This window comes from Archocentrus centrarchus, chromosome 3 (genome assembly GCF_007364275.1).
Source record: "Archocentrus centrarchus isolate MPI-CPG fArcCen1 chromosome 3, fArcCen1, whole genome shotgun sequence".
Taxonomy (NCBI): Eukaryota; Metazoa; Chordata; class Actinopteri; order Cichliformes; family Cichlidae; genus Archocentrus; species Archocentrus centrarchus.
This window is the reverse complement of record NC_044348.1, coordinates 24291550-24435728: the sequence shown is the minus strand read 5'-3', so window position 1 is coordinate 24435728 and position 144179 is coordinate 24291550. Positions and strand designations below refer to the sequence as shown.

At 39.2% G+C, this 144179-nt stretch overlaps 5 protein-coding genes across 13 annotated transcripts in view; all 5 read right to left on the bottom strand.

The window, feature by feature from the left end:
* Positions 1-13786: 13786 nt before the first annotated feature.
* isl2b (ISL LIM homeobox 2b) lies at positions 13787-18419 on the bottom strand. Its single transcript, XM_030723597.1, is given in 7 exon segments — positions 13787-14502; positions 14796-14963; positions 15665-15721; positions 15723-15949; positions 17030-17292; positions 17723-17912; positions 18277-18419. Coding segments are annotated over 7 exon segments (1080 nt in total). The 5' UTR covers positions 18335-18419; the 3' UTR covers positions 13787-14385.
* Positions 18420-31435: 13016 nt separating this feature from the next.
* On the bottom strand, positions 31436-81952 carry LOC115777569 (transmembrane protein 266-like). The gene is made up of 10 exons (XM_030725501.1): positions 81879-81952; positions 65882-66073; positions 46700-46854; positions 45531-45604; positions 44302-44358; positions 42753-42891; positions 38561-38676; positions 37036-37231; positions 33215-33277; positions 31436-33125 (listed from the first exon to the last, which is right to left on the bottom strand). The coding sequence occupies exons 1-10, from the start codon at positions 81890-81892 to the stop codon at positions 32485-32487; spliced, it is 1647 nt and encodes a 548-aa protein (XP_030581361.1). The 5' UTR covers positions 81893-81952; the 3' UTR covers positions 31436-32484.
* A 2068-nt stretch (positions 81953-84020) lies between these two features.
* Positions 84021-91839, bottom strand: fbxo22 (F-box protein 22). Its single transcript, XM_030726338.1, has 7 exons — positions 91646-91839; positions 91236-91368; positions 89732-89819; positions 88738-88830; positions 87137-87289; positions 86860-87025; positions 84021-86450 (listed from the first exon to the last, which is right to left on the bottom strand). The coding sequence occupies exons 1-7, from the start codon at positions 91774-91776 to the stop codon at positions 86057-86059; spliced, it is 1158 nt and encodes a 385-aa protein (XP_030582198.1). The 5' UTR covers positions 91777-91839; the 3' UTR covers positions 84021-86056.
* A 1624-nt stretch (positions 91840-93463) lies between these two features.
* On the bottom strand, positions 93464-104007 carry LOC115800963 (tropomyosin alpha-1 chain-like). 6 transcript variants are annotated; one of them, XM_030758614.1, is made up of 10 exons: positions 103735-104002; positions 103088-103213; positions 100934-101067; positions 99991-100108; positions 99721-99791; positions 99509-99584; positions 99333-99395; positions 99023-99092; positions 98357-98435; positions 97706-97930 (listed from the first exon to the last, which is right to left on the bottom strand). In XM_030758614.1, exons 1-10 carry the CDS (start codon positions 103846-103848, stop codon positions 97927-97929), a joined length of 855 nt encoding a protein of 284 aa, XP_030614474.1. In that variant the 5' UTR covers positions 103849-104002; the 3' UTR covers positions 97706-97926. The 6 variants fall into 6 exon arrangements, with proteins under 6 accessions (XP_030614483.1, XP_030614510.1, XP_030614518.1 ...); XM_030758623.1 differs by lacking the exons at positions 97706-97930; positions 98357-98435 and adding an exon at positions 93464-94106 and having other exon boundaries at positions 103735-104007; XM_030758632.1 differs by lacking the exons at positions 97706-97930; positions 98357-98435 and adding an exon at positions 94155-96216 and having other exon boundaries at positions 103735-104006.
* A 5293-nt stretch (positions 104008-109300) lies between these two features.
* Positions 109301-144179, bottom strand: part of tln2a (talin 2a) — a 112941-nt gene continuing 78062 nt past the window's right edge. The window contains exons 21-57 of one of the 4 annotated variants that reach the window (XM_030719236.1): positions 142326-142454; positions 141569-141682; positions 141239-141352; positions 140729-140863; positions 140325-140453; positions 140023-140125; positions 139037-139245; positions 137529-137648; positions 137152-137349; positions 136867-137006; positions 136040-136133; positions 135766-135855; positions 135554-135676; positions 135305-135448; positions 134131-134292; positions 133750-133890; positions 133354-133535; positions 132011-132143; positions 131339-131440; positions 129738-129908; positions 127959-128105; positions 126022-126123; positions 125501-125620; positions 122492-122638; positions 121470-121636; positions 120563-120746; positions 120263-120388; positions 118984-119100; positions 118621-118806; positions 118200-118307; positions 117956-118061; positions 117680-117685; positions 117157-117281; positions 113128-113316; positions 112851-113033; positions 112558-112683; positions 109301-112004 (exon numbers count right to left, since the gene is read on the bottom strand). In XM_030719236.1, coding sequence (XP_030575096.1) covers positions 111876-112004; positions 112558-112683; positions 112851-113033; positions 113128-113316; positions 117157-117281; positions 117680-117685; positions 117956-118061; positions 118200-118307; positions 118621-118806; positions 118984-119100; positions 120263-120388; positions 120563-120746; positions 121470-121636; positions 122492-122638; positions 125501-125620; positions 126022-126123; positions 127959-128105; positions 129738-129908; positions 131339-131440; positions 132011-132143; positions 133354-133535; positions 133750-133890; positions 134131-134292; positions 135305-135448; positions 135554-135676; positions 135766-135855; positions 136040-136133; positions 136867-137006; positions 137152-137349; positions 137529-137648; positions 139037-139245; positions 140023-140125; positions 140325-140453; positions 140729-140863; positions 141239-141352; positions 141569-141682; positions 142326-142454 — 5001 coding nt within the window. In that variant the 3' untranslated portion in view covers positions 109301-111875. The remainder of the gene's footprint in view (positions 112005-112557; positions 112684-112850; positions 113034-113127; positions 113317-117156; positions 117282-117679; positions 117686-117955; positions 118062-118199; positions 118308-118620; positions 118807-118983; positions 119101-120262; positions 120389-120562; positions 120747-121469; positions 121637-122491; positions 122639-125500; positions 125621-126021; positions 126124-127958; positions 128106-129737; positions 129909-131338; positions 131441-132010; positions 132144-133353; positions 133536-133749; positions 133891-134130; positions 134293-135304; positions 135449-135553; positions 135677-135765; positions 135856-136039; positions 136134-136866; positions 137007-137151; positions 137350-137528; positions 137649-139036; positions 139246-140022; positions 140126-140324; positions 140454-140728; positions 140864-141238; positions 141353-141568; positions 141683-142325; positions 142455-144179) is intronic. The other 3 variants (XM_030719253.1, XM_030719246.1, XM_030719260.1) reach the window with 3 other exon arrangements.

Sequence of the window (144179 nt, the reverse complement as noted above, 5' to 3'; positions counted from 1 at the left end):
AACACAGACTCAGAGTCATTCAAAGAGATGACGCAAAGGTTGAATGTGATTCAGGTTTAACACAACCCACTAGTCAGATTGCAGTTGTCTGTAACATATACAGTTTTTTTTTAACTTGCTGACTACAGAACCAGTCATGATGAGAAGGGTAAATACTTCTAAGTTAGTACAGCTGGCTGGACAATAAGCTCAGTGACAGATAAGAGAGGCATGGCTCATGAAAGATTACTAAAAGCAATGCCTTTTATTCAGATGGTCGTGATTTGGCATGTTGACCAGTAAGAGGTTTTGGAGTAGTTCTACAAAAATATGCAGTGAAATTAACTCAATTTAAAGTCCTAAAGGTACTACAGTTTATTCCAAAGTGCAGTGACATGAAAGTACACAGAGGCACACCTGAAAATGTTAAAAGGAGGAGCATAACACTGACTTACTCAGTGACAATGGTGAAAAAGTGATGTCAGTTCACTTCAAAAATTAGATGCTAAAGATGTGTTTGTGTGCAGTCTGCTTTAAATATCTTCCAAACTTAGAAAAGAGCGAGTTGAATTTAAGATTTATGCCTCGAAATCCCCTTTCCCACAAAGATTTATTTTCTTATTGATGTGTCACATCCTCTTATACTGGATTGTTCGCTGGACTTGCTGGTTATTTTAGAATATATGCAGCATAGTCAATAAACACTGAAACAAAGTTAGAGGCCAGAATTTATGATCCACCATGAAAAAATATATGTTGCTAAAGTTGAGAGAGAGTCTGTCTTTTAGCTATTTGCACACATAACTGCATGAACAATGTCATTGTTTTGTACAAGTCAAACCAAAGTTTAAAGTAACTTGCAATATAGAAAATTTTCAAAATAACAGTGGATATATTAGAAAAGGAAGAGATAGTGGACAAGATATCACGGCTGTGTATTTTGTCATGTGTCAGTTTACATGTCTCTACATCCTCACTCAAACTCACTCCCACTTTAATCTACTGTGCTCCTGACCTGCTGCTGTTCTGTCACCCTGACATGTTTAACAAATACTGTCTGTTCCAAGCAGGATACACCACGGTGTTACGGAGGTGTTGTTGTCTGTCTGCACAGAGGGTGATGGATTATGTAGGATTCTAACTTCTTCAAACTTCAAACACCCCCTGCACTTTTCTTTGAGACAGACAAGCAGATAAATCTTTGCAATACAAATATTTTTAATTTGAAAAGACAAAAAGTGATTTATGTATTGCCTTTTGCAGTATTTTTTCCAGTGACTTCCTTTTCAACAACAGCAGCAGCTATAGACTGTCTGAACAGCCCCCTTCAATCACTCAGCACAAAAGCAACAAAACACTCCTCTGTAAATATTTCAGTGGCTTCAGCACCTCGTTCAGAGTCCTGCTGCTTGCTGTCTGTTGGTCCTCGGAGTGAACCATTGTATGTGCCATGGCAGACTGGCTTGTGTTGTGCTGCTGAACATGGCTGGGCTGTTGTAGGAAGGCAGCAGTGCCTGCATGCATGCAGTAGCAGAGGAGAGGATTAGGGGTGGTGGTTCTCTGTGTCAAACTGATTGCCAGGCATGCTCTGCTGCCTTGGCACAGAATACACAGTTTACATCATTTAGTTCTGCTTATTGCTGAGTGAAAATCTAGTTTAGAGTTCTGATCATTCATTAAGGTGGGGCAACAACCAAGACGAAAACAGATCGTTTTGTTCACTAAGTTTCACTGACATTTTATTTGCTTTATTTTGTCATAGTGCCAACAATAGTCATAGCTCCTCTCTATAATTTTTTTTTTTTAGTATAAAAACAGTTTGATGGTTTGCAGTCTCTTGAGGAAAGCTGTTTATGCTCGTATTCCAAGATCACTGCTATAATAAATAGGATTCATGTTTTAGCATGGATTTGCCCTTGATATGAGCCACATCATGCTGTGCTTCCCTGAACCAGTCTTCAGGGAGCGCTTTCCAATAAGAGTAATGTCACCCCTGTGCATGGCCACCATTCAACAATTTACGGGCAGATTACAGATTCTAATAAAATTTTTGCAGCCTTAATTAAAGAATCCGCTCCCCATTTTATGATAGTCCAGTTCCCCTCCACCACTTCTATCCAATTTAATTATTCTGATGTACATAATTAGCATGAGCGGGCCATTGTTCACCTCATTTGCATATTATATTGGATAATTGAATGAGAGTGGCTGATGATTAAATTAGGGTGAATGACAGATGATTCAGCTTGCGGTGTGGAAAAGTTAACAGAATGAGCAGACTGGGAATACGACATGTACCTTTTGAATATTTATATGTTCCACCAAGGTCCTCCCCCAGCAGACGCACTCTGCTAATTTAAAAAATGTGCAGCAGTGCAGCAGCAAAAATTGGGTGTTTCCAAGTAACAGGATGTTGTTTTTTTTTTCACTTCTAGCTGCTCCTCTGTACTTATTGCTTTGCATAAAAAGGATTGGAGCCAGTGTCGAGCATATGAGAAACACCTTTTTGAATGTTTTAAATGTGTTCCTCCATCACTGAGGCAGCACATTTACAGATTGATAAGACAAATGAGACTAGTGTGGGGAAATTCATTTCCAGGCACTTCCAGTGTAAACACAGACTGCTGGTGCCTGCCTGCCTGCCATACTATGGACAGGCTGGACTTTTCTGATGAAGGAGGAGATGTGTGGAACATGTTTTAAACCCATTTGAAAACTGGAATAAAATGCAAATATATAAACTCCTAAATCCCAAATATGCAAACTTATTTCCTTAGTCAAAACCAAAAGTAAGTTATTTTTTTCAATTTGTGTCTGTGAGAATTCCTTTTTTCTGTTTACTTGCTGAACATACATTTTGCCACCTTGTTAACTGGTTTGTCATGACAAAAGCTAATTAGTAGTTGCATCCTATATCCATCCCTCTCCCTGGAATTTTTCCATGTGGGGTTCAGGCAGGATAAATGTTTAGAGGGAGTATTTGGAACAGCTTTAGCCTTTCACATGCTAATGTAAGCACTGGCGGCACAAGAAAGCTGGCTTGACCCAGAGGCCACTCGCTGATTCAGTGCCGGCAGCCCTGGCTTTGTTTATGTGTGTGCACGAGAAATAATGCACGTCATAAAAAGGAAAACTTTGAAGGGGAGCCACTATCCCCGGATGATAAATGCCCCGAGCTCTTCGGATGTAAATAACTCTTTCCAATAGTACAAAAGCCATCTCAGGAGTGACTTATACAGCGTCATTTCTACAATAACATTGGGCCATGTTTCCACCCCTGGAGTTCTTCACACATTGAATCATCCACTTGTCAACTGTGAATCTGGATAAAAACTGTATGACTATTTAGACTGAATTTTTTTTAGAGAAATATCTGCTCTTTGCTACTGAATTATCAAAGCAAAGATTCAAACAAATGCAACAAATAAATATACAGATGTATCCTGCAGGAATTTTGTGCTAAATCACAGAGTGAGTACATGGAGAGAGGGTATAAAGCACACTCCATTAGTTTACTTCAAGGATTGTCCATTTTCAAACACAATTTGCAACACATGTAACTTGTATTTGTCTTTGTCTCCCACATACCTTGTAAAATCTCTTCTGTTCTCTGTGTTATAATAAACATCAGTACACAAAGTGTCGTCTCATTGTCTGGTCAGAGTCATTTCAAGGGGCAGAGGAATTTACACAGTCTTGGGATCTGTCAGCAGGTGGTATAGGAAACTGTAAAGATAAGTCTCTTCAGCAGCTTAAGTCTAGCTTCCTTTTCACAAGAGCCTTCGGCATCTCTAAGATCTCCCAGATACAGCCGTGCCCTCACTCTTATCAGAAACCTGGCCCTGCCCACTTCCAGCTCCTTAGACCAATGCGTATCTCAGATCTCCAAGCAAAGGATGTTCAGGATGTCTACACATGGAACGCTTGTTTTGTCCAGTTATGTGTCTCTTTTATTCTTTAATATGTTATTTTATTACTTGCATGTGCTACATGTCATGGTTGTGAAAAACAACACATTTTGATTTTTTTTTCCTTTATAGGTTAGGATTGGGAAAAAAAAATAAATCAGTAAAGTAAAACCAGAAGAACCTATTGCCATACAGCTGTTGATATGCCAAGTTAAAAAAAAAAAAAAAAGTAAATTTCACTTAAATATTTAAATTTTTAAACAATGAGTATTAATCACAGTTTTGGACACTACAAATTTTGTAACAACTTAGAGAAACGTGAATGTGGGTTCATGGCAATTTATTTAATAATTAATCATTTTAATCAAAAACTAACTCCCAGAAATTTCTTTCAATGCAACAACATTGTACCAGTTGAATAGTCAGAGGTTACCATCATCTTTTGGATTTATAATTTTTCCCCAGAACAAATCTCTATTCCATCTTCATCCCTATAATCTTTCAATTTTTTTCAGTCTGACAATTTTACTTTTAATTTCATGGCACAAGAGTGGCTAAAAGTCTATAATTCTACTTAAAAATAGGCAATTCACTCACTTATACATGCACGTTTTATTGTTAATCTACTCTAAAAGGAGTTATTCATGAAACTGTACTTTTCTGACTCTAAACAACTGCATGAGTTTACTTTATTTGACTGTGATAAACCAACATCAAAAGGAGCACATGTGCCCATTTGGCTTATCGAGTGGTCCTTCAGTGCCTCTGCTATCCTTGAAATCTCTTTCACAAAAAGTTGCAAAGAGCAGTTTAATGTAGGCTGACAGGCTGAGAGCCACCAAGACTTTATCGTTCTGTTTCCTAAAGCTACAAAGAGACTGCCACTGCTACAGGTCCAAGCCCGTGGCCCTGCCCAGCTATCTACTTTTGCTTTATGTCTTCCCCAGCAAGCACTTGATGAAGGACAATTTGTTTGGATCTTTAATGCTGTGGCACTGGCTGGCGTAGGATTATATGAGATGGCCCAGTGATTTGTGGTGGCTGGTAGTGGGTTGGATAATGTGTGTTAGTGCAAGGGAGAGCGTAGGTGCATACAGCATACATGCGCATCAGTCTTTGTGAGTGTGTTGGTGTGGGTGTGTGTTCAGTTCCAGTTCCTTGCTCTTGCACAGACGTTAGTCTTCCACTCTGCTTACTCTTACATTTATGACAATAGTGCCTCAGTTCCCATAGGAAGACATTTGTTCATTGTTTATCCTTTTTTCACACTTTAACATTCTTTGCCTGCTGAAAGATGACTAATCTTCGAATTTCATTGTTTCAAGATTTATGAAAGGCTTGCTGAGTCCTCTTTATATGTCTTGGCAGTCAGGAGAATCATTAACTTATCCTGTGAAGCTTTGCACACTGAAAACTCCAGCCAAACGCTACCGTGAGCTTTCCCAGATCTCACTTACTTACACACACACACACACACACACACACACACACACACACACACACACACACGCACACACACACATGCACACACACAGGCACACACACACAGGCACACAAATGACTGTATAACGCAATGGAGCCATGTTGACTTAACATAAGTAAAAAAAAAGTCATTTTTTTCAGGGTGAGCAGTATGTAAATCTATTGTTCTCTAGTTCTTTCCTGCCATTTTTTTTTTTTTTATCATTTGAACAGATGTACAATGATGGGTTCTTTTCTTACATTAAAAAATTGACTCATCTTTTAATGTTGGCTATCCAGAGTACCATCCACATGACCCAAGAGTCTTCCTGCCCCATCCCATGACACAAGCCAATAACTTCTGTTACAACATCTTTTGTTTATTCCTTTCAGTATCAGTGTCCCTTTTAAATGTTGCCCAGTTCTTGGGAAAATGAACCTCAGTGTACTTTAATCCTCAAGAAAGAAAAGTGATCACCAGTTACATCTCAACTGTTGCCCAAAACATCTTGCGACAGCCCTTCATTTCATCTGTTTGTGGACCCTTTGAACGCTGCTGTAGAAGGCAGTCCTGAAGGGCTTCACCCTCAGATGATAAAAAAGTGAATTATTGGTTTGTTTATCATGCTCTTAAAACCTAAAGTGCATTATTAAACAGAGAGCACATTAAAAGGGGAGTATTGTTAAAAGTGTTTTAAAAATCTTGTAAATCCCAGTAATTTATGTCACTGTGGTCGAAGAGGCTCACCCTGGCCTTCTGGTTTTAATTTGCTTTAGGCTCCGGGGTCTGTACCTGTGATGCTGCCTTTTCTCCCAGACGCAATCTGCAGGGCAAGCGCGACAGTACTAGCCTTGTATTAAAAAAATAATACAAGGCTGAAAACCAAATTAAGACTTTTGGGTCATGAAAGAAGACTATTCACAATAAACCTTTCCAAATCAAGCTGAAGTTGATGTGCATTATTTCCATTTCCATTATTTTGAAGAAGCGCCAGTAAAAAACACTATCAATTATATTTTATCTTCTTTAATTTGGTTCACTTTGTGTGTGTGTGTGTGTGTGTGTGTGTGTGTGTGTGTGTGTGTGTGTGTGTGTGTGTGTGTGTGTGTGTGTGTGTGTGTGTGTGTGTGTCTGTTTCTCTATTTTGGGGCAAATTAACTGCATTCAAAATACCAGTGCAGGTATATAGAGAGACTATAATTGGTGATGGATGATTTCTGATTTTATCATATGTCTCCTATTAAGATGTTGTCTTTTAAGTATTTCATTTGTTGAATGTCCTAGTTATCAGCACTGCTGGAATATTGTGAAAATCAGAAAAAAGGTGAAGTTACATATAATATGACAGCACACCCAGAAGCTTATAAGCAAAAGAAAAAATTATATCAAAAGAAAAAAAAAAGAGTCTAGCACCTGTGTGAGGATGAAGTACTCAAGAGTACAGTGGTAGTTTTAGCTGAATTGTAAACCAAAGAGAAAAGCGTCATTCACACCTCAAGGTGATGCTGCTAGAGTAAAAATCCTACCATCACCAAAGTTAGCAGGATTCATCCTTTAAACATTTCTAAAAGAGTTTGTGTCGCTCCATTAAATATACTAAATATGATGTTATGTTTCACAGAATAAATGAAATAATTAAATTAAATAATTGCAAGAGCAATTATTTAATTTGACCAGCAATCCCAGTGACTTTACTGTCACCAAAGTCACTGGGATTACATCCTCTCAGCACTAGAAAATGTTTCTCCAAAGTTCCTAGTTATCCATCCAACCACTGGTGAGATATATCATCATGCTGGTGTTGCCGATGGAAGAGCCAGGGAATCCCGAAAGTGTGTTGGATTCATCCACTGGGAACCATGAATGTCTCTTTATCAAATGGACATGAAGATATATCAGCCTGGACCAAAGTTGCAGGCAGTCCATAAGGCAATAATCCTAGTACAGCTGAAAGAGCCACCATGCAAATTAAAATAGAATAGAATAGAATAGAATAGAATAGAATAGAATAGAATAGAATAGAATAGAATAGAATAGGCATTTTTAAATGGTTGTCTTTTTGTATTATTTGATATCCTATGTGTGGGTGTCACTGTAATTCCTTGCAAATACAACTGTTGGGTGTTGACCTTACATAACCCTCAGTGAATTTGAAAATTTTAGTTTCCTTTTCCCAAATAAACATGGCTTCACCCAGCATGAGTCATATTCTGCATGCTATGTCTGACCATTGTTTGACATGAACCTCTGTCTATGCTGAGGCAAGTATAAAAGAAAACACAAAAAACATTTTCAGTATTTGGGACTGACTCTGCATCATTCTGAGGCTTGTAACCAGGCCCTGTCTGGGGCCAAAAACCTGTTCCAGCCTCTGGGGACTCCCTGGCAAAGGCAACAATGGGTCAGAGCCCCTCCTTTGTGCAGTTGCCCTCCTTAATCAAACTAGCCAGAGGAGTGATTGGATTTTAATACTGCTGGGCCTACCGTAATGGTGTGATGGACGGGGGACTGGTGAATTGGAGCAAGATGTCAGCCCTCGGAGGCCTCCATTAATGATATTGCTTCATTTCTTAAAGTGGCAGGACTGTCTTGGGATGAGGGGATCACAGCAGTTGACATACAAAGCCCTCCCCTCCCTTTTTGCACCCTCTTCCACCTTTTTTATTTTGCTCTCTTTATCTCTCACTGACTCAGGACCATTTGTGTTGTTCCCTGTGTGTCCTTAGTGTTGAGGGCCATTTCTTAAGCTGGTCACAGTATGTGGGTGTTTCCAGGCTTCTGCTTCTGCTGCTGCTGCAGCACTGAATTTACTGTGATATTTGAAAACTTTGCCACATCCAACAGATGAAACTAGATGTATCGTATGCATACAAATAATTACAAATACTTTTTGCGTATATAGCAGTGCCTTATATGCTTTTGACAAACCATGACCTCCCTTAGATGAAAACATATCAGTATAAACTTGAACTTAATTCCCTGATTTCATGAAAAGATGAGTCACTGTGTTTGCATTTGACAGGAACAGTATTTCAGTTACATTTACATTTCATTTTCTGCGCTTAATGCTATAATTATAGTTTATTTCTATCCAAATCCTAACTCATGAGTCAGAAGGTTAATTGAACTTTAGTCCTAAATCTTAAACACAAAGACTTCCTGAAAACATTCTTGAACTCCTGAACTGACACTGATATGACCCTCATGAACGCCAGAGTGTCTCCCTAAAACCTTTTGATGCTGCTTCTCATCTTAAGTGACTCACACTCGCTGCCTCATTGTTTGCTTGCAGTGACACTTGTTTGTCTTTTTTGTTCAGCTAATGACAGTTTTCCTTCTCCAAAGAGGGTGGCAAGTACAGGTGAACCCTCATTGTGTTTTATAGCGAGTCATTGTAAAGCGGGGCGGCTCCAACCTTTCTCTCTTCTCCTAATGGGTGTTGGTGTGTTATTTTTGCAGTAGATTTATGGGTGGGGCGGGCGCTGTGATTTACAGAGAACTGACACTGTCTCAGCAGCGGGACCAGAGAGGCTGACTGTGGCTCTCTGTGTGTGTTCCAGGTAAGCGTGAGGTCTGCGCGCCATCCCTGCACACGCACACAACATGTGAACAAATGCCCAGAAACTCTTGCATGCACAGATGAGATTCACACACACACACACACACACACACACACACACACACACACACACACACACACACACACACACACGGCTTTTGTGGTGTAATGCAAGCTGCTACTGTTACAATTTCTTCCCTACAGATTCGCCTAAACTACAGCAGTATATGAGGAAGAAACTTGCATGCAAAGTTTCCTCCTTTTGTCATTTGAACTCATTTAAATCAAGACAGAAACTTGGCATTTAAAAATAAAAAATGCGGGTCAAAATAGGTCACAGCACATAAAGGGATAATTTTTTTAATGCAGCATTCTAAAATACCTTCTCCCCTGCCTCAGTGCTTTTAAATGTTTACGGGATAATATGTGGATATTTACTCATTGTGTCAGTTTCCCATAAAAGCAGCATTTATTCCCCAGGATCAATGGTGCACAAGATGCAAGGTAATACACACACAGATGTTGACACTGTCCTTTCATTATCAGTGTAACCTAAGAGTAAAGATGATTAAATTCTTGTCACTAGATGTTAAATTGGCTATTACCCATCTAAGATAAATTGGTCTTTAAATTTCCCAATGAAACACCTCACAAGAGGAGGCGAAAACAAGACAACAAGATGCATTGATTTTGATGCTGAAGGTAAAGCTCTTTTTGGCTGTGTCATAGTAAAACAAATAAGACCAATAAAGATATTTTTATACTATATTGTTGTATCTTATTTCATACTGAGTCAGTAATTTTGTAAATAAGACATTAATTTCTCAATTCCCTTTGCAGATATTGAGACAGCATGCAAAGATAAATCCTAGACTTTGCTTCATTTTCGTGCCATATTAAATTATTTAATTTTAATTAATCTACTGAGACCTTCAGTCAACTCATTGTTCCTAAACGCTTTCTCTTACCCCGCCACACCAAGCCCCGTTTTGTTTTTTTCTCTCTTTGAAAATTGAAGAAAAAACCTCCAGATCAGTCTCTGCATTAAGTCAGCTTGTCAGAATGCTTCCCTTGAGAGGTTTGGACTTGAAGTTCGTCCCGGCTGTTCCTCTGCTGGTGGCCCCCAATGGTACACCAAGGTCACAGTGGAGCTCAGAGTCAAAACTTTCACAGAGCTGTCACAAAAATTACAGAAGTCACACATGCACACCACTTTTGCACAATTTCTACACAGTTTTTGTCACTAATGCTAATTGAGCAGCTTTTTCTAATGTTGCAAGGGACTACACAGTTTGCTATTATTCACTTGTTATACAGGCCTATTTTTCTTTGTCTATCCATAGGAAATTCAGCCTTTCAGAGAGCAGTAAATAATAATAATAATAATAATAATAATAATAATAATAATAATAATAATAATAATAATAATAATAATCTGTGACCTACTACTGGCAGCAAAAGCTGTGGGATTAAGTCGGTCGTTCACATATAATATGACAGTCCATTTATTTTTATTTTATTTTATTTACACAAATCAGGTTGAGATTAATAATAATTAATAATAATGATAATCTCTTTCCTCTTTGTCCCATTTTTTTTTCTGTGTGCTTAAATAGTTGAAAAGCTGCACTTTCACCACTGATCACACAACATTCAACAAAAGAAAAAATGAATTAGGTGTGTCTATATTTCTCTAAAGCACATTTATGTTATTGTTTTAATTTAACCAAATGTAATATCAAATTTAGTAAACAGCAAACATACATGTTGAACGCGATTGGCTTTATACATTATGAATTATTATGTTCACGTTCAGTGCGGAATTGTTGTGGATTGTGGTTTTAAAAAATCACGGGACAAAAAAGAAGGACTGTCTGAGAGGAGCCATTTCATAAGGTAATTAGTTCTCTTGAGGCCTAAAAATTATAAACAGATAAAACAGTCCCCTAACAATATCAAGAAAACGTTTAAAAATTAACTGCAATTAAGGCTTCTTAATAATTAAATAAGTTATATAAGATATAAGACCCCTGCTATGACATCATGTAAAGCATTATTTTGATAATTAGCTTCTGGGGTTTTTTTTTTGTTTGTTTGTTTGTGGGTTTTTGTTTTGTTTTTTGTTTTTTTGTTTTTGTTGCTTTTAAAAAAGAGCAAGAAGAAAAACAAAGGCAAAACCAAAGAGTCCACGGGCAAAATGCCACATTGTTATTTCCTTGTATATTTATTGTTTTTCTCTAGAAAATAAGCTAACAAAAACTTGTCCAAAAAAATCAGTATAGGATAAATAAATAAACGATCAATGTGTGAAAGATGTTGTTCGGCTGCGCCTCGCGGTGGGTGGTGCTGCTTATTCTCCTGATCTAATTACGCCCTCCCCTCTACCAATTAGAGAATTACATCACACCTTTAAATGGACTCCTCCTCTTAATCATTAATGATATCCTGTCATTTCCTCTGACAGCATCTAGTTGCATTGTGGCAACGTGACACGTGCAGACTCGTTTTCAGCGCTGCTCGAAGTTAATCGGGTGTCGGGGGTTCCGGGTCAAAGTTGGGACATACACATTTATTAGGGTATCTTTCATAGCCTTTGTACCACTAACCGGCCTAGCAAAGCCCATGTAATGTTCCCATTAAACTCAAGTCTATATGCGACGGCAATACCAGCTGCAGAGAAAGTATTCTTAGCTGCGTGTGTGCATGCGTGTGTATTAGTGCGTCTTCTGAGCAGGGATCGCCGCTGTTTATTTTGGTTTTTATTTAACACACTGAGAGGAAAAAGCCCATTGATAGAGCTGATCGTACGCCCAGCAGCTGGGTTACTCGAGCTCATTGTATAGATGTCAGAAGATCTGATCTCTGATCTGTATTAGCAGCACGGGATCACATAAGAGCTGAAGCGGAAAACCTAAGATGGAAAATAAACTTCACGGCTGAACACTTGAGTCAAATGATTTTTTTTTTTTTTTTTTTGGTGACTGTAACTGTGCATCTGAAGGTTACTGATAGTGCAATAGTTTGCTCTTTGCTAATTCAGTGAAAGTTCTCTTTTTCGAAATCAGGATCATCTGAAGTAAGTCCGGAACAAAGTTAAAGAGCGTCTAAGGACCAAAGTGAGCTGTTTGATGTTGCAAGTCCACAAACAAAAACCCAGCCAAAAGGAGCTTGTATTAATTTAAGAAATGTGGTTCCACTTTATATTTTTTATATTACTATTTCAAAATAATAAATAAAAATGCACATTTTAGTTAGGGGGCGAGTTCTATATATTTTAGATTATTTCAGAATATTAAACTTTTTTTTAAAAATGCATATTTTAGTCTTTAAGGGGTGAGTTATTAACAGTGTTCAGTCTGCTTTGGAAATGTCCCTATAATGATTTTCTGGGAGAGAAGAGTTAACAGGCCTCGCATTCTTGCCTGTAAACGCCATTGTTATTCCTCGCTTATCTATGTAGTCTTAATCAGCTCGGATTGTTTGCCCAGCTTACTTGAAATAGCTCAATTACAAATCTATTATCTGCCTTTTGTCATTCAACCCCAAAATTAAGACACTAACAGAGCACGAAAAACAAAAGCAGCAAATATTTGTTTCGGTGAAAACGCTCACAGTGTAAATATAGCCTAAAAATAAATCACTATTATTAAGTCTAACTGAAGGGAAACATTTCGATTTATTTCCGATAGCAATCGATTAAGAGAATTATCCGAACCCTTAAGTCTGTTGCCACTGAAGAAGCTTTTTTTCCTCTCCTTTTTGTTTCTTTTTGTTTTAGATCCCACAAAAGCAAAAGTGCACCGAGTGAAACGAGTAAAATTATTTCACCGGAAATTCTTTAGAGCAAATGCATTTCTAGCATAAATGCCTTTTTTATATATATATATATATATATATATATATATATATATATATATATATATATATATATATATATATATATATATATATATATATATATATATATATATAACAGTAAGTTAATTCCCACCTAGAACTTTAAAATGGTTTAGCCACAGATTTCACATAAATCATGAAATTTGTTTGTGTGTGGTTTGTTACACAGTGCGAGATATGCCAGTCCATTTAGTCTGAGCTGTCGTCTCGGCTGACCCGAGTGCAATAACGCAATTTAGTAAAGGAAAATAAACCGAGGAGGAGAAGTGACCCTTTACGAGCTGCTCTCAGTTCCCCTCAGTTACGAGGGGCTTTGCTGAGGGTTTGAGTGTGTCAAAGGTGGGGGGTGTTTAGTTTGTTGTGGCTTCAGTCAGTGTATCGTTTGCAGGTGATGCCAGGACTAGATAAGAGGTCGCCGATCCCTGCGCGCTGTCTAGACCGGCTTGTGACTCAACTAGAGTAACTGGACTGAGCACAATTTACAGCAGATTTTTGCCCCCGAGATAGTAAATGACCACTGGCCGATTCCTGCCACATAACCGAAGGGGAATACACCGCAAGATGGAGGGGGGTGATAAGACCACAGAGCCAGCTTCACTTAGGTTGAACAGGACAAACAACATATTCAGCGCAACAGAAATGAATGCTTCTTAAATACCCCAAACACGCCCCAGATTAAGATTTGTAGGTAATTTGTTGCAGTTTTTTTCTTTTCAAATCAGAAATTACACGCTGTCAGGAAGAGTGAAGATCTGTTGCCTGAATTTGGGACTGGACAATGAGTTTGACTTTGTCACAATAAAAGCACCGGAAAATCTTAATTCGGTCTGTGCAATGAAAGACGGGCAGTAGTTATTCATTTTAAATCTGTTTCTTTTATAAATTAAATTATATTGCTTTGTAAATGCACACGTGACATAATAATAGTTTTTAAAATGCGCCTGTACAATGATTGCTCACGAAGACACTTTATGTATTCAGTGTTTTTATTTTTTTTACCAGTTAATAATCCCTTAACGAATCGCTTTCCTAACAATAAATAATATACCAATAATTTACTTTTTGTTCGAGAAGCTCAAACAACCTGTATTCTGCCCTTAAGATATTTTACAACACGAATACTTTGCAGATTATCATGCTCTGACCTTAAGACAAAGGGTCAACTGGACAACGAAATTAATGTATCAAAAAATTCTCATGTTGAAGAAACAAGACACAATATGATCACATTAAATTGCAAAATGTCCATCTGGATCAACATGGAAATGTTTCCGATTTGATTCTGGCGGATGGTTTGTTGTAGTATATCCATCGGGAGGTCTTCTGTACATCTTCGTTCTCCGTATCAAGTCATGCAACAATTGTCCTGCTTAGTTTTTTTGTCAATGAAATCTCCAAAAAAAAAAAAAAAAATCGGAGTCAATCGGTGCTTTCTTGGTTCCAACTCCTGCATGTCAGGAAATAAAGAAAACGCTCTCCCCACTGAAACGATGTGATGAGCTGGTCACATGCAAGGGACCGGGATCATGCTGCAACTGTCCTTGCAGGAGGGAAGACCATTAGGTCTGTGGGGCCCCGTTTCACGTCTCCACCGGGCTGGGTACCATACTGTTCGGGGTGTCCGGTAACTGAGAGGACAAAGAAGTCACGTCGCTGCCAGAGGAGTTCCCGAGAGATCCCGATTCAGAGAAAGACACCTGGATAGCGGGAAATAACGTATCAGAATATAGGCTTCAGTAAGTTTTTATTTTTGAAAGTGTGAAAATTCAGCTTTACTGCTGCAAATGATACCATGCACAAATAGAATTACTTTGCATTTGTGTGCGTGCATGTGTTGCAAGTCTGCATTTGACTATTTTATATGTATATATATATATATATATATATATATATATATATATATATATATATATATATATATATATATATATATATATATATATATATATATATATATATATATATATATATATCCTGAACACACACACACCAGTTGCTGAAAAGCTGGCTGATCCAGGTCACTCTGCAGGGCGAATTCACTAAGGGCTTTCCATGGAGGCTGGTAGGTCTGAACCTCCACTGGGTTTCCCTGCACGCTGCCCTCATGTCGGATAGGACTTCCAGCTACAAGTGGCGTCCCTGTGAGGCCCTGCAGGTTCTGAGAATATTTTAGAAAGCACACAGAATAAGAACTACATGTCTCTATTCTATAAGAAAGAATCTGTCAACAACCACAGTGTCCCCCCCCAAAAATTCTGCTTATCCTTCTGACCCCTATAAGCCCTTCATAGGTTCATCTTCATTAAACTGTAGAAATGAAATAAAATAAAGTATATTCATTGAAGTTTTGGAGGGTAAAGAAAAGAGTAATCTGAAATCTTAGTGAAAACAATAATGCAAAGGAAACTTGTATACAGAGAAGCTTTTTATCTTTCATGGCAAGCAGCTGAAACCAAAGCAGTTGATTTATTATTGATTGACATAAAGTTTGAATACAGTGTAGCACTGCAAGGTTGCATTGGGCCTCACTGTGAGTAAAGTAAGCAGAATCATAAGTTTACAAAAGGTTCAATTCTAATCTATACTAAAGGATTAGTCACTGCTAGTGAAAAAATAACCTGCAAGCTCAAATCGCAAAGCAAACAAAAAGGAAAATTATATTGTTATCAAAACGTGGTTAAGCAATAGGGTTATCTTCATGTGGCTTGCATCTGTTTGGTACTTTACAGAACAACTTGCATGTCATAAAAATGTATGCCAGCATCAAACAAAGAACTGAGTTCACATTCAGATCATGACTGTAAATGAAAGAACTATTGAAGAGAGTAATTAAGTGGTCAAACTTACGAAGATGCTTACAGTCTTATCACTCTGCTGCTGCTGCTGGAGCTGCTTCATGAGGATGGATTTTTTTTTTGTCTTTGCAGCGCTTGTTCTGGAACCAGACCCGGATCACCCTTGGGCTCAGGCCAGTCATCTCCACCAGCTGTTCTTTCATCAGCGCGTCCGGCCTCGGGTTGGCGTTGTAGCAGGTCCGCAACGTATGGAGCTGCTTCTCGTTCAGCACGGTCCTGACCCGCGTTGTCTTCTCCGACTGCTTGTGGACGTGGTTCCGATGCGGGGCCTGCCGCACCGTTACAGGATCTGCTGAGGACCGAGGAAGGAAAACGTCTGTCAGTAACTGTCATACACTAAGAAGGCCTTGCGCAGGAAACATTAATGTTTTGATAAAATTACTCTGCAGCCCATTCATCTCAATCTGTGCAGTTGTGCCTTTTAAATCACTTTAGATGGATTTGCATTATGCGGAGGAAAAACAGCCATATTCATCAACGTGACATGAATTAAACTACGCGAAAAACCTCTGCAACATTGTCAAACCACGTACCAGTAAATTGGTGCTTAAATCAATATTGTTAGGAACGGAAGCTGCTTTCGCTTTTATTTTTAGATAAGAAAAACAATTATGATTTATACATTCTCTTGCACTGGAATAAAATAATACATAATCAGCATAAAAATAGATTTGCTACAATTAATAAATGTTTTTCAAGGCTGCACTTTCCAGCTGAACTGTCATGAGTCGCCATGAAAGAAAACATTTTGATCCCATTTGGAAAATGTTTGAGTCCTGTGTTTTACTGAGCTGTATAATCCTAGTCTCTTTCACTAACCAGGATGTTGTGAGCATAATTCACACATTTACTTTATTTTCTTTCTGTTGTCAGACGCCCTCAGGGATGACTCGTTCTCTCTCTCACACACACACACACACACACACACACACACACACACACACACACACACACACACACACACACATACACACAAACACACACACACACACACAGTGTCACAGCCGCGACTCAAATACCAGATTATTTAGATAATGGTAACAGAGCAGGTTACTCCTAATGAGATCAATTATTAAATTAGCCCTAAGAAAGGTCGCAGCACACAGCTGACAGACACACACACACACACACACACACACCAACCCCTATCACGATAAATTACCTGAATGTTGAGGGCGTACAAAGAAAAGTTTAAAATAATAAATAAACCTTGACCATCTTAGAGAGATTGTAATCATAATTTCTACATAAACTCAAGTCATCCAAACTTTCCCTAAGTGCCTTTTGTTTTAGACTATATCAGATTTACATGCTCTAGTATAAATCAATGCACTGAATACGGCAATATTAATAATATTAATAAACTGACCTGCCAGGTGCAGCGGTCTGTTGGAGTGGATGTGTCCGGGACTGACGGGGCTTCCCGCGGAGCTCCTCTCCAGCAGCAGGCTGTGGTCTGCCCGGCACAGCAGCTCCTCTTCCCGGAGGGAAAACTCGTCTCCCGGCAGGAGTTGCCTGCTGCACACGGAGCAGCGAAAACACTCGATGTGGTACACGTTATCCCGAGCTCTCATCACCAAATCGCTGCTGCTGAACCCCAGGTTACATTTTGCGCATTTTATTCCAAACAGCCTGGTAAAGATGAGTTAATTGAAGGGAATTAAAAATCTAGGGGAAATGTAAATAACAGCACAACAAAACCCTTTGCCTGGTAAATCAGAGATGCAGATTTGAGCTATTTTAAGTGTTTAAGTTATCATATTATTTACTTCAACTGATAGCGTATTAAGGTAGTGTGTGGGCCGAGATATATTTTTCGTTTTTGCAAAATGATATATTAAACTGTGCAATTGAGGTGTGTTTCAAATGTTTTATTGTGTTTTTCTTTGTTTTATTGTTTGTTTTGTTTCGTTTTGTTTTGTTTTGTTGTATGCCCAAATTCATTTGTTTTAATTTTTTTTTTTATAATAGAAATTCTTAGCATAAATAAACACATCTAACATTACATTTATACTAACTAATGTGAATCGGTCACTAAGGAGAATCTTTTTTTAATTCCTACCTTACATAATCTCTTTTGCAGTAGGTTTTGCCGTCCCGGACGAAACAAGTGCAGGTCTCATCCAGGTACTGGCTGCACTCGGCACACTTTAGACAGGCTGCGTGCCACTCCAGATCGGGAGAGACTCTCAGTATGTACTGGTCATGGATCTGACTTCCACATCCTACACACATCGCGAATCCTGGCTTCTCTGCAAAGAGCCCACAGACTGAAAATGCATCTGAAGGAACACCACCAACAGCTGCAGCATCTGTTCATTTTGTATTTCACCCTGTGTTTTTATCTTTTTTTTTTTAGCAATTTCTCTCTTTTGCAGACTTGACGGCACTTGCTGTTATGCAACAGCTGGGGAGTTTAGCCAGCATTCATATAGCAAAACACGGAATTGTTTCATTTCTAGGAATCTCATCTTAAATACACAACCCTAGATATTACTATGGTATTATTGAAAAATAAACTCAATAATTCGGTGCATTGCTGAATGTACCATGTAGCCACTGCGACGAAACAAAATCTGCCACTTAAAACTTCAGCGAACAGCTTGGCTTACTTACTTTTGGAATGATCCCCCATATCACCCAAGAAAGAAGAGCTGAAAATAATATCCACCATACAGGACGGATAAAGGGGATTGTAGATAAAGAAAAGATGTAAGAAGATGAACTGCCTTTTCGGTTGCCTCCCTGATAACTTGTGTCTCTCCAGACTGGAGAAGGGCCGAAGAGGCTGCAGGGTCCCACACGCTGTTCTTCTGACGTCATTACGTCAACAACGGACTCTCCAATCGCCCTGCCGCACCTCTCCCTCAGTCAGGGAAAAAAAATAATAAATAAATCTTGTTGATGTGTATGATTGAAAAAAGCCTAATAGTTCAGATATTCATATTTTGCTTCTTTAACAAAGATAAAAATAAATACGTATAAAGGCAACCCTAAGGAACCATTTTGACTCTTATTGGTAAAATAAATTTAAAGCCGATGATGTGAATCGTCATTTATTTTCATTATCAAGGTCCTGTTAAAAATGTACCAATCAAATAAAATTTAAATTTAAATAATCCCAAAGTTTTCTGGTATTTAAACTATCCTAAAGATTAAACTCCTTTCTTACTTAATGAGGCAACACTGATTATTAACGGTGAGATATTATATTGAGAACCTTCTGAATTACATGTACAGTGTTCAACCAGGTTCAGCTGTATTGCGCAGATTCGAGAGAACACGCTTTCAGTGCTCCCGGATGCAGCATTTTCATATTGTTTCCAATTAATTATTGATTAATCAAATAAACTATCTTAATATTAGATAGTGCCATGGTAAAATCTGTTGTTGCTTTTTTTCATTGTTGGTCCGGAAGAAAAGATCATGTATATTACTGCCTCTATATTCTTTTACGTGTCCTTGAACTAAAAACAATACATTAGTTCAGTTCTAAGTATTTTTTAATGAATTCGGTATATCTGAGGAAAGTTAAAATCCTCTACTCTGTCCGGTGTGCTCATCTATGAGAACAAGGCCATCTACTGGAGGAAAACCAGAACTGCGCATGTTAAAGGAAGTGGTTAAACTTGGGGCTGAGCATAGCTATCAGAACTGGCGTTAATTAAATTAATTAGTTGTTTAATCAATCTATATGAAAACTAAAATGAACTATATATCTATGATTTTCCACAGGTCTACATTAGATAACCCTACAAAATTGTTCTGCGTGACCACCTCGAAACAACTCCTGCAATCCTTCCCAATAGTCCAACATGTAAGGTCACTTTTCTCACAGCATAACTATACTAAAAGGATGTCTACATGGAAAAATGTAGGTTCATTTGCGACTACTGTGATGGTCATTTCCATGCATTGTCAGCGTTGTGTCCATATGAATAATTTTGAAAAGAACCAAACATTGAAATAATTGTAAAAAGCTAAAGTTTTTTTTTCCTTTCTATTTTTTTTTCCGTATTCACTCCATAAAATTAGTTAAAGCAAACAAATACAACCCTTTCTCCATTTGGTTGTCTTAGTCATTGTTGGAGGGTCTCCTCAAGCTTCAGGCTGATGTTAGTTAGCATCTCAAGAAAATAAATAATGGTCAGCAAATCCTGTCTTGTGTTGTTTTGATATTTTTGTTTCTCTTTGTCAGTTTCTTTTCATTTCTAGATATCTTTCTACATCTTTCTCCTTTACATTGCCCTCTGTTGTTAGCACAGGTTTAACCAGCATACTCTTATTATAACAACCGACAGGGGGACTCCTAAAGAAGTGTTGTTTGTATCCTTCAACTCTGGTTTTTAGGTGTGTTTAGAAACAAAAAGTGGTTAATGTGTTGTAAAGTGTTATAGCAGTTATGATTCTTTAGTATTTTAACTCATCAGATAAATAATATTTATTCTTCAGTTTAGGTTGACATTTCAACTTCCAGACAGCAGATTTTTTAGATTATGATGATGATTATTATTATTATTTCTTTTTTTTTAATTTCATTACATATTCACAATCTCTGCTCATCTTGTTTGACTAAGCCAGCTCGTGGTAGTACTTTGGAAATAGTTTTCATTGCAGGTGAACCATGGCCAGTGAGTTTGTCAGCCAGTCTGCTGAACCACTAATATATTATTATCATAATATGCTGTTATTACTTCCTCTTGGTTTAGTACTTGATGGCCTGATTGTTTACTACATGCCAGCATCCTCCATCCTCATGGCAGAGCACAACTACAAGTACCAATAGTGCTGTAAGGAAGGTGGAGGGAGGGCTGTCATGCCTAATCACTGGTATCAGCAGAGCACACCTAGGCCAGTTTAATATCATGTAAAATTACCAAAATTGCCAATAACTGAGTGATAAAGTGCAGCCTGGAGAGGCAAAATGTAACATATAGGTTTTGTTGTTCTTGTTTTGGTTATTGAAAGGGAATATTTTTTTTAAGTGAAAATCAGATTTATGAGAAAAATATGTTAATGGTTAAAAAAAGACCAGTGGTGCCAAAGCTTTCAGCTACAATGGTTACATAACATTATCACAGCACTGCATATTAAATAATAATGTAAATAATTTGACTTTTATTATTATTATTTTATTATTATATGACTCAGTATCTCTCTGCTGTTCAGCCTTAAAAATGTATAATCTTTTTGTTTTTGTTTGCAGAAAAATGACCTCCACTTATTGACTACTCAAAAGATAAGTTAAGCCACTAAAAGTTAAGCTTATCTCTTCCTATTATATGTGTACATTTATGTATAGTATTAAACATTGCATCTTCTACTTCATATCAACAAGAAAATGGTTAGTTAGTTGTTTAGTTGCAAACAGAATTACTTTTCAAAGACAAGTACTTTTACTTGTTTACTTTTACTTGTGTAACTTTAATTTTGACTTAATATTGCTGGTATTAAAAATGCATATGACAGATAATACAATTTGCTGGCTACAGTCATATCTGGTAAACCCAGGCTCACTTTACAAAGAAGCATTCTCTGCAAAACTGATACATTTATATAGTGAAGTGCTTGGATAGACATGAAAAAAAATCAGATGTTCAGATATATATTTTATTATGCATATTGGATTTTTCATCACAATGTTCTTGTGCATATAAAATGTCTTTTTTTTAGATCAGTGACCTAATTTTGTAACCTGTGATTGTTCAATAGAACTGTCAGCTTGCAGATCTAATGGTATTTCAATTGAATTAGGCTGCATTAGACTACATCATAGGTATTCCAATTCAGCTCATATTGATCTTTATTCCTAGACTAGGCTTTAGTCTGTTTAGTATTAAAACCATATGTTGTATGTGATTAATTCAATGTGAATTGGATAAGCAGGAGAAAATGGATGGATGGATGGATGGATGGATGGATGGATGGATGGATGGATGGATGATGGCTGGATGATGGATGGATGGATGGATGGATGGATGGATGGATGGATGGATGGATGGATGGATGGATGATGGCTGGATGATGGATGGATGGATGGATGGATGGATGGATGGATGGATGGATGGATGCATGGATGGATGGATGGATGGATGATGGCTGGATGATGGATGGATGGATGGATGGATGGATGGATGGATGGATGGATGATGGCTGGATGATGGATGGATGGATGGATGGATGGATCAGCATTAGTCATTTTAGGTTTCACTGTTTCAAAGTGCTTTCTATTAAGTCTATTTCTACTATTGCAGAAGGCTTAAATAATACAGAAATTTGTTGCAGATATTTTTAAAACCATACAGGACAGTCTATGCTTCCACATATACTTTTCACCCTACCCTGAAAGGACTCATTATAACCATTACTTTAACTTTCATAGGCTCAGTCAGGGTCATTAGGCTGCATTAGACTACATCATAGGTATTCCAGTTTGAGGGCTTTATAAGCCTAAAATGTTGTGGTTCTCTTTAAAGAATCTCCTCCTCTGAGCGTCTACTCACCTAGCTGTTGAACTGTTTCAGATATCCTTGTGCGCAAATCTCAAGACACTTTTGTCAGGGCCATGTATGTTGATGAGGTTTGTGTTAGGATAAATTTAGTACTTACTATAAATAAGAATGCAAATGTAAAGAGGACTGGGTAAACGTAAACCACCTACATGGAAAATTGATGCCATGTCATCATTATCCAACTCATAAAGCTCCTTTGCTGGAAATTTGCTTCTCTGTAATTGTTACTTTTCCCCCTGACAGTGGATTAAAATGCAATATCATGAAAATTTATAATAACAATAAAGAACTGACAAAGCCAGATTCATTTTGTAGAAACATGCATTACATTTAGTGAACTTAATCATTCAACACATTTTTTTTGGCAGTGTTTTAGTCATGATGTTCCACCTTATAGTAGGTTGTATTATAACTCACATTTACCAGAATGTGTAGTCTAAAGAATAAAACTCATCTTGAGAGCCCTCACTGTTTGGCTAATACTGCAGGTCAAGGGTTGCACATGTTTAATTTATAAACTCAGTCTACAGTGTCAAGAAATATCACACACAGCATCACTGTTTGTGACCTGTTACTGACTAGACCTGGCCCAGGCAACCTAGTTGTCACTCTGGAATAAAAGCCTCCCAGAAGAATCTCTAATCACAGTTTGATGGGCCCCATTAACCTCATGAAATATATATGTGTGACTGAACTCATCCACTTAAACTTTGGCAAGAGCCAAATGTTCTTGTTTGGAATTCAGTGGGGCATTCCTGCTCCGCATTACTGAACTTTTCACAGTGACTCGTTTGCTCTTGAATGTTTTGGGTTCGATGGCACTTTGCCTCCATTGTCAGACGTATAAGTAATTTACTACGCCCATCCGTTCAAACTCCCCAAGCTGGATTCAGTTGAAGCTGTGCCAGTTTGTTTCTATCTGCTAGAGCATCTTTATGTTTTTCATAATAAAACACACTGCTACAATTAAAAATATGTGTGTAATTTTTCGAAAAGTATACTTCATTTTGGACACGTATAATGTTCATGAAAAGTTAGAATAACTAAATCAATGTATTTTTTTGTTTTGTTTCTAGTGTGTGTGTGTGTGTGTGTGTGTGTGTGTGTGTGTGTGTGTGTGTGTGTGTGTGTGTGTGTGTGTGTGTGTGTGTTTTCATCATTCCTGCCATAGTCAAAAAAGCTTTTCCAGGCCAAGTTTGGCTCAAATATGTGTTCAGTGTGTACATGTTTGATTTGCTCATGTATTGCAAGTCGTTGCTGTTAAAGCGAAGCACATAGTAGGTAGCCTAGTGTGTAATTATACTCGAAGCAGCAATTCAAGAGGTAAACGCAGTTTTAGTACACATGGTCTCAGAGGGTAATAAATCTCAAGCCTCACTTCAGCTTGCATTTACATTTTTGTACTTGTTCAAGGTCTGAACAGCAGGGAGAATATCATACTGCTGTAGGACCTGGCTGATGAACTGAATTCCAGATATTATGCTTTTTCTGTGAATGCGTGTGTGAGGTTTTGTGAGGTGTGTGTGTTTTCCTTTATGTATGACTGTATGCCTTTTTCTCTGCATTTCTGTTGTGGTGTAGACGTCATACGGTGAAGACTGTAACATACACACTGTATATCTGTATATTAATAAATATTTTATGTGTTGTCATTTTTATTTAAAAATAAATACACAGAAATCCTGATCTGAAATGCATTTAATAATCCAATTAACTTTTAATTGGAGGCTAGATTTGTCTAATTTAAATATACCAATTTATTCATATGAAAATGTACATAACTGGTAAATATTAACAGAGACATCTAACTGTGTAACACACTTTATTAATGAAGAAAAATTTGGACATTACTGCATACAATCAGCAACACTTGAGCAATGGTAGTACTTTGACTCAACTTTTATGTCCAGATTCAACAAAAATAAAATTCATTCAAGCATCCAGATTATAAGATATGAGCTATATAAACATCTTCTGAAGATTTTATAATTATTTTAATACACTATAATGTTGTATTGTAATGTTTATATGTCTGGTTTCAGAGTTAACGGTCCTCAAAAATGCCTCCACAAGAAAAAAAAAACAAAAAACACTTCCTTTATGCAAGTGAGGTTGTTCTGAGAGGGTAACCATGTTGCAGATTTATAATTCATCATTCTTCAGAGTTAATGCAGTATTCACATGATAATTAGTATTAATTTTTGATTGGTGCCTCAGGGCAGCGCTGCATTGTTGGAGTGAAAAACCTGTGCCATTATTATCTTATTAGTGTAACTGTCAGTCGCCTGTTTTATTTTACAAATGCACATCTTGTATTTTATTATCAGCTTCTCTCATCAGCACTGAGAAAGCACCCTGTTATCACTTATCAGTGGCTTTACCAAGAGGATCCGTCACTTAAATGAGGGAAGAAACAGTTTTGTTTGGACCAGTCAAAACAAGACCATCAGTTAGTGTGAGGTCTCAGCACATTTAATCAAGTGGCTGATACTTTTTAAATTAATAAATGTGTATACTTCAAGGTTTGTGAACATGTTTTACCGCCAAGAAATGTATCTGATTTATTATTTATTGATTTAGTAATTTCGTTTAGCTTACCAAGCATTATACGTATCTGTATCTTTGTCTATTTTTGGCACAGACAGATTCATAAGGTTATTGAACAATGAAACTTTTTTTTAATATAGTTTTGCCTCTGTACACCACCACAGTGGATTTGAGATCACATAGTCAATATGTGATTTAAGTGCAGACTTTCAGCAATTTTGTGTGTTCAAGGGGTTGAAAAAAGTGTTACATTCACTGTTTAGATATTACAGATGTTTTTATACGTAGTCCCCCATTTTCAGAGGCTCAGAAGTAATTGGAAAAGTCAACATAATTTTAAATATAAGGATTCTTTTAATACTTAAATAACAATCTTAGGTTTCTTTCTTTTAAAAGAGAGTTTTTCTTTCCCACTGTCACCATACATGCGCCATACATACGTCTGGTTCCACTGGCAGCCATACGTGCTGATCCTATAACATTGCCTCCACCATGTTTTAAAGGTAATGTGGTATGCTTCAGATTGTGAGCTGTTTCTCTCCTTCTCCATACATTTCTCAAGCCCTTGGCAACAGTGGGAAAGAAAAACTCACTTTTAACAGGAAGAAACCTAAACAGAACCAGGTTCAGGGAGGGGCAGTCATCTGCCGCGACCGGTTGGGGGGGCAGGACAAAAGACATGCTGTGGAAGAGAGCCAGAGATTAATAATTACCAGTGATTAAATGCACAGTGTGGTATAAACAGAGCAAAAAGCGATGAATGAAAAGAAACACTCAGTGCATCATGGGAACACTGTGTCCAAACTCTGAGCTGGTTCCACAGAAGAGGAGTCTGAAAGCTGAAGGCTCTGCCTCCCATTCTACTCTTAAGTATCCTAGGAACGACAAGTAAGCCAGCAGTCTGAGAGCAAAGTGCTCTTATGGGGTGATATGGTACTATGGGGTGGCCTGATTATTCAAGACCTTGTCTGTGAGAAGAAGAATTTTAGATTCTATACTGGATTAACAGCAAGCCAATGAACAGAAGCTAATATGGGAGAAATGTTTCTCTCTTTCTAGTCCCCATCAGTACTCTAGCTGCAGCATTTTGGTTCAGCTGAAGGCTTTTCAGGGAGCCTTTAGGACAGCCTGATAATAATGAATTACAATAGTCCAGCCTCGAAGTAATAAATCACACTGTGATGGAGTTATTCAAATATAAATTTCTCGATAATATTTTTCCATGAAAAAAAAAGACAGTGAAATGGATTGTTGAGTTTGGACTTTACCTGAAGACAAATCATTGTGTTCTGAATTTTGATGTGTAAGTCTGGTCATTTCAGCAGTGTGTGCCTCTGTCCAGGCTTTAGTCAGTAGCTTTAGTCTGCTTACAAACCAGCTGATCATCTTAGCTGTGTCACGATCTGTCTGTTTTGTACAGCACTCATGTCCTTACACCTGAGGGAAGCTTTTCTGTGTGAAGGAAGAGGTTTCAGCATCACTTTGGGGTATTTTATTAACAGGACAGCAGGTGCACGACTCCCTAACCTGCTGCCTCCACCAGCTGTGTGTGTGTGTGTGTGTGTGTGTGTGTGTGTGTGTGTGTGTGTGTGTGTGTGTGTGTGTGTGTGTGTGTGTGTGTGTGTGTGTGTGTGTGTGTGTGTGAGCATGTTGAAGCCAAATGGCAGACAAGCAGAGCTCTGGGAAAATTGACCAACCCTTGAAATCTGGCGACTCTGGTGAACCAAAACCTGCCTACGGCTGCCTCGGTCAGCTTCTTTCCTGAAAAAGCGGTTTGTATGCAGTTGGATACTGAAGGCAAAGGGTCTGCTTTTCTCTTTTTTTTTCTCTCTCAAGTGAAAAAGGCCCTCCAGATTGACAGCGCCTTTCATACTGTATTATCCGGCCTGGCTTTTAACTCCAGGAGAACTGTGTTCACAAATTGATGCTCTGCTCCTCTGGGGCTGTAGCTGAAACATTAAATTGTACTAAAATATTCATATGTGAGTGCATTTAGCTGAGAGCAATTGATGTGCGACTCCCCAGAGGCCAGATGGAAATGCTGCAGGGGCCCAGTGCGCGCTGGCAGACACCCTGAGCTCTGGCTGGGACAGTGATTGTGATTTAGCTGAGGCTACCAAGTAAGGCGAAATTAAAGGCAACTGAAGTCAGGATGTCAGTGACTGTATCGGTGCCCAGAGATGCAGGAAAATATCTGGTCTAATGTGAAGTTTAGGCAAATAAAATTATTAAGAAAACAACAGAATGATTTACAGGGCCTATCACGTCTCTATTCATTCTGAAGAAATAACTCATTAGTAGAAAAATCAGCAATAAATCACAGAAAGGGTCAGTCCAGTAGAAACCGTACTTGATGTTCTGAATGGGGATGGAAGTCAACAAGGATTTGAGTTTTATTACTTTTAGAATTTTTAGTTCACCTTCTGCAAACTGACTGTAATTTGAGGTCATTTTAACCTCTACTTGTACCTATAATATTGTTGCATGCACATGCATGTTCTATAGGAAATATGGTATCAGCTTTGCACTTTTTTAAATTTTATTTCATAACGTTTGCACATGGAACAATAAACAATCCATCTGAGTTGCTGAATAAGGATAAAATTATCATTTCACATTTAATTTAAAATAGATTAAGTTATCAGTATGTTTCACTGGGTATGCATACATCTCCCAAAACCATGTGTCTAAATGTGTGATAAGATAGTTTGTGTATTTCTTGCAGGAGCGGCGCGTTGAATATGTAAATGTACGTGACTTCAATGGGATTTTGAAAAATGTGTTAACTGCAGTTTACACAAGCAAGCAAGTTAGTTAATTTACCCTTCAAGTATCCGGTCCAGCGCGGCTGCCTTCTTACATATTGGATTGCTGAATTAATTTCAATGTTTAGTAGATTACTGAATGGAGTTCTTTGGAGCACAGAGTGATGTGTCCCATATCCCAAAGGCCTGAGTGAGTTGTGTCCTCATGTTTTTCACATGCTGGTGTACAACTTCTTCTGATTACAACAGCATACGCAGAAGCAATGCGCAATATTTTATCTTGGTTTTGTTGCTTTCTTTTGGAAAATAAGTGGGGGGGGGGAACCAAAGAATTTTACATGCAAATCAGACTAAATTTTTTTTTCTGACTTTACTTTTGTTCATAGTTTACTACAAACAGGTTTAATAATTGATATTATTCCTCCAGAGAACTGAAGTGATTGAGCTTAGCCACTCAGCAGGTCTTGTTTCGAGTTCTTTTTTTTTTTTTGTCGTTGACCCACTTTTACCCAAAGAAGCTAACGACGCATCTGAGGGGAGGGTACCACAAGAAACTGTTTTATGTAAATGCAAAAAAAAAAAAGTCTTCTGTAGCCATGACAACAGTCTCCTGAGTGGATTTCTTCCACCAGGCGAATCTCTGGATCCTGTGCACTTAAGAAGTATGTTTCAAAAAGAAAACCCGAGAAGCTTTTTAAAGAATGATTTATAATTTATTTGTATTTTTCTCCTGCATCAGAGCCTCTTGAAGGAGTGTCCTGTGTGTGATGTGTTCTCAATCTGTCAGGCCACAGCAGTTGTTTTCCCCACATCTATTTGTTCTCAATGAGATTTACTCTATTTAATATATACCCAGCTGTTCTGTGTCACAGGGCTGTATTCAAAATCACTTACGTGCACTTTAAAAGAAGTCGGATTCACAAACAGAGCACTTCAGTGTTGAATCAGTAAAGCGCCTCTAAAGAACACTTTTTCTGTATACCTGCTCAGTTTAAGGGTGTAATCATTCTTCATATTCCAGCTCATTTTACATCACACCAAAATCACCAAAATTTTCTCAAACATTATTGTTCATGAACGTATCAATTTTACTTGAGAGTCATATGGTCCATTGTCCAAAAATCCAAATGCTGCAGTTTATTGAGCTGTATAACTTACAGATGTGTGCCTGACTAGCTACAGCTTTTAAACAGGTTAATTCTCATAAGCAGTCATCTTGAGGTCTAAATTAGGCCAACTACACAACCTACACTCACCAGTCACTCACACCTCAGTATCCTTTTTGCCTTCAGTCCTGTTTTAATTCTTTGTGGCAACAAAATCAAGAAGGTGCTGGAAACATTCCTCAGAGATTTTGGTGTGGTCTTCTGCTGCTGTAGCCCATCTGCTTCAAGGTTCGACGGGCTGTGCATTCAGAGACGCTCTTCTGCATACCTTGGTTGTTATGAGTGGTTATTTGAGTTACTGTTGCCTTCCTATCAGCTCAAAGCAGTCTGGCCATTCTCTTCTGACCTCTGCCATCAACAAGGCATTTTCACCCAGTAAACTGTGGCTCACTGGATATTTTTCAAGGTCACTTAAATCATATTTTTTCCCCATTCTGATGCTCGGTTTGAACTTCAGCAGGTTGCCTTCACCATGTCTGCAATGCATGCCTAAATGCATTGAGTTGCTGCCATGTGACTGGCTGATATGATCTAGTGGACGGTGAGTGTAGACAGCATTACCTGGTACTACAGCCATGCACTTCATCATCTAATCATGGTGGAACCAGGATGACAAGGATACTTTTATTTATTTATTTGTGTTTGGCTGAAATGGATTCTACTACAGAGTTCTACACTGTTTTATGTAGCTACATTGTCTACAAATACAACATTAGCCCATAAATTATAATAATAACAACGGCTCATTCATTTCAGAATAACTTGTGATGTCTTTTTGATCTGGATGGTCCTGAGGGAATTCCATTAATACACATCAAAATCTATAAGTACTCTGTTTACATTGTGTGCTTTGTCTGCTCATAGAATTTGTGAATTCAGGTTTTTCTAATAGCAGCAATACTGTTATTACAGATAAAGAATTTGCATATTGAATAAAGAAAGGAAGTTATCCTACTGTAACAAAGAGTTGATGAATGTAAATTTTATCTCAGAGGCCACTGGTTTCGCTTTATTAATTACAATGAAAACAACAATCATGTAATTTAATGCAGCTAAAGTGACACCCTCTGTGCCATTATTAAAACATTTTAATTATTAAGTGTCTAATGGCCACTGTAAATTTACTTAGCCTCCTGTGAGTGTGACAGGGACTACCCGATGGTTTGATTGGAGAGGTCCCAAAAGTAATTTACTTCTTAGTATGTCTCCTAAAGGTCTGCTCAGTGTTTCTGCCTTTCAAAATTCAACCCTAAACTTAGATTGACACACTGACAGTCTAGGTAATTAGATAAATTTACTCTCTCACGGATGCCTGTGCAAATACTTTAGCATCATCACCGAACAGTACTGTTTAAGGTGGAGCTGGAAATCGAACCATATGAGATATTGCTTCTTTTACATGGCTGGCTGAGCTGGAATGGCTTTAGATTAGAGGCAGAGCACCTCCACTTGAGACATTAATACAAAGGCAGCTGTAACAGACAGAAGCCAAGCCAGGGTTTGGCACTCACATTCAACAGGATTCCTTTGTGTGTGTCAGGAGCCAAGCAGATCATTATTTATTTATTTGTTCCATGGCATGCGATAGGCATTGTTGTTTTTGTGAACTAGACTGATGTGATGAGTCTGGTAATATCTAATAGGCTGAAGATCCAGGTTATCACATTTCATGACAGGTGTAAAAAAAAAAAAACAAAAAAAACATGGTTGGCTGCTGAAGCTTTTTTTCCTTTTGTTAACAGAGGAATGGTTTGATGCTGGGACACATTTTTCCTGGTAAGCTTAACTGATGTCAGCATTTTTTGGCGTGACTTTTGTTTCCTTTCCTTTATTTTCTCAAGTAATAATGCTTGAATTGGGCAGCTGCAGCACATCCATGGTTATTTAATTTTTCATCCTTATTTAAGAACTTGAAACAGTAGAGTCACAGCATTGACTCCCGTTGAACCCACATGGTTCACATTCCACGTATATATGTAAATATGCAAAAAAAAAAAGCTTCCAAACATTGCCCGTTTCATCTCAACAAGATGAAGTTACTTTATACATTTTTAAATTTCACATTTTGATAAACTCTCAATACATCAATGCTTATCTGGTCTAAGACGGATCCCTTTCTGCCATCTATATCCATAAACAGGAAAAGAATGATCTTTACTTTAGCATTGTAAATAAATACTGTTTGCTCTCCAAAAACAGAGACAAATTTCTTTAAACTACTAAGTATTAGTACTAGTATTAATAATACTGATACTACCCCCCCGATACTGTGTCATTGCAAATTATTTAAACAAGATGATTAATAACAATCCTCAAAGCCAGTTTTGCAAATTAAACAGTTAACTCTGTGTTGATGGCTTAGCTGCAACCACAGTCATTATTAACAATTAAAACATTCTCTGGATACTTGTAAACATTTGACAAGCAACAAAATGGTACAGCAGTTTATCTTCTGAATTAATGATACGGGAGGGTAATTAGGGGGCGCCGATTCCTCTCGCGACACACTTACAGTGACTTCACCAATTAGCGGTTGTTGTGACAGGTCTAATGTTAATAACCTTAAATAATTTAGATTTTTCAAAATCATATGCAAATAAGGAGACGACGCTAATGAAACAATGTGGTGTAGTGTACAACAGCGTGTGCAGCAAGGAGCGCGTGAGAAGAACATCTTTGGTAAGAGTGATCACGTGGTTCAACTATGTTTTATCTCGGTGAAGTATCTTTGGTACAGCTTTAAATCATTTAATGTCATAAATTAACAAGAGTCAGTGATCTAAGAGCAGTTAACGAAATACTAACTTTTATTTTTGCTATTTTCATTCAATTGACAACACCTGCATTTGGCAATGACTTCCTCCATGTCAAGTTTACAAAAGCGTCTGTAAACATTAAAGTGCAAAGAATTTGCTTGCCATTTATGGCGCATATCTTTTAAAGGTTCATGCTACAAGCACTCCAGTCTAGTTTCATGTGAAGAGCCCATTCAGTTACCATTTCATTTCAACCACACAAAAATACCCTACTAATATTTTCCAAAAACAAAACTGCAATTTAATAAATTTTGATGATGGTCCATGGTTTTTAAATCAAACAGGTGACAAAAAAGGCAAAGGTAGAAAATTGGCTTTTTCAATACTTTAGCCAGGCTTACAGTATTTACCCTGTGGCTGTTTAAACAAAGAACAGCATAATTAACGTTGAAAGTTGAAAATACAAATGAAAATAAACAAAGCAACAACAAAAACCAATAGAAAACACTCCTTTTACTGCTTGAAATTCTCAAGAACAGTGTCTAAAGTGGCAACACTGCTCAGCATTTATATTTTTGTTCAGTATAGGCTTGAATGGCCCTTTGCTGGTTTTAATTCGTGTAAAGTTCAGTGCATTTAGGACCTATTCAAAGTGAGAATTCCTGATGAAGAATGTGTTGAAAAACACATTAGATGCCCCCTTGATAGGGTGATATTGTCTTTGTTGTGCTATATCTGGGCATTTCTGATTTCAAAACCTATTAAGGAGGAACAGGGAGGTTAAACGGGATGGCAAAGGGCCTAAGAATTATCATTGTAATTTCTACTAATGACAGCTGAAAACACCAACTGAAGGAGCACTGCTATTAGCTAGAAGCTAAGGCTTGAGCTTGCTCTGAATTGGCTAAGTCTTGATTTACACAGTAACAGATAAATCCAATTTTCAGATCTTATGTGGTCCCTCTCATGAGGTTTGATCTGTCACAGCAGTTCAGATATATGCCAAATGGGATGGCAATTAAAAAAAGAGAGAGAGAGAGAGAATAAAAGCTTCTGTTTCTGTGTAAATGTCGCTTGTTTATGTATCAGGCATGTGCCCTAGAGGTGAATCAGCTGGTCCCAGTAGCCGATATTTCTCCTCCAGTGACGGCTCAGTGGTGCTGCCCTGCAGGTGGATCAGTGGCTTGGTCTGCAACAGCACACAACCCCTTCCACGGCCCCGTCTCTCCTCTTGGTTCCTGCGATTGAAAATGTTAATTCTGTTGTCCAGTTCAGGGCTGGCATTTTCTGAGCCAGTAGGACTGGGAAGCTTAAGGTTGACAGGGTCTACTGCTAGACCCTTTTGAGCAAGGCAGGAGTCTTCAGAGAGGGAGGAGAGTAGCTCCTGCACCATCATGCTGGGGTCCTTGCAGGGGTCCCGGCCTGAGAAGGAAGGGGGGCAGCAGCGATGGGAGCTGTAGCTCAGACTGAGGTCCTGAGCTGTGCTGCTGCTGCAGTCTGTCATTGATGAACCTGGAGTGTGGCTACTCAGGCTGTGGGGGCGAGCAGTGAGGCTGCCACTGGATCGTGATATGCTGGTGGAGGCATCACTTAAAGCGCTGCCCACCCGCTCCATAGCGAGCATAGGATTTGACTGGATGGGGTTTGTACTGGTGGGCAGGTGAACATCAATGGCTGCTGTCGTGATGACCCGCGCACCTAGGCCAGAAGCCCCAGCACCTTGACAGACACATACATTTAGAAAAGGTATATGTAGATAAACATATTCATACATATACACATTTTTTTTATTTGTTATTGTCACTTACCACTGCTTGCTTCACTATAATATTGGCTGATGTAGTTGTTCATATCATCACGTACACCTGGATCTGAGTTTTTTTTTTAAAAAGAAGAAGAAGAAGAAGAAAACAATTATTTGTCTCAGCTCAGTTCTAAATAAAATAGATGAATATTTTTTTGAATATTATTCTTTCTGGTTCCCTTTTACTTCCACTCCCCCACTTATCCACTCATTTCTATGCTTTTTAACCATCTCTTACTTGTATCCTTTCTGTAGATTACTATAAAAACATTATCTACTAAAGGACCTAATCGTGGTTTTTCATAGTAAGAAAAGCAATATTATTTACTTCTAAAGTAATTATATGTAATAGCAAAATTACAGAGTCCTGCCATTTTTTTTTCTCATCAGAGTACATATTAGATTGTGGATTAACATATAACAATATTAATATGCTCTTCATGCCCAGCAGCAACAAAATATTATTCACTGTACCATTTATTCAGCCACAGTTCTCATTTCTCCTTGTGTTTCTTACCACCACACCATGACACATAACTAGAAGCTGATTTAAGGCTGATTTGTGGTCCAGCGTGTGTCTGTCTGGATAGCTTTCTGTGTACACAGAGAGGAATATTATGGGTATTCGGCCCATAATATATTTTTAATAATCTTTTAACTATTATGAATAAAGAATGGAATAGAAAGTGTAATTAACTTATAGTAGGATCAAGTTAGGATTAAATATTATTTAACAGACACATACTAATATTCGCATGGTGGGAACTGGCTTTGGATTTCACACCTATTTGTCCAAACCTTGGTCCATGTCAGTGTTCACAGTGCAAACTAGTCCAAATGGAAAATATCTTGTATGTTTACAACAGAATATTGACAGAGATGACTTCTGCCCCAGGCCACAGGTGCTTTATAGGCAAGTGGTCTGGATCACGCACTGCTACGCTTGTGCATTAGCTGAACCTTAGTGTACCAAGAATAAACTGGGACAGGGATGGGGTGGGGTTGGTTTCAGGGATTAGAGAAATCGGGGGAGTAAGAGAGTCTAGGAGCTCTTTGTTCAGGCTCTGAGCCCCCCAGTCTAGCAGGCCTCAGTGTGCATGGTGAATGGCTGTGATCCGCTGTGCTCTTCTGTTCGCTTGATTGGTCTTAAGCTCACTGTCCGCTGGCTGAGTGCGAACCCAGAGTACCCTGAGTGCTAGCCCCTGTCCCGCGGGACATGCTGCAGACTCTGATGGGTAATTTCATTTATTTTTCAGTCTAAAATATTAATCCCTGAGCCACCCCTGGAGAGGAAGCATTGCACTCACTAAAACAAGGCTGAGACAATCACTCCACAATTAATAACACATGAGTCTTGAGAAAAAAGAATGGGCTGTCCAGCATACATAAAAAACTCTTCTTTCTGTGACAGTCAACTTGCCAAGATGTCATCTATCCTTGGAAAAGGAGAGGTGACATGCTGAGGTCCTCTTAGTTCAAACTACAACTACAGTATCATTTTAATAGGTGAAGCAATAAACTACAGGTGACGTGGTTATGACAGATCCTGAGAAACTGAACTATTATGGAAACCAGTGTTAATGTATAAATACAAAAATCAATTCTAACTTTAAATCAGGAATAAATGATCTTTGATTTTATAACATAATAGCTCATGTTTCTGAATAGTTAGTTTACAAAGGCTGTCCATAAAGAATTTTTAGTCATGCTAGTAAAAAGTGTCATCAGAGAGTTGAGCTGAGATGGTTTGGACATATGCAGAGGAGAGATAGTTGATATACTGGACAATTGATGTTGAAAATGGAGCTGGCATGCAGTTGAAAAAAGGAAGATCACTGAGAAGATTCGTGGATGTAGTAAAGGAGGACATGCAGAGGGTTGGTGCAGCCGAAAGAAAAAGAAGAAGAAGAAGTTAAAAGTGTCAGGTTTTTGTTTATGTTAAATTTCACACCATTAAAAAGCTAAAATTATTAACATAATAAAAAGCTGTACTTTCAACCCAAAATCGTGTTTTTTTTTCCTAAACATAATTAAGCAGCCTAAATGGTTAACATACCCAAAATGTGACTGAAAACAAAAAAAAAGATGTCAGCTATTATTCATCCCTCACAAACTCCTTTCTACTGTATGTGCTCATTTTAACACATCCCACCTTTCATCTCACTTGACTTTCTGGCAGACAGGTTTGAAAGCAAACCCAGGTAACTGCACATTTCACGATTTTGTGGCTGAAAGTACACAAGAGCTGAAAGGATTATAAAAAAAAAAAATCATAAGCACAGGAAAAAAAAAAACATAATCAGAGATTAAAAGAAAATTTAAGGGACTTAAAAAAGATTATCCTGGCACACTGTTTTCCCCACAGACAATGGAGAAAGCATGGCCTACACAAGGTCCCTTAGGCTTGCAATGGACACACTTAAAATCAGCATGTTTGTATTTGTGGGTATTTTATCACAGTGACATCAACATCACAGAGCTGCTAGCATTGCTGTAGAGTCTTAGTCTAATATCGTACTTAAGCCTTTATTTTGATAATCACAGTAGGGTTTCTTGAAATGTTCACTACAATGAAGCATGTCTATCTGCCTTTTGTTTTATTGTTTCCATACTGATGCTGCAGCAGTGAGAGTAAATGGAGGTGTTGAAACCATCACTCGCCCGAGAGACAGCTCACTCCTATGACGCCCACTGCCTTTTATGAGCTCTCGGCAGTTTAATAGCCCTTCATATGAGAGGGTGGGAAGCCAAGTGAACCATTGTGCATAATGTTGGGGAAAACAAATAAACTTGAATTGAGTTCACCTGACTTGAGCTCTGTGGCCTGTGTTCATCCCAGTGACCATGTTTCTGTAAAAAGCCCCACTTGTTTCTGTGAGCCAGATTTCCCACTATGCCCTCAGGGTAATATTGTGGCCACCATGGAGCCTCTCAGCGCCCTATTGTGGTTTGCAGGTGAAGGCGAACAGATGTTGACAGGAGCCCACTCTCTACTAACAAGGCCCAATGCACAGAGCACTCTGTACCTGAAATAGCCCAAGTGGCCTGGGCTGGCTCGGCTGGCCTTGCCATGAGGGGGGCAGTAAGAGAGATAGTTGGGGCATGACAGTAGCCCTTGTACCTTGACGCAGTGTCAGAGAACATGCTTGTTTTCTCCAGGATTCACCAGATGCTAAAAGCTTTTTTGCCCCAGCATTGATCCCAGAGTGCCTGCGGTCAGATGGGTATTGCATGTGAGCATGGAAGGGCTAAGAGCTTGGCCTCAAAGATGCTCCAGGGGTACTGCTCCAGATTAAGTGTACACTGCTCTGGCATTCCAGCTCACCTGATGCTACCATGTAACAGACTTTTTGTTCCACATAATTATATACATACTTTATGTTGCACCTCTCTCCTGAACCTGGTATGCTATGTAATCATCCAGCTGTCCATCTTTTCAACCTATCCCAGCTGTCATAGAGTGAAAGGCAGGTTACACCCTGGAGTGACCACCATTCTGCTGTAAGCCTTACACAGAGAGACAAACAGCTATTCCTACTCACATTCACACCTACAGCCAATTTAGAATCACCAATTAACCTAACGTATATCTTCCATGGGAGGAAGCTGGAGTGCCTAGAGTGAACCCACACAGGTACTGGGAAAACAAAGTCCAAAGAGAAAGGCATGTATTCAGACCCGAGACCTTCTTGCCATGAGGCAACAGTGCTATCCACTGCGCTATCTTTTTTTTTTTTAAGTTACAGGCTTTGTCTTAGATGCAGTCATTTTCAGTTTTTTTACCCCTTGACCCATCCAAAACAAGCTTTAAAAACCATACTGTACCTGAAGTGGCATGTGGCTCCCTGGGGTTTCTCTGACCGCCCTCATCGTCAGATTCTCCAGGAGTCAAACCTTCTACGACCTGAAAATTCCTGCCCTGTTTGTCCCAGACGTGGTGTATCTGCATGGCTGCTTCACGCTCTGCTGCAAGGTCCAGGTCCTGCTGGGCTAGATGTGCCCTCAGCTGCCTGATCTCAAACTGGTTGGTATCCAGATGTACACAGAAAAAGAAACAAATAAGAAGGGTAGAGAGTATGAATAAATATGGAAAGTCACAGGGGATTGTAAAAAAGGATGAGTTTGTAGCTTGAGAAATGGGGGAAACATGAAAATTGAAGACCAATAAAAAGCAACCAGAGGAATGCAAGAATAAATGAAAAGGAAGGAAGGACGAGCAGAGGAGAGGAGAGGACAGGACAGGACAGGACAGGACAGGACAGGACAGGACAGGACAGGAATAAGAAAGGGAAAGAAACCATGTGTCTGGCATAAATTTCAATTCAGTACACAAAAAGAGAAGCAAGTACAATTTTTATCAAATAGATATTGTAACACTTGAGTCTAAATTAACCCATAGGATAAGGTATAAACTAAAAATCTAATTGCATCTGGCAGTGGAAATACGGCCTCCTTTTTGTTCAAGAAAGATTTTGGAAGGATTTGGTAATTTGGTGTCTTTATCATAATTTATGGTTCTATTGAGGAAGTCTGGTCTCAGACCTAAACTTCAGTCAACGGTAAATTAAGTCAGTCTTAGTAAGTGGTTCTTTATCAATATTTAATATAGTATGCATTTTCCAGTGTGGGAGTGTCAGAGTGTGTTTTCAGAAGAGTTATGATCCATTTTCTCCCGCTTATTCAATTCGAGGTCACGAGAGGAGTTCAGGAGAGTCTAAACGTGTTTGTGAGGTTTTGCTGCCCTCCTCTGGTGAAAGATTAACTTACAGTCTTTTGCGGCCAAGAACAATATGTGGCGTTAATCACACCTTTAGTGCAGTAAACAACTTCAATTTCAAAAGGATGAATGCTTCCATGACCTCTAAAGTTAAAATGATTTTTTTTTAAAATTACAATGCAATTATATAACTACATGCACTATCAGGCGACATTAATTATTATGCCCACGTCCAAGGTGGGTTTGAAGCTGTATTCTACTCAATGTCTTTGGAGTTTTAGACAGCCACTATTACAGAAAATAAGGCTGTCAAAGTTTTGCAATGTAAAATAGCCATTAAAAAACTATCAATTAAATGGTATTTACTGTATGTCATAACATTTGCTTTCAAAATATCACTGAATGCACAGCTTCTGTCTTAACCCTTACATAAATTGACATCAGTTTCATAGGCAAGTGCATGCGTTGCAAAAAACAAACCATGTACTCACAGTTTGAACTCGTTGAATATTTTTCTTATATGTTCTCTAAATGTTCTCATACTCCCCTTTCTGCTGTGAGCTCATTTTGTGGAGGAGTATGGAGAAATCCAGCCAGGCTGTAATATTCATTCTAAGATGTGTTGGTACTCACAGCCTGCTCCTGACAGATCTGAGTGAGACGCTCCAGCTGCTCCTCTCTCACAGCCTTGGTCTTCTCACACTGCTGGATCTCCAGTTCCATTTCAACTTTCACTTGTAACACATATGCTAAAATTGAAGAGAAGGGTGAGAGCAATACAATAAATATGAAATTTGAAGTAAAACTGCACAATTAAATGGGGGGGGGGGGGGGGTATTTGTTATATATATTATATATAGGTATTAAGACTTACTAACAAAAGTGTCTGGTTCACATAATTAAGGCAATTTACATCGAGACATCAAGGTCAGAGGTCAGAGGTTTTTGTTGACACTATGTCATTTGTTCCAAAAAAGTCTGTCATCACACACACAGCCTTTATTCATGCAACTAGTAACACTACACTGAGTACTGAAGACTTAAACTAGGTGCTGAAGGTTCCAATCTTGGTCATCCTGACTTAATGAATCACAAAGTGTAAGTGTGTTCTCATCTCATATTTAGTGCAAACATCTCACAAACCTTAACCAAAACAGCACCTTAAACTGAAGATACAGACCCATTGTGGTCCTGGAAATAATTATTTTCTTCTTGATCAAAGGGTTATTGCATTAAAACCACAGAATTAAATCCAACTTTTGTTGTTATTTCTAGGCACACAAAAGGCTTATATATCAGTGGTGTGTGTTTAGAAATCAACCAATGTATTAATTAATCACATTTTGAGTTTAAGTGGAAATAATCAAACATCCAGCCAGCATGACCTTTACTTAGTGTAGACGAAACAGTAAAGCAAGCTCACAGCTACGGTGCTTTTCCTTGTCAGCTTTCTTTTAAAAAAAACGTGGATATTTTGACCTGACTTTCCAACGCTTGTGGTTGATGTCTGTCATCAATCTACCCTTAACCAGTTTATCCCCTGCCCAACCAAGCAGGACACTGAGCAGAAAGTAAAAAATTGAACGAGTGCACATATTTTGCAAAAATGTCATAGACATGAAAATCCAATCTGTTTGCATGCTGCTATCATTCACTGTGATTAAACAGAAATGTGAAGCTTTAACATGCTTTAAGATGAAGAACACTGAAGCTGAATATATATATATATATATATATATATATATATATATATATATATATATATATATATATATATATATATATATATATATATATATATATATATATATAGTATGCTTCCTTTGTGGTATGTGTGGCTAAGTTTCAATTGGGCTGAAGCCTCAGTCTGTCATGGTCAGCCACTGATTTATATCTAGAAGCAATGATTCATGTAATGTAAAAATAGCTCAGAAAATACAAAAACAGTGTTTCTGATCTCCTCACAAGCAAAATCTATCAAGAAAAACAATGGAATTAAACATTTAGAGATTGCATGCTGCATGCAGCTGATGAAGAACTATTTTTGTATTTTTCTAAATGTCAAGTTTTGGGAGTCACACAGCCAGCAGATCATCATCTTCTTCATCTTCATCTAATGAGAGTTATAATAAAGTTTGTTACTGAAGAGTTGCTCGAATGCTTTGATCAGCCTCTAAAAATCTTGCTTTTTGCATTAATACGAGATGGATCCCAAGCGCACACGCGCACACACACACACACACATATATATGCCAATTTTTTTTTTTTGATTGATTGAGTGATTGATTGATTGAACAAAAATATAAAATGTACAATCAGAAGGGGATCCATACTAGAACTACTGCATCAAACTTTTTTTATGTCGGTCAATAACACCACTTCCTACAATTTTATCTTATTTATACATGACACACTTTCTGGAGTAGGATGGAAAGGTACCTAAAAAAAGAATAGTGAGAATAAATTTGGAAAATGCTGTTAACACAGTTGGTAGGCAGTCTTTTACACCTTTCTGCTGTCACATTTGTAAGTCTGTCACATGATATCACACACGGTAATGCTGTGTATCCTGCAAAGAGCAGCATTAACTTGTAAATTATAATCGTTAATTCTACTGGTCCTATTCACAAGACTCCTGAATTTTGTGAACATGCTGAAATGAGAATGAAACTAGGCCTTCTGTTACAGAGAGGAGCTGAGTAAAGCACACAGCCATCGCCACATGCTCCTTGTACCTATTTATAGTAACGTGGTGCACACACACACACACACACACACACACACGCACGCACATATCAGAAAGGAGAAGACATTAGATGGGGTCAGTCCAGTCAGAAATCAAAGCCGCATGAAAAGCTCAATCAGCGGTTCAATTATTTAGCCACACAATGCAAAACATTTGTGTGGCAGTGTGCATTTACAGGCTTAGCAGGGTGAGTTATGTGATTATAGTGTGTGTGTGTGTGTGTGTGTGTGTGTGCGTGCATGTGTGTGTCACAGCAGTGCTGACAGTTTTTGGCAACACACGCACAACAGTGTAATTCACACCACAATTAATCCAACAACTTCTCAGCATCTAACAGTGTCGGTGGTTTGATTGCCTTGGCCTCTTCACGTGCCAGTGTCCTCGGCACTGAACATCAATGGCAGGCCAGGGCCTTGCATGGAAGTTCATGGGTGAATGTGTGAAAAAAAAACACACACACACACACACACATTTTCTAGCATATATTTCAGGTTAAATTGTGTAGAATAAGTAGATTTTAACACAATCCGTGCATGAAAAAAATCCACAAACCTCACAGATTTCCTGCTGCACTTTCTCCTCTCACCTGTTTCACGGCTCACACATGCCTGTCACACATGTATCTAACCCACAAAATCAACCTTCTCTGCTTTCTGCTACACCCAGAACAATCACAGTGACATCAACATTTTATTACACTTCATCATATGTATACACTGTGTACACACTATTTACATATGCTCTGCTTGAGGTGTTTCTTTCATTACAGCTCACTGGATTTGTTACATGCATTACACTGATGTTTATCTGTCCTGCAAATTTTGGATTCAGGAGTCAATACAGGAGATAAAAAGCATCAGTCATTAATAATAAAGTATAAAGTAGTGAGTGCTGCCTCAGTAAAAAAAAAAAAAGAAAGAAAAAGAAAAATGGCAAACAAATCTTCCTGGTTCATTGTGAAACAGTTTTCAAGTATGTTTGTACGTGCGTTTGTTTTTTGTTTGCTTCATTTTGTTTCTGGACAACCAATTTTCAAGTCTGAGAGGTTAATATTTCCCCATCTGATACTGCATTGTCAATAAAGTCTTCTTACTTTTTCTGATCATCACAAATTGTGCTGAAATTTACTCCTCAGTATTCTCACTCCACAAACTTTGCCACTTTAGACGTCAAACTCATTTTACCAGAGATTCGATGTCTCTCATGTGATAACTGAGCCAGTCCTTCAGCTGTACATTTATTGATTTGAGCGTAATTTTTTTTCCCCGATGCGTTGCATTAATGCTCGCCTAACAACAAAACTCAGTCACTCACAGATATGAAACCCAATAGTTTGCAACAGGAAAATCACAAGTTTCCGCCCTAGAAACCACGTATGCAGCTGCATGTTAAGCAGCAGAATGCTAAAAAGTGTGTGTTTGACTAGAATAAATCAATGGAGTTTCAAACTGGATTGTATTAATCCCTGAATTCATTTGTGATACTGATTTAACCTTTACCAATCAATAAATTGGATCTATAAAACCAACTAATTTAGGTATGATTGAATGATAATCATACAATTTGATTATTAAACTCTCCATTAAAGCATTCTAAAAAAAACAACAACAACAACAACAAATACTGAATGTGGACAAACTGTACACTGAATTCCTATGTGCTTTGCATGCAGCTCATCTTGTAGGCATTCAGAGACCCGTCATGGGGGTGACCTCTGAGCAGATATCGAGCCAGTCTATATTAGCATAGGAGAGAACGACCACTATATTCATTATGGCTTCTGTGAATCTACTTAGCCAGACGCTTACAATCAATACAAGTTAGAGTAGCAGAGTGGCAGCAATTTACTCTGAAGAATGATCAATAGCTGTATTGTTCTGAATAGCAAATAATTTGTATAATCATGGAAAGAATGGGGTCACTTAGCTGCTTCAAAACCAGCTGATTTTCATGCATCTGTGTGATCCTTTTGAAATGAAAAAAAAAAGAAGAAGACTGGCATTTTCTAGGGATTTTATGTGTCACTTTCAAATTCGGACTTCTGGATTCTGATGGATACAGAGTTTTTGTCTGCCTTACCATCAATGATCCTCTTGACCCTCCAAATGCGTAGGGTGATGATGAGGCTGATGGCATCCCAGGGGCTGCTAGGCCCATTGGCCACTGTGGAGGCCACCATTGGGGCCAGGGACAGCACAATAACTGCACCATCAAACACCTTACAGTGACAAAAGCAAATACAAAAGTAAAAAAAGTTCAACTTATGAGCCATATGTGAGCTATAAGCACATTCCAGTAACTCTGCCCAACTCTCAAGCCCTGAGCCCAGCTCTATGCTCCTAATTCAGCTAGACTCAAGGGTTAGGTTTGTGTGTGACATTTATTCACAGGTGTATGTACAGTTTTTTGCTATAAAGGAATATTTTTTGACATTTTGGCAAATGTCTTATTATGTAATTGAATTCTTGAAGTTTGGTCCATCTAAAAAAAAGAATGTCTACACAGTAAATAAGTGGTGTGATAAAAATAAATAAATAAAAATGCAAATGGAACACCACTCCTGCTACTTTTAGATTGCTCTGGAAGTCATCATCTGTTTTCAGCAGTGCATTTGCAATTTCACCATGGACCTCAAACTTACACAGAAAGGAAACTGCCCTCGACAGACCCACCATCAAGGATCCTACAGTTTGTAATGTCTGCCCAAACAGCAGATTCAATGAAAAGGTCCAAGCCCAAAGGTGCAGGTCAGTAGAACAACCAGGCCTATGTACTTAATTTTCTTCAACATTTATGGGATTGTGCACCAAGAAATCATCCCCCAGTCTCATCCTGTCAATGCTGAATTCTACTACAATGTTCAGGCATCAGAAGAACATTTGATGCAAACAACCTAAACTGTGGCATGTTTCATTACATAGTAACAGTACATTAAAGGCACAGAGTCTTTTGGCTACATTAACACAATCATTGCATATCACCTGTTTTAGTCAGCAAAACTGGCTCCCTGTGACTCTTTTCTTGTACCAGAACTGTAAATTGAGTTAAAGGTTCCCTATTTTGATACAGGAAATCCAGCAGGTGTTGCAAATACACACCAGCAAATGCTAGGAATAGGGCTTCCAGGTAGATATCAAAATGTAGCACTGAGAATGGTGCATTGTGCCACAAGAAGATGACCTTAAAGGGAATAACTGTGCATTTAAATTTGCTTTCTTTTTTTTTTTTTTTGCTTTTTTTTTTGCTTTTATATTTTTTTATTGAACTTTCTGATCACACCTCACATGTGGCTACCAGCACCTGGATGACTTAGCATTACTGGGGAAAAAAAATAGCAGGCTGTGACTCTGTCAAAAGGTTAAAAAAAAAAAATGTTTTCACATGAGCATGTATAAGGGTTACTTACTTCCTTTTAATATCTCATTTATTTATTCACAAATTCTGGTGTGACTTATTGGCTTATCACTCTTATTTCTCCAGCGAGAAAGCCAATGAGTGGAATAAGTTTAAGTGGAAAAAGTCAGTATAGGCATATAAAAAGGAGGCCAAATTAAAAATAATACCCAAACAAACAAATGGAAAATATTCTAAATCTGGCATGAAGATCTGTCAGTATAGCAGTACTAACCTCAACTTTGTTTTCTATGTAGTCCCAGATCCCGAGCACAACAATTCTGAAGACAGTCTGACGCAGACAGAGAGACAAAGGAAGACTTTAAAATAGATAAGTGAGGGAGTATGCTGATACATATCAAAGGCTCTTGTGATTCTCTCAGTCTTTTAAGTCATGTTCACATCCAAAAACTTGTTTATTAATGGAAAAGATATTACAGTTACAAATACCAGAAACATCTCGATGATGGTATTTAGCTACTGCATTTAATACATAATAATGTTCACTGATGATGCTCTATCTGTGGTGAATTTAAACATACTGATTTGTGAAAACTGCAAAACACATATCAAATTCTACTCGGTGCTCTGGAAAATGCTGCTGGCTGCAGGACACTGTTAAGCAGGGACATTGATTTACACACTAATTAGCGAGAGGTGTCACTTATTCGTGGTCCTGCTAATCCATCATGTGGAGCACATGTTGGACAACAATGGTGATATCAGGTGAGAAGAGCAGCTGCTCCACCCACATGTAAGAATTCTGTTTTCTGATTGGTGCAGAGAGACTGCCTGGTGCAAGTTCTCTTCTGTGATGCCAGTGGGTGCCCTCTGTGTGTGGATCACATCACTGTAACCCCAGCCTCACTGCTCTGTAAGCTCAGCTTTAATTATTGCTCATGCTGGCTCCCTGGTAATTAAAGTTTGGTTAAGGGCATTGGGGCTGAGGCTGTCAGGGTAATTGGTTTGCATTGGAGTGGAGGCCTGTGGGCCACATACTCCTCTTTGCATTCTCTTCATAATTCCAAATGAAATGAAAATACATTATTTTATCAAACAATGGCTTAAATTTAATTATGATTATGCTTCCAGGTAACATCTCTTAAGCTAAGGTTTAATTTAGACTAGACAATAATGGAAATTAAATGGCAGCAACTACCTAACTACCTACTCTAGTTCCTTAGGTCTGAGCCTGCTTTGCAGTGGTGGAGATATTACATAATCTATAGTTAAAGAAAGTTTAGTTGGTGTAATTCAATTATGACTCAAAAAGAAAAGTGAGAATTTAGTGACTCTTCGCCCTTGAAATGTTTCTGTGATTATAATCTAATCTTATTATCTAAGAGACCAAGGGCAAAGAGACAGGAAAGTAAAATAATGAGATTTGCAGAAAGAAAAAAAAAATCTCATATTAATGGTGGGATCAGAAATATGATATAATCGAGAACAATATACACATCTTACCTCTGAAAAGAAGAGTGACAGAATGATAAGGCTGATCCAGTGGATAATGCTGGCAAATTGGAACGCATTGGAAACTGTTTGGAAAGGAAACAGGATAAATGTTAATTTGCAGAGTCCTCAAGGTGCACAGTATATAAAAACTGGTATAACTGAGTTAATACAGAGAATGAGTTACTTCAGAGTACATCCATTAACCCACAGGACTATCTGCATAACTAGATCCTATACTACTAATCTTGTCTCTGCACTCTCTTGCCCAATCCCTTCTGCTATTTGTCTTGCAGGGCTGGTAGTGAACTAGAGAACTAGATTACAATAGATCTACAGTGACGAGAGTCCTGCAGTCTCCACAGCGAGACTCGAGTATCAACAGAGCTGGACACTGGCCAGTAATCGATGAGGATGGGTGCCTGCTGCCACTGACAAGAAACTTGGTTCATTATCACCTCCATCCATCACTCCCCATCATAACCATTTATCATCCAGCTCCACCAGCTCTTGTGCAAGACTACACAAACAGCAACAATGCAAACAAATTATGGTTAAATATGGACATCATCGTAACAATGTTCAGCATAAAGTAACTGATAGTTTCCACAGCACATATAATGCATCTTACAGATTTTTTAAAATAAATTATGCTACTGTATTTATTTTAAAGAAAAATTACTCCTGTTATAATATCATATCCCTTTACAGTGATATGTAAGCAGTCATTTACTCTTGAAGCCGAATGAAGTGAAGCTAGTTTCAGTTACTTTAAATACATTATTTACATGACTTATACCTCTGGTTGCTGATCTTAGCAAGGTACACTTTTAAAACATTTATGATGCATAGCGGTGACAACTGCCCGGGTTGATATATAGTAAAAGTCCAGGGTAAATAAGAAGAAAAAAAAGAATGGCACACATTATTTATTTCTAAAACTACATTTCCTTAATGTGATCCTATCAGCAGGTAGGGCACAGTGCAGACACAGCACCAGTGTTTAATGCTCAAGTGTTTAACTCCCCACTGCTCCAGTGGAGCTGCTACTGTATGCCTCCCAGGTGTTTTATGAACGTCACACTGTGTATTAATGGAGAAGAATATGCATGCTCAGCAATTTTTTTTCCCTTATATAATAGTACAAGTTAAAACAGGAGAACTAAAAGCACACTATTTACATTGTAAGAGTTTGGTGTCTATGAGCAGCTCCAAAGACAGGAAAAGCACCACCAGGATGACGCAGGCCACCAGGATACAGTTGAAGCCAGCACTGAGCAGACAGACCTGCCACAGGGCCACTCGACGCCCACAGCACGGCTTCAGCCAGTTGGACCTGAAGGGACAGGGAAGAAGGGGTGGAATGTTTTAATACAAGATCAATCTCAACTAGCATTTACAATTTCTTTTTGATATCGAAAAAGAGAAGGACACATAGAAGCTTTATGTAAACACAAACCACTGATCTTTTGACTGCATAGCTTTATACTTTTAATAAGTCTAGAATAAAGTTTTAATCTTGCTTACCCCGAGGTACAAAAGAAAATTGAGGCAAAAATCAGCCACCCCCAGTGACATGCTGAACAGCATTTCAGGAGGTAGATGAATATCAGTACTCTAATATGAACTCCCTGACATGGCCAACAGAGGGTGGTAGTTTACACATATGAAAGGTGATGTCTGTTTAAATCTGGGCAATGTTTGGTGGTGATGGCCAAAGAAAAGCGTGGTCAGTGAGAGCATTGACAGAGAAAAGGACAGCGAAGCTCTGTGAACTAGTGTTTTGACCATCAGCAGTGTGAGTGGAATACTGATGGCCTCCTTTTTACATGGGAATGAAGGGAGGCACTGTAGAGGATGCTGCTAAGAAGGAATGACATCTTCTAAAATCAGTGGCCAGGGACATAAGTTATATGTAGTGTAGAATGTAAAGAAAAAAAAAAAAGTAATTCACTTCAATAACACACTATTCATCTGTGACCTGTTTATTAAGCTAGGGAATACATAAAATAATCCTGTATAAAAAATGATAATCACTCACACAACTGAAATCAGACAGAATGGTTTATGTTTAAAATAAAATTACAGATTAAAAATTCAATACTTTTCAATCTAAGCTTAATTTTTAACTGTAAGAAATCACCATTTAGGCCACTATTGTGTCTGGCGAGATAACTTAATGCTATTTTGAAATAGTGGAATGGTCATACAGATCACCTACTACAAGGGCTGACAGTAGGAGCTGAGAGAAACAATGCCTTTCACCAGCTCTCCAGCTGGTATGGAAAGTTGGCTCTGCCCACCACCTTTCCCTTCTCCCCATGCTCTGGCATGGAAGAGACAGACATTGGCAGAGCATTTCCCTCCTCTGATCATGTCTTCATTCCTTGGCGTGGCACTAATATGAGCTGCAATGGTAGCAAAATGGCTCCATTTTCACCACATTTTCAAAATGGATTTGCTGTATTCATCATGGAAGTCATACGTAAATTCTTCACTCTCCCTGTTGGAGGAATTTGATTATATCTTTGAAATGATTTTTTTTTTTTTAAAAACCCGCCTTTGAATTGGATGATACAAATGAAGCATTAACTCTAAGAGTACTTATAAATAAAAGCATAAAAGTCCCTCTTTATCACCTTCTATTGATGAACGCATGTAGTGCACATGGGGGAAATGAGGTAAAGGCTTCAAGTCTAACTTCCAATACAACTGACTGACTGCTGAACCTGGAGCATTTAAAATAGCTGATCTGACACTTTGGCTGAACTATCCCAGGAGGGTGACTTTTTTATACGCCACCTTCTTATATGAGGTATATTTATTCCTGTTCAGTCAATGGAAAAGGCCACACATGCCTTTGCCACTTTACACATGTGTCTCTTTGGTTATTTGATCAAGTTAAACTGTTGAAACAGAACCTGCAAAATTATCATCCGCAGTTGAATCGAGCATATCACTTAAGGAGAAACTGTGTTAAATCCTAACAAAAACATTTTCAGAAGGTCCCTCTTTATGGTTTCCTCCCACAGTGGCATATTTTTGTAGCAATAAGGAAAAAGTTTTCAGCAGCTGTCGAGCTGATCACTCTACCCTCCCACTGCTTTCTCACATTGAAGTATTCCTTATAGTCTGGCATGGGTAGAGCCGCAAGTCTGTAAACAATGCATGGCTAATGTAATAAAGGCATAATCATGCTGATAGCAATCATCTTCTTGGCATTGGGTGGGGTGGCACAAGTGTGCAAGCTCCAGATGGTGTAGAATCTGCACCACCAGTCTTGCAGAGACTCCGTGGATGCCAGGTATGATGCCATTATGTGTACCAGTCAATGTGCCAGAACACCTGGGCATCTTGCAATAAGCAAAATAGTTATCTATTTGCGATGCATATTTTTAATACATTTACTTTTTTTTTTTTTTTTAGAGACGGTGTTAACACCTTCAAGGCCAGAAACAAGTTATCTCAAGTAGCTCAAATATATGATCCTAAATCACAATGTAGGTTTGGTACAAGGAAATTGATGCTCCGATGAAAGCTTTGTAGATATTTTACGAGAGAATCATTTAAATTTAAATAAAATACCCAAAGCACACTGTTATAATTTGCATAAATACATGTTATAATCTGACAAGCTGAACAAATTATCTGAAGAAATATTTAGAGTATACTCATCTAAGAACCCACAGCTGATTTCACTTATTCAGTGTGAGTGATTTGATCCTTGTTCCTTGGCATGGCTAAACCTGCAGTCATAAAAAACAATGTTTTCACAAGACTATGCAGTCCTGTGAAAAACTAAGTATATTCCATGATTCAGTAGCTTATAGAACTTAGTAGGAATAACTTACTTAAACCTTTATTTAACCAGGCAGACAGATTAAGAACATGTTCTTATTTACAACTGTGGCCTGGGAAGGGCAAAGCCTTTCGGAGGAGAAAAGGAGAGTATCATTACATATAAGTAAACATGCACACACAAAAAAAAAATAATAATACATATTACAGTGTTAAATAGAAACATACACAAGATTACAAAGAAATATAAGACAAATGTGATCACAAAAATAATTTGATGTGTTAAGTGAAACAACTACAGGTATCTCTGAGAGCATTTTTTAACTTGAAGCGATCATTTTCTGTATGACTTCATCATCTCACTCATTGTTGAAGAGGAATTTTGGCCCACTCTTCTTTACAACTTTGCTTCCATTCATTGATGTTTGTGGGCACTGGTTTGCTTTTTTTCTTACGGTCCCACCACAACATTTCAATCAGTTTGAGGTATGGAGTTTTGACTGGGCCATTGCAACATCATGATTCTTTTCCTTTTCAGCCATGCTGTAGATTTGCGGCTGTGCTTGGGATAATTGTCCTGTTGCATGACCCAATTTTGGCCAAAGTTTACGTGTCAAATGTTTATGGTGGACTCAATGACTCCAACATGCCCAGGCCATGTGGCTACAAAACAAGCCCAAATTATCACCTCTCCAGCACCATGCTTGACAGTTAGCATGAAATGTTTGTGCTGATATGCTGTGTTTGGTTTTTGCCAAATGTGGAACTGTGCATTGTGGTCAAACATCTTCACTTTGGTCTTGTCTATCCAAAGGACATTTTTCCAGAAGTCTAATGGAGTCTGAGTTGTAGCCTTTGTTTTTTTTTTTTTTTTGCAATTCCTCTGGGCATTCTGACCTTGGGGTGAATTTGCAGGGACATCCACCAGTGGGAAGATTGTGGCATTGTTGTAACACACACCTGCACCAACAGCAATGGCAAGGGTATACATGTTTTTTTTTGTTTTTTTTTTTTTAAGAACTGCATAGAGTCCTGTGAAGACAGATTTTCTACAAGACACAGAGATTTACAATTATCAAATTAAATTCCTTGTGGTTAAAAAAAGCATCACTCAAGGCTGAATTGATCCAAACTTGTTTCAACTACAGTGAATATTAAATACTGTACATGCAGTAGCTTCTTTTTAATTCAAGTAATGCAAGTAAGGGTAGTTGTGAAATACTGCTCCATGCCTTCGAGTGATTCAGACATGTTCTTGGTGGAAACACACTTGATTTCTAGAGGTTTGGGTTTAGCAAACTTTTGCCATATGATCTGATAGTCCATAAAAGTGCATCAAATGATTTCATGCTTCATTCAACCTCTGCAAGGACGCAAAAAAAAACAAAAAAAAAAACAAGCAAAACATTACCTTAACTATAAAATGTTTCACTCTCTCCTTTCACAGAGACCCCTCTATGGCACATTATAATGTGGAGCTGATGTCCTCTACTCCAGAGGCGCCATTCACCACCATGCAAGGCAGGCAATAGCTTGGACCCCGACTACAGCAGCTGCAATGTGCAAAGTTTAGAGTGACAGTAGGCGAGACCTGACCTCCCTAAAGGGGGGCCCCACCTGAGTCCTCTCACTCCTGCTGAAAGTGGACATGCATGATTATATTTAAACAAACTTAATGGCAACAAAGAAAGCCACTCAACAAAAATGAAGAGGAGATATCCTTCTTGGAGAAGAAACAAGAATAATAAAAAAAAGATAAAAAAAAAAACGAGGCAGTAATGAGTGTAACAGATATTAGAAATTGCTGCTAGTCCAGCCTTAAATGTGAGGGAGTGATACTTGAATAATGTAACTTTCACTAGCATCACATGTCTTATGTTACTTTAGCATTTAACATTAGTTAACTTAGATAACAGAGGAGCCTACTCTGTCCAGCTCTTTGCAAAACCTTCCTTTACCCTAACAAAATCATTATCATAATAATTTTTTAAAAATGCTTGCACTGATCTCCAGTAAGCTAGCAAACTAAACACTATGCAGTCAGAAGGTTAGTGAGCTAACAGAATGGATGGATTTGATTTTCTTCTAATAAAAAAAAATCCAAGCTTGAACTACACTGAACATCAAAAAGAAGTGGGCATACCCTGAAGCTCACGGAAGAGTTAACGGGCAGGCTAGTTCATTTTATGATGGAAATTGGGCTAAAGCTGAATGGCTAAGAGAAAGCACAAATCTAAACTGGCTTTTCTTGTGCCCTCACCTTTTGCTTGATCAGTCAAGCAGCCTGTTGAACGACTCATGGAGCAAAATAAAATTTGTTACTCCCACAGACCATTAAGAGACATTGAAAAATCCTGAAGTCATATTACACCTTAAATTCAAAGTATTTGGACAAGAGGAGATAAACCATTCACTTATCTGCAATAAGCATGAGAAGGTATAACCAACCAATGGCCAACAACTATGACAGACTAAATTAATAGGTCATTTGCTATAGTTTAGTATATATGCACCAGTGATATAAATCTTTTCATCTAAACTCTGCATACCAACCCCTCTCAGCTCACTTGTTTATAGTGCCTCAAAAGACATTCAAGATCAAATCTATTATCTGACGATATTAAAATGAGTCAACAAAGCAATAAATCTGAGGAGCAATCTGCCCAAAATCAATAACACGCAGCTGCTTTTTACAGGATAAAAGGCCACACAAGTCAATGCATCACATCCGCACACACAGATGAATACGGGGTTAGAGTTCGCAGGCGATTTGAAGACTCAGCTTTGATACGTATGACAAATAGGCTGAATTCAGCGACTGTGTGTGTCCTTAACTTCATGTCATGCCAAAACTAGCCCAGCCCAGAGGGGACGCAGTCAGACGCTGCTGGTGACACATGCAGTATATTAATGAGTCTTATTAAAGCAACAGAGCAGTGGCAAATGTTGTTTCTCTGACCCCGTCGGCCCTGACAGTCTGACAGAACCACCTGGCCCAAGTCAGTAGCAGACAAGCACATTTAGTGGACAAGGTCACCTCTCAAACCGTTTGTTTTCAAACTCGCTTTGGCTTTTTCACAACCTAATATTGATTTACCAAACCACAGCTAAACTGCCTTTGTAATTTTTCTCAACTTGCATGACAAATTATTTGAATACAAACACAGAGGTCTTTCTGCATTTCTCTATCCCTACATTTCTGTTTTTATGTCTCCTATTATCTCGCTATTCTCTACACTCCTTCCCTTTCTCTGCATCCTTTCTGATGCCGGTGTGCATTTAGCAGGTTGATATTGCTGTCAGTGTTCCCCTCGACTGGTGAGACTGAGAGGAGCTCGACAGGGAAATAGAGGAGGGAGATTAAATCAAGCAAAGTGATCAATACCGGCATGTTGAGTGAGCCACCAAACACTGGGACTGTCAGTCTAACAGCACCTGATGGCCTCATCAGATAAAGTACTCCAGTGCAGTGGAGAGATGCTGCTTAAACATTTACTCTTTGTAAAGTGTACGGTATTAGAGGGTAAATGTTTTATTTCTGTTTCTCTTTTTTATGTTTTCTCTTATTCTGCCCCATTGGCAGATTATCAACAACAGTAAGTCGGACAATTTATCTAGATGAAACACATTAAGCTCTAGACTTTTTATTGTGCTTGAGAAAAGATAAGGATCAATTGATTGATTTTGTTAGCTTTTTAGGATGAAAATCAAAAATGATTTTTATGAGTTCTGAATATTTAAAATAATAATTAATAATATTCAAATAAATTGTCCTTTTACTGTTGATTGGATCCATGATCATTGGATTTGAATACAGGACCATTACCATTTCAATGTGAATTGTTCAAACTGGTTTACAGCAAATAACTGCTAATATTATAGGATTTGCACAGTTGGTGCTACTGTAGTTTACATTTTTCATGATTCATGATAGTGACCTGCTGGACTGAGCTGTACTGCCACAATTTAACAAATTCAGCCGAATTTTGGCAAGGCATTAAGTGAAATCTGATGCAATGAATTAGGGCAACGCCTGTCGTAATTTTTTATTTTTAGCCAAAACTGATAAGTTTTTTCTCTGACTTGAGTTCTATTATTAGCTAGTTGCCTAAGGTGCTTTGAAAATAGTGATGACAACTAATCCTGGGAAAAGAAGTGTGAAGTTAAGTGAGATCATCTCAACACTTATTTATGTTGCAGTGCTGTGCTAGAAATGTGACCCCAGTGGATCAAACACATTTACACCCATACAGAGATACACAGAGACAGAGAGCAAAAACCCTACTGCGGTGTGTTCATTAAATTTAGCATTTAATAGTTGTTCTTTGCTTAATGTTTGTCTTCCTGAGCCATTTTCATGCACATGCACTGCAGCTCATGACTGTTTTTTTTTTTGTTTTTTTTTATCCACTGTAGCTACATGTGAGAATACAAATGTCTGAGGCAGCTGGTTTAATTTAGCATGTGAAAAAAGTTGCATTTGTCTTGCTAAATTTGTTAATTAGCACTAAAAGACAGCAGAGCAGAGGCTGGTGGGGTAAAGGACTGATTTTGTTAGTGTTATATCATAATGCCAAGTAACAGCTACTGCAATAATTCAGAATCACAGTTAGTATGAATTTATTTAAACCTACACTGGATACATTTTGCCACCAAAAGGTTGGAAAGCAACTCAAAGGCAAATTTACAATACTGTGTAAAAGTCTTGAGCCACCCTTCATTCTTGTGTATTTGATTTCTATTTCAGATTTTCTTGTAAATCTTTTAAGTGGTCTTGAGCAGCAGCTCTACAGGATTTCTGAAGGTCTTTAAACATTTTTCTTTGGTCTTTGACTGCTTTTTCACTCATTTTCAGTCCAGTCCTTGTACCTGACCAGTGTACAGGGAATAATTTTTTGTTTCTTGAACACGTAACACAGACCTGTGAATCATTCGAGCATAAAAAAGACACCTAACTCAAGGGATGAACCAGTATTGTGTCTACATATAACAGAAAAGTTAACAAAAAACAAGTTTTAAATTGTATCTTAAGACACTTTATTACTAGCAGCCTTCACAAAACAAATAATTTGCTCCCACTTCTTCAGTTAAATCTACAAAAGAAAAAAAGCCTAACATAACAGTTTGACATATATTATGCTATATTATGTCTGTGATTCCCAAAGATCTATCAACCAAAACAGTATGTCCTTAAAAACATTTCAGGAAACTCAACAAGTGGACGACAAATGAAGTACATCATGAGTACATCATCAACAGTACATCATAAACTTCATAAAAGAAGTACATCAGAAACCAGAAACTTCTACAGGAGGTGATATAAAGCATGTTGTGAAGCACTGCTAGAATTACAGAATTAGATTTTAACAAAAAAGAAAAGAAGGGATAGACACCTTATTCTGTAGTAATGATTATGAGCATCCTTTAAGCAGTCTCTACCCGCTAATGACAAATTCAGTCTCAGCTAAGAAAAATGGTGAACCAGATAGGAAGCATACAAACAGAAAGAGCCTGACAGCAGGCACGCCTGGAAAAGAGGGAATACAAGCTAAGCATAATATACATGCTGAGTTTTCCTGATGCTGTCAGATTGCAGGTAATTAATTTTATATTTGAAAGTTTCCCCATTACCAGTGCCTACGCACCATTCATCACAACACATCGGCAAGGAGGAGGTAAGCCCCAAAACACCCCAAAAGCACTTTTACTGACTGGCACTAACCTTTACAAACTCTGAATTCTGCAATCTAAAAAGAAATATAGTGAGTGCATTTTTAATACAGTATTTATCTTCTTACATCAACAATGCTGCCAGACAAGCAAATTATTATTTTAATTCTAATTGTTCACTTATTTATACAGTGTTATTAAAGCTTTTCATTCAAATGCCGGTAGATGCAAAATCATTAAAGTTTATGGCCACTGGCTGACTGGTGATCAAATTCCTGGCTGTAATGCCAGCATAAACAACAGTTTACAAACCTCATATACTCTAAGCAATCGGTAACTGGTAAGCACCCAAAGTTGATTTATAATGCAAATAGTGTCCTTCATAAAAAAAATAAATAAAAATGGCACTGATATCAGCTTTGTGTTAAAACTTAAAACACTAAAAGAAAGATCTTGTGGAAGTCCTCATTAGGATAAGGATTTGTACCATTTTACACCATTAACTGTAATTTTCTGACAATGAATCAGAGGTCAGAGGTCATGTTTCGATCTTACAGAGTAATGCAAAACTAATGTAATGTGTAGTGTAGCACATTACTTTCTCTATGGAGTAATTAGGTAACATAAAGCATTATGTTTAGTTTTTTGTTTTTTTTAAAGTAACAAATAATGAGTGACGACCTGAATCCTGATAGTGGCCAAGGTCATAACCTCTGCATTGATACTGCTCTTTGTTGAAAAGTCATTGAACAACCACAAAGTGAAGCCAACCTACAAGACCCATAAAAGGCACAAAGCAACTACAAAGCCTTAGACTGTAGTTTTTGGAATTACCAGCAGCTGCTATTTATGAATTTTATTTTACATTACAAAATCATAACTAGTGCATTTTAGATTAAAGTAGATTAGATTATTATCACTAAGAACTAAGGCTTTAGATTTTTCGATTCAATTCAATTTTATTTATAAACTGCCAAATCACAACAACAGTCACCTCAAGGCACTTTATATTGTAAGGTAAAGACCCTACAATATCAGAGAGAAAACTCCAACAATCAGACAACCCCCTATGAGCCAGAACTTGGTGACAGTGGGAAGGAAAAACTCCCTTTTAACAGAAAGAAACCTCTGGCAGAATCAGGCTCAGGGAGGAGTAGCCATCTGGAGGTGGAGGGGAGGGAGAATGGACAAAAAACACAATATGGAAGAGAGCCAGAGATTAATAATAACTAATGATTAAATGCAGAGTGGTGGTGGATTTTGAGCAGTCTTGTAGGAATGGGGTCTAACAGAGACATTGATGGTTTGGAGGAAGTAACTATTGAAGTCAACCCAGAAAGATCAATCAGAGAGAAAGAGTCTAAATAACAGTAGTATTGAAAGTAGCTGTACATAATGATATGTCCCTGAGATGGTTGTGATTTTTTTTTTCTCAATTTTTAAAATTTTATTTGTGAAGAAATTCATGAAGTCATTACTAGTTAAGATTAAAGGACTTCTCGGCTCTACAGAGCTCTGACTCTTTGTCAACCTGACTACAGTGCTGAAAAGAAACCTGGGGTTGTTCTTTCTTCAGTCAGTGAGGAAATGTCCTAGCTATGTGGATTCTTTATAGAGCAATAAACTCCTTTTCCAGGCTAAATGAGGATGTTCTAAATTATAGAGATGCCATTTTCTCTCCAACTTATGGGTTATCTGCTTTAAGCTGTGTGCTTGTAAGTCATACCATGGAGTCAAGCACTATTGATTTGAGTCTTTTTTCAGAGGAGCCACAGTATCCAGAGTTGTATGCACTGAGGATGTAAAGTTCAGTTCATGTTTTTACTCATTACACATCCTTGAATCTGTGCCCCACACATACTCAGAATGCCATCATACTAGTAATTATTTTTGCCATACAGTTGCATGCTAAATGATTATTAGGTATATTTTTTGCCATGCTTTCCCGAGCTGCATAGTGAAAGCAGGCTCTAAGCTTGATGCTGAAAGACATCACATTGATGTTATGCCTACACTACAAGAAAGATTTTAGATTATGCTGAACCTGCAGCAGCCAGAGGCTTAAGTTTACTGTGAGCAGTGCAAAACACAATGAACAAGGGCAACTGGTGTTCAGCTTTCCCTGGAAGTCCTGTGGGAGCACTGAGGAAAGACTCATTTGTATGTTACAAGGGGACTGGAAGGTCAGGATGTGTGTGTGTGTCTGTATGTGTATGCCTGCACTGGGTGTATTCTGTATTCTGTGTGTATATTCCATACTGTATATGTGCACTGATAAGGGTGCACCCAATCACAGCAAGCCTTGATCAGTATAGTGTCACGACTGCAAATCGTTATGGATGTCAGTTCAGAATTGAGCAAATTTCAAGCCATTTTGCTGCTTATGTATGATGCAGGAAAGAAAACCCAACAGGTTTTGACTTCGTGGACAAGAAAGACTAATAAGACTGTGCATGGTGCTTTCAAAACAAGGCATTCAAATATTCCTGATAACAGAGCTAAATGACCATGCACCTTAGGCTGCAGTTTAGCAAAATGCTCTAATACATTGGGTTTCAAGGATCAATAATGTTACACATTACAGTGGAAATCATTTATGTTATATAACACATCAGAATCTGAAATGTTGGTTTGTCTCTTTAGACCTTAACTCATGCCCTGTTTGACTAGAGTAAACAAATATACAGTACAATCTCAGCCTATTAAACTGTCAGTTACTAACTAAGAGATTTAATCAGCCAACCCACTGACCAAAGTAAAACCAAATTCATAATAAGCAATGTCACCTGTGTCTGTTAATTAATATGAGATAGGTTAAAATACCAGGTATATGGCATTACTATAACTCACCTGGCTGTGCAGACAACCCAAATGCTGAAGGCTACTGCAGGTGCCCATTTTCTCCTTATTTTACTGTCAACTCTCTGTACTATCCTGTCTAAAAAAGGCTAAAATGCCAAATATAAATCTTTAAAAAAAAGCCAGGTATCTAAATTTAAGAGATTTCGTTAGATAATTTGAGCTCAACACATCAAATTAGACTGTGTGCATATATGTAGCGTGTAACAAAGCCACCTATCCACTCCAGGAAACCGTGTGGATGTTTTGCCTGCACGTTCATTTCATGCTTTGCCTCTTGTGAGTGTGAAATGTACAGCATGCTGAAATTGCAGGAAGTTGCAGTAACTTGTACTACTACAATATTCATAATGTAGTATTGTTTAAATGGCTGAAAATGAACAAAAAGATGGTAGAAAGTTGTTCGCTGGAAATGAAATATCACGCCCTGCCAGTAGTTCATGCTACTGCAACTTCCTGCAATTTCAGCATGCTTGCAAATTTCACGCCTACAAGAGGCAAAGCATGAAATGGAAACAGTGGACAGGAGGCTCTATTACACACTTTGTATAGAAACATAACCATAGACTGAATATAAAAGATGGACAATGCCACCATGACATCATCAGCTGGTTGGAGAAGCCCTTTCTTGAAGTCTTGAACTTAGCAGTTTCGAACCCAAACGGAGTGAGAAAGGGGTAGATCTGATTGATAAGCCTAATGACCTGCACACTCAATCACATGGTAGACCAATACTAAAGCATACTAGGCTTTATTATCTGTTTTAAACCTAATAGGGATCATAAATTACAAAATGAACACCATGCTGTATTAAATACAACCAGAAACTAGCAAAAGAGCCAATAAAGTTATTAGGGTAGCATTTACTTTACTTTATGGTCAAGGTTTGCAACCAGAGAATTGCAGGTGGCAAACTGCACAATTTATCATCTGTAAAGATATTGTTTAAAAAAAATCAAAAAATAAAAATATTATTTCAGCATATTTTGTTTAGATTTTGGGCTATCCCTAACACTAAATGTTTATCATATAAATTTTTCCTCAAAACTCATAGGAAACAAACAGTGATCTCCTACACTAGCTCCTACATTATACAGGCCTACAGCTGTCCCGTTGGCGGAGGAATTAAGAAGTCTGGGAGATAACAGGAAGGACGGTCACTCCCTGGTTGCGGTCTCAGATAACTTTCCGTTCTCTCTAATTAAATCGGGCCAAATTGGCTCGACCAGGTGAAAGCCTTTAGAGAATGCATTATTCCAAAAAGCAAGACTTCAGCATTTAATCTTTTTTTTTTTCTTACAAAGTTAAAGCAGGTAAATGCAGTGCAATCCAATACAGTCCTGAAAGAGGCACACAAGTATTAAGTGGCAGTGCAGGTGATCTCAGGCCTGCAAATTCAGGTTAATGAACTTTTATTTTTGCCACTTTCATGCAATTATAGAGTTATCTAAGGATATTTTAATTGGAAATGTGGCAAGCCTTAAAAGTCCCCAATATTCAAAACACTCAGTTTAATTCATGCCCATGTTAAAAAAAAAAAAAAGTCATCTCACAACCAATTTAACCACAAAATCACCCCAGAGTTGGTTGTGATTGTATAAAGAGAACAGTGCTTATTTTCCTTAATCAAACACTTTCTAAAACTTACAAATGGTCCAGTAGTTCTTTCCAAAATAGAACATTTGGACTCTTGGCCTAAAGCTGTTGGGTGGTAAAGGGTAGAACTGCTTGTTTTTTCCTTCCCCCTGCACCCCCCCCCCTTTTTTTTTCTTTTTTTTTTTTTTCTTTTTTTTGCTCACTACAAATTTAGATGAACCATCTGGTGTTGGTACCTAACCCTGGACTCCTTGCACATTTGGACCAGCCATATCAGCAACATATGCTTCTGTCTCCGTGTCTGGCAACCATACGCCCATCACTAGGATGGGAGGTGACATCATTCCACTGCTCAGGTGTGCACTTATAATTGCAGTCCAGGGGCAGGGCTGGATTGGCCTGGTAACTTGAATTTTAATATATTTTTACATTGGAATTTTTATCCAGGTCCCTTGTTCTCAGACAGTAATAAGATCAGCTAGTTCCCCTTATCCCTTATCACACTGCCAGCATCATACTCCATACCATGATCTGCTTCTTATACCTTTTTTTGTGCACATCAGACCTCAGAGGCTGGCAGTGATATAACTTCAGGAGCTGAGCAGGCTGAGTAGTTGCTACAAAATTTTACTTTCATTGAAGGTTACATTTTTTTCTAAACAGTGTTATAATAAACATCATAGGCTTTATCAAGCAGATGGCTTACAAAAAGTTGGTCTTTATATTTATTATCCAAATGTGTTTTTTTGTGAGTTTAAAAGCAAAGAGACTTTCTGAGGAGATGCAGCAAAGTTTGAAATCTTAAAAAATATGGAACTCTGTTAAGATGAGTTGGAATAACTTTTACCATTTACACAGTCATCAGTCAATTTTTAATATTCAGTTTAAAGGTGTAATCTTCGGTTAAGGCCCTGTCCTGCAGATCTTCTCTGACGTTCTTTGTTACGCCCAATGATGTTTTTCCGACAAAGTCACACACTAGCAGCAGCCAACACAAATACAAGCTGAAATGCACCAAAAGAACCCTTCAACCTAAAAAAAAAAAAAAAAAAAAAAAAAAAAAGTGAGCAAACAAACAAAAGCAGCTTGATGACTATGGGGAGAGTGGGCGGCCATGAAAGTGCTGAACACAAGCCCACGCCACCTTGGTCCTCCCAGCATTTTTCCTAGACAGGAAGATGGATGGGCCCAACTCTAATAATAACTACACTCCACTTACCATGGCGCCAAAACTGCTAACACTGCAACTGCCCCCTGATGCTAGCTAGAACAACCACCTCCCACAATGTCGCCCACTTCTCTCCTGATAGGAACATTCTGTTAGGCAACAGTACAGAAAACTGGTGGTAGAAATCTCCAACCTGTCCACCTTTCTTCACCATCACCACTGAAGGACAAACCTGGAGGCTCCTGCAGAATTGTGAAGGTCCCTCTGGTATTTTTGGTCAGTGTGTAAAGCATGATTTACAGTAATACAAAATTGTGGGGGGTTTTTTGGCATTTAGTCTTGTTACAGTGCAGATTGGTATTCAGTATGGGAAGGTGTACTTTGTGTGAAATTAAGCAGAAAAAGATGAGACCGTGCATGTGAGAAGAAGCAAGTAAGAAGCTGAGAGAATAAGGGAAGAAGCAAGAATACAGCGAAACAATGGAAATATGTAAAAAGGTGGTGAAAGAGAGAGAAAAAAATGTGCAGAAGCATCAATGAAGGAGCACTATTGTTCCTAATGAGGTGTGACAGCCCAGTATAAACTGGAATATGAAGTGAACCATGATTACAGAGGGTTAGATAACCACTATGCAGTGCAATGAGAAAGCTTTTCAGGCCTGGCCTTGTTTCCTTTCTGTTCTTAGTATATATATCCTCTATGTACTCTACTTCTATTCATGCATGCAAATATATATGTGTGTTTAAGGAAAGCAGAGGGAAAGTAAATAAATGAGGGACGATCTGTGAGTGACTGCGAGCTCACTATACGAGAGAGATAGCAGTAAGGTCAGCTCCACCTTCACAATGCTAAAGGCTATGATATGCGAACATGCCTGACAGTAGGTGCTTCATCACACAGTGGCAGCTTGACACAGGAGCCTTTTCTCTTGATTAATCCCCTCTGCTTGCTTCCTGCTATGAAACACGCTGCATCTTTATAGTATTGGCAAACCATAATAACACAAACCTCTTTTCATTTTGCAATTAATCTGTAAATCTGTGAGAGAGGGGGGAAAAAAAACAGCTTGTGTCAATTTCTTTTACTCCCAACATATAAATATGTGATTTATTTTTCCTGCAGATTTTCTTCAAGTTTCCATTTCAGGGTCTCCTCAACAAAACTGATTAGTTCAATAACTTCAAAATACGCTGCAAGCTGGTACATTAAATTTACTGTAAACCGTGTCTTTTAAAGAGAAAATGTATCTGTTTAAATTTGCATATTTTTCATTTACAGCCACTTTCTTTCTGGAATGAGTAGATGAGAAAAGTTTTGCTGACAGCAACACATTCCCAAACTGCCACTGAAAATAACTTCAACTCCTCAGCCAATGAACCACCGCCTTGTTGATGAAACACCTCTACCATGCTTGCGACATTCTCACTTTCATGGGCACATGCTCTCGTTTTGCCAAACATCACTATAGAGCATGCCTAAATATTTCCCATGCACAGTTTTCTTCATGACGCTCCTTCACTCTCAGAAAGCCAATGAGCCAGCTAATGCAGGCTGAAAGTGGCAGGGTCTGCAGGGTGCGGCGTTGGTGACAATTGACTTTCCCAGGTAAAGTCAGCGAAGCAGCCAACAGATTTCCTTCTGACATACATTTTCATTTGGATGGCTGTGGATTGCCATCGCACTGCCGCTGCCTTGCCTCCTTTCAACTTCACTTCATCATTTCTTATGCCCATAAGAAAGGTTCATTTCCCCTGCCCCATTTCCCTAAAGGTGAGTTTAGCCATCATTCACTCTGCTAGATGCACTTCAGTGTTTCCCATTTGCATTCTGAAAGCGAAGACAGATATGGGCAGGATGGTGCTTGCACACTTTTACGACCCAACAAAGTCAACTCGCTGGGAGGTGATGTTACAGCACCGATTTAAGAAAGCTGGCCACTGCCGCAGGAGAACACAGTAAAACATGATGATGGGGCACGGGGCGTGATGTTTGTGAATGTCATTTAAGGAGGGCTAATGGCCGCTGTCTCTTTGAAAGGTAGATCGATACGGTAATGAGGAGACGGAGGCACAGGCATAATCACCAAAAGCCCAGTGGTGCTGAAATCCACAGAATAAAATAGATTCGGGTGTTGAAGGGTGGCAGGCTGAGTGACGCGTTCATTCAGACACATTTGCAACATTTTGCATTTTCTAATGACATGGCCTTAATGTTAGTAGATGCTTCTTTTTTAAAAACATTTTCTGGATTTCTCTTCCAGTGCTGATTGTCACTACATCACTGTGCTTTTGTTCTATCTCAAAGTCTCCCAGGTTGGAAAAAAGTGTGACATGAGACGTATGAACAGCGAAGGTTCGTGAAATTTCAACTCACTCACCACAAAGGAAGAGGTATGGGAGCATCCTATCAAACCTTCCTAAGGCCAGACACAAGGACTGGTAACACTGATTCATTTGAAGGATTAGTATAGGTTTAGAGAAGATGCAACATACATGTTACTGAAGCTCATGCCTGGTGTATTTAAATGGAATTTCATTAAAGCTAAAAGAAAGAATGAGGACTTTTACAGCTCCCACTGGCAGCATTTTTACAGGCAGACATTTTGCACTAATGGCTTGAATATGAAATAGTGACCTCATCACACTAAGCGCATTTTGAGTAAATTGAGCCCACTGGTAAAATAACCTTCAAAATGGTGTCTGCTAAATCTGTTGTTACAGCCTCTTCCAAAAGGAGTTCATGCATCTGGACCAGAAGGAGAAATTTAGTCTCATGCCCTTGGACCCAGGCTCATTTGAAGAGATTGGTGTTCTCATTTTGTGATTACAACAGCAGGGATGTGACCCAGTTACTGGATAGCTCCCAGTTTAAGAAATACCTTACAGGTATATGTCACAGGTTGAGCTACAACATTCATAATTCATCTCCGTACACCGAAGTTTTTCCCAACAACACCAAATCCAGACAGTGAGCTTGTGGTATCAAAGCACATTCACAGCAAACACCAATACATCTATCCATTGTGCACAGAGATGGAAATACATGGTACCACTGACCCTGATCTGGAACAGGACACACAAGGACTGTACTGGTTGTAATATCGGCACAGTGTGAGTGTCAGCACGGTGCGTCTGTGAAATCCATCTGTTTCTGGCCGTGAGAGGCTAACTGAAGGGAACCAATGGAGTGAGACCTGATTTGGTGTCAAACGGAGTACTTGGATGAGGCAGCATGTATAGATATGTTGTGTGTGTTTGTGTGTATGTGCATGTTTTGGATCCTGTACTACAGCTTATGGTGTTTATGTGCATCCTAGTGAGATCTCACACCAAGAGCCAGGTTTGAGTCACAGTTGCTGGACAGAATGCAAATATTGGACAGTGGGCAGATTTTGCACGGTGAAAAAAAAGATTGTCAATGTTGTGACTAATCTCAAAGACAGCTGTGATGTGACCTCATATCCATATGTCAAACCTGCATTTTGTACAATCACAGTAGAGGATAAAATAACAAGGGTTGTGATTAGCAGTTCATAAGTATCATAGTCTTCAATGGAAATGACTGTGCAGAGACTGAGTTGCTGTTTTTTGTTGTCTGTATAATTCATGGTTAACATTTTACACCTTAGTGATTTATAATAATCTGGAACTTGAAGTTGAAAGGATCTCATTTATTAAACATTGAGTCCCATTTCTGCAAGGTGCACCTGAGAATGATGTAACAGTTCGGAATTCTCAGTCATAGGAAAAGGTACGAATGAGAGAAAAAGCACAAGGTCATTATGATTGGTTACTATATAATACAGATAAAAAGAACAAATCATTCTAATTTGTAGGATTTATATGACTCAAACATCAAACATTTAAAAAAAAAAAAGTGTAGTGCAGTATAACCCTAAACTGCCAGCTTTTGATCAAGTGAGTGGGACCCAATAAAGTGATTAAATGTGACAGCATGTATAGTTAGACAGTAAAAGAAATTATGTGATACTATCGGCTTCTGGCTCATGCACTGTAAAATGTCACTTAGAATAAAGGCTCCTATTGTCAGCAGGCAGGGCGAGGAGGGCAGATATTTAGTCTGAAATGATGAATTGATCTCAGTTAACTTATGGACGCTGGACAACCCAGAGGTTGTCAGTTAATGATAAATGGACGCAATACTGAGCACCGGGGACAGCGAGTCAAGGACTTAGGGAGGGAGACTTAACACATGATGGATGATAATCTTGCATACTATGTGGCATTTATGCAAGTGTGATGGGGCGTGTGCATGTGTGTGTTAATGTGGGTGTTTATGTCTGCAAACAGTGGTTGCTGTTTGATGTAAACTGTAAAAATGTATATTGTTAGCTGCAAAATCCAGAGACAGCAGCTTTTAATTCCTGTTCCACAATGTCTGTGATAGTCTTCTTCATGTTGACGTCCCTCTAAATATACAGTGTAGACATGCATACATGTACAGTACACAGAAATATAAATATAACAGCATACTCATGCTATACTGATGGAAGTCTGCAGAATGTGCCAGTATGCCCATACTCAACCTCCGTTGTGACACCTTGATTAGTTTCTGTTTCTGCCATTATCATTGTCCTGTTGCATGACCCAATTAGGCCAAGCTTTAACTGCCAGACAGATGTCCTCACATTTGACTCTAGAATACTTTGTGACTCAGTGACTGCAAAGTGCCCAATCATCTCCCTTCCACCATCATGCTTGACAGTTGATATCAGGTGTTTGTGCTGATAAGCTGCATTTGGTTTTTGCCAAACATGACGCTGTGCATTATGACCATTACGACATGTCCACTTTGGTCTCATCTGTCCAAAGGACATTGCTCCAGAAGTCTTGTGGTTTGTTCAGATGCAGCTTTACAAACCTAAGCTGTGCTGCCATATTCTTTTTAGAGAGAAGAAGCTGTCCCCTGGGACAAATTTATGGTCAAGCTTCTTTAAGTTTATTTCTGATATATTTTTTTCCTCATTGGATTTGTGTTAAAACATACTTGCTGCTTCTGTTCCCCAAAGAACCAAAACCTCTGCTATTATAGAGGTGCTCACACCCAATCAATTAATCAAGTACAATTAATGTACTTGATTAATAGTACGAATTAATCAAGGGCAAATACCAGCCAGCAGTACCTGGCTGATATTTGCCCTTTAAATTCCTATAGAAGCAGTAAGGTTGTATTTAACTTTTCAAAGGACTGCACAGAGTTTAGAGAAACAAAATCTTACATATGTATATAAAAAACACAAGTTTCACTCACCCTTCCCTGTTTTCATCTTCATCTGTGTTGGAGAGCAGCTGAGAGCCAGCCAGGGAGAGGTCCAGAGCTGCAAGGGGCAGATCTCTGTAGCCAAAACTCACCAGCTGGACTGGAGGAGCCAAGCACTGGTTCTCATCCTCCACCGGCTGGGAGATGATCTCCAAATCTGACAGACCTGCCTGCTCCACTTCGCTAGTTACATGCCAGCAACAACCACAGACAGACAAATGAGATGCACACATACAAGCACACAGTGGAGAAAAAAAAGGAGAAAGACGAGCATTACTTGAGAAATGACCACAATTCTCAGAAATGTGTACAGACACACTTTATCCCACTATTGAACAATTAAAATGGTCCTTTTGGACTTTCAGATGTTAGTTTTAGAAATCATTTTATCATTGATCGCATAGAAAAACCAAAGAAATAACCACATATGTAGTAAAAAAAAAAAAAAAAAAAAAAAAAGCAGTGCAGTTAAAAACTAAAATAAAATTAATTATGCAGCCCATCAACTTCACTAGGAACACATTTTTATTTACAGTCATGGCCTCGGGGAATAAACACGGGGTCAGGGAGGCTTAACACCCACTCAGCACCAAAGAACTACTACAGTATACTCACACAATCCTCCACTATTATGGACCAGCAAAAATACAGGCGCCCCTTGCTCAAAAAGGTCATGGACAGTGATAAAGTATGTGTTGCTGCAAATGCTGAGATTTTTTTCAGGCGCTGAAAGTTTGAGTGACCATCCTCAAACTGGTTTACTATAAAATCTGAACTTCAGAACAGCATTTACTAATTAAATGGGGGAAAAAGAGGAAGGAATAGGTTTTAGAGTGACGAGACACAAACTGAGTAGGAGTATTAAGAGATGAATACTGACTTTTATACATTTATTTATTTATTTTTTTTTTTAACATCACAGACAAGCATTGAAGCATATAATTGAAACCATTCAACTGCAATCACATCTTCCTGTTGAACTTTTGATTCCACCCAGATTTAATTTGCACTTTTCTTTTAACCCTTATACACACAGATCTATAGCCAGTATAGTTAGTCCATTTATTAGTAAAATTGCACTACCTGGACTATAAGCATGCTTAAATATGTTTATAACAAAATTGTTGCAAACACAAGAGTAACAGCCTACCCATGTGGCAACTGAATAAATAATTGCTACAAGTGAAGCGCCAATAAAATTCATCTTGATCACTTTCTCACAATATCAAGGTGTGGAAACGCCATGATTTTTATCAGTATTTTCCAGAGATTAAGTCTGCAACAAGGGCTTTGAACAATTTAACATGAGAGTGTTTGCAGCTTAAGTGGGGTTCATATCAGCAAACCTACACCTGCATCCACCTAGAGTCTAAATATCTGAATACATCTTGGGTGTTCAGTTGTAAGCCGCATGTAGCCCGGCATGTCCACAAGCCCCAGTTGTGTAAAAGCTGGGCCATCTCAGTAGAGCGTGGAGGTGAAAACAAATGCTGAGTGCAGCTGCAGACTGACTGTGTGTGCCCTGTGGTGTGTATTTTTAGACCAGAGCAGATGCTGGTTTATCATGTCTGCTGTGACGTCACTGCCTCTCTCTTTGTCAGCTGAGTGGATCCCCACTCTCCTTCAAACGTCAAAGGAAGTCAGGAAAAAGGTGAATGGGGAGGGGAAACTAGAGAAGTGCTGGGAGTAAAGAGAGGGACAGAAACCAGGGGTTATTAAAAAAAAAAAAAAAGAAGCTCAATTAAGGCTGGAACTTGACAGAGGCACAAGGAAAACTGACAAATGAGGAGAAAAGGCGAAGAAGGCTCAGGAGGAGGACTGGAAGTGAGAAGTAGATGCAACACAAAAGTAAAAATGATAAATAGGAAGCAAGGTAGAGAGAAAGGGGTCAGGAAAGAGACGCAGGGAGGGAAGGCCAATCACAGACAGGGCAAAGCAAAAAAGGAAATGCAGAGTTGATACGTTGATGAGGAAAAGGATAGAAGGTGGCAAAAGGAAAAGCCCCTATGTTTTCTTTCACCAAGGAAGAGAAAGGAGGACTGAAAAGGAAAGAGCCGAGAGAAAATAAGATCCATTTTTTGGACTTGCACAGAAGAACTACTGAATTCTTAAAATTGTGTTGCAAAAGCATGTGAAACTAACACACATAAACAATTGTGTGTAGCTCATTGTTGCATGATATTTTGGGCTGTTCTCTAATTACATCATGGCTGAGGTACTCCAAAAAATAAGTAATTCTAGGTAATGGTCGTGTGGAGACAGAATACAAAAGGTATTCCCAGCAGCCATTTGCTATATACAGATATGTTCTTTCCTCTAATAGTCATATTCAAACTGCCGTGACAGACAACACAGAGTGACCTAAAATGAAAATGAGGAGAGACATGCAATCTGACAGACAGGCAATACCCTTAGGAAAGGACGAACAGGTAAACAGTAGATAGATGGGTCAGACAGATATGCATGCAGATAACAGAAGACCCCCGCCCCCCCATAACATACACATACTATAACCCCACATCCCACAGCACTACCTTACTATAATATACAATGATAATGTCAATACTAAAAGACCTTTGATGCAATCGGGAGTGACCTGAGCTGTTAGAAGGGTGTGTGTGTGTGTGTGTGTGTGTGTGTGTGTGTGTGTGTGTGTGTGTGTGTGTGTGTGTGTGTGTGTGTGTGTGTGTGTGTGTGTGGGGTAGCCAGAAGTCAACAAACCCACCAAGGCTAATCTTATCTGCACTCTGACTCACTGTGACCTTAACACTGGGAAGTACGTTACTAGCCAACTACAAAAATAAATAATAGCAAATATAAAACATGTCATTTTCTGTGCTCCTGTTCAAGACCCCAAACTCCATAAGACAAAAATAGACAAAAAGTACTCAAAGTTGTGGAAGGCAACAAAAGACATCTTTTTTTTAATTACTGGATAAATAAAATCCTAATAACTTTAAGAATGGCCACAATAACCTTCAGTGGTCTGTGAGGGCGCTCCTCCTCTGGGTTCTGTTTTCAAGTTTTAGAGAATCTAGCCAGTGGTGGGAGACTTTGGCCAATCACAATTCCTTTGGGGAGTATGTATAATACTCAAATATTTTATACTTTTTAAAGTAGTATAAAGGACTTAAAAAGTCTACAAAGAAGATGAAAAGTGCTGTTGTAAATTGGTTACGTTACGGACATTTGCCAGAGAGAACAGTGAGTGAAGCCAAAATTCAGTAATGGCGTTTTTCTTTTTCTTTTTTTTCTTTTTTGCCCAGGCACATGCATATGCTTATATTTATTGGTGGGATAGGCTTAAAACAGAGAGGGGGGAGCTGCAGGAGGATGACTGCATCTTTCTTCACTGAAATGGATAAGCTGTGGCTTTTGGTAACTGTAGCTTAAGTCAAATAACACATTAAAGCTGTTCCCAAGAAAATCTGAAAATTGCATCTTTCTAAGGATGGGTTCTCATTGGCAGGTTTTGGTAACATTTTGCACGGCCTGCAAGCATGAGAAGGAAAGAATGCACTACTGTGTATTTAATTCATCCAGTGGCTTTGTCATATTATGATATAACAGCACAAAATGAAACCAAAGGATCATCTCTTTTCAGTTTTAACACTTCTGTTCACACCATCATTGCAGACTCAACAGTGTTAACATACACAAATACAGCTGGAGTCAAAAAAAAAATTATCAGCCAGCCCACCAAAGGTTGGAAAACCACAGTGTAGCACAACAATTACAATTGCCAACATAAACCACCATTATATAAACAGGAACAATTCAAACACCAAATAAAAGTGCATTTTTGTAAAAATTCTTTTCTTTTTTCTGCATCTCTGTATCATGTGACTCAGTGGCTCCATAGTCCAGTGGCTTACATTTAAAAGTAAAAAGGTCCCTGGTTCAATTCCAGAAGGAGACACAAACCCCCTTTCTTGGAGGTTCTACTTTATGTATAGGGCGAAAAGATGGAACTGAAAGAAATCTGATATATTTGGTAAGTCTGCAAAAGAACAAATCTGTTCACCTATTTCCCTAAAGATAAGCAAACATGGGTGGATGGACGGAATAAATCCGTGGCTGTGGAGTTAGCAGCTTATCTGCATTTTTTAGGGCCCTTCGCATCTCTGCATAAGGCCAGCACCATCATTAATGAACGCTAGCATAATACACCAAAGTTAATTATTAGAGAACTACTTTAATGTAGCTTTACAATAGCTCTTTTCTACAAGGCTTGAAGAAGACACACACATTTTCTAATCTACAGTCTGTAAGGCATACAGATGTAATGCCCAACTTTCTGATTTATGAAAACTATATAAATAGGGTTATATATGCCTCTAAAATATCCCATAAGACAAATCAAACTGCTTCACAGTGCTATAGCAAAACCGTTATCAGATAATAAAGGCCTCTCTTAACTTATGTATGTTACGTAACTGTAACATGAAGAAACTGGAGTATCCTTGACCCATAAACCTATGAGAGCAATGATAAAGCTTGTAAAATCAACAGCTCACACAGAAGCAGCTGAATGAGTTACAGTTATTGTCAACAAGTGTATTCTACAAAGATTATTTTAGGTGGGATATGATCAACAACCATAAAAGGCTTTGTCTGCCAAAATCCCTGTACAAAATAATACAGGGATGGGGAAATATATTAAGATCAAAGGTTCTAAGAAAGAAAGAAAGAGCCACCAGTCACTCAAAATAGATCATGAAATTTTTTTATTCCACAGAGCACTGATAGAAAAAAATTAAGTTTTGAATGTCTATATTTTCCTCATGTAATCAAACCAGAAATACCAGGAATACCAGGAAATACTGCGTTTCCAGTGGGCCAGCTCAAACAAAGGACCCAGGTCACGGACAAGGCCCCGAGGGAAAAGAGCCGGCGTAAGAGAGAGGCTGAGGCGCAGAGCGCACCAAACGCCACTGCCGAGCATCCTGTTGGCTAATGTCCAGTCACTGGATAACAAGCTGGACGAACTCAGGGCCAGGATACAGTTTCAGAGGGACATAAGGGACTGCAACATCATCTGTCTCACGGAGACATGGCTGACCCCCCTCATACCGGACCACGCCGTACAGCCGTCGGAGTTCTTCAGTGTTCATCTCACGGACAGAACGAGTGAGTCTGGAAAATCAAGAGGAGGAGGTGTGTGCCTTCTCTCACCTGGAGCAGGGGGGGAACTACGCTCGGCTGCTCTTTGTGGACTTCAGCTCGGCGTTTAACACCATCCTTCCTGGCAGACTGGTGACTAAACTGTCAGATCTGGGGATACCACGCTCCACCTGTCTTTGGATCAAGGACTTCCTGACAGACCGTTCCCAGAGGGTAAGAGTAGGTCCCCACCTCTCTTCAGCCATCAGCCTCAGCACCGGCTCTCCACAGGGCTGTGTGCTGAGTCCCCTACTCTTTACCCTCTACACACATGACTGCACCTCCATACATGCCAGTAACTGCATCATTAAGTTTGCGGATGACACCACTGTGGTGGGGCTCATATCAGGCGGGGATGAGTCAGCATACCGGGACGAGGTGCAGCGGCTGTCAAGGTGGTGCAGTGAGAATAACTTGATCCTGAACACCACTAAGACAAAGGAGATGGTAGTAGACTTTAGGAGGACAACACATGTCATTCAACCTCTGTTCATCGAGGGGGATGAAGTGGAGCTGGTTTCAGATTTTAGGTTCCTGGGAGTACATCTGCAGGATGATTTGACCTGGAGTATCAATACGACCAGCATTGTCAGGAAGGCCCAACAGAGACTGCATTTCCTGAGGGTTCTTAGGAGCAACCATCTGACCCAGAATCTGCTGGTGTCCTTCTACCGTTGCTCTGTAGAGAGCATCCTGACCTACTGTCTGTGCGTGTGGTTCAACAGCTGCACAGCAGCAGACAGGAAAACACTCCAGCGAATCATCAACATGGCTCAAAAGATCATAGGCTGTCCCCTGCCCTCCCTCCAGGAACTGTTCAATGCCCGCTGCCAGAGGAGGGCACAGAACATCCTCCAGGACCCCTCACACCCTGGACACTCCTTGTTTCAGCTACTGCCATCAGGCAGACGTTTCAGGACAATGAAGGCCAGAACAAACAGACTGAGGAACAGCTTTTATGCCAGGGCTATCATTGAACTGAACTCTGTGTGGTTTGGACAGTGATGTGGGGTGGTAGTGCTGACTGTGTGCGTGCGTTGGTGTGTATTGGGGCTAGATTCGTCTGTTAATTTACTATTGTGCACTGTATTTTAGTAATCATTTTTATCACTCATATTTTTATTATTTTATTATTTATTGTCTGAGGCACCTAGAAAGGAATGCATTTTAAATTTCGTTGTGCAACTTCTGTGTACAATGACAATAAAGATTCTGATTCTTCACCTAACCTGGAGCTCCTAACCCTGAAATGCCGTCCCCACTACCTGCCCCGCGAGTTCACTTCGGTCATCTTCAGCGCCGTCTATATTCCACCTCAGGCAGACACGATCACTGCACTATCCGAGCTACATGAGGCGATTTCCACCTATCAGGCTAACCAGCGTGATGCGGCTCTCATCGTAGCCGGGGACTTTAACAGTGCAAACTTGAAAAAGGTAATACCGGAGTTTATTCAACACATCGACTGCCCCACCAGAGGAGAGAGGACCCTAGACCACTGCTACTCTGCATTCAAAGATGGCTACAAAGCAAAGCCTCTTCCGCCTTTTGGGAAGTCTGACCACACCTCTGTACTTCTCATGCCGAAATACAAACAACGGCTCAGGCAGAAACCCCCTGCTGTGAGAGAAGTGACACGGTGGTCTGATCAAACAGAGGCCGCTCTGCAGGGTGCGTTGGATTCAACCGACTGGGACATGTTTCGCAGCAGCGCGGGCGGAGACATCGAGGAGTTTACGGAAACTGTTGTGGGATTTATTGGGAAAGTTGTTGAAGACACTTCACTTAGGAGGACCATCAGGACTTTTCCCAACCAGAAGCCGTGGGTGGATAAATCTGTCCGCGACGCCCTGAGGTCCCGCACCGTTGCCTACAACTCCGGCCTCGCCTCTGGGAACATGGAGGACTACAAGGTTGCATCATACAACGTCCGCAGAGCGGTGAAAGAGGCTAAACATCGCTACGGCCGCAGACTGGAACAGCAACTACAACAGTCTGACTCCAGGGGACTGTGGCAGGGACTACGCACCATCACGGACTACAAAGCACCACACACACACCCGGTGAGTGCCGACGCTTCTCTGGCTGATGAACTCAACATCTTCTTTGCGCGCTTTGAGTCGGGAAGCCGACAGCCCGCTGCGCTCCCGGCCGGAGGGGCGGAGACACTCACTGTGACGGAGCGCGACGTGAGGAGGGCGTTTAGACGTGTAAACACCAGGAAAGCGGCTGGACCAGATGGTATTAGTGGACGTGTCCTTAAGACCTGCGCTGACCAGCTGGCACCTGTGTTTACACTGATATTCAACCTCTCACTGAAACTGTGTGTGATTCCCACCTGCTTTAAAAAGTCCATCATAGTCCCTGTCCCAAAGAAACCACACCCCAGCAGCCCCAATGACTTCAGGCCCATAGCACTCACCTCTGTGGTGATGAAGTGTTTTGAGAGACTCATCAAGACATTCATCACCTCCTCACTGCCCACCACCCTCGACCCACTACAGTTTGCATACCGGCCAGACAGATCCACAGATGACGCCATATCCTTCCTCCTCCACAAACCATTTCACACATAGACACTGGTAAGGGGAACTATGTGAGAGTGCTGTTTGTTGATTACAGCTCAGCATTCAACACCATAGTTCCCTCCAGGCTGGTCTCTAAGCTGCTGGACCTGGGCCTGGGCCCATCCCTGTGCAGGTGGGTTCACAGCTTCCTGACCAGCAGACCACAGGTGGTACGAGTGGGTCACCTCACCTCATCCTCCCTCACCCTCAACACTGGATCCCCCCAAGGCTGTGTGCTCAGCCCTCTGCTGTACTCACTGTACACCCATGACTGCGAGGCCACGTCAGAGTCCAACGTCATCATCAAGTTTGCTGACGACACTGCTGTTGTGGGACTAATCTCTCACAATGAGGAGACAGCCTACAGGAGAGAGGTCTCCCGCCTGGAGAACTGGTGCCAGGAGAACCACCTCCTGCTCAACGTCAGCAAAACAAAGGAACTGATTGTGGACTTCAGCAGGAAGCAGCAGAGGGACTACCATCCACTTGTCATCAGTGGTGCTGAGGTGGAAAGAGTGGACACTTTCAAATACCTGGGAGTGACCATCTCACAGGACCTGTCCTGGACTCATCACATAAACATCACTGTGAAGAAGGCCAGACAGCGTCTCTACCTCCTCAGGCAGCTGAGAGATTTCAAGCTCCCACTCAAGGTGCTCAGGAACTTTTACACCTGCACCATCGAGAGCATCATGCGTGGGAGCATCACCGCCTGGATGGGAAACTGCACCAAGCAGGACTTCATGGCCCTAAAAAGGGTGGTTCGTTCAGCTGAACGGACCATCAGAACCACCCTCCCCAACCTGCAGGACATTTACACCAAGCAGTGCAGGCTGAGGGCCATGAAGATCCTAAAACAGCCCAGCCACCCCGGACACTCTCTCTTCTCCCTGCTCCCAATCAGGCCGGCGTTACCGCTGCCTGAGGGCTAAGACTGAAAGGTTGAAGAAGAGTTTTTACCCACAAGCCATCCGTCTGCTCAACTCTGAGCCCTAACTGGACTATCATTGCACAATGTAAATATTATAATTTATAAAAGTGTGTATAGTGTATAGTATATAGAGTATAGTGTATAGTGTGAATTACTTTTTTTTTTTTTTTTTTTTTTATTCTTCTTATTTATATGTGTGTGTATATATGGTTGCAGGTACAAAATACATTTCACTGTGCATTGTACTGTGTATAACTGTGCATGTGACAAATAAACACTATCTTAATCTTAATCTTAGATTAGAGCAATGAGCCACACATTTTGCCACAATCTTCATGGAGGCAGGAAGTCAATAAACCAATACTAAAGTACAGATTAATTTTTCAAGGTGCTGTTCAAGCAGAAGTTTGTTTGACTACTGAAAAGTTAGAACACACAGTTAATTGCAAAATAGCCACGAGACTGATTCACAGACAGTAAATAAAGGTGACGGCTTCTTTAATTTTAAAAAATTGTTTCTGTTTCAGTGTTTCTGAGAGTAGCTTATCATCTTTGCAACTCTGCATGGCATGAAACAGAAGAGTGTCTTTGGTTTTTCATTAATAAAAGGCTTCACTTTCACGCACAAGTCTTATTGCCGTCTAGTCTCAAAGCAGCTGCCCTCATCCCAATTTGAAGAGATTATTTCCCTCGGCAAGAGGGCCTTGCATTACTTTGAAGATATTTATTCTATATAATGACAAATATATTGACCAGATGTGGACTCATGTACAGTAAGTCAATATCCAATATATGAGTGAAATATATGGATATTATATTTTTAAAAATAATAATAAGAGACAGCAGCTTTTTCTAGTCTGTTCATAACATGGTACGATTTTACTAAAGAATAGGTATAGTACATATGTGCACGCAAATAAAATAATGAGCAGCTTAAAAGAATAATGCTGAAGTAGCAGATGTGTTCAAAAAGTAGCATTTTCAAAAAAGGAGAGTAGTTTTATAGAAACAAGTTTTTTCCAAGGAGACCCAAAAATGAAAAAGCGTGAATCGTGTCATCCATATGCTTGCCAGAAGACCTGAGGTTATACTTTTTTTTTTTTTTTTTTTAAAAGAGGAGAGCATCTGTAATGCAACACCATCATTACTGTTCTGCGACTGGTGCTGCACTAAACCCCAATGCCTTCCTCTACAGTAAATGTACATTGAGACGGAGTACACTGCTCCACTGTAAAACCTGTCTGTGTGCCTCAATGACAAATTCCTGCAGACTTCTTTTACTTGGAGGCTGGATATGTTGGATATGATAGCACAGTGTGTAGGCCTGATAGAGGTCGTTTTCTCCACTCTTCTCCTACAAACATCTCATCCATACCACCTCTCATCCACAGCACAGCAGCAGGTTTGGCTCTCTTCCCAAACAATCAGGACCGTACACATAACTGCTCATGACAGACACAAGCTGTCCAGAGCCTAGCGGCCCATGTGCCTGGTGCTCTGCCTGGCTGACAGTCAAGATATCAGGAAAAGGTGCTGACCCAGGCTATGGGTTTGTACAATGTTCAGCAATTTTCTTATCTAAGGGAAAGGGGTTTATCGTGCATTTTGAGATTTTCGTGATTTATCTTTTAATTTTAGTTTTTGCTACTTCACTCTCTGAAACTTAAAACCTTCCTCAGCGAGTTAATCTATTATAGTGTATGTCAGTTTTATCACAGTCATTTAGGCTGTAAGAGTGAAAAAGCAAACCCATTTACTATACATCATAGACTTTAACAGCTCTAATAATTACAGATATTACAATAAAAATTAATTTATCTCCTTGCATAAAATGGAGCTTTGCCGTAGCTTTATTATAATTGTTTAATATAATAGATGGTAATGTCTTCAGTGCATTAACATTAAATCCAATGAACCCAAAAACCCAAAGACAAATACACTTCTGTTTCTACCCAAGTGCAAAAATAAGCACATTTTTGCTGTCTTTAATACAAATACTGACCTTTCCAGAACCGTGATGCTCTTATCTAACAGAAAGGGGCAATTGCAAAATTCTGAAATTATTTCATGGAAAGATTAACAAGACTGCAACTGCAGAAGAGTACCCACAGGAAAGGAGTGATATTCGGGGGAGCAGGTTTCCCTGAGGGTGGCAGATAAAATTAAATAGTGGGTTGTGGTGTTGTGGGCCAGGTATGAAAGGTCATTATGTGACAAAAGCTGCTCAAGGGATTTCACTGAGCAAAACATAAGGTCACGTTAAGTAACTGGGGGGGGAGCGGTGGCACCGAAGAGTGTTGTTCCTCAAAGATGTGAAAGCGACTCACTCATGAGCCTTAGCTTGCTAATTAGCAAATGTTAGCATGTTAATACACCAAACTAAGATGCCGTGTTTGCATTGTGAGCATATAATAACATGCAGAAGTCAGCGTTTAGCTCGAAGCATGCAGCTGAGGCACTGATGTAGCTGTAGATTAATTGCTCTTGTTGATGAGCGGCACTTCTGTAAAGGTTTTGAAAAATAAACAGATAAATAGCCTCAATCAAATTCATAGAAGATGGAACACCTTGATGATTGAGGGACCCAGGGACCTCTCATTTCTCTGCAAAAAAAAAAAAAGCTTAAAAATGTATGGAAGCATACACAGAGGGTTAAAAAAAAACTAAAAAGACTGTTTGGAGAGTCTGATTTTTTTACTTCAATTTGATTTTGAAGTGCTTTAACATGAACTCAGTATTTCATAACTATATTAAAACTTTTTGTGCACTTTCAATAAATCACAAAGTCCAACTACAGACTGTATGAAAATACAATTTACTCTAGTTTGAAAAACATCTACTAAAGAGCCACTACATTAGCATTGATAAAGTGCTGTGGTGTTAATGGATTTGGTATGTGCACAGGTAGTATGTAATACAGAGAAAAATGTTGCCATAAAATGGGAATTTGTGAAATATATGTCTAACACTGGTGTGCTTTACTGTGTTGATACATAGTGTAAACATAGGCATCTATCAGTAAAATGAAACATAAAAACTATAAGCCATCATTTCAACACAAACATTACATCAAGCACAGGTGTTACTCTGCCTATCACCTCCCCTCCAAAGGCCCAATGGCAGCTTTACAAATACGCAGTCTGGGGGTGTAGAGAAAATATATAAACATCCAGGCACATTTTATCCAGAACCACACTCCACTCAGTTTGTGGCCTCAGTGGACTACAAGATCAACACACACATGTTAGACTGGGTTGTTTGAGGCCAGCGCCTGAGGATCTAAAACACTCCCAAACTTGGCCAGAACACTGAAGAAAAAGCAGATGTTCGCTACTCCCACCAGCTGCTGTGGAGAAATTTGGAGAAGCTGGGCATCATTGTATATTAGTGTTACAGACTCATCATTTCACATGAGTGTGGAACAGCCATCTGTAGACTGTTTGACAAGTGATGTCATATAGTGAGACACAATACTTTAATAATTTTTATGTCTTCAGAACAGACATTCCATACTAAATACAACATAAGCCAGACATTTTTTTTTTTTTTTTTGCTTCTAAGAAAGTCTAATGATGATCTTTACTGCTGATTCATGGAAAATGTCATACAGATGAGAAAAAAGAAAGACTCTCAGGTGATTTTAGCATTCATCAAACCATTCCGAAACAGCAACACCAGCAGTCACCAGTCTTTTCAAAGGAGCAGCTTTGTTAACAAAACTTGGTGTTTAACAACACACTGAGGTTGTAGCACCTGTCACTTCCACAGAATTTACAAATTGCCTTGGGTAATTTCCTAGAAAACCCAATTCAACTTCCAGAAAAACTTGCATAATCTCATGCCAGTGGATATTAATGAAGTCTGCCAGGCACATTAGCTCATTAATAATATTACAGATTAACCTATGATGAATTGGAAGACTGCACAATGGACTGTTCTGCCCCTGCTGTGACCAGTCTCTTATCTGACCTTTACAGATACAAGCAGCAGAAGACACAGGAGACACAGAGACCCTGGTGGGGCAGGACTAAGACAGCAGATGTCTCCTTCATAATGGAGAGGTCCGTGGACCTTTTTTACACTGTGTCAGTATCCAATAATAGATTATTTTAATTTCTACAGACACTTGAGGGAAAATGGTTCTTGAAAGACTTAACCAATGAAAATGCAGAGTTCCATAGACTTGTGAATCTGAATTTAATGGCTTGTTTCTTCTGCACTGCCAAACCTAAGAGACACCACACGATGCACGGTAGTCTGTACATGTGCATTTGAGGCGTTGCCTGTGGATCTGGTGTAATATAGCTACAACAGAAGCAACATTTACAACTTATTATGATTATATTTTGAACAATTAAACTTGTGAGGATTGAATTATAGAAATGGTATTAGCAGGAACAAATAACGCTGCATGTGAACAGAGATCTCCCGACACAGATTTGTTATTGTGTAAAGGTGCACATAATGTCAGTACAGTGCAATTAGGGGGATTATCTGGCCACTCGCAGACAGCATTTCTCCCAATAGCCCAGAAAGACACCATGAGCACATCAACTCCCTCCAAACTAAAGAGGAAAAACTGTCCAACCTCTCCAACCGCCCACTAGCACTGCATTAAAAACAGTGTAAACAGCAATATGGTGAAAAAGATGAATGGTCCCATCCAGTTCCAAGGAACCCTTAAAGTTCCAAAGGGAAAATCTAAACTAAAGTGAAGTTTACTGTATGAATCATCTGCACAAAATTAAAAGTTAAACTCTTGAGCTCAGACTTGTGAACATGAGTACATCGTCCTCTAAAGCTTCAGTCACGTTACAAACCCCAGGCATTGTTACATGAGAAAACAAGGAACTGTAGCAAAGAAGTCAAGCAGTGGTGGAAAGTACGTAAGTAAGTAAATTCCACTTTCAGTTTTAATGCAAGGGGCTTAAGAAAAAAATGTATTAGCTGTTTAGAAAGGACAAACTAACATAAATATAAGGATTGGTTTTAATACTTGGATGAAAATCCTTTGCAGTTAATGACTGTTGGAGTTTTTAGAACCCATGGACATCACCAGATGCTGTGATTGGGTTGCTTTTGCAATATGCTTTTTGGGTTATTATTCATTTGCAGTGTAAAGTGCTGTTCCATTCATTTTGCTGAAACCCTCTGTATTTACTTTCCTGACTGTGTCTCTTGCTTGTAGCCAGTGACAATGATTCACCTACCTCCTCGAGATTGTTCTTTACTTGGTTAAATGTTATGAAGTCCTTTTTCTTAACCATGGAAATAATTCTGTCATCATGCACTCTAGCTGACTTATGTGGTCTTTCAGTCCTTTCGTTCTTTTTAAGAATGGACTAGATTGTCGGTTAACAGAAGTTTTTTCTGTCTCTCTGATAGGTTTATTTGGATTTTTAAGCCTAATCATGGCTTCCTTCACTTGCATCAACATCTCTCTGGACCTCATATTGAGAGTTCCAGTGAAAAGTGCAAGCTCAACATTTGACATCAATGCCAGACATTTTATCAGCTTAATTTTTTGTGAACTATTGAGGGAACGGGCCTCACCTGGCCATGAAACCACTTGTCAGTCAATTGTCCAATGCATTTTGAGCCTCTGAAAAGTGTATATAAATGACTGCAAACCCTAAACAGTTAGAGCAAAATTTTTGTAAAACCCCTTGAATTCATGCATTTCAATTGCATCTTAAAATCCATTGTGGTGGTTTACAGAGGCAAACCTACAAAAAATGCACATTTGTCGAAACAATTAAGGCTCTAACCGTAAATAGTGAAATGTGCATACATACTGTTACACACTCTAATAATATCACAAAATGCCAGAAAAATCATCCTAAAGGAACACTTTTATTTTTGATATTTTTAATATGACTTTTCTAATAATTCTTCTGTAATTTTCCTCAACTGGGATTTTGAACAGCATGCCTTTACTGTAGTTTCACTAAGGTAAAAGATCTGCATACGGATCCCACCTCTAAAAATAGTATAGGTCAGCTTTGATAGGGCACAGATTTATGACTTGCTTCAATTTCTACATCGCTTTAACTTAAACTGTCATAAGGATGAAAATATGTGCTAATATAGAATCAGGCTGGCAAATTTGCTGGAAACAAATGTTTGTTTCTGTAACAGTATAAATATGCATAAATCCAGTGACAATTCACCCCAAAAACCAAGGTGAGGTGAATATTGCACAAATGGTTGGCTGATAAGAGCAATAAAAAAAATTAGATTTTTTTTTTATACTTCATATAATATACTGCATAATGAAATAATCATTAGTTTCAAGTGCAAATGTGTGCCACAGTCATCTGTTTTAGAATGCATTTCACCTTAAACACAGCATGAGACAGCACTGCTACTGAGAGCTGCTGAGCTGTGCTCTGTATGGGACCATCAGCAGAACTGATTCTCTCATAAAAGCACAAATGTAGCAGTGATTTAGTGCTATTCATCTAGGTCAACAGAATAATTGCAGTTGGTTACGATGAAACAAATTAGAGTCATACTACCAGCAAAACCATGAGGTGACACAGAATAATAACTTTCAGTGTTCTCCCTTAGCTCTTGCTTTGTCTTCACACACTCAAAACATACACACAGGCTACAGCATGTTCCCTTAGTAATGCATCAGCTGTTCTTAGTGCACAGACTGGAGAGTGAAGATTAAAAACGGAAAGCTTGGAGAAAACTGGGGGTGGAGTTGGTCTGTTGAAAAAGTGTGCTAATTTGTAATGGTCACGGGGAATGATAAACAATATAGCGGATGCTGTTCCACAGAAAAGATTAACATAGTGACCTGTGTTCATGTTTGCAGAATAGATGCTCTATGGTCAGCATTGTGCAGGTGTGTTTGCATGAATCTGCATTTCAGCATGTGCCCGTGCATTCAGAGTGAGGAGGGTCAGAGATACCTCAACGGGCGCAGTGTCTGAGTGAATAAAGGTCATTATTGTAGAAATGGAGATGGAAAACTGTGAAATGGCAAAAGAGGAGACGCGCAGAAAAGAGAGAAAAGATGAGAAAATTTTGAAAAAGATAGGCACATTGGGAAAATAAGAGGAACATGAAGAAAAAGGAGGGTATTCATAGAAAAATTGCTTATGTCCAACTGATACTGTGTAGCTCTTAGATGTTTATTTTCTCCCGAGAACTCTGCATTTCTGACATTTGATGACACTGACTATTTTTTTTTTTCTTGTCAGGAAACAAGCAGGAATTCAAATTTTCTGGTAAACCAGTTTGTAAATTAAACAGATAGTGAGGGAGGAAGAAAGAAAGGATAGATCAGTGGTCAACATACTGTGCACAGTGTACTTACTCAGAATTAGCCATGATCCTGGGTGATGGATGGGGGTAGAGATGTGGTGGAGGTTGTCACAAGGTTTCCACTCACTTCTGCCTGTTTTAGTGCTGTAGTTCAGCTTCCCACCTGAGAGATGCTGCTTTCATGCTGAAGCCTGGGAAGAATGCAACCATTAATCCAAGTGCATAAGTTATAAAGTATCACTTTTTGACAGTGCCACAAATTTATGTGCACTAATTTCTGTTAAAATTAATCTTAGTTTTATACAGCAAGCTTGGTATAAATTGCTGTCTTTATGAATTTTATAACATTCAGTTTTTAAAATGTCTTGGAGAAATTTGAAATTTGGCAGCCTGTTTATAAAAATTTGGCCAACACATTTTATCCTAGTAGTCTGACATTTGATCAAACTGGTTTGCCAAATGAAGCTTCTTCACAAGAGATAGTGGTCAATATCCGCCCCAACCGCGCAAGCTTAGTAAGTTACGAATGCTTTTTTAAAAGGGTAGATCAAATTACAGTGTTTACAAACACCTATAATCTATAGTCTACATCTTGTGTAGTTTTTTAAAAAAAAGGGGGGAAAAAAGACAGATGTGACCTCAAAAGAATACACAATAAAACTTGTGTAAATGTAAACTTTTACTCGGTCATAAATCTTTTATCTGCTCATCGCTCTCAAACATTTAACACTCCAACAGAGTTGGGTGCATGTCAGACTTCCCACGCTCCAGCAGAGTAATAATAGCACCTGGTATAAACCTGCACTGATTCACTTGCTGTTATGAGAGAAACTAAACGACAGTTGTGTGTACAACTACTAAGAGGTGCACATAAATGAATTATATGGCACAAAGGACCTACCTGTGTGAGATTTACATTGTTGACGGATAATTGTGCCTCCCGCTGCCCCCTTGCTAATAGTAATGTCTCCCTCGGCGGTGATCAATGTAAGTGAAGCAGCAGCAGGCTCGCAGTGTGTGTAGGCTGCAGCTATCCTTAGCACTTTTGCATTGGACGAGCACCACCACCACCACCGCCGCTGCTTCCGCTGCTCTGATTTCAATGCAAAACCAAAAAGGGGCTGAAGCTCAAATGCAAGAAGCATCGTCACTCGGCAAGATCATATTAGCTGTAATTGTTATCGGAGCGATGAAATAACGGCCCTTTAAGTGCAGCCTCCTCCTGGCTGAGATTGATGAGGGTTGATCCAGATCCAGATCCAGGTTCCGCTCCCCAGCCGAGGGTTTCCCCGGCGAGCGCAGCGGGGAACCCTGCGAGGGGAGCTCTCCAGGTGCTGAAGCGAGTCCCGATGAAGCCTCGGGTCTCTAACGACCCCCTTCCACAGCTGCAACCGGGCAACACACAGCCAATTTCATCCAAAGGCCACCAAAACATTGACGTTTTTGTGCCGGAGACTGACAGTAGCCAGCGAATCGTGTGACATTTGCATCGCTCCGGTCACGACATAGCAGTCTAAAAATGTTGGCCGTGGGGTGGATATGTGTGTGTGTGTGTGTGTGTGTATATATGTGTGTGTGTGTATGTGTGTAAGAAAAAGAAAGCCTGTGAGAAATTTTTCTCAATTCCCGAATGAGGCCAATTTGAGAGCGGATTATCGCCACAGATGATTTTATTAGCTTTACGCCTGGTTGGTCGTCCCTCTCCGTGTCATGAGCGTTTTTTATGGTTTCCCAAAATAAAGATACTATGGGAATATAAATTGCCTTTACAGCAATTGGCTTAACCGTTTGTCATTCATCGGGATTAGCCAGTCGATGGTTAAAGCGCACATCAATCAGACTGGAGCGTCTCTTCCTTTATTTAAACACGCCTGGACGTGGGCTGCTGGGGATGTTATAGGCTGAGGCGCAGATTTCAGGGTGTGCGCGAACAACGAAAACCGGTGATCTAAATTAACTGTAGTTGGCCTGTAGCTGCTTAGCGCCCAGTGGGCTCAAAGGCTGTCTTTCAAAGATGCAACTATAGTGCTTTCAACAGTGGCGGGTTTAAGAAAATAAAATAAACATATCTATTTATATTGTCTGGTTGTAATTTATTGAGATGAGCAAAAAAAAAAAAAAAGTTCAACAACAAAAGAAGTTTGTTGATTAAGCCATTTATATTCATTTTAATTTCTTCAAAAACTATCAAGGATGAAAAAAAGAACAACAAAAGAAGGAAAACACATTCACTAAGCTCTAAATATTTTTTTCAAAAAGTAAAAGTACTGTACATTAAAAAACAGCCATTCTTACTACAATCATTGCAGTTTTTACAGAAAACATAATCCATTTTCAACATGCAACTTCCTGACCAACACAGCATAAATTTGAAATTGCACCTTTATGTCAGTATTTTTCCAAGCAATGAGAAAACAAAGTATCAAAAAGACAGGGCCTAAAGTCCTAAAGGCGTGTACAATTCTGACCCTTACTTTTTACTTAAATTTAGCCGATCATATTTAAGATAGTGAAATACTAATGTATTATGGAACCCCCCCACCCCAAAAACAAATAAATAAATAATTCACATTTCTTCAATTTCCAACCATCAACACCTGCTTTATTAAGTCAGACGCTGCAAGAGAGCCAATACTAAAGTAAGTCTGTCACTTACATCCAACAGGGCAGCTATTTGGTCCGATTTGCTCTTGAACTTAAAAATGGGGTTTGTAATCCGCAGAAGCAAGTTAACTGATGTGCCACTAAGCTCAACAATTAACAGCTGGAAATAGGTAGTAGCAGATATGATCTAGCATGTGGAAAAAAGAAAGACCCTAAAAAACTATCTGAACTTCCTGCACCTAAATGAATTGTAAATATTATGAGTATGAACTTATAGGCTACAGTGGTGTGTACATTTTCCACTGGTAACAGGTAAAACCGTTGCTGGATAAGGAGATTTCCTCTTGATGAAGGTCCTGACTCATGAATTAAAAGTGCCGTTGCAGAATCAAGAACATTAAAGTGCCCCAATTATACTGTTTATGTAACTTTATTCTAGGGTTTGCAAAGTTACACTCCATACTGGGAGTTACTCGCTCCCACAGAAAACACTCCTGCTTAGCAACTTATCTATGTCATTATGTAGCACAGTGCCACAGTATTAGCCTGTTGACAAAGAATGAGCATCTGACTCATCCGGGTACAGCTAGCTTTCTTGTGGTCATCAAAGGTTCACATGAGCTCCGTCTAATAATTATGCTAAAATGCCACAGCCATGAGCAAAGCACACCAAATGTTTCGATGACTACAATTCCCAATAAAAATGAACTCCTTTTCATATTTTTGGTTCTTTTGTCAGATAACAAATATGACTATGAAAAAGTGATGCAAACAGAGCCCATTAAGTAAAGCAGCCACCACTTTGAAGTAATTTGCAACTAGCCGCATAGCACTGCTAAAACACTGACGCTACAGCAGCAACATCTAACAAAAATCAGTCTTTACATATAATAAGCTACAGAAAACAGCTGTTATTTCAGCTATTTACATGTAAAATGATCATTCACAAAGTTATGTGTCAGAATGTCTTTATAATGTGGCTAACCCTTTATGATGGCGGTAAATACTATATAATAAACACTGCCTCATTTTCATAATGCCATCTGACCAATCAGGGCCATTTGACCCTTCTCTTAAAAAGGCACAAGAGCTAAAACAGAGCATTAAAGATATAGGATGAGAAGAAGTGAACGTGTAAACCCATTTCTTCAGATCCAAACTAAACATGAGTCCATTAAGTGAGCATAAATGGGGCACTTTAACACTAGCTTTAGAGACACAATTGTGAATACTCACCTGCAAAGCAAACAGTCCACGAGGTTGATGTGGGGTGGGGTGCCTTGAATGTATATGAAATTTGACTAATATACACAAATGCATTTTTACATATGTGCTATATCAGGGTTTTCAAGAGTTTGTATATTTATGGAAGAACTGTGTGACTGCACTGGTTTTAATATAAAGCTTGGTTTCCACACAGTCTCCAAGGGATACAATGCCACATGTTACCATTACATTGACAGTTAAAGGGATCACTGCTCTGCTTTATGAGTAGAAATGGTGTCAGCAATATTCTTTGCTGGACCGTAACTTTGTACATAATGTTTGCTGTTCCCGACTGCTGTTACAAACAAAAGCATGACGTGTCATCTTTAATCCTGTGTGTTGACTGTTACTGCAGGACATTCAGCCTAGATGGACCAGGGTCATGACAGTAGTATACTCGTGCTGCAGGCTGTCCGTGTCAGTGTCACACAGTGTGTAGTCATCTTTTATGATTCGGTCGCAGCCGATCTCGCCGTTTCCAAACAGACCAAAGAGCGGGGTGTTGGGGAACACCTTGTGAAAAGCGTCTGCCTCTACATTGCTCTGGTTGCTGTAGTAGTTCTGGCCTCTCCCCACACAGGCAAACATAAATCCCAAGGTGTTTTTCTCTGGAATTTTGGCTGCCTTTAGCCGTCGGATTGTGGCTTCAGCTGCTTTTCCACTGATGACATCTTCCTCCAAGAGCACAGATGCCCCCTGAACTTTAGGCCCACTCAGGGCCAGGCCCATCACACCATATGTACCCTGGCTACAGCTATAGAGTGGGAGATCATGGAAAGTGTGAGTATTGCAGAGTGCATACTAAAAAGGCTATTCATAATTTAGCTTGGACATTGCCATCATTTATCAAAATCAATCACATCCTATTGGCACTGAGACAAAGGGGATACCTGACAAGAGAAATACAGATGTCAAACTTCAGAATGTTTTTGGAACAGCACCAGCTAACATATTCTCTGATGCTGTAGATTATGATTGTTGCCCCTGAGTGGCGACAGTCAATTACACTTGATATTTTTCCACATGACAGACTGACATACTATTGGATCAGACATCAGACAAAAAGTATTTGTAGGAAATTAATTTCTACATTTTTGTCCTAAACCATTATTCATCACATCTGCCCAGAAATTATCTGGATTATACTCAGGAAATTAACTCACCACTGTCTGGGAGGAGAGAAAGCACTCTCTACCAGCCCTCCAGCAATCAGAGCTTTGCTTTTTGCAAGTGGCTCTAGTATCTGGTTAAGGAAGCGTGCTCCTCCTGGTTTATATGCCTCACAGAAGAAAATCAGTACCACACGCAACTCTGGGTTGTCAACTAGTCCTGGAAAAAAAAAAAAATTATGTAAAATAAAAGAGCAATGCAAAACCAAGGAATTAAAGATTTTATGGAAGTTTAGATTACTGAATAACTAGACTATTGAATAACACTCACCTGCTTCTTTCAGGGCTGTTGGGGAGATAGTCTTCTTACAAAAGTGAAAGGGCTGGATTTGGACACCCTCAACAGCTGGAAACATGATTGCAAAGCCAGCCCCCCCCTCCTGGTACTCCTGGGGAGGGTTGGAACAAGAGCCACTGGGCGTCACTGTACAGAGAGCCAATCATGAATACCATAAAACTGTAAGTTATTATGCATGTCACTTAAACAGATTATTTGTTATAAGTCACTTTGTTTGTTGATTAGAACTTTATAGGCAATTAAAGATGTACTAAAAATTCAAATTAAAAAAAAGAAACCCTGATTGGAGCAGAGGGAGTACACACTAGAAAAAAACCACTGGAAACCTACTAATGAAACAATACAGTCCTTAAAGCTTTATAATTTCTATGATTCGTGTAGACTCAAAAGTGGAATGAACTAATGAACTAAAGAAAACTTAAGTTCAAGAAAATTCTCTTTAATTTTTCATTTCAAGTAAGAAGCTGGAAGAATTTTTTCTAAAGTGAGTTTCAAAGAGTCACCATCTAGTGGTCAAGAGAGGAACTGCAGCTTAACTTTTTTTGGGGAGTGGCTTCAGCACTTAACTGTGCATGATGCTGGGGTAGGGCCTGGTTTTAAATATAGGACCAAATAAGAACACCTTTAAAGGACCAAAGAAAATTTTATTTCAACCTATAATGTGTAATTTCACCAACATGAATCACTTGTGGAGGTGATATCATGCAAATACATGAGGTTATGTTACCATAAATTTACAGGCTCATCACCCAGAGCCCCTTTTTTTCCTGGAGTGTTCCTGAGCAAAACAACTCAAACCCTTTCAGCATGTTCAACAGAAGGCAAATAACATGTAATTTATACTTTACCATGTAATTTATCCCCATCCTCTATTGTGTTACAAATAGCATTCATAAGGAACTATGAAGGAATACTCTATGTGTCATCTTTGTAATTCATATATATGCAGCATCTCTACTAGTATGGATAAATAACTAGCTGTAATCTGGGCTGTTTTTAATATACAAAGTCTCATCTGATTAAAGATGTAATTTAGTTGAATTAGCTGGGCATATTGACCCTGTGGTGACCTCTGTGATAACACATTTTGTGATAGCCGAGGCTGCCATTAAACCTGATAGACGATGGGCGTCTGATAAGCCATCATCTTGAGGAAAAAGAACATGGCTGATGGAGTGTCACTTCTGCGGAGGGTTGTGATTATATAGAGAAATGGGGAGCACAGCACCAGGCAGACTAGGTAATCTATCAGAGGGAGAGGCATGGAGATGCAAGCCACCAGTGATACTTTCTAACAAGGCAGCAGTGGTGGGGATTAATGTGTGTCATCCCTGCTGATAGATGAACCATTCTCCTTGAATATGCTAGAAAACTGGTTAGCTTTCATATTCATGAACATGGTAGTATATTAATAAATGAAAGCTGCATATTTGTACCATTACAGCTTTGAAACTCATCAAAAATAATAGTGTTTTATATTGAATTATATGATTTCTTTTGGTTTGAGGGGGAGATTTTATTTTCTTCTTCATAAATGAGGAAACATGAGAGAGACAGAAACGAGGAACACTTACAGACTATTCCTGGTGTAGCAATGCCCATGATGTCACAGCCTTTGGGGAACAACTGGTTCAGTTCTGCGTCTGGACTGCTGCGACTCTTTTTTGCTTCAGTGTAGTTGAGAATAAACATGTCAGTGAGAAAGCTCACACAAGTGTAGTACTATGGAAAATTTTTAAATTGGGATTCACACCCAAAATACAAAACCATTAGGGAGGCATACTGTCACCCTCTTAAAATAATAAGTCATTTTTTAACAAAAGTTTTGTTTTTGCCTAAATCATTATATTTTCAATGTTTGGTTTGATTTTGTCTTTTCTGAAAAACCTGAAACAAATGACCTAAGCTATTTTAAGAGGGTGACAATATGACAACAACCCCATACAGTCACAAAGCATTACATGTAGCAACAAGGTGGACAAGGAGTCCTGCAACAGCTTGTATGGCTACCAGCAAGGTGTGTTCAGCTTAACGCCAGAGCTTTCAGTCTCCCAATAGGTAGCTCTCTTATCCCGGCCAGATTTTTTAAATTCATTTCTTCATGATATGGTATTCATTCTTAACTTAGGGAATACTCAGAGCTGTTTGTCTCACTGAGAATATTCCAATAAAATTAATTTAACTTTGATTTGGCCAAAAAGTGAATTGATACTAAAATTGAAGTGTATTCCACAACCAGCTGGCAAGTGGTTGCTGAAGGTTGCTGGCAGTCAATAGTGCTAAGTTGGTCGCAGAATACACATTTTTCCTTAGCGACGGGAGGTTGCCAGGGCCACTAACCGGTCTCTAGACCTATATGACTGAGGCTTAAGTTGAGTTTAAGGTTTTGTAAAGCCAGTTAAAAAAGAGAAAGCCTGCCTATGATTAACATGCTTTATAGTACACCCCTCTGATCTCAACATCAGTTCTGAATAAAGTTCTTTTCCTCAAGTATGATATTGCACTGATGTCCTCATACAGGATGTGTCTTAATGGAAGCACTCTGAATGAAATATATTTTATACCAACCTTTATTCTGTCTGTAGCAAAAAGATTCTCCATTGAGGATCTCAGAATCTGCCATTACCAGAACTGTTTTAGGCAAGAGGTACACGTTCTGTAAATTATTAGAATCAAAGTTCACATATTAAAAAAAAATCTAAGTGGTTTCTGATCATTTGTATGACACAGAACTCAAATCATTCTAAACATGCTGAGTGCGCTTTTCTTCCTAGTAGCTTAAAGGTTATATCTTTTGAGAATCTCCACTTCAACTTGAAATAATGCTGGATCTCTACACTGATATGGGCAGGGTGATTTTTTTAGGAACAAAAGCATGCCACGTTGTCTGATGGAAATGAAAATTATCAACCTACAGAGGGCTCAATTCAAAGACACCCAAACAATCAAAGTGAAAAAATGATGTGTCAGGCTAGCCCATTTTGCCAAAATTTCACTGCAGCAACTCAAAAATGGTACTCTGGAGTTTGTATGGCCCCCAATTGCTTGTATGCATGCCTGACAATATTAGGGCATACTCCTATGGATGGTGTCCTAGGGGATCTCCTCCCAGATCTGGACCAGGGCATCACTGGGCTCCTGGACAATCTGAGGTGCAGCCTGGCGGAGTCGGACGGGCCAAAAAATAATGTCCCAGGGGTGTTCTATTCCAGTTAGGTCAGGTGAGTGTGGGGACCACTCAGGCAGTGAGCACAGGGCACACTAGAGGACGTCCCTCATGAAGTCATTTTTTTATTGTTTGGTCAGACATTCACACCAGTGACCTGCTGGATGTCATTTTGTAGGGCTCTGACAGTGCTGATCCTGTTCCTCTTTGCACAAAAGAGCAGATACCGGCCCTGCTGATGGGTTAAGGACCTTTTACGGCCCTATACAGCTCTCCTAGAGTAACTGCCTATCTACTGGAATCTCCTCCACGCTCTTGAGAGTGTGCTGGGAGACACAGCAAACCTTCTGTCTCATTGTTGCCCCTCTAGTGAAACTATTGTTTATTTCATTTACACCAAAGCAGCTGAAACTGATTAACAGCCCTCTGCTACTTAACTGATCAGATCAATATCCCAGAAGGTTAATTGACTTGATGCTATACTCGGAATTAAAAGGGTTCCTTTCATTTTTTTTAAGCAGTGTAGTAAGAGATCTAGCTCACACTATCATGACATGAAAGCAAGCTGGGGGTCAGTTTGCTGACAAGTTGCAGAGAAGCTAATGTGTGACTTCTGTGCAAGTTTGATTTCTATGGTAAAATCTCAAAAAGTGTTTGAAATAAAGCAGTGGGGTGCACAGCTTTGCAAGGGATAGCTACCAAATTTAAATCCCCTCCAAAAAAAACTTTTGCTGCACCTATTATGTTACGAAGCTCACACAAGGAGTTGGTAATGCACAGTGTCTTGGCATACCGTTTTAAGGCTATTAACCAACGAGTTTTTACACATACCTTTCTTCAACGTTTTGAGTTACTGTCCCTAAAAGCTTTATTTACTAACCACTCGATGTGAGTTTAGATGTTTACCTCCACTTCTTCAGCCAAGATGCTGTTGAGAGCATGGGTCTTTGTGCCGGACTGTCCGGAGGCCGACACCCAGGTCAGCTGCTGCTGAGTCCTGAGCACTCTGCGGGCACAGTTTCTCCAAAGTCTGCACACACTGAGAGAGGCAAGGATACACTCGGTCTTACCCACTGACCAGATACAATCATGTCGTTAAAAATAACTCAGTTCAGACCGAGTACCTGAAAGTCAACGAGAAAGCCCCATTGGCTTTCAGGTAAGTCTTGATAAGAGGCCAAGTGACAACAATAACCGCATGGCTAGCTGCTGCTTTAGCGCCCTAGCTCTTCCGTTAGTTTTCATCTTGGAGTTTCACTTCTATCGGCGGCCATTAGCGTTAGCTCGCAGTGACACGTACAAAGATCAGCGCTTACCTGGCGAGTCGGAGAAGTGATTTGGTTGGTATGAACGTAAGAATCCTCTCAACCACTTCCGCAACATTGCTCAGTATGTATGGAGCCTTACTATCTTGTAAATAATCAACTAAATCTGGGTTTTCACTCATGTTTCCCTCTCTAGTATGCTCACAACACAAACTCCTAGCTACGAACTCCGACCCCTGCACTTCCACCGCTGCAGAGGCGTAGGCTGTATACTGACGCGATACTGTCCCCTGTGGCGAGGAGGGACTATAGCAGTTAAGCCTCACCCAATCGGCTTTTAGTTAAACTTGATCAACACAGATGATAAAAACTAAATACAGTTGGGGCATTAGAAAGGGTATTCATCTGCATTTCTATCTCTAAGCCTGCTTCTACTTTCTTGGTATTTCAAGATTTCCTTCCTTATAAGGTAGGGGGTCCTTACCTCATTGAAACCAAGTATTTAATAGAGTATTTTTTTTTGCTTTTTTTGGCTAGAAATGGTTTGCTTCTGTCTGCATCATCCAGTTGACTCACCCTGAATCTGCCTAGGTTACAACCACAAAAATAAATAAATACATGCAGAAATGTAATTTGCCTTTTTAATTTCCAATAATGTGTTTATTTATGCTTAGGAGAGTTTTCATTCTCTATAGATAAGGAGCAACTTTTAAAAGAATTTGACTTGTATTTATAGGCCATTTCTGTTCAGATTTATCCAACATTTGATACTGCACTAGTGATAACTCTAAATTCAAGTTATATTCAAACATGCAGTTTGTACAGTTCTACCAAGCTTGAATGTATGAACACTTATTATTCAACACGGCCTGAACTCTCTTAGGTAAGGTTTCCTGTCCTTTCTCCAGGCTTCTTGAAGGACATTCAAAGCTCTTGTTTCAATGTTGGCTGCCTTTTGCCGTTTGCAGTTCTCTGTCAAGATGTTCCCACACTGCTTCAATCATGTTGAGGTCCAGGTTCTGGGGAGGCCAATCCATGACTGATAGCATCCCATTGTGTTTTTCTATCCTGGTATGCCTTTACTGCAATAGCAGTGTGTTTGGGATCATTGTCATGCTGAAAAATGAAAATGTTGCCAATCAAATGCTTTCAAGACATTAATGGTGGATTAAAATCTGATTGTATTTTTTGGCATTCATCACTTTTGACAAGATCCCCAACACCACTGGCTGAAATGCAGCCCCAAACCATGACAGAGCTTCCACCTTGTTTTATAGATGGCTGTAAACACTCACTGTTGTAAGTTTTTTTAAAGGACACACTGCACACCATGCAGACAAACAACATTTTCAGCTAATAACTCTTTGGAAATTACCTTGGTTTGAAAATACCATGTCTGTCAAACTGTTATTTTTGGCATTTTCCATAAATTAAAGAAATGGAAACATTATTACTAGCAGCATTGCAAAAACAAAGTGAAAAAAGATATTTAAAATAGTTCTTTGCCAAGTTATGCATTTACAACACTGGCTCATCTCTCGAGTTAGGTTACTTGTTTTTGCTGGAATGATTCATAGGTCAGTGTTAAGTGGCTTGACTAACAAAATAAAAATCCCTCTGAAAATGGTCAGGTACAAGGACTGGACTGAAAATGAGTGAAAGGGTAGCCAATGTGCAAAGAAAAGCTTAAAGACCTTCAGAAAGCCTGGAGAACCACTCAGAAAATGAACAGAAAATTTGGCTCCTTGGAAAAAAAAAAAAGAAGCAAGTCTCAAAAATTTTGCACAGTACTGTATATCTACCATTGCCCCATATTTACCCTTTCTAGCACTGAACAATAGCAAAGAAACATTTGCAATAACAACCAGCTTGATTCAGCTATTTATTCATGATTTTTACATTTACAAGTAAAAAAATTTAGAAAGGAAAAACAACCTACATAACAGTATGTCACACAAGCATTTATTTTGCTTAGTTGAAATAATATAATACATTTGCTACTGTGCTAAGAATTCCTTCCTTGCTACATTGGAAGAGAATATCACTGACATTTAATAAATGTTTACAATACAAAAAAAAAAAAAAAACCTGACACAAAAGCAACTTTACAAAAGTACATATAATAAAAGTCCCTTTTATAACCTTGGCTTAAATTATGGCTTCATTCATGATATCATGTGCAGTATATTCCCCAAAAAGTGCAAATTCCCAACACATACATGTAAACAATTAAAGATGTACAGTAAATTTTTAACTGACCTTTATACAGTGCTTTAAGGAAGCTGTAGTTGAACTGCTAACTTGTGCAGAGCTCGTGTCTTAAAGATGACAGTCAGGAGAGATGAATAAACACAAGCCCCCAACTTTATGTGTAGCAGTCATGTGTGGGAGGACAGCCATATTCATGTGGAGAGGGGAACAGAGCTGGGTCAAATGTTAACCATCTCCATTAGAGTGTGATCCAGCATCTGCTTTATGCTCAGGCCCTCTTCTTTAGCGTGTGTGAGTTTATCTGTTAACATAGCATTGCATCAGTTAAAAACAAAAAACAGTGACAAGATGCACAGAATATAATCAGACAAAGTGTTTTAGCCCAGTAACAGTGAGAAACAAATGATGAGTATCGTTACAAACCTCAGAATATTTTTCAGTAAGAGGTCGGCATTTTTTTTTTTTTTTTTTAGCAGAGTATATATCCTTAACTTATTTTAAGATACCGTGAGCCAACTGCACAAGTTCTATAAATACTTAAAGCTCACGCTATTGACAGGGCTGTGCTCAAGACTGGATGAGCTGCATTTATGAACAGAAAAAGGCTTTGACCTTGTTTTTCTGTTTTTGTTTGTTTTTTTTGTTCAAGTCTGGTTTGGCAGTGGATTTATGGATTCCTAGCACTTTTGAGGCAAAAACTTAGACCTCAACTTTATGCATTAATTATTTCCTCCCACAACTACACCAATACAATTGTGCCTTTATTGTATTTGCACATTCTGTATCTTTTTTCTTCTTTCATTTAGTTAGACAAACACAGCACTGACAGCTTTCAGAGGGGTTCAAACAGGCTGCTCTTTAGTCTATTTAGGCACATCTTCCTTATCACCAGTGGCCAATGCTGAATCCTTGTTGCTACAGGTGAAATGGTACAATCTCCTCCTGCCTCAAGCCTTAAGGAACAGTTCACCCAAAATAAAACTGCATATTTTTCCTCTAGATTGCAGTGCTTTTATCCATTTACACTGTTGGTTTAAGTTGTTAAGTGCTGAAGATATATAATGAAACTAAATATTGCTTGCCTTGTGGTGCTTAAAGTGCCCCAAAAATACATTTGAAAAACTCAGCTGCAATGTTTCTTTCCCAAAGTCACAACCCAATTACTGGACACAATATATAAACTATATTCATGGAGTAGGCAGATATCTCTACCGATATCATTTCCCAAACTGGACAACTGGCAAGTATTTGTACGATGATTTAGGTGACATCTTAAACACCTCATCTTAAACACATATCCTAATGGAGCACTTTGCTCTCAGACTGCAGGCTTACTTGTGGTGCTCAGAGTTTCCAACAGTAGAATAGGAGGCAGAGCCGTTTGCTATCGGGCTCCTCTGCTCTCAAACAAGCTCCCAGTTGGGGTTTGGGAAACAAACGCTCTCTCTACTTTTAGAAGATTACACTTAAAACTTTACTTTTTAATATAGATTACCCCTGATGCATTTACATGCCACTTCTGCATGCCAATTTTTGTTTCATGTCTACCACAGTGTATTTTGTCTTCATCTCTTTATGCTCTTCCTCATCTTTCCCCTCACTGCCCAACCGGTCACAGTAGACGACTGATCCTCCCTGAGCCAGCTTCTTCCTGATATTTCCCTGTTAAAAGGCAGATCTTCCTTACAATTGTCGCTGTGCTTGCTCTTAGAGGGTCGTCTGATTGTTGGGGGTTCTCCAATCTTGTAGGGGCTTTACATAACACTATTAAGTGCTTTGGGCAACAGCTGTTATAAATTGGTGTTGTATAAATAATTATTGCAACTCATAACTGAGATGTGAATGTCAGTATCACTGAAATGCTACAAATAATAACTATGTATCCCTCCAAACATCCATCCCACCCAAGTGCAAAAGGGAAAATCTGGATTAAAGTTGAACAATTTTTGGTTCATAATTGATGGCATTTGTTAAAAATATGACCGTAGTTCATTGAAATATTTTAAGATTTCCCAAACCTTGAGAATCCTCACCAGCCCTCATTCTCATGGACAGAAGCACGTATTCCAGACCAGATTTATGTTATGCAGCCCTGACAATAACTGAGATAATATGTCAAATCCATTTCACACCTTTTCCTAGCCTGCGGCTGTCTGACCCTCCCACTTGAAGCAGTTAGTTGAACATGCATGTGAAAATCTCTCACTTATATTCCCACTTTTTGAAAGCATAACTTGTTTTGTGTACTTGCTGTGTATACTTCTTTAAATAAACAGTACAACATTCCTGGTGATCGGAATTTCAGAGAAATTAAAGCATACGAGAACCACGTCCACTTTACGCCTCATTTAGTGCTACTCTCAGTTCATTGGTCAGAAGACGGTTTTTCTCAAGCTGCTTGTACAGGTGATCTTGACAGTCAGAAAGCAGGTAAGAGAAAAGAGAAAGAGACAGAAGGGAGGTTAGTACAAAGAGTTACAAAGAATTTACGGCACTTTGAAGGTCATCACAAAACAAGTTTGCATTTCCTTGCATTTGATTTCCTGACCGAATGAACACAGAAAGCTCAAGAAATACTGGTGAAGCTTTGCAAATAGTAGCAGACCAATTTATAAAGGCACAAACTGCCAACATGTTGCAGTCAGCGAGCATTAGTCTATGCCAATGAGTGCAACTCATCTGCAATGCACCACTTTGCAGTAGGGGACTTAACTCAACTAGCTGCCAACTAGTTGTACTCTGGGTATATATCTATATTAAAGCAATGTTGCCAAGCACTTATGTCAATTTGCAGCTAAATTGTCAACCTGCAGCAATTATGCCACTATTTGTGGAGGAATTTCTGAATTTCAGGTTCAGATCTATGAGGTTCTGTCTAGACTCTAAATATAAGTAATCTGAATTTCTATATATGTAGAAGGCAACAGATCTGCGATGTCTGCTGATTTATAAGAGTTCATTCTCGTATTACCACAAACACATCACATGTAACTCCCAACTTGACCCCAAATAATTTTGCAAAGTGAAAGCAGACTGACTGCTCTTTGCACACGCTCACAATCTTTTCACTGTTTTCCTTACTGTGACTGTATTGTACAAAGAGAAAGACCAATTCTGTGGCATATGATTAGTCCAATTAACTGCAGTTTCAGTAGACGTCATGTAAGAAGTCAAAAATAAACTGATTCCATTGGCATTTATGACCTCAATACGCCATTTTGGATATTAATTACAGTAACACTTCGCCTACATTAGCCATTGTGAATGCATTTGCTGTCTTTTAAAACAAAACAAAAAACAAAACAAACCAAAAAAAAAAACAAAAAAAACACTGTCTATAGTATCTTCAGTGTTAGTGGCTATATCTGCCATTACTGCCTTGGATTCTAATTGGTTTACCATGCATAAAACATGAGTTGTTTTGGTTACCTTTACATCTCGAGTTGTATTTCTGCCAAGCTGGCCACTCGAGGAATTTTAAGGACTTGCACTTGCTACTGCTAAAGTACATTAACTATGAATGAATCTTCACAAGGAGGTCAAAGCAATAGTATAATTGAAGTAAATAAAAATCCCTAATGACATATCAAACAGCTGTTTAAAAGGACTGAATAAAACTGACCACCACTACAAGTAACCTGTCATGATTATTGGCATCTGCTTTTCATTTTAAAGCCAGAGGAAAATAGTATTTGGCTAAAACACTAGTTACAGGCAAGTAGAATTTAATACTGCCATTGTAGCAAATTACAGTCCTCTCAAACAGAAAAAGGAGCAATAAATGAGAGGAGCTTCAGAGTTTATTCAAAAGCTACTAAACAAAATAAATGAAACACAAAGAAGGGAAAACAAAATCAAAAAAGGACAAATGGAAATGAAGAAACATTGCAAGAGAAAAGGGAAAGGATGACATAGATGGAAAAATGTTTATTTTACATAAAGCAATATGGCTCAAAGGTCTGAATGAGAGATGGACAAATGGATTCCAGCAGCGAAGGCCCAATGTGCAGTGGTGGCAGGGTAGTAAAGAAATAAATAGACAAAGGAGACAAATAGGGCTGTGCTGCACAGGAGAGAAGTAATGATGCCCAAGCAGATTCTGGAGTGAAGAGTGTGAGAACTTAGCTGTGGAGAAAGAAAAAAAAAAAAAAAGACAAAAATTTTGGAGGGAGAAATAAAAAGAAAGAAAAGATAAATGACATGCAGAAGCAAAGGGGGAAATGGATGCTGAACTGAGACAAAATTAAAAATTAAGAAAACACTAAAATAAATGGGGCTGTATTGCTAGAAACTATAATAGGAAAACAAGTCACTCATATTTTTATCAAAAGGTCTGGAAAAAAATCTTGTTTAAAAAAAACAAAAATAAAGATACCAATTACCATTACTTCAGTCACAAATTAGTGTTAGACAAACAGGGAAGTATTTAAAGCTTAGCACAGTAAAAACCACGGCACTCGAACATGCCACAAGAGGGCGCTATTGTATGCTGTCACAATGGTTAGGGGTTAAGATTTAAGACTGCACAGAAACAAGCATGTTGTGAATTACATGGAAGTCATGTCGTTGAGGGCGTGGTCCAGCTCCTCGCTGATGGCCTTGTACTTCAGTTTCTGGGCATACAGCTCATCTATAGAGTTGTAATTATTATAGGGTGGCAGTGAAGGGGGCAGTGAACAGAAAAACAGTGTTAGGGAATGAAAGTCAAAAGAAAACACAAATGGAGGAACTGAAATAAAAGGCAGGACAGAAATAGGAAGGCATATGAACAGCTGCTGACACTGTGTCAAATTCCTGAGGAGTCACCAAGAAACTGCCTCACATGTTCCATGACCCTGTGATGACTTCTCAGAGCTAGCTGGCCTCAAATGCTCACAACACCAGCATGCCAAACTGTACTGTGGTGCGAAATGTCGATACCAGCGTGAATAATATCAGGGCAGCGTCTGTGATTCACAGTTTTGTTTTTTTCTCCCAGTAGACAACTGACAGTGTAGATATTTGTCCTGAGCATCATTTTACAACCTGCTGCACAGATAAATACCTCACACGACCCCACAGGAGGGTTTTTCCTTTTTATGAGTGGCCCTCTCAGAAATTTAAAGAGGACTGCTTTATGCATAAATGAATTTAATAACAAACATATGCTTATATAAAAATGAATAAAAAAAAAAAAGTGCTGCCAAAGACTAAAAACCAAGTGTAAAATATTCATACCCTCAAGATCATCAATGGTCTTCTCCAGCTTGGCGACTGATCTCTCAGCGAACTCGGCACGGGTCTCAGCCTGCATGGAGAACAAACAAACATTAGCAATTCCCATTAAGAGGTTTATATTACTAACCACAGCTCCAGAGGAGAAAGTGCTTAAGTATGATTAAAAAAAATATATACACTCAGCATATTTATTCAATTAACTAATGCATCTGATTCAGTCTCCGGTTTGAAAAGAAGCTTCTATTTAAAATTTAATTTAGGATATATAAATGTATGACTCACTGATGTCTGATAACTCTAGCCAACTCACCTCCTTCAGCTTGTCTGTCAAAACCTTGATCTCCTCCTCGTACTTGTCCTCCTTCTGTGAGTACTGTGGTTACATACAAAGGCCAGCGTGAGCCAAATATACAAGACAAGGAAATGCACAAAAGTTTCAAACAAACCTCAACGGTTTACACTATGAATATTTGTCAATGTTCTTACCTTTTCTGCTTGGGCCTCCAGAGACTTCAGGTTGTTCTGCACAGTTTTCAGCTCCTCCTCAAGCTCAGAGCATTTGCTATGAGGTTATGGTGTGATTACACGGGCACAAAAATACCACAGACAGGGAGAGAAGCGTAAGGAACAATAAAAACACACACAGGGGAAGTTAATGCCAAGAATAGCTGAAGGGAAAAGGAAAGGGCGGCTGTTACCCTTCAGACAGCTCAGCGCGCTCTTCTGTACGTTCCAAGTCACCCTCAATGATCACCAGTTTACGGGCCACCTGAAGTCACAACACACAAAGTTTAGTTCCACACTAGTCTAACACATCAGCACACCTGAGCTTGTAATTCTATTTACAACCTGTGGCAATTATATACATCCAGCATAACAGGACAGAGATGTCAGGCGCTGCTTCAAATAGATGACTAACAAATGCTAAGCTCAAAGTTCAGGGTGCATCGAACAGCTGAGAAACTCGCCTCCTCGTATTTGCGGTCAGCCTCCTCAGCAATGTGTTTGGCCTCCTTCAGCTGGATCTCCTGCAGCTCCATCTTCTCCTCGTCCTTCATTGCCCTGTTCTCAATGACCTTCATGCCTCTGAGGGAAGGGATTAGGCATGTAAGGTGAGTCTCAGTAATGTTAAGACAAAACCTCATACAGGCCCAGGAAATTTCACTCTTAAAACATCTAGCACAAAGCACATAGATTGTACTGATGTATTAGTAAAGTAGGGCTAAAATTAGAGAGAAACTCAACACTAGATGACTATCTGGACAAAGTGGATACTTAACACACATACTCATCTGTCATGTTGTGCTGGACAACACTGAGTAGATGACAGATGTCTGAGTGGATAAGGATGAATAAACACCAAATAAAGCACAACACACAATCATGGCAATGAGCTTCAGTGAGTTTCTATTAAAATTCCACAGGTGTGCCACGGATCAGGCGCTATGCATCTTCGTTAATAAAGAAAAACTAAATATTTCACATTATTATGCAAAACAGCATCTCAAAGAAAAAATGTTTTACAATCGTGTTTAAATTTGTGCACATTTGTGAAGAGTGGTGCAATACAACTATCAGCCACTGATGGCAGCACTGAGCCAAATCTTAAAAGTGGTACTCACTGCACCTGTCGTGTATAAAGGCTTGATTTTATAATACAATAAAGTGTGGCAAACCCCTGCATTTAAGTGCTTCATAGAACTTGTATTTTCATTTGTATTTAAGGTGTCAGTATGACCAGTGTGGTTTAAGAAGTTAGCAACAGCGACTCCATACAGGATTTTCTTTAAAATTTGCCCTAACCCTACCATATCACTCTTTTTCATTAGGAGTATAGTACTCTGCAAATGATTAACGAACTGGGAGCATGATGATCATTTAATGCCTGCTTTCCATGTGCAAGATACCCACCTCTCGCTCTCATCAGCAGCCTTCTCAGCCTCCTCCAGCTTGGTCAGAGCTGTGGCCAGACGCTCCTGAGCACGGTCCAGCTCCTCCTCAACCAGCTGGATACGTCTGTTCAAGGAAGCTACATCACCCTCAGCCTGGGAGAGCACAACACCACAATCATGTACAGTCACATCAAGTGTATAATCGTATATCACTGCATTTTGTTTGGCTCTGCGGGCTTTCAACTGCTGCAAGACAAAGCAGATAAAACATCTCATGCCCTCCATAGAGTGCTTGGGCTGGGTCAGGAGCCTGTCCACCGCAGGGATGCAGGTTGTTTAAGCACATTTTCTAATACAAGTCAAAGAGTGTTTGGCATTTCTTGTCTGCAAACACATTTTTAACCTACAAACAGGTTCGAATATTTCAGTATTTAATACAGCAGACAAACTTATCCACCCTTCTTCCCAGTCAAACCTACAATTTCGTGGCTAAACGTCTACGTTTTGTTATGTCGCGGGGGGGATAAATGGAGCTCCTTGTGTTCAAACTAGCCAGTGACAAAAGGGAGGGGTTTTATCTCACAGGACCTGTGGTGCTGCTGTGCCTTCAGTCTACTTGTAAGAAGACTGTTTTGTTTAATCGGGACCTACCGGGTGGAGTCCTTTCATCCACCCATCCCTTCCTCACATCCTACGGTGGGCTAATTTCAAACTCGCCTACCTGCTACCTGTTTTCAAGCACAAACCGAGGCGGTCTGGGCCTACCTAACAGCCATGCTTTTTGACCAGATTTACTTCTAAAGCTCTCGGCTCCCTGGGGACTAATTGCCTTATAGAGTCATTAGCCGCTTACTGCTTCCCTCGCACTCCTCTCCTGGTTCAGTTCCCGCTGTAGTAACGCCGCCCGGTCCTCTGCCGCATCGGCCTGCTCCTGCAACGACTTGATTTTCTTCTTCACCGCTTCCAGGGAGCTCCCACCAGCCATTTTTTGCTCTGTTTGTTTTTCTCAGCTAAGCTAGTTTTCTCTGTTTTTCTTGTTTTGATTTTTGCGTACTTCCCCCTACGCAGACACACGCACACTTGGAGATGCGGCGCGTTTGATCCCTGCCCCCACCGCCTTTAATCAACCGCTGATGAGGATTGGGACGTGCCATCAACCCCGGAAGTACCTAATTTCACTCGAAAATCATTTAATAAATTTGCTGAACTAAATATACGAATTATATTTATTTTTATCGGTCTTTAAATTTATTTTCAAGCCACTTTTTATGCGTTTTGGAAGCGATAAAACTATATTATTCACAAGCTTTTTTAAGTGCGTCCCCTACTTCTAAATTGAGCTAAGCCTTTCAAAATCACAGCTCCAAACATCACACGATCTAGAGACAGTAAGAGTAACTAAAATCACTTAAACGCACACTTATACACACATAATATGTTGAATTATTCAAACAATGTAATTAATGTTCTTGTTATTGATAAATGTGCTATTTAGACCTCCTAGACTTTTGTTTTCCTGCTACAAATCCAAAAACGTCTTAAAGAAAACAGAAGACACCCATACTCGACTGTATTTCATATAATTTAATTATATTGCTATTTTTATATAGTTTTGGAGAACTCCATCTTTTGCACTGTTTAAATTTACTTTACCCTGTCATTAAATCAGCAAAGATGAGTCCATCGTAGGGATAAGATGTTTATGTTGTGGTTGCTGCTGCTGACGTCTTTGTCTCTGCTTGTGACGTAATCAATTAGGCTAAATTGGCGTAAGATTTACACGCTGCCAATAAACTGGTAATTTTATCCGGGTTTGGCATAACTGTGGAGCACCGTTTGAAGCCAGCAGGGCCACAAGTCTGTCAAAATACTGTTTAATATACACTTGTAAAATACCCGACTGAAATAAGACACTGACCCTCAGATTCGTCCAAACGACTCTGGAATGCAATGGTAAGCCAGTGAGCTGTGACTTCACCATATACAGCACAAGAGCTAAATTTAACTATCCATATATTATTCATATGAAGCCCACAACTCTATTATAACTGATTAGTGCATAACTTAAGTATTAGAGTAAATGCGTTTTGGGCTGGTGACCCAAAAGGACTGTTTCAAGGTCATATCATTAGTCAGTGGCTGAGCCAAATGGGTTCCTTCCACCCAAACTCACATCTGTGGCTTTCTTCTCTGCGAGCTCCAGTTTCTCCTGGGCCTCCTTCAGGGCTTCAGAGTATTTGTCCAATTCATCCTCAGTTGCCTTTAGCTTCTTCTGCAGTGCTACCAGGTCATCCTCAAGCTGGTACACAGAGAAACGAGAAGAAATTTATTTACGTGTAGATGATTTTCCCAGACTAAATCTCAACACAAAGGAACCTCAAACTGTTCACAATCTTTTAGAGATTTTTTTTAGTAGTAAAAAGAACACACAAACACACACACATACATCTGTTATATGTGTAACTTAATAAACGAAATCATACAATAGAATTTCTATTAAAATATACAATTATTACTAAGGCCAGGATTTCTTAAATTAATATTTAGCTCATTATTTAACAGCATAGCTAAGCAGTAAAGAATCCAACAGGTAGTGTAAACTGTTTCCAGTAGTGCCAGCTTGATGCAGTCTATATATGAAGTAAAGCAATGCTAAAAGAAAAGCGGTTATAATTTCTAAAATAGAATTTAATCAGTCGAAATCGCATATTAATCCTCAGTGGCATGGCAGTGGAAAGGAACCACGCAGCACCGTGCGCCCCGCGCCACTGGCACTGGTGCGTAAAAGCACCGCAGCGAGTATCACACTTGGATGCCGACCTGTTTGCTTCTGTCCTCAGATGCTTTCTTGTCTGACTCGGCCTGCTCAGCTCTGTCCAAGGCGTTTTCCTTGTCGAGCTTAAGCATCTGCATCTTCTTCTTGATGGCATCCATGGCTGGTTAGTGTCGGGGGTCTCTGCGCGAACCAAAAACAAAAGAAACCGAATGAAGCGATCGGAGCGTCTGAACCACACTGAACGCCAAGCTGGAGTGCGAGCTCGCTTAGTCTGTAGTGAGTCAAATATGTATTTTGGCTGGGCAGTTACTGGATACCCAGTACATTTTTGGAAAGAACTACAACTGCTTGCGAACGTGGGGACCCCTCTTGTTTTCTGAATCTCTTCACTGATTCGCTCTTCCAAGACATTTGACCACTTCTGTGACTATACATGGGGTACAGACGTCAGGAGGACACTACCCCCACGCCAAGATGTCCACTCCCATTTCTAACACCCTCCAAGTGGAATTAGTGTCAAGACTCAAAGAGTAGTTCTCTGAGGGGGGTTATTTGGAAGAAATGTGCTGGTAAAGACGGCCCTGTTGTCAACCAGAAAGATAAGTCACAAACTACAATACATGTGAGAAACGGGTATTTAAGACATTAATTGACTCTCATCCTAAAATTACTGTAAAAGCTACAATTTACACAACAGAGCCAAACTAAAGGATTGAAACATTTTGCTTTGCATCCAGAAATGAACACTTAATGATAATTCATTAAGTGTATAGCAGTTCTTGCATCAAAGCTATTCCCACAAAACAAATATATCTGATTGAATAAGCCCCTGTGAAAGTTCTTCTCCCCTGGAGGGGTGTCATATTAGCCAGTGTGGCTTGTTTGCTGCTTAGGGATCATTTCAGCAGCTCCCTTACAACATAGATCAACATCTGAGCAGCAATCAGATAGGCTTTGCTCTCTGCAGCCTGTCCAACTCCTCTCCCAGCTAACACATGCCAGAGAGTTCTATCTTAAATTTGCCGCAGTGGATACAGTGGTGCGCACAGCGGAAGACACAGAAGCTCTGGCATCTCAACAGCCCCCCTCACTGCACCTTTGTGACAGTTCACACAGCCACTGGCACTGATGCAGCTGTCACACACAAACTACGGTCAGGACTGGTGGTTGGTTGGGGAGTGACACTTTAACCTACCATTGACTACAGTGATTGATTATTTACATGTAAGAAAAACTGGACCTGAAAAAGAAGAAAATGTAATACTCTATAAACATCACTGACCTTGTCCTCAACCTTAAGAAATAACAATGCATCCTAAGAATATTTTGTCATCCTCTTCTTAATTGTCCCTAATATTTTGCTAGTGTTTGATGAGTGCATATTTTGGGATCTTGTTGCTTGGACAACACCTGCTGGACTCTATCCATTGCCTCCGTGCTCTTTCTCAGTTTGACTTTTAGAAAAGAGGCATTAACAACTTTTTAAACAAGCAAAACACAAGAACACGAAATGATTTGTTCATTATTTTGACTAAGAAACCAACATTTTATTATGTAAATGATTCTTGACTCACATGCTTGAAGAAGAGATTGCAAGATCATGAGATATTTATGGTAAAATCTTGACTATTTTTTTTTTCTCTCTGCCTCTTACTCCTGCATTTTATTTTGTTGGGGGTCTGGCCCGATATCCTTCCTGTGGAGCTTTATTAAGGCAGTCAGCTGTCACTGTGTTGTCATCCTGCCATGTGTTTGTGGACAGTTCAGCAGCCAGCCAGGCATACCAGTCATAGACAGAGATCAGAGAGGCTCATGGCGCAATCCATGTCACCCTAGCACCCTGGATAGATAGAGGGACGAACATCATCACATTGTACCTGTCCAACAATTAATGATTTCTCCAGGTTGGGGGGGGGGGGGGGGGGGGGGGGTATTCAGGAGATAATGAGTTATATTCAATATGATGTGATCTTAGTAAATATAGCTATTTTGTTCCCTTGGTACACAGACAACTTATTAAATAATTTTGCTATCAGAAAAGTCAAAGTGATTGTTTTCAACATCATTTGGGTCCTTTTGACCTTTTTCTTTTTTTACCATCAGACCTAAAATTAGCAGCACCATGGCTCAGTGGTTAGCACTGTTGCTCACAGCAAGAGGCTCCTTGGTTTGAGCCCTCTATGTGGAGTTTGGAGGTTCTCCTATGCATGCATGCATGCATGGGTTTTCTCCTGGCACTCCAAGATGCATGCTCAGTTAATGCTGCCTCTCTGGACCCATGACAATCTTGTAAACGAGATTATTAATTTCAGAAGTTTCACTTCCAGCTTATAGAAAGCTTTTAAAAAATGTCAGTAGCTAAATTAAATATTAAGTGATAGCTGGGTGTTATTGTTGCCTATTGTCTCTTTGATTTATTCAACCAAAGATTATTTCTTTTATATATATATATATATATATATATACATAAAAAGCACGTCTTTTTTTTAATCTTTGTTTGCAAGGACACATCTGCAACAGATGAACCCTCTTCAATAAGTTCCCTGATATTGCAGAAAATGCTCCAGTGTGAGTTAAATGAGTGCTGTAAAAGCTGTTGAAGCCTTAAGGAAGACAGGTGTGATAGCTCTAACAAATAAAAGTATTCCCAGAATTCCCTTCATGTAGGGAAGCGCATGGCCTTGTAACCATTATGCCACAGTCTTTTGAAGAGCAGCATGTGAAGTTTAAAGACTTTTGCAATTTGATTTCATTAGGTGATGATTGTTTGTTTATGACCATGTATTTATTCTGCTTATTGTTGTGAGGAGCTCTTAAATCTAAACACGGTATGTTTTATGGTGTGTGAAAGATCAGTCGGGCTTGTGCGCCGTCTTGTAATTGACTTCTTTTATTTAGATCATTTTGTGATGCCAAAGGTATTCAACAGTGTTTTTACAGTTTGGCGTCAGACCACAAATATAAACCAGCATTGTATGAACACTTCATCACAGATCTGTTGAGACGGCCGTGTGAGTAGCTCCCAGACAAAAATGGGAGTCTGGTGATGATTTCATTGTGAATGTCTAGACTGGAATTTCTCACTTCCTCCTCAATAATTAAGAGATACCCACAAATACTGCTGGCGTTTCATTTAAAGCTGCTGAGTCAAACTTAATGAAGCTCATCAAAAGGGGTTTAGACATGAAAGGCTCATATGTGAGGACATGTAAATGCACGAGTATGATGAGTGTGTACTGCCACTGTGCAGAGTGCTTGTGCAATTTTACTGTGTCGTTACATCAGTGGAATAACACCACAAAAACAACCTGATCTGTTTCTAATCTTTTTATTGAAAAGAAAAGTGTAAGTTAGGCAGGGAATGTAGGCAAGAGCAGATGAGAAGAAAGAGCTCAAGATCCTGGTTGTCCCCGTGGCGCCACCAACTAACGACGGGTCATTTTACATTGAGCACAACTGTCTTCAGAGGATGAAGCGTCAAGTCTTGCTATGTAGTATGCTGCAGTCATCAGTAACTGTAGCTGCTTTCTGACTTTAATTATAATTAGATTTAAGACATAAAAAATAATGGATGAGCTGTCTTCTATCACCTGCTTGTCCACATTAAATCCACTGCCCTCGTCCTTTCAGCCGGGGTTTTTGCTGTCTCCTCCTCAGCCAACAGGGCCTCTTGTTACAAATCAGACCCACTGTTAACGGGAACGTTTTAGCAGTCACACGGATTTAGATTTCTGTCAGATGGAAAAGCACATGAGGCATTAAAAGCTGATTTCATAAGAAAATGTCAGAAAAAAGGACTGAGGGGTTTTTAAACAGTGCCAGGAGCAGCTGTGCCACTGTAATTGACATTGCCTCCTTAAATTTTAGTGCTGGACAAATTTAGCATGGGCCTCAGTTTATTGCCCGGACTCAATATAGCGTCAGGTTTAGTGCTGACTCTGAAATACCAACTTGTCCCGACACTATACTGACACAGACACTTAAAGAGACCTTGTTTGCTCGCAAGAATTCACCTCTCTTGTTGTTCACTCAGACTAGAGCAGTTTCACGTTCTGCAGCTCAAACGTCACACATGGATGCAACAGACATGATGAATCTGATGTTCTGCGTTATCAGCAGTCTGTTAAATTCAGTTTCCTGTAAATCTGATATGCCAACATAAAAGTCTCAAAGTCATCTATAAACTGCTGGTAATAAATTTCTGGTAGAGTCCCTATATAGTGTGATACTGAATCTCATTTTAAGTACAGACTAAAATGGGTTCCTAACATGCAGGATTATAAAATGCATGGTCAAATTTGAATGGGATGTATTTAATTAGAAATTATTATTATTAATGCCCAGAAAGTATTCCAAGCTTCATTCATTTTTAGATTGTGTTTCTGGTAGTTTAGTTTCTTTTTACCATTAATATTATAGTTTACAACTGAAACTAAAACAAACGTTGGCCCATAAAGCATTTTTTTCATAATGCAAATGCTTCTCTATTGTTATTGAACCACCTTTAACCAGCCAGATGATACAGATCCAGAACAGTTTACAAAATACATTTAAATTTCTCCTCACTTAAAGCCCAGATGGATCGTTTCTTAGGACAGATTTTGGTGTCAGTGGTCTTGAGGAAGCTGCATTGTCACATTACCATAGAAAAATATTTATTTTGAATGTGAATTTGTAGCACTAAGGTTAGGTTAATTCTAAATATTCTTTCTTTTTATTTATAAGCAATATTGAAGTTAAGATTTTAGAAGTTAAGTGAGTAACCCTGCATGGTGTAATAATCTCTCGTGCTCTCTGAACATCCCTGCACGCTCCCATTAATAGTGGAGTTTATTTATACATTTATAGTTTATGCATGACCTCAAAATAAGCAGGCACCTTCTGCAGTAATATGAAGAGAGTGCTTTTTTTCTAGCATGTGCCTTTTTTGATCTATAAATTCTTATAACATCACATGCAGATTTTAATTTTCATAGATCTCTCCCAAGGATAGTTTTCCTGCAGTTTAACATTTTCCAGGGGGATGTAATTTATTTATTTTTTTAATCCTGGAAAAGTTTTCAAAACCCTGTTTTAAAAGTAGTTTCCCCAACAGTGGTGGCAGCTAAAAAGAACAATACAAATTCATTTGTGCTTTGCTAAAGACAGTAATTTATACTTTAAGTAGAAAAAGAATAAATAAATCAAAGCTGAGAAAATCTTTTTAAAAAATTACAATGTAGATCTAAAATTTATTTTAAAAATATTCATTTTAAAAAGTGAGAATGGCCTCACCTTGCCATGAAACTGCTTGTCATTCAGTTGCCCCATTAATGAAAGTCTGCACATACAGTCACATACTGACTGTTTGATTTAAAATACACCGTGATGCAACACAGAGGCAAAATTACAAAACATGTTCCACTGTCCAGAAATAACCACAACGCGACTCTTCTTTACATTGAAATGCTTTATTTTCAGTGAATACAAAAAATAGTTTTTATAGAGGGCAGATAAATATCTTTTCTATTGTACGTTATCATTCATTTACTGTAGCGAATTCCTAATTTATTTTTATTTCATTTCTGTTTTTTTGTTTTTTTTTTGGGGGGGGGGGGGGGGGGGGGGGGGTTTGAGAACAAAACACACAGAACACTTCAATTATTCCACAGCATTAAAATGCATCACAATATCTTAATGGTGACATATATATTGAAATGTTCTTATCACGTGTTTCTTTCATAGTCTTAAAAGCGTAAGGGGAAAAAAAGCCCACCTGTAAAATTTCAGTGACTTCATAACACACAAAGCAGGTAACAGGCTCGTGTCCAGTCTGTCATCATTTAGAAGCACTGTGGTACATGCCCATGGAATGCAGTACAAAAATGTGTTCATATGTGTAATATACATATACAGTATCTACAGTATACTGATAGTACATTTTAAACAGCGACACATTTATCTGACTGGCAGAGTGTTCCTCCGTCATCCCTAAAAGGCCTTGCATGTGGCAGAGAGGAAAATAAAGGGGGTGCAGTTGGTTTTAGCACTTAGAGGAACCGTATGTTAGCAAGTGGGAGAACGAATGTAAAAAAAAACCCACAGACATGAACCTACATTTTCAAACAAATGTGTCCAGTACCTTCTATTGACCACTGAGATGAAGCTGTCACTTAAGCAGACCAAACAGTGTATGGGCTACGGACTAAGGCACTAATAAAAACACTACAGACTTGACTGATAAAGCAGTGAACCCACCCTCGCTTCTCATGCTCACGCACAAAACAAAAACAACCCCCAGAAACTTAAAGGTGACGGTCTGTCTTTAGCGCTTCGCTGTGGTATGCTGTCCTCATGCAGAGGTCTGAATCAGTCTGCATTCAAAGTACAAAGTCATGCGTTTTCACAGCAGGACCTATTCTTACAATCTACTGTAGTTTAATATTGAAAACACAGCCCAAATAGTGAGACAAGTAATCAAAACACATTACAAACAAAAGGTTCTTCTATTGCAGTGAGTAGCATATTCAGTAACGCAGCACAGAACATCCAGAAAAAAAAAAAACCTTCTGACACTTCACTTTTAATTCACTTAAGTTAGATTTTTTTTTTTTTTAGCTTATTGCCAAGTTACTTTCAGATTCTGAATTTTGTTGTTTCCTGAATTTACAGATTTGGAGATGAATACAATCAGTCCCTGGCAGTGATTGAATATTGCTGGAAAACTGACTAATTTATCTCAAAAAGTTGGGATAGAAATATATCAACATATAAGGGCAAAATACATTTGTTGAGACCAATACTCATCAGGAAAAAGTGCATGCATAGAATTGGCACTGCACAGCATTCAGCTAATTCAAGAGGTCCGTGGCATCTGTTCATTTATTCAAAACATGCATGATGTAGGAGTCAATTGACCTGCAGGGTTACGCAAACTTTTCACTCTGTACTGACACTAAAATAAGCATTCTGTGTTATTACTTTAAGTTTGCATGGCAGAAGGGAAGCCAATACTGCCCCCTAAAGCACCATCCATCTTATTGCATCATGATCATATTCTGTTTATACTGTATCCAGGTCTCAATACCTGAAATTACAAATAATAAAAAACATTTTTTGAGGGTCTTTGAAAAGATCTGATATCTTGCCAGGAAGCCACCCAAGACTCTGCTAGTGGTAATAACTAAACAAGACTATTTCTGACCCTGAAAGAGACCCCACTCCTCTAAATTATTCAGGAGTAATAAATATCCATTTCATGGTAATATGTCCTGCGTAGGAAAGCATTTACATGGTAAAATAATGAGGAACATTCTATTTGAGTCTTAGAGGCTGCACATGAGGTCCTATATCCAAGGGTTGTGAAAAACATGTAGAATTTATTGCAAATTGCAAAGATGTTTTGCACACAGAGCAAACAAAGAGAATAAAAAAATGACTAGACAGAAAGCAAAGATGGTTTTTACTATAACTGTCTACATCAAGAGAAGATTTCCAGAAACACTTTCATTGCTGAAATGGTCCAAGAAACACCAATAAGCAAAATCTGACCTTCCAACATATTAGGGTTCATGGCCACTGAATTAAAGTCAAGTCATGCCACAGTGATTTACGTGATTCAGACAGACATTAAGGTGCCAGATTGGGGTATATAGGCAAACATTCACACAATATCAGCATACCAAGCAGAAATGTTTTTGCTTTCAGGGTGTCATTGCAGTTAAATGGCTATGTGACGTGAACAGCAATACAATCAGTTCTTCATTTTAAAGTTTATGCACAAGAGCTGCAAATTGTTAAACATAAGAAAATGGGGCTTAGGAACAAACGTAAGAGCACATGTGCTGTTTGAACCAAGCATGTCACATTCTGGTTTAGATCACATCAGTTGAAGTAGTTATGCCATACATTAGGACGTGAAGAAGCTCTTCAGCCGATCACCACAATCTTTTTGTTGTTTTCACAAAGTAGTCAGTTTCACGTAGTAGTTTTCGAAACATGCTCACTGATGATGATTACATGTTGTGCGGTCAACAGTGTTCACTGCAGACCCGGGTTTGTTAATCAGTCTCAATATATTTGAATTCACTGTAAGACACACATCTGTCCAGGTGTGCCATTAGAAGGATACAAATTTGCACCCAACAACAGATGTGCTCTTCACACTGGTGTAAGCGTATGCAGCAGCAAAGGTGAGGCTGATTAACTAGTTGCTGTCCTCTCGCAATTCGCTGGGCAGGAACTTGTACTGCTGCTGCCTGATCTGGGCCAGTTTCTTTCTGGCTTCTTCCAGCTCTCTCTCCTTCCTCAGCATCTCTTCCTGGGCTGCGATGATCTACACAGACAGTGAGGAAACCTTATACATCAGAGCATTTATCATTTTAACTATTTTTAATACATACACATTCCAAAATTTGCCAAATTGTTGTAATATGATCCCAATTTTTTAGAAAATTAACAACCTCTTTGTCATTCCTCAGTGTTTCTATGGCTGGTGTTTCTGTGTGTTTCTGTGTATACAGTCTGACTGTAGATATGTGGGAATGCGCTTGTATTAAACAACAGGGCATTTGAATTATGAGTATTGGCTGAAGGAGACAAATCGTTTATGAGAAAAGTGACAAGATGAAATTAAGAAGTGTTGGATGCATACAAGTGCTGATTATGCTGCTGCATTGCAATCTTTGTCATTAAACAGATCTGTCACATTAACCAAGAGTGTGTCCATGGTGCTTGAAGATGTGCAAGCTAGTGGAGGTGGAGGTTTTAGAGGCCTGGGACAGATTTAGTTAACATTAAAGCTGATATTGCACCAGAGTCAACTGAAAAAACAAATCTTAAAGTAACAGAAGCTTGCTTCAAAATTAAATGCTGCTTTAAAGCATTACCTGCGCTATTCCACCTACGAACTTTGTCTTGACCACCACGTTGTCTTCATCTGCTTTTTCAAATGCTGCTTTCTGGGCTGCCCGCACCAAATTGTCTGATGCCTTCTTCACTGCATTTCCAGCATGCTACAAGATTTTTTAAAAAAAAGAAAAAAGTATTGAGTACATTATGGGCTACAGCATTCCCAAAGACTCTAGGATTTTCTTGCTGGGACTCTTATCTGGTGCTGCAATCCCAAAAGACGACAACTATCTTTTTAAAATTCTGACTGTCGCCTGCAAAAAGTATTTACCTGCAGTCTCCTCATGGCCTCAGAGTCCTGGTCAGCCTTCACCTTACAGGCCACCAGCAGCTGGGCAGTGGAGGCTGCCACCTGTTTGGCTGAGGAGATGAGTTTCTCCTCACTGGCGTGACCCTGCACGGAGGCGTTTGCTGCCTCACACAGGTTGCTAGTTGCTGCTGCTACCATACGTGCCTGGTTAAAACAAATAAATAAATAACTCAAAAAGTTAATTTGCGACAAAATGGCAGATGTGATTGTAACCTATGTAAAACAATACAGGACTTACAGCAGAGATCAACCCCTGGGACCACTGTCCATCATCCAGAGCATTGGCAGGGACGGAGCCCACCTTTCCCTGAGCTACCAGCTCTCTCTGGGCAGCTGAGGCCGATTTAACCAAAGCGCTGGTTGCTGCAGCAATGGATTTAGCTGCCTCCAGGATCTGCTCCTCAAAGTTCAGCGTCTCGTCCGCCTGCTGAGGTGGGAGAGAACCAGTCAAATGATTAAGCCTTTTGCCAGGGTGAAATTTAAATAAAAATCAGAGTTGATTAATCCTTTACTCAACCTGAAGAATTTTACAAGTCACATTTCACTGAAAATACATTTACTGCCATTCATTACTCCATTAAATAACATTTAACTCATTCTGTATGCACATTTTTACAGAGGGGTTTGTTTTTAAATGGAAAAAAGCTGCATCTGATTGATCACTCCCCCCACCCCACCCCCCACCCCACCCCACCCCAGGGTTGGCACAGTTGGTAAGAGAAACAATGATGTTGCGGCCAGATACAAAGCCTCTTCTCAAGCTGCAACAGCTGATAAGGAGCTACATACAACAACAACAAAAAGCAAGACTATATAAAATATCCTATCATACTCTTGTCTGCTTGTTATAACACACACACACAAACACATTCACACCACATGTCTGTAGACAGAGCGGGACACTGTAGGAATATGTTTGATATATAGTTGGGACTGAATAACAACCTAATATATCAAACATATCAGACAGAGCCCTGCAGAGAAGGCCTCCGGTGGTGGGGGCACGCAGGGAGGGAAGAGGGAGGGCAGGGGATTAACTGGGAGCTAGAAGACATAGACTGGGACAGGCTTAAGCTAGAACTAACATGAACTAACATGGATGGATGAGTGGCTAGATGGGTGGAGGAGGAGTGGGATGAAGAGGAGGAGTAAACACAGTAAACATGGTGGTGTTGATAAATGCAATGTGAATGAATATTATGTACAGTATTGTGGGTTTTAGTGAGTTTTTCAAACCAACTGTCAGCTACAGAGTTCAGATTAACAGTTAAAACCTAGTTGAACATGAATATGCAATAAACTGGGTAGAAGGTGAATATATATATATATATAGATAAATTTATATATATACACACACTCACACACACTCACACACACACACACACACACATACAGCACTATGCAAAAGTCTTGAGCTATCCTTCATTTCTTTATAACTTGCAAAGAAAACAGAAATGTGTGCAATGATTAATTGAATTGTGTAGTTTGCACAATTCTAATGAGCTTCAAAGCCAATATTTGGTATGAACACTGTTATTCTTCAACACAGCCTGAACTCTGCGAGGCAGCGTTCTTGTAATTTCTTTAAGTAGTTTTCAGGAATAGTTCTCCAGACTTCCTGAAGGACATTCAAAACTCTTCTTTGGATCTTGGCTGCCTTTGTTCCATTCTCTCTCAGGATGATCCCACAATTCTTCAATAATGTTGAGGTCTGGGATCTGAGGAGGCCAATCCAGGACTGATAGTGTTCCAAGGTGTGTTTTTCTATTCAGGTATGCCTTTACTGCATTGGTAATATTTGGAATCATTGTCATACTAAAAAAATAAATGGTTGCCAATCAGATGCTTTCAAATGCTATTGCATGATGGATCAAAATTCTGCGCTCATAATTACATCAGTTTGGCAAGATCCCCAACACCACTGGCCAAAATGCAGCCAGTGGCTCCACTGTAGTTTACAGATGTCTGTGAACACTCACTGTTGTACCTCTCTCCTGACCTCTGTACATATTGACCAAACCATTTCAAATCTAGATTCATGCGTCCACAAGACCTGTTGCCACTGATTTTCAGTCCAGTTCTTGTGTAATCTGGCATACCTTTCTCCTGTTGCCTTCAGAATGGCTTCTTGACAGCCACTGAAACCATTTCTGATGAGATTTTGGTGAACAGCAGATGGATTAACTGAAGGCCCAGATGCATCTCTCAGGTCCTTGCTGGATTTTTTTTCAATTTCTTAAGGACATGACTTTCAGATACTGTTCATCTGCTGTTGAGTTTTTTTTTTTGTTTGTTTTTTTAAGACCTGCCACTTTTTTCCTCCTCTTGTCCAGTTTCCTCAAATTTTTTTTCAGGACCCACTGCACACCATGTTGAGACATGCCAAGTTTTTGGCTAATAGCTCTTTGGAAATCACCTTGTTGGTGCAAAAATACTATTTTATGGCTGTCAGACTGTGTTATATTAGGTACTTTTTGTAGATTTAATTAAAGAAATGGGAAGAAATTAGTTATTTTGTGACAGGCTGACAGTAAAAAAGCATCTAAAGATACTATTCAAATTAGTTCTTTGCTAAGTTGTCTATTATGTGTAGACACAGCACTGGTTCACGCCATTTTTAATGCTCGTATGATTCATAGGTCAGCGTTAAGTGACTTAACAAACAAGCGCAAAAAAAAAAACTATCTGAAAATGGTCAGGTACACAGAATCAACTGAAAATGAGTGAAAAATCAGCCATTGTCCAAAGAAAAAATTTGAAAGCCTGGAGAACTATGGCTCAAGACACCTTTTAAAAAAGTTACAAGAAAGTCTGGCCCCTTGAAGCAAAAAATATAAAGTAATGAAGGGTGGTTTAAGACTTTTGCACAATACTGTACACAATATAGTTTGACAGGACAAGCAACAGAGCACCCTTTCAGTAATGTCACAAAAACAAAATGTCCCATTTTGTTACCGTAAAAATGCTCCTTGTATAACTCCCAATAATAACACTGAAACTTAAATATAAACCACATAAACAGATATCGACAGACAGGCACAGGCACTGATTAGGGAATACTTCAAAGTATTACTACTACTACTAAAGCTACAGTGCTGTATACATTGTGCAGTCCAAAGATGAAAATAAGAAGTCATATCTAAAAGGCAACAAATCACTTGACAGTTGCAAAGATGACCAGTAATCTTAAAAGGTAAAATATTTGGTACTCAGATCAAATGGGACTTTTTAAAGGATAAAGACAAAGCTAAGAATTCCAATCTTATTACACACAGTTCAACAACGTAACTAATTACTAATCATACCTATATTTGATACTTCTACTTCAAGGGCATTAGAATACATTTTAAGTCCATTACCTGACAGCCAGAGGCACTATACTTTAGATTAAATAAACTTATACATGCCCATGCTACAGCACTGTTTGGATTTTAGTCTGCTGTTAGGTGGTTGCTAGGCAACATGAGGGCCTCATAATATCATGGATAATTCATAATGCATAATTCAAGTGTTGTGGATCTAAATGATACATTACTGTTGTGAAATTAAACAGATACTATGCTTTTATAAAGGTGTTGTAGGTGCATAAATGCGATCATCTGAGTCATTTTGGGCAGCTGGTAGGTGGCTGCTAGGCATCATGATGAGGTCATAATATGTGGCATAGGACCTGCACCTGTGTGCCAAGTTTGGTTGCTCAACTCCTGACTGCATAGGAGGAGTTTGTGGACAGAGAGTTCTTGAGTATTACAGTGAGATTATCAATCACATAACTGTCACATATCATATCAGACGCCTCTTGTGACTCTTTGCAGAGGACCCGTCCCTGTTGGTAACCACTAAAGTCTAACCACATAAACAGTTAAATTATACCCACACACTGATGTATATGAACAACAATAACGTTTTAATAGTCTAGTTTTTACATTTGACAGGCAATACATGTGTATTCTTACTTTTAATTGCATTGCTGTGTTGATACTTGTATTTGAAATTTTGAAATCAGACGTTTTACTTGTAATTGAGTATTTCTATCATCATATCATCTATTAGGTAGAAATAGTGTTTTATGAGTCATAACTTGCTTCAGTGCCATCTTTCATGATGAATACATCTTTAAAAACAGCATCCTAAAAGCTTTAAACTGAAGAGGGAAAAAAAAAAGAAAAATGACCTTTTCACAGTTCCCTTCTAGCTCATTTAAACACTACAGTGACATCATTATCTCCTTCACCTCTTCACTCAGTTTTCCGTCATATTCACTCACCTTTGGCTTAGCTCGGGGTTTGAGTTGCTCGAGCTTCTTAGCTGCTGCTTCGATGGACGCCGCAGCTCCGAGGAGCTCCGTCTCTGCAATCACTGTTGGATCCTCAGGATCCACCCACTCTGAACCTGAGGCAGGCAGGCACACGCATATTCATAAGATTTTAATTTGAAAATCGGATATTATTAATGCTTCACAAAGCAGTGTGCCGACCAAACATGCTTCACACTGTGAGCCAAAGAAAACAAGTACACTGTGACTCCACACAGAAAAGTGTGCCATGTATCTTTACATCCCATGCATAGATGACAATAAACCATTGTTCACTGCAATGAAGATGGAGTGATTTCTTTGAAATGAGATGGAGCATAAAAGAAAGCATGATGGATGGAGCAGATGGATGTAACTGCGAAGCCTGAGAGCAGCTGGATTTGATGAGATTAAATAAAAACTGATATTAGTGCTAAGGAGAGAAATTATTTAAGAGCTCAAAACTGGCACAGTACAGAAAACAACCCTAACTTACCTCCATCTGTAGCAAGAGAAGGAGGACAGGAATATTAACAAATGTTTAAAATAAAGAAATATTTTCCTTTTTCTGTTACGTGAGCTTTTTTAAAAACATTCTCCTATAGAAGCACAGCGTCCTACTACTAACAAAATAATATTGGTTGGAAGCTTTATTAGTAAGTAAATAAAAGCTTTCAATTACGGATATTAATTTGAGTTTATTGCATGACACTTTAAAAGGAGTTCATGTGTAATGTGGTGATGTGTGACTTGTGTCTTTTTGTGCCATTACCTTTCATGGCCTCAGCGGTCTGGATGAGCTCTGTGACCGCTCCTGCCACTCGCTTGGAGCAAGCTGCCAGATGCTGCTTCTGCTCTGCAATGGGCTTCTGCAGGACCTATATAAAGACACATGAGTACTGTTACATTAGTGGATGCTCAGCGTAAACAAGCTCAAAAAAGTCAAATAATGAGATCACGTATGTGCAAGTAAGCTCTCTCTCTAAAGAGACTTGCTGCTACAATGTTCAACCTACCAGCAGTACTTGTTCTAGCAGGTCAATGTATGCAGTTGTACACTCTGCTCCAAACATCAGTGCTCTGTTCTTCACCTCTTCACTGACCTCAGGATGGTAGGCTGCTTGCTGAAAGACACAAACAAACATATGTGTGGGTATGACATTTGAGAGGCAGAGTGAGAATCAGAATTTTGGACCCTGAATTGGATAGAAGAAAATGAATGAATGAATGAATGAATGAATTGATGGGATGTGAAATGGCCAAAAAGGAAACTGGAAAGTGGTGCTGAGAAGAAAGGCCATGCTTAGCCTGCTGTTACCACAACCAAATTCAGATAAGTGGGAAATAACAGGTGAATGGATGGATGTCGCCTTTTTTTTAAATACACCAATATAACATAATTTAAACATTTATGACTTGTTTGTGCAGAAAGAGCACCTTGCAGGTAGTGAGCATGTCTGAAATGGCTTTGCGGCTGACGTTGGCAGTGTGGATGATGTCCTCCTGTCGGGCAGAGTTCCCTGCAGCCACCGCTTTAGCAGTTGCCATGGTGATTCCCTTAGTCATGCGAATGAACTCCTCAGGTGTGGTTGTCTTGTTGGGAGCGTCCTTGCATTGAAACACCTGCCAACATTTAACAGAGTGCACAAATGTAATTGAGAGAACAATAAAAACAATAACTCCTCTAAATATGTTTACTGTGTCAGCCACCCAACATTTTCACTAATTTACAAAAATATTACTCATCATAATTTGGCATTGTGACGCCACACTACTACTGTCTAACAGTCATGTCCTTACCGACATTTCCTGTTTAATACACTCGATTGTTGCCTCCAGCGCTCTGGTACCACGAGTAGCTTCGTCCTCCACAGCTTTGACAGTCTTTAGCAGGGACGTCACATTTGTCACCATCACCTGCAAAAAAAAAAAAAAAAATACAGAACACAGAGTTCAGCCACATCCAAGTTTTGAATTAGAAACAAAAAAATGGCTGGCATGCTAAAACATGTAAGATAAGGAATAGTATTTAGGGTTTTTTTAATAATAATAATTAAAAAAAGAAAATTAATGGCTAAAATAACCAGATAAGACTGACTATTTTATTACGAATCAAGCAAATAAATATGTGCCTAATGAGGATATTTCAGCACACTGATGACACAGGTACAATCATATATGGGTGGCTCATACTTTCTCAGCCCATTACTTTCCAAGTATAGCTTGAACCTGTTTAATTCAGGGTAACATTTCTAATTATCTGTAATGTTGCACTTATTTTGGAACAACGAGAGACTATAAACACAGAACTGTCACAGTCAGCTGTAATATGCCATAATGAACGATAGGGGGCACACAGTCCCCATAAAGGAAAAACTGTAGCCCTCCAGACTCAAAGCTAAAATCTTAGAAATGCTTTACCAGATTTTTTTTTTCTTCCACCTCAGGTCCTAAAATTGTATGTGATGCATGTCATGATCATCTGAAAGACTCCATGACACCGAGCTGTTGCTGACTGAGTACTGACATTTTTTTCAGGTTTCACAGCTTGAGGTGATAATGAGTAGTTAGTGTCATCTGGGAATTATGAACTGTGACTTTGAAAATTTACAGTGCATATGTGTCAGAACAAAGCACTAAGCATAGTTATTTTGGTTAGAAACACTCAAGTTTCTTACTATCCTGAACATCCTGTCCACTGTCATTACTAAGAGTTCAATTTAACTCTTGTGGGTGTTGTTACTGATTAATGACCGCGCCTGAAGAAGGGAAGGATGTCTGCTGTGCATACATACAGGATGTGGGATGGTGGAATTATTGTCATTAATTTAAACTGATGCCTGTTCCTGTGGATTTTCCATTTTCACAATCAGGGAATATGAATAATCATGATCAGTAAATGAGAAATATGAATATGAAGAAACCAACAAAAATCTGTTTGATTTTTGTTGAGAAACCATTTTTTATTTTTCTTGAGAAAAATTTAAAAAATTTCCAACATTCAGAATTCAGTATTCAAGCCCACTGGAGACCATTAAATTAGAGGACAGTTTCAGTACTTGCAGACTGATCTGCTCACCTTCGCAGCGCTCTTTAGTTGGTACATAGACGGATCATCGGCTGCCTTGCCAGCAGCACACTTGGTGGCACTAATGAGCTCACCGAGTGCCTTGGCCACATCTTTGACAGCATTTATCAGAACCACCTAGAGAAAGGACAGATAGACATAGACTAATCACCATACAGTCTAGGAAAGGGGGAAAAACTGAAAGGTTATTGCCATTCACAGCTCATAATTCCATAATTTCCCCTATTAAACAGGCACACTGAGTAAAGGACAAACAGAAATGAGGGGATTACAAACATGATAATGGTCAACCTGTGTCTCAGGGTCATCAGAGCCAATGCTGGCAGCACCCAATTTGACCACATCTGTGAGCTGGGTAATGGTCTTGGCAGAAGACTGAGCAGCCTGAGCCAACTTCTCCTGACCGGAAGCTGCGCCGGACACCAACATCTTTGTGTCCTCAACCAGAGCTTTAGCAGTCTTTAAAATGTTTTCCCTGAAACAGAAAAGGAGGCAGTAGATAAAGGAAAGATTAAAGAAGAAGAAAAAAAAAAAAAGGCAAGAAGATAGAAATATAATCAACTGTGTGTGAACTGCAGTGAAAAGGACGCACACTGGTGCACATCTCTTTTAATATCAAAGGCATTTCTTCATGAAAGCTTGTGCAAACACAAAAGGATGAGTAAGGTTATATAAATCATGTCAGTTATTTTTTTCTAAAACTGACAAAGGCAACAAGCAGCTGCAGAGTTTCTTCTATAATTCTGAGGTAGCTGTGTGAGATGATTTGAGATTAAGTGATTCTGTTTCCTTTCATCGTGTTCTAAGATGGCTTCTCTACACATCAATGATTCTTCAAAAAAAAAAAAAAAAAAAAGGGATCTACGCTGCGCTAAAATCTACACTAATTTTTGCTCATAGAACCAAATAATTCTACTTTGCTGTATTTTTCTTTACATTCTGTTATTTCACAGTGAAGGTGCTGCCTCAGAATGGAATCCTAAATGTGAGAGCAAGGACAATAAGATATGACACTCCCTGCATTTTTCAAAGTCTGTGGATAATTTATTGTTTCTAACAGCAGAGATTTCCTCCCCGTTCAGCAGTCAATATGTCACTCTGTCAGTCTGGGATGATAGATAACTAGAGGGCGGATTTTAGACTCCTGCTGGGTCTTGTAGTTATGTCTTGCGCTACTGGGTGCATTTCAAGCACTAACCTGTGGTCAGCAAAGGACTCTTCATTCTCTGCATTGAGTGTGCCTGCGGACGCAAACATTATTGTGGTATCCAAATCAGCAATGATACCAGACACTGCAGTGGCTGCTGTAATGCAAGCCTGAGTGCCCTTATTGCCTGCCTGTAGGGCTGAAAGCACCAAAGACACCTGGGGACATAAACAGACCATTAATCACACAGGTGAGGATGTGCAGAGGCAGAGATATTTTTCATATCTAGGCTGGGTTGGTAAATTTTATGATGCACATTAATAAGGACATACAAGTTTGGCAATTTGCAGTCAAGTAGTGTTACTCAGTCTGAGTACAGTTAAGTACACCTTTACTGGTTAAAACAGAGGAGAGCAAAAGAGCAACAAAAAAATTAAATTAAAAAACATCACGTTAGCACATTGCAACACACTTCACTCGCTCACTGAGATAAGTTTCTGTGAAAGTGCTTTCAAATATTTCCTTTCCTCACAGATGCCTGAGTGGCAGCAGAATTTATGTTTTATTTGGCATTTAAAAAAAAAAAGTCGCCACATTTGAATTATTAGAAATATCTGTGAGAAGTTCAGATATAAGAAAACGTGATATTAAAACACGACAAGTATGATGTGCAAAAGAATATACAAATGCTTGTAAAGTGTTATCTGTAAATGCTTTGGATTCCTATGACTAAACCACACATAGATAAAATTAATTACAGCCCACGCAAGCTAAATCACTTCATGTGAACTACACAGCTAAAAACAATTTTACTCTAACATTCAATTGAAGAACAACACTGAACAGAGTTCAGTGTGGAACACACCAGGCCAAGCAGAAAAACCTCCAGCCCAGAGATGAAGCAAATTAGAACAATTAGCCAAATGGGTTAATGCATGGGGCAACTCAGATAAACTGTTTTGCTTCATTAGTGGCATGAGTGAGCAGAATTATCTGAACAAAAAAAAATAATAAAAAGCACAAAAATGGTTTTAATTAAATAAAGTTGCCCCATTTTATTGGCAGAATAATACCTTCTCTGTGACTGCGCGGGCACAATCAATGAGCTCCCGTTTGGTAAAACTGTCAGATGGGGTGATCTGCAGAGCTCCGGCCTTTTGGACCAGGAAGATGCAGCCATGACCAAGATCCTGCACTCGGGTCTTGATCTGGAAACCAATCTGTAAACACAAACCATAGCAATAACATAAAGGAGGAGGATATTTATTTAACTGCAAAATAAACAGATGAGTAAATAAAATGCAGCTGATTAGCTGACTTATATTCTTCATGTTCATGTATAAAATAAGGGAGGTCTATTACACTCATTTCCAGCACTACATTTTTATTCCTGCACTAGCTGGAATAGGTGTGCATGATTAACTGTTGAAAATGATCCTTAATTATCTTATTTGTCTGGTGCAATTCCTCAGTTCACACATTGTCTGAAACAAGCTACTTTAGCTCAATTCCCCTGCCCACAAATCTAACTTTCATCTGATTGGCCACCCTTCATAAAAAAGGTTTGCACAGCAGGTGAGGAGAGGTTCTGTGCTCACAGCCAGAGCTGTGTGACTGAGATGGCCATATTCCGACTCTGGATACTGTGGCTCCTCTAAAAAAGGACATCTTACTATTCATCACTGATTGAAGAAAATAAGAACTATCCTAGGTTTCTTTTCAGCACTGTAGCCAGGCTGACAAAGTCAGAGCTCTGTTATGCTGAGTATTCCTGTAATTTTAACTAGTAATGACTTCATGGATTTTTTCACAAATAAAATTTTAACCATTAGAGATAAAATTATTCATGACCATCTCACAGACACATCTTTGTGTGCAGCTACTTTCAGTAGTGCTTATATTTATTTAGACTCTCTCTGATTGATCTTTCACAGTTAACTTCAATAGTTACTACCTCCAAGCCATCAATGTCTCTATTAGACCCCATTCCAACAAAACTGCTCAAAGAAGTCCTACCATTAATTGATGCTTCAATCTAAAAAATGATTAATCTATCTTTATTAATTGCCTTTTTATTTTTATTAATTGCCTTTTTAGTATTTTAAGGTGGCAGTAATCAAACCATTCCATAAAAAGCCATCAATCGGCCCAGCTGTCTTATTATAATTATAGGCCAATCTCCAACCTTCCTTTGTAGTTGTAAAACAGCTAACTGATCATCTGCAGAGGAACGGTTTATATGAAGAGTTTCACTCAGGATTCAGAATTCATCACAGTACAGAAACAGCATTAGTGAAGGTTACAAATGATCTTCTTATGGCCTCTGACAGTGGACTCATCTCTGTTCTTGTCCTGTTGGACCTCAGTGTAGCTTTTGATACTGTTGTGGTTCTGTGCTAGGACCAGTTCTATTTACACTATACATGCTTCCCTTAGGCAGTATTATAAGAAAGCATTGAATACATTTTCACTGTTATGCAGATGATACCCAGCTTTATCTGTCCATGAAGCCAGATGATGCACATCAATTAGTTAAACTGCAGGAATGTCTTAAAGACATAAAGACCTGGATGACCACTAATTTCTTGCTTCTAAATTCAGATAAAACTGAAGTTCTTGTATTCGGCCCCACAAATCTTAGAAACATGGTGTCAGACCAGATCTTTACTCTGGGTGGCATTACCTTGGCCTCCAGTAACACTGTGAGAAATCTTGCAGTCATTTTAGACCAGGATATGTCCTTCAATGCACATATTAAACAAATATGTAGAACTGCTTTTTGCATTTGTGCAATATTTCTAAAATTAGAAACATCCTGTCTCACTGTGATGCTGAGAACCTAATTCATGCATGTATTACTTCTAGGCTGGACTATTGTAATTCATAATTATCAGGCTGTCCTAAAAGCTCCCTTGAAAGCCTTCAGCTGATCCAAAATGCTGCAGCTAGAGTACTGACAGGGACTAGAAAGAGAGAGCACATTTCTCCCATATTGGCTGCACTTCACTGGCTCCCTGTTAAATCCAGAATTTAATTTAAAATCCTTCTTCTTACATACAAGGTCTTAAATAATCAGGCCTATTGTTCTATCGGGGTGTTCTCTCACCCCAATAGAACACTTCAATCTCAGGCTGCAGGCTTGCGTGTGGTGCCTATGATACTTAAGAGTAGAATGGGAGGCAGAGCCTTCAGCTTTCATGCCCCGCTTCTGTGGAACCAGCTCCCAATTTGGATTTGGGAGACAGACACCCTCTTTATTTTTAAGATTAAGCTTAAAACCTTCAATTTTGGGGCGGCACGGTGGCGTGGTGGTTAGCACTGCTGCCTCACAGCTAGAAGGTCTGGGTTTGAATCTACCTTGGCCCGGGCCTTTCTGTGTGGAGTTTGCATGTTCTGCCCATGTCTGCATGGGTTTCCTCTGGGTACTCCGGTTTCCTCCCACAGTCCAAAGACATGCAGTTACTGGGGTTAGGTTAATTGGTGATTCTAAATTGCCCATAGGTGTGAATGGTTGTCTGTCTCTCTGTGTTAGCCCTGTGACAGGCTGGCGACCTGTCCAGGGTGTATCCTGCCTTTCGCCGTATGACAGCTGGGATAGGCTCCAGCCACCCGCGACCCTGAACAGGATAAGCAGAAGAGGATGGATGGATGGATAGACCTTCCTTCTTGATCATACTTATACTGGATCAGCTGCAATAGACCTAGTCTGCTGGGATATTCTCATGATGCACTGAGTGTTTCTTTTTCATTCACTACTTTTCACTCTCTGTGTTTAAACACCACTCTGCATTTAATCATTAGTTATTGTCAATCTCTGGTTCCCTTCCACATTGTGTCTTTTGTCATGTCTCCCTCCCCTCACCCCCGACTGCTCGTGGCACAGCATTTAGAGCAGTCTGAAGCCTGAACTTTGATGAACATTAAACAACAATGTGACAGAAAATAAGGAACAGCATACTGATAGATGTTAATACATAGGTTTCCTTTAGATCCAAGAAGCCATAAATGTCACAAAGGGAAAACGTTTACACTGAAGTAGCAGTGCTGTTTCATAGGTAAAACATTTCAGATGTCCTCCTCACCTCCTCTGGTTCAGCTGTACGGGCAGCCAGTCGACCCTGAACAGCCAGCTGGCTGTAGTCCACAGTCACTTGTGATGCCAGGGCTCCCAGCTCATCGGGACAAGTCACTGATTTGGTCATCTGATGGATATTTGGGGGGGGGGGGGGGGGGGGGGGGGGGGGGGGGGTGTCAGATCATTTGTTTAACTGCCTATATAAGAACGTGCTTAAAGAAACAAAACGGTATGTAACATCAAACTTGAGAGTCTACAGACTGAAAAAGGCTTACAGTTGAAATTAGTTTAATATGGCTGCTTTAACAAAATACCTTTGAAAACTTTATTTAATGAGAAGGTTCTTTGAGACTGAATTTTTTTTTCCTCTAAAGGAGAAAAGTCCAAGAAAGGACAAAATCACAAGGTTACAAAAATGATAAAAATGAGAGAACAGATATGGGATTGCTTATAATCAACAATAACCCATTCATAGCTCATAAGTGTACTTCAGAAACAAAAATGTTAAGAGTTATTTTGAGAGCTTACCATTTCCTGAGCAGTGACAGCAATGGCTTTAGAGTATTTCACCATACTGGTCTGGTAATCCACAAATGAGCCCTCAGGTTCAGGTGGTGTACCTTCATCCAGCTAAGGAAAGACACACATCAGCACGCAGTTAAAATGGCACTGCATTTTCATTTTAGGCATGATTGGTTTGTCCTTCGCAATAGGAACAAAGATCTTCAAACGTGAAGAAAAATACATTTTTCAGCTCTTTACTTGTAATGGCACGTTAAATCGAATCTACCCTTCAATTATACCAATTCTGCCAGGTGTGCAGGCATCAGCAAACCAACATTAATGCAGCTTTATATTCAGAGGAATACTCTGTATGAACGATAAACACTCATTATAAATTATCCACCTAATTACCCACTCTGTAATTATAGCTTTAAAACAGCATCAGCCCCAAAAACATTTGATCATGAGCTTGCAGTTCAAATATTATATGTTTCTAGCATTTCTGCCAAATTAGACTACTTATTATATCACGGAAAAGCAAAGAATACAAGAGATTCCACCATGCCAGAAAAACACGCTGGTACTGAAAGATATCTGTAATATTGCAAGTTCATGGTGTTCACTCCTCCCGCTGACAGAAATAATACGTTAAAATCTGCAGCCTTGACTAGGTGACTCAAAGTTAATCAGAAAAGCTGTTTAAATCACCGCTGCTAACAACCATAGTGGAGGGTGACCATTATTCCAATGGGATTATTTGAGAGGATTATCCCCATTTAATCAACTTCGCTGACTGACACACAGACAAATCATGCACCTGCATGCTGAACATGTACTAAAAATGAACCATTTTCATTAATTATTCATGACATGCCACATACAGTTGACGCAAAGATGCCGTTCCCTCTGGTGAACTCACACTCCTGAGACACTTCTTCACCTTTGCAATGCCTCTCAGTACGGTAAGGAGAAATATAATTAGCTAGCTGCTGTCTGTACTTGAGATAAAAGGCTTTTTCTTGTTTTGCAGGTCATGGGTTTGCCAATACTTTCAATGTTAATTGGAAAGATAGGTCAAATTATCTGGCTCTGAGTAAGAATGGCTGTGTTGACAGTCAATTTCCCTATGCTTCAGTGGCTTGTGATTTGTATTAATATGTTAATCAGTGACTTTTTAAAATGGTGCCTGGGAAACATTATGGTTGTAATCAAGATGTTTTGCATGGCAACAGAAAATCATGGGTCAAAAGAAGGAAAGAAAAGGAGGGAACTTTCATGAGAAAATGATGACTGCTCTGTAAACTCTGGAAAAAGGTTAACATTTGCTTCTACACCATAACTGCTGTACTGTTAACTTTAAATTCATTTACCCCACTCTTTCTTTAGAGCATTCTGGCTTTTGCCCATGTAAAACTTTTCAAAGCAGAATGTTTCCCACTACACAGTTTTAACAATTAATACTAAAATGGAGAACAAGTGTGTAATATAATATCAAGTAACTTAATTTTTAGTGCACTAGATTTAATTGGACTAATTTTCTATGCCAGTTCTGAATGTTGGGGACAGAGCAGAGTGTGGGTGCAACTGACCCTTTTAGGACAACTTATGGTTTTGCGCATCTTAAGATAATGTTGGATGATTGTATTATCTGACTTGCAGCCATGCCATCTTGTAACACAAATGAAGACAGAATGGAGCTGTCAGTCAGTACCCAGCTGGTGACGAGCTCAATCAGATGATGGTGAAAGACAGACAATTGCTAATGCAGACAAAGAGCCTAAAACTCGAGAGTTTTTCCTGTAGCTGTAGTAAATTCTGTTACTCAAGAAGCAGAGTGCAAATTAATTTACTCCATAAATCTCTAAGCATAATTTAAAAGCAGTGAAGACATCATGCTATATCCTCATATCATTGTTTACTGCACTACCAAATAACAACACACTGTAACCAGCTGGACCCACCTTGGCCATAGCATCTGCGATGGACTCCACCATTCCTCCCACCATTCCCACCTCACTGGCAGCTTCATTCAGCGTCACCATAATGTCATCAACCGCCTCTTTCATGAGCTGAGCTGCCTCTGCTATAGCATCATGGGTATGGGATGCCTGTAAAGTGTGATACATATGAAATACTTGTATGTGTACAGATAGGTCCATGATTTGTTGCACAAAGACACAATTGTTCTAGTTTTGTATGCACACCACCACAACGGATTCTAAATCAAACAATCAAGCTGTGATTAAAGTGGACTTTCAGCTTTAGTTCAAGGGATTTCACTAAAATTCTGCCCCAACCGTTTATGAATTATAGACATTTTTATACACACTCCTTTTTCACAGGCTCAAAATGTTACTGGACAAACTAACATAATGTTAAATGTAAGGATTGATTTTGATTCTTGGATGAAAATCCTTTGCCATCAATGACTACCTGAAGTCTTGGACCATGCCTTTACTGCAGCCACCTTCAGTTGCTGCTTGCTTGTGGGTCTTTCTGCATTTAGCGTGTATTTAATAAATGAGATGTATGCTTCCTTGGGTTGAGATCATATGACTGACTTAGCCACTGAAGAATATCCCATTTCTCTGGCTTAAGAAACTCTTGCTTGGCTTTTACAGTATGCTCCATGTCATTATCCATTTGCACTGTAAAGCACTCTCCAATCAGTTTTGCAGGATTTGGCTGAACCTGAGCAGAGAGTATAGCCCTGTACACTTCAAAATACTATCAACAGGCACATCATCAATAAACAGTACTGACCTGTTTCCACTGACAACCATACATGTCCATGCTTAACACTGCCTCCACCATGTTTTACAGATAATATGGTAATAAACTGCTTCTCTTCTCCTTCACACTTTTCTCTTACCATCATTCTGGTACAATTTAATTTTGGTTTCATCTGTTCAAAGATTTTTTTTTTTTCCCAGAACTGTACAGGCTGTTATAGACATTTTCTGGCAAGGTCTAATCTGGCCTTCTTGGTCTCGAGTGTAACCAGTGGTATGGATTTTGTTGTAAACACTGTATTTCCCTTCATGAAGGCATCTCTTTATTGACAATGATACACCAACATCCTTGAGTGTGTTCTGGACTTAATTAGATTTTGTGAAGTTGTTTTTCTTAACCATGTAAATAATTCTGATTGTCAATTTGAACACTCCAAATTTTTTCACTGTTATTTGCTTATTTTGTTTTTTTAGCCTCCCTCACTTGCACTGACAACTTCAGATATTATGTCTGAGTCATCTGTCATGAAATAAAAAAGGAACAGGCCTCACCTGGCCATGAAACTTAAGGTTATGTATATAACCCTGGTTCTCTGAGTAGCACGAGCGAGTGTCTCACAAATGCTATGAAAGAGAACTGCTTGTCAGTCAATTATGCCCAATTATTTTTGAGCCTTTGAAAATAGAAGGCTGTATAAAAATGACTAATTCCCAAACAGTTTTTTTTGTACAACCCCTTGAATTAAAGCTGAAAGTCTCCACTAATCACATCTGTTTGATTTAAATTTCACTATGGTGGTGAACAGAAGCAAAACTACAAAAATTATAACTTTGTCCAACAAAATATGGACACAACTGTGAATGACAAGGGTGCAGCAAATAGAGTTAGTAACACTCGCTGATGCATTGGAAAAGTTCAGATAACTTTCACATGTATGCAGAAGAAGTGAAGGAGCAGTTTTCACAAGGTGCATAAAGTATAAAATTGAGCGTATAAAATGGCCTTGCCTTCGGGTTTCCTCCACCTTCCTTGGCAGCGTAGAGCATTTGCAGAGCAGACTCAGCCAGAGTCTTTGTTTGGTCCAGGAAAGTCATCTGCTGCTGGTGGTCATTCAGCTTGGATGCCACACCCACAGAGGCCTTGATCAATGGTTCAAAGTAGCCAGCCAGCTGGGTCACCTGAGGCAAAGAGTTAAAAGTTTTTAATGAGTCCAGAGAAAGAGCACAAAAGTCAGCACTTGACCTTGTGTAATGCTAAATGTCACATTCATATGTGAAGAATCACAGTTAATGAAAATTAACAGATTCTCAAATTATTTCAAAATGGTATGGTCATATATGTGTTACACAGTGACGTGCGGTGAGGGTCGTGACTGGTGAGGCACTGACGTCATCACATCAGATTTACAAACATATAGCTTATTCACCATTTGATTGGCAACAGTTGTTTTGTTTAACATTAACATAGTCTGAAGCAAACCTTTTAGCTCCGGTGTTGGTCTTCCTTTAATTATTATCTTCTGCTTCGATTGAAAGTCCAGTTTAGAAAATTCTTTCAGTTGAGTTATGTAATCTTCCATGTTGAACATAAGGCCAAGCAACAGGAAAAACTAACTGGCCTTGCTAAACTGTTTATGGTAGCTTGCCACCCAGGAGTCGTAGAGTCCCTGGGATCACCAGCGCCCCCTACCATGAGGCACGAGAACTGCGTGCCTCACCTAGTGTCTCTTCGCAGCAGTTTCATGATCGCTCAACACAAGAATGCATTACACACACATACAGTTGTTAATGAAAAAACAAAAAAAAAAAACTGTGCATTATATACACCAGCTAAAATATAGAAATTTAGTTCATATAGTAAAAGTGTTAGAACATTTTAATAGCCACATGCAAAGGGAAAGTAATCCGGTCTCACTGCATAGCATGCCAGCACAGTTAGTAGTCATTGGCAATGACTATACTGAGCCGCACCACGGATTGCGCAATCCGTGGTGCGGCTCGCCGGGCTGGTGCCTCACCGTTCGTCTCTTAGTATTTGACCGGCAAATGCGAAAATTCAGCGATTTTGAAAAAACTAATCTAAAAATGGTGTAGTTAAATGGAAAAGAACTTTAAAATACAAATCACTGAATGAATATAACCATTTAATTTATTTTTTAATTTTATATTTCCACGATGACAGGTGAGGCCGTGCCTCACCTGCCTCCCCTGACTGCACGTCACTGGTGTTACACCTTTTACTTACAGGACCCAATTTAAGGCTGTGTTTTAATGTGAATGTGTTTTACTATTTCAGTAACTATCTTATTTACAACAGATGAAGAAATGCTGATAACCTTGCAAAGCTGGACAATGACGAGCATACTGCTGGCAGATGGAAGTCTATTATATAAAAGTGAAACTGTGCCTGCTGCTTTAACAATGCATAAATTATAAAAAAGAATTCCACTATAATTAAATGATAGATAATGCTGAGATAATTGTAACAGTCCATGCCTAACATAAAGTTATAAGCAACACTGCTGCCACTGAATACTGCTGCTGAAAAAGTCCAACTTTGCTGCTCCACAGTTGCAGTATAATAGTAATTAAGTCACTGCCCTATATACCTTGTGTCCTAGTTGGGAAGCTTCGCCCCTGGCAGCAGTGGAAACGGGGTCAATTAAGTGGCCAATTTCCTGCACGGTGGACGTCAGCTGCTCTTGTAGTGCCTGAAGAGAGGAAATAAAAAGAAATTGGTTTTTTGTGTTGCTTTTTATGGGAGACAGTGGTGCATTCAAAGAAGGCAGCTGGGACCTGCTAAAAAGCACTAAGCAAGAAACAAAACTGAAAGATAACTGCCCTGAGCTACTCTGACTTTTAATATGTCAGCTTAAACTTTTGATTGTTCAGCAGGTGCCAAAACTTCTGCGTTAAAGCACACCAATGTCAGGACATAAAACATAAGGATCGCATGCAGTCTGTGCTGTACTACAAGAGGAACTACTGCCATTCAAATATTTTGTTAAGTTTAAAATAATAATAATAATCCTTGTCACTGTTGGATGAGTTGTCTTTGGCCTAGATGGGACAGAAAACCTAATTAATACCACCAAAAATAGATTTAAAACAGACAGATTTAGTATGCAAGAAAAAGGCTAAAAGCAACTATTAAACTGGTAGAAGTGGGGGGGCAAGCAAAGCAGATTGATAACTAGATAACTAACAAATAGATAAATGAAAACAGAGAAAGATATCAGTCGTCTGCAAAGATTCTGAGCCATCTTCCGATAGTCGCTTACCTCCAGCGAGATGTCATCCCTGCTGGGTAAGTTCTGGCTGACAGCAGCCAGAGAGGCCTGCTCAATGTCACGGATACATTTGTTGATGTTATCAATTGAAGAGTCGCACTCCCGCTGACCTGGGGCCTTGTCCCTGAGAAAAGGAGAGCAGGAAAAGAGAAGCAGAAGCAATAAAATGGTTGAAGACAAAAATGAGCGATGAAGAAAGGAAAAGAAATGCTAACATTGGAGTTATTAAAACACAGACACATTCCAGGATATCTTTTCCCCCCTTCTCAACTGGCTTCCTTGTCTCATTGCTGCTCAGGTCACATCTACCAAAATGTGGCCTGTAGGGTCTCTTTTCCGCATAGGGAGATCAAGCTGGGCAGCAAAATTAGCTTTGAACCTCTGATTTGTCTGTGGGTTTCGCCTCATGGGCAGATTAAGTTCGTTAAACATCCATTTCCATGCATGGTGGCACACTGAAAGTAAGACTAAAATAAAACCTCATCTTTGCGCTTAATGAGGCTAACAAAGTTATGAGCCTGGCTGCTGCAGGATTGCTTGGGCCCAAAATATATACACAGAATTCTATTACACTCCCAGTACTGAATTTGCAGTCTAAAAAGGAAGCCAGCGATAAGGGCATCAGAACTGAAAGCGATGCTAAGCCGGCTATGCATGAATGCTAATGTGCAGATGTTCTGAGACGAATGAGAACCTTAACATTCAGTGTGTTTGACTCAGGGAATTAGCCTCTCATGGGCATCAGTTTTGTTCTGATCAAGGTCAGGTACAAAACTGTGTGAAAGAGGAGATTAAAAATGCGAGCTGCAGAGGCACAAAGACAAGTGTATGTAACCCCAGGTTACAGCTTCTGGTTGCCCTTTCTCAAGGTGTTTTTATAAAAGCAGATAAAAAGGGAGCAAAAGTTGTATTACACCCAACACCCCCCCCCCCTACTTTTTAATCCTGTCATTACTGCACAGAAATAGACTACAGTGGTGTTATAAAGGAATAAATTATTAAACTGATTATCTGGAGCCTTCCTGGCTTGAATGTATCTCAAAATCCTCCGTATATCCACGATATGATGTTTTTATTAAACTCAGTCAGGCTAGCTGTTTGCCCATTTTCAAGCTTTAATATGAGCAGCTGCTGGTGCTAACTTCATATCGACCTCACGGACACGAGCCGTATTGCTCTCCGCACCTAACTGTCAGCAAGAAAGTGAATGTACCTATCACCCAAAATGTCAAAGTGTTCCTTAAATGGGAAACCTTTATATACTGTAGTTTGTCAGCTTTGCTATGTCTTTTGCATCTAGTTTGTAAAACCTGACAGAATGCTTGTTAACTAACCGGATGGCTGTGATGAGCCCCTTGATGGAGTCAGACACAGTGCGAGAGTGCCCAGCCAGGACAGACCACATGGGCGGGTCTTTAGGGTTGATAACCAATGAGCGTGCGGTTTTGAGCAGATGGGTCGAGCTGTCAAGCATAGAGCATGCGGATTGGAGGATGGGCTCCTGTGCTGCAGAACCCTACAGGGAAAAAAAAAAAAAAACGCTAAATTTCAGTTAAAATGTACATTTTCAATCTCATTGTACATCCTGTATAATGACAATAAAGGCATTCTATTCTATTCTATTCTACTGTATGTGAATTTAATAAAAGAGCACATTTTTACAGTCTTGCAACGTTTTCTTCTGTTGAGATCAACTGTAATAATACAAACTAATGTTCACAGAGTCATACCTCATTGCTGATTTTAGCAGGCACACTGGCAAACTCCGGGTTGGAAGCAAATGTTGTCAAGTTTTCCACAGCTTCAATTAGTGGAGCCGTGGCGACTCGACACCTGTTCCTGTTTTCCTCTGAGAAATCACCATCTAAAGCCTAGAAAGTGAGAGAGACGGAACATAAAAGGTGCATGAAACAAATATCAAAACTGATTCTGGATTAAAGTTATCAAAGAGCTAAGAATTAAAAAAAAAAGACAGACACTTGACAGAAAAAAGGATTCCTACAGATTATCCCACATGGAAAGCAAAGAAATGTTATGTCACAATTACGTTTATAGCTACACTATGCCAATTAGGCCACGGAGTCAACCTTTTGATAAGATTGAAACACTACCTTAATGGTTTTGACCAAGTTGGCAGTGCTGTTGGCAACCTCCTTAGCAGACTGGACAAAGTGCCTCTTGGCAACAGGATTGGTCGTCTTAGAAGAAGCAAGACGGCAGGCATTGCACAATGCTGAGGTGTGCTTAGCAACAATGGTGGCTGCTGAGAGAACCTGTTAAATTATAAACAACAAAATGGTAAATTGGCGACGGAGATTTTGTCTAAAAATACTTTTGTCAGTGAGACTGCAGGTATCAAATGCTCAGTCATTGGAGGCGTCTGCCTACATAAATTCAGGACATTATCTGGAAAATGAAGTTTGGCCAGTGGTCGTTTGACACATGAAGCACATGATGAGTGATAGTTCACATCAGAGCTGTTCTGACTGCTAGAAATACTTGATTTGATATAAGCAGCTCCACTAGGTGAAGTCTGCCAATGTTCAGTTTTTTTTTTATTTTTGTTTTGTAGTTTTTCTCTAACTTTTGGCTTCATTACACAGTCACCACAGAGAAGAGAGGAAACGGGATGAAAGAAGGCAGTGGAACGACATGCAGTTAAGGTCTGGTTAGTAGGGACACCCTGCAGACAGCATTCACGCCTGCGAGGTATATGTGTAAGTGTGTACTACCATCATTTATATGAACTAAAAGTCATTAATTAATAAAAATCTTTCTTAAAATTTCTGGTCTAGACATAATTAGACAAAAAGCTGTTAATCTTCAACAATGGTGTTGATGGAAATAAAGGCAATAATGGGGTAAATATCAATTTTAGACTTTCAGATCAGCAGAGAAGGCATTTTATGCAATTTGGAGCAAAAAAAAAAAATGACTGTGTACTTCATCCTTTTTTTTTTTCCTAGAACTATCTCAGTTCTGCTTATTGTGGCAGTCAGCAGTTAATACCTGAATTCTCTTTCTCTCTAAACAAGAAGAATGCCTACAGATTAGTCTATATGAGCACGAGCCAGGAAAGTCTTTATGCGAGGCAAGTACCACATGAAGGCAATAATAACAATAAAGACACAGATCCATCCATCCAACACGTTGATCTGATAATGAACTGTAACATCTCTGCAGAACAGCATAACCACTGTGCTGTACACTACAATTTTACATAATTAACTGCCAGTTTTTGGTGAGCTGTATTGTATATATAGAGAGTAGTGCATGTGTATATACCTGGGAGGGGCTGCTTTCTGGATCAACAAGATTCTGACAGGCCATCTGGATTGCTTGGTTGGCTTTGGCAAACTGGATGGGATCCACCAAACCCTGGTGTCCTGCCTGACTGTTAGGGTCTGACACACCCACCAAGTAGGAAGCCTGTGGAAAAATTATACTTATAAACAGCATTTGCCATCATCACCCAGATTGCTATTCCTTTACATTCTAAGGTACTGTGGCAATCACTTCTCTAACACTCTGTACCTGTCCTGCAGCTTCAGTGAGGCCACACAGGGCTTTAGACGCTGACCCCACACAGTCTCCAAATGCAGACACGTCCCCGGTTTTGCAGTTCTGAGAAATACCAGCCATGGACTCTCCCAGGACCTGAACAGAGAGTCAACAGAGAAGAAATCGTATGCTTAAGATGCTTAACTGGACGTGTACAGTGTGCTTGCTGTTCTGATAAGGCCTACCTTTGAGTTCTCCATCACACTCTCGATACAGTCGAAGTAGGAGAGGTCACTGACCGGTTCATTGGGGTTGTCAAGCATTCCTCTGACAGCCTGGGAGGTGAATAAGAGCAAAGCTTTATAAAAGTTTTAGAGGTTTTGCAGGTTTTTATTTTCACTTTATTCTCATTAGTTGGTATCAGAAAGAAAGATATCTTATATGCCATGGCTTATACTTAAACTTGACATGATAGCTGATTGTGAATGCTGAATCACAAGGTGGTAAAGCTTTGTTTACCTCTAATTCTCTCAGGGCATTGTCACACTCCTTCTGGCCAGGAGCCTGCTGTGTACATAGAGTGATCAGCTGGTTGATGCTATCAGTCACAGCTCTGGAATAAAGGAGAGGAACAAATGTCACTTTCTGCTCCATGAGAGTGTCAGGGAAATAGGTTTTATTCTGAGCTTGTTGGTTTTGAAATGTGAGCTTTTTTTTAGTTGATTTCTCTGTAGTAATAAAGCCTGTGAATACAACGTTCCACGTATCTATATGTCTGTTTTGTGTGTGCAAGCTTATGCTTATTCCCATATTTGATTGTCTTAATATTTTGAATTTTTGTTTGCTTTTAGTTTTTTTAATTACAAGTTTAGGCTGGCAGCTGCAATTGGCCCCATTATTCTCATTAATGACTATGTTATTATAGCAAGCAGATGTGTGAGTGCATTTTGCTGATAACATGAAAATCATAACAAAGCCCACTTGCCTTGATAGACATTTTTACCATATGCTGATTGCCAAATGAATAAAATGGTAGTTGAAAGACAACAATTTGAACTGATTAAAATCAATAGCAATAAAATATAATTATCCTCATTTCAGTAAAACATATTTTAATTTGTTTTTAATCTGTGAACTCATATATTACAGTTGCTTTGAACAGCTAATTATTTGCTGGTAGCCTTGTTAGTGAACCTTAGATCCTGAGCCTTATATTGACTCTTAGATCTTAAGCTCTATCATGAGAAAAGTGAGCACATATTACTGTCCTTTGGATGCTTCCAATCAAATGTGCCTTAAATATTAAAAATCAGAGTTCATAGGAGAGCCTGTGTGCTAAGCTGTACCTTGCTGCAGCAGCTAGCAGGTTCTTGGCATTTGCTGCTGCTGGGTCCACAGACAGACTTTTAGCAGCCAACAGCAGTTTGCTAGAAGCCATGGAAATATTCTTCAGGTTACCAATCACCTGTACCTGGTCATCCTTTTTCTGGAATGACAAACAAAAATCAACATGTGAAAATATGCTTCAAAAGGAGTCTGAAATCTTTCTCCCTTCACTGAAATATCTGACTTGGAATATGTGCTACTACTAGTGGCTGTTAAAGACATTGGAATTGAACTACAGGACCAACCTGAGTGTGCCCAGCCATTTCTATGCCAGCATCCAGGAACTCATCAAAGTCTTGGCTGAACTTTCCGGAGGCCACAGCCAGCTGACTGCTGGAGCCTCTGGAGGCATGGACCACCTCGCCTGCTGACTGGTTCAGGTCAGCTGCTGTTTGGTTCAGCTCACTCTGGGCCTCCTGGAATGACTTGGAGGCTGGTGGGATCTGAAGGCAGCACGCAACAGAATGATTCAAGATAAACCATTCAATTATTTGTCAGTGTCAGATAAATATCTAGCAGTTCCCCAATTCATACATATTGTAGGTATATAATGATGCCCATTTAGTGCTAACATATAGATGAAAAATAAATATTGAACAGTGCCTGAAAACTTTTAACTCACAGTTTCAATCAGCAGCTTCTTGCTGGCCTCCCCGATGCTCTTGAGAGCCATGTCCACATCCTTCTGGCCAGGCAGACAGTTGACGCAGTTGTTTAAGGAATGAGACACAGCTTTGGCCACCTGAAACACACACAGCAAACTGGGTTAGGAGGGTGGGTACAGGTGGATAAGCCAAGCTAGAAGTCCAAGCTTAAAATGTTAATGAGCATGGCAGTTGTGCACCATAATTGATGCCAGAATTTAGATCTTTTTTCCTTCATTAATATCAACCAACTCATTATATTACACACGGCCAAAACAGAAGCACACGGCTACATGGCATGATGTCTCACTGAAGTAGTTCCCTGGGTTACAAACAAAAGCCAATAAGATAATAGAGAGGCACAGCCTTCCAAAATTGATTCATATTTCAACGTTTTCCAAAAGTCCTTATATCAGACTATTATGTTATTCCAGTATCAAATTATCTCCAGTGATATCACATAATTTATTGATTTTGAGTGGAAAACACATGGACAACAAGGCATAAATAAATATTTTCCAGTAAATATGCCACCTGGTTTATTACAGAGCTACTTTTTAAATTTGACAGGTGTTCACCTGACTGTACTACCAAGCAGATGCATCCAAACATTAAGGCAAATATTTAACTAAATATATTACGCAAAAGAAAGAAAGGCTGATTAATGCATGTCTTACACCAAAATAGACCCCTGGTTTGTCATCCTACAAGTCGCATAATGTAATTCACAGCATATTCAATAAGATCGATAAAGTTTTGCTATTAAACTTCCTGTCAAATACTCCATGAGTTTCAGGGGAAAACCAGAAGCACTCTGACAGGGCAAACTTCCCAGTATTTACTTTTAAAGGAACAGCACCGTATTTTGTATATATTTATTTTGTTTTCTTTGTTCTTGTCACACACACTTTGCAGTGAAGTAAAAACAAGTGCAAAGTATAGCCTTTATGTGGCTATAGTACAAGTTTAGCATTCATTTCATTGTGTAGCAAAATTTGTTTAAATGTTTAGCAATAAATAAAGTCATAAAGTTTATTTTGTCTTAAAAAATTATTATTCACAAACACTGTACATGTATTCAAATTGTTATGTATTTAAGCAATTATAAAGGTCAGAGGTAAAATCCCCATATATGATTCCCTATATGGCTGCATGTTGTCAATACAACAACATGCAGTAAGAAACAGACAGACAGAATGGCATGCCCACATGCACATGCTATCAAAAACATAACCTCCTTGCAAAGGCAATAAAAATATTATTTTTAACAGTGTGTTTAATTAATAGACCCTTAGTAAAACACATACACAGACTATATGAGGTAGAGGTTACAGTCTGCAGCATTATTTGAATCAATACTTGGTAATGTTACTTTTATGGCACAGGTGTCACAATGCGAAAGGAAGCTGAGGGCTGGACTGAGTCCTTCTGCCATCTGCAGTGTTGAAAGGACTCCATAACCTCAAGCAATTCTGAATCGTCTCACCTGTGCCAGTCTCTGTTGGCTCTCAGCGTCTCCGGGGGAAATCAGAGCCTGTTTGGCCTCATGTATGAGAAGCGCCGAGCCCTCCATAACGTCACGAGCTGAGTCCAGCATGGCAGCCGCAGCCTTGGGATCCACAGTGGAAGCAGCAACGCCACGGGCTGCTTGGGCGAGTGTTTTTAGAGCCTGAGCTGTCTCTCTGGCTGCTATTCCTACACCCAGGATAATCAGAGGTAAGTGAGAATATAAATGTAACTGATACAGTCAAGAAAGATCTCAGAGCCATTACAGACCATTAATAGAGCTATGACACTTTGTGACAAGACAGTGCCACTGTTCAATTTCAAGTCATAAAAACACAATGCAATGCACAAAAAGTAATTCCTCTGTCTTGACAAATTAGCAGCAACAATCAACAAAACAAAGATGACATTAGGATGTTTCCCTCACAGGCAGGAACTGACAGTAAGAGTCTCATAAGAAATGTGACATCTCATCCACAACAAATTAGCTGGATGGGATAAAACAAATGGAATGAAGCCATATTATGGTTGAGATAACAAGATTACTCAAGGGGAAAAAACAGGTTCCAGGCGATGGGAGCGTTTCTCCTCGGGTTCTTTGGGCCGTGCTCTAACCGAGGATACTATAAAGGTAATGAAATCATCAGTGAGCCTTGTGTGTTTGTGTTACACGGTGAAGAGTGGAGCAGGGGATAATGGTGCAGAATGAACTTGAGAAAGGTCAAGAAAACTAGTAACCATAAATTCAGCTCATTAAGGTGCGACATGAAGGATCTTTTATTAAAACTGGCATCAAAGCCCACAGCAGCTGCGGATGTTGTTGGTTTATAACTGAAGAGGTAGGTCTTCTTGTGGCAATAGATGAGAAAGGTTGTGTGGTTTCTTAAAATTAAAAAGATTTCTTCCTCTTGCCTTGGATTTCAACATCTGTAACCATGTGTATAGAATGATGTCAGCAGTACCAACCGGTGTAGTGTTCGTTTCCTTGTGCAGCACAGGTGAGCAGCTGAGCCATGGAGGATCCCACTGACTTAGAGGTGCTGCCCAGATCCTGAGCACACTTCTCCAACTAGATAGGGTAGAAATAAAAGAAAATTAAAAAAAAAAAAAAAGAGACATTTTTTCAGTAACTAAAAACAAAATATTAGCCTGCAAACTAACACTCCTACAAAGCTCCTGATATGCTCAAGCCTTAGAAGCACAAGCATGTCTTAAATCTAGTGCACCTGAGTCCTGACTCAGTTTTATGGGGGTACAATGTCTCTTACTGATTCTCCAGGCAGTGGTTTCAGTTGGGCATTTACAGCAGCCATCTTTGCATCTTGCAGCTCACTTCTTAGGGTCTGGATGGCAGTAAGGGCAGAGTCTATCTCCATGGGGCCACAAGCTTCATGAGCCTAGAGAAAAAAAAAGTCTGTGGTCACTTACAGTTGGCATAATTACAGTAGTTTCTCTTTCACCTGTAAGTTATAAAACTTTTACAGATTCAGACGTGTTATGTGCAACTTAAAAACACAAACTAAAGCATTAGTTACAAATTAAAGAACGAACTGAGCAGTAACAAAGAAAGGTACAATATCTTTTTTCTGCACGTCATTGGCATGTCTAAAATGCAGTGATTTTGTGAATAGACTGCCACAGGCAAGAATTCCCATGTGTGTCTGTGTTTTACCTTCTGTGCAGACGTCCTCAGCTCAGCCAGGCAGGTGGCCAGGTTCTTGGCACACTGACCCAGTTGCATGGCTGCAGCCTGATCAGTCACCGTGGGAACAGACGACTTGGCTGAGGTCACCATCTTACTGCCAGGCTGCAGGGTGGGTGGGGGGATGGAGGGTGTGTTTAAATGTTTTCCTCAGAGAATCAAGCAAACAATGCACTGTATAACACCAGGTACACACGTTTGGTGACATTTCTCCAGTTGGTCTATGTGGAGCTCTGAAATCCCATCTAGGTATTTAACACATTATACCATCACACCAGCATTTCTCTAACAGCCTGTTAACACCAAAAAGAGGTTACCGGCCTATTTTTAACGTCCCCACATGACTGAAACACTATTTATACTTTCAGCCTGGTTTCCAATGTAGGACTGAAGTTACCCAGTATGAGTGTGGGCACATAAAGTTTAAACAATCTCTTCTCTAGCAAAACAGAGAAAGCAAAAGGCCATAAAGGGCTGCACCTGTAGGAAGTTTTGGCTGGCAATAATGAGGGCTAACTGAGCACTGAGGTCCTCTGGTTTGGCTTGACTGCCACGGACTCCCTGGACAAGCTGTGGGATGTGGTCTGCAACTGCCTACACACACACACACACACACACACAAAAAAAAACAATAACAACAAAAAACCAAAAACACATATTTACATAAGCTCTAATCCAGTAAAAATTGAGACACTTTAAAGTAAAGATATGAAAGAAGCATAAAGAAGTATAAAGTTTCAATGCATTTAACACAAAAAGCCAAAAACATCAAAAAGTAAATGGCGCCCTGCTGTTAGCATCATCCCTCACCTTACAACTCTGCACCAGCTGCTGGTGAGCAGCTGTGTTCTTGTTGGAGGCGGCAGCGTTCTGAGCAGCAGCGATGGTCTGTGTGGCTGCAGCTGCAGCTTGCTTGGCAGCATTCTGAGGAATAATGACAAGACCCACACAAACATCACATGTAAAACATTTTTTCACAGTCACTGTGTCACTCTCTCTGCTTTTGACTGTGGATGTTGAAATGGTACTGTTGAATATGCAACATAAAGGACCATTAAGCTGCATTTTATGTAAGATTGCACATTAACAATGACCAAATTACAAGGACAAGGAACAAGCCCAGAGTAAATTGTGTTTAAAAAAAAAAGATCTGTTAAATTTTATAAATCCTGCTAATGAGCCCAAGATTTTGGTTTGAGGTTATACAGAGTTGTGAGTCAAGCAACCTTAAGGCAAATGAGCAACTTCTGATTCATTTCAATTGTACTTCTCTTCCTATGTCAGGCAAAAATAAATACATAAATAATGAACTGAAGCAAATTCTGCTTAAAACCTGACATTTAATGGTGAAAAACATCTTACTAAACATCAAAATCTCATCTTTGCTGATCTTTGGCGCCTCATTTGAACTTTGTAGACGGTGATACAGTATCCTAATAGATGGTACTTTGGAGATGGTGACATTTAGAATAGATGTTGGAGATAACACTATAGAAAGAAATATCATCTTCCTGGTGTAACTTATTTACTTGGGTCAACAAGCAACAGTTACTCTGGCTCTGCTGACCTCCAGTCTGTTGATCAGTTTTTTCTTGATGGCATTCTGAGCAGCAGCATTGGTGGCCACACGCAGCCCCTCTGCAGCCTCCCTCAGTCTCTGCTGCTGGTCCTCATTCTCTGGGTAGGCTGCTGCACCCTGAGAACACACACATAGATAAGCATATACATAACAGATGGGCAGGGCCGGGAAAAATTATCGTAGAACATCCAGTCTAGAGAAATCTTTGAAAATGACTTCAGTGCTGCACAACTTCACACAATCCGTCACTTCTTTGTAGATGGCTAAATGTCAAGAGTTGTTGTTTATTCACATCAAGAAGCATTTCCATCTTCTTGTTAATGTATACAGCAGTACATGTTTACTGGGTACTTGCACCTTCCTTGCTGCAGGAGAAAAACCTCAGCCTGCTAACATTAAGTTAATTAATGGGGAGCATCACCTGCAGCTACACAGAGAGGAAAGTGTACATGACAGCTGATGTCATTAAAGAAATATTTAACCCCAATGATGCTACTGGCAGAAGTCACTACAACGAAATATATCAAATGAACAGACAAACAAAACTCATTTTGTGCTCCAAGAACATTAATCAGAGTAAAAATGTTAGCAACCATTTTCAAGTCAGTGCAGTTTGCAGCTGTCATCTGCCTGTTGGCAACTGCTGACACCATTTAAATAGAACACCCAATTTGCATAATTATTAGAAAGTGCTGTTTTCCAGAGGGTGTAAAAACACTTTGCATGAAAAAAATGACTCCTGAAGAACTAGTCTTTAAAAGCTGGGTTTGTTTAATAGTAGTACAACACATGTGTTTCAGCAAATCACAGTCTGACATCAGCTCCAAAAATAAATAAACATGAACACAGTTGGTTTTTTTTTTTTGTTTAGTTTTTTTTTTAGAGCAAAATATACTAAATATGTTACCAAGGCAATGCTTAGCTAAGGTCTCAGCTTCCATTCACACAGATAAATATACAGCTGTGATGGTGATAAGTCTGGCACCAGGACTCTACCAACCAGCTGGAGGGCATCATTTAATTTTCATGGTGGGAGTGGAAAGATATTAATATCAGCATGTGAATCTGTTGACAGATAATGGGACTGATGTAGAAAGATAGCAGATAAATAGTTTGGAAAAAGGAAGATGAGATAAGAGACAACGCTAAGCCTGGCCTCAGCAGTCAGGGGAATAAAAAAAGAAGGAGAAAAAAAAAAGTTTGACATCCTCATAATTTTTATGTTGCGGCCATAAAATGTTGAGAAGCAAGAAGAAATAAATGAAAAAAAAATAATGTACGGCTTGAGAACAATCCTGTAAATTTTGCATTTTATTTGGTGATTGGTTCTGTCCTTCAGAGTAAATCCTGAACCTGACCATTGTTTATAGGACAGAGGTTCAAGACAACAGTATTTTTGAGATTAGAAAATTCAGCAGCTGCTTCATTGTCCATAAATAAACTACACAAGGCATTTCAAACCAGATTTTATTCAACTATTTTCAATGGCATTACTCAATTCTACAAAAACTGATCAATGTCACGAAACCTCCATCAGTAGTTCATAAAATTAGGTATTGCTTAACAAGGCTGATGATGCAGATGTTGATTTCTACACAGAAAAAGATCTCAGGTTTCAAGCATTTCAGATTAAAGATCAAGAGGCTTTTTATTAAAATTCATTTTTAAAGTAATCTTATTAAGCAATTAGAACATGTGCCAAAAAAGACCAAGCAGAATAACCTCCCAAAGTGACATTCTTGATCTTTCCTCTTCATGTGAACACACAGACACACACGCTACTCTTCACGTCTCTGGCTCTGCTTCTTTCTCCTCTGCTGTCACTGTAAAGGTCACTTTGTA

Bases quoted from the DNA above. Each gene is read 5' to 3' on its own strand.
- LOC115777569 (XM_030725501.1), bottom strand. The intron at 46,855-65,881 runs GTGAGTGAAACT...CTGTCCCTTCAG, and splicing joins GAAGATGAAAACAGGGAAGG to GTCCAACTGGCTGAAGCCGT. The intron at 42,892-44,301 runs GTTAGTACTGCT...TGTCACTGTAAG, and splicing joins ACATAGAAAACAAAGTTGAG to GTGTTTGATGGTGCAGTTAT.
- fbxo22 (XM_030726338.1), bottom strand. From the start codon at position 91,776: ATGAGTGAAAACCCAGATTTAGTTGATTATTTACAAGATAGTAAGGCT. The intron at 89,820-91,235 runs GTAAACATCTAA...AATAATTTACAG, and splicing joins TCTTGGCTGAAGAAGTGGAG to AACGTGTACCTCTTGCCTAA. The intron at 87,026-87,136 runs GTGAGTGTTATT...TTTTTTTTCCAG, and splicing joins AACAGCCCTGAAAGAAGCAG to GACTAGTTGACAACCCAGAG.
- LOC115800963 (XM_030758623.1), bottom strand. From the start codon at position 103,848: ATGGATGCCATCAAGAAGAAGATGCAGATGCTTAAGCTCGACAAGGAA. The intron at 100,109-100,933 runs GTGGGTATCTTG...CCCTTCCCTCAG, and splicing joins GCTGCTGATGAGAGCGAGAG to AGGCATGAAGGTCATTGAGA. The intron at 99,792-99,990 runs GCGAGTTTCTCA...TTGTGACTTCAG, and splicing joins CTGACCGCAAATACGAGGAG to GTGGCCCGTAAACTGGTGAT.